Consider the following 144,179-nt stretch of genomic DNA (forward strand, 5'->3'; position numbering starts at 1 on the left):
ATTTCATTCTGGATTAACAGACGAATGGGTTGTTCATGGGCTTGTCCAGGTACCTAAATAGTATCTAATTTCAATTTCCATGGATTCTAAGCTCTGATCACAGACAGGCTTTTACAGACCACTCATTTCTAAGGTGGGGACATTCGTGGGCAACGAGAGACGTGGGTGGTTCACCTAGACCTGCACGCACACATCCGTCCTGGAGCGTCTGAGCCCCGCTCGGCCGTCTCCGCCCCTGGTCTCCACCCCTGTGGTCTCTGCCCCTGTGGTCTCTGCCCCTGTGGTCTCCGCCCCTGTGGTCTCCGCCCCTGGTCTGGTCTCCCTTTCCCTTTACCTCCAGCAGTAACTTTGACAGCAGTGCCTGTCGTGCTGGCACACACAGGGCTGTGTGTGTGTTGTTATTCTTCACAAAACTATTAGTTCATCTTTGGACTGAACACTGCTACTTCCTCTTGCTATGGCGATACTACCAAATACTGTATTTTCTTTGAAAAGTGTCACACACCCTCGGGAGGAAGTGGGGTGTGGTGTTTGAACACCACTGGGGGGACAAGGGTGTTTCGCTCCCGCCATACCCACAAGTGACAGCCCGCTTTGCAATTCTTGTTTTCTCTGTCTCTTAATGTTGAGTCCACACTGACTGGCCACGTCATTCTACTCGCAGGATGAACAGCGAGAAAGTGGAGTCCAGGCTGTCAGAACCTCCTCTCTGTCCCCCTCTAGGCAGGGGTCTACTTCATTCTGAGGTCCCAAGGCTGATTTAGAACAGGGACCCTGTCACATTTTTGCATCCAGCACCAGGCTTTATACCTAGAAGGCAGGTTTAGCAAATACTTAGTGAGCAATGGCAAAAAACAAATGTACGTGTCACTTCATTTCCTTAGCCAATAGTTTAGGTGAGTTCTAGGCCATGTCAGATAATCCACTGAGTCAGTCATCATCATCATCATCATCATCATCATCATCATCATCATCGGTAGTTAATTTCATCAGGGAGAATTTCCGCGGTTACTTTGGAAAAGTCCTATATGATGTTATAGCTACCTTTTCCACCAAACACTGTTGTAAGCATTTCATTTAATGGTTAATTCATTTAATCCTCCCGACAACTCTATGAAGTGGGTCTGCTGTTTTCCCCATGTTGCAGAAGTAGAAACATAGTCACACAGAGATTAGGTCACTTGTCTGTGACTGTGCAGTTGGGGAAAGCTGGCGTTTGTACCGCGGCCCTCTCGTTGACACACCTGTGAGCTCCTGCCTGTGTCCTCCTTCCTCATGGTATACTGCCAGGCCAGGGAAAAGGGACCATGTGGCCAGGGACTTCAACTTGACCGTCTCAGTCAAGATGTCCTTTGGGGGCTTCACTGGTGGCGCAGTGGTTGAGGGTCCGCCTGCCGATGCAGGGGACACGGGTTTGTGCCCTGGTCTGGTAAGATCCCACATGCCGCGGAGCGGCTGGGCCCGTGAGCCATGGCCGCTGAGCCTGCGCGTCCGGAGCCTGTGCTCTGCGCTCTGCAACGGGAGAGGCCACAACAGTGAGAGGCCCGCGTACGGGGAGAAAAAAAAAAAAATGTCCTTTGACCGGGGCACACTGGGCCCTGCCTCTGATTGGACACCCCACATCCATTCAGGTGGGGTGTTTTTCCTACCTGAGCACCTGACAGGCAGAACTCTTCCTCTGATGCATTAGGAAGATTCCAGAGTATCCTGTGTCTCATTAGAGCTACTGAGTTAATATGATGGTAAAGTCACTGAGAAAATTGTCTCTTTCCCCGCAACTTTATTGAGATATAATTGACAATTAAAAGTTGGATATATATTTAAGGTGTACAGTCGGATGACTTGATAAACGTATACACTGAAATAATCACCACAACCAAGCTAATTAACATATGCATCATTTCACATAGTCACCTTTTTTTGTGTGGTGAAGAGTGTCTTTTAAGAGTAAAATTTGACGCAGTGAACAGACCCATCATTAAATTTCCTTCCTGTACCAGGCAGCATCTTTGGACTCGGTAAGTGGTTACCCTACCCTGGGTAGAAAGTAGTGCCGAGGAGACCGACTTCGTACAAAGCAGTGAGCTCTGTCTGCTCTAGACTTTGGCCCCAGGAATCCTAACTGATACCAGCCAGCCACCAGTAAAGGCATGAACGGAGAAGGCACAGAGGTAGACAGTACACACTTATGACCCTCTGGGAAAATTACCCAGGTCAGCAGCTTTGACCTCACTTCTGAAAGAGAGCTTAAGCTCCTCCAAGAAACTTCAACTCCGTTTATATTACCCACTCTTTAACTCTTCAAATTATAGCCATGGAGTAGAAAGATCATTAAACCACAGGTGCTGACAAAAAGAAACATCAAATTGGTACCCAAGGTAACTGAGCAAGTAGGCAGTACAGAGGCTGCCGGGAAAGCCTGTCTGACAGCTGTCGTGGGTCCTTTGCTAATTAGGAGCTGGGTGAACAGATGGAAACAATCTACGAGGAACTCTCCATGCTTTCGCTTCCTCCCTGGCCTCACCTTAAAAGCCTTTTTCTAACAAGGAATCATTGACTAGTTTGAGTGGAGGTACTTAGCAACCAAGGCTGGAATCCAGGTTCTGTTGCTTACTAGCTGTGTGACCTTCAGCAAGCTGCTTACCCACTTAGGCCTCAGCTTTCTTATCTGTAGAATGGAGCTAATTATACCTATCTCACGGGCTTGGTGAGAAGGTTGAATAACACAGGCTACGGAAAGCTTTTTGCAAAGTTTTGTGAGCTGTAGGAGACCTAATAAATAACCGTCTAGGCTATGCATATGCTTGGAACAAATGGACAGATACATCAGGAGTCAGGGAGACGGAGAAGAAAAAAATCAACTTGACTAGTGATAAAGCCCGCATTGGTGGATATGGCCAAAGTGTCCAAGCAAATCCGTTGGTCGTTGTTCACAGTGTCTTGGGCAGTACTGCACAAAGGCTGGCCTCCCGGGACTGGCAGATTAGCCCTGCCCCGCTTATGGCATGGCAGAGGGGAGTGGAGAAACATGGTCTCTGAAAGTCGGTAGATCCCCCCAAAAGAGAGGAGGGGGCTGGACTGGGCACGCATAGGTTATTCTTCTAAAACTCATCCGTCAGATAAATCGCTCCTCTTCTCACGGGGGGCAGGAAAGGATTTCTGGATGAAGTAGTACAGAAGTGAAGTCCTTGAAAGATGAGAAAGATTGAGGGGTGGCAGCTGTGTACACGTGGAGCTGGTAGAGCATCCAAGCAGAAGGAAGGTGTAAACAGAGCTGTCGAGATGGATTGTCGGGGTATATTCAGAAAACAGGCTGAGTTGTGTGCGGTCGGTACATTGATGCCAACACATGGGGGCTTTTAAATAACAGATTGAATCATGATTTAATTCAGCAAGGATGTGGACAGTTGAGTATTTGTATAATGTGATCAGAGCTGTGTTTTCTTGGGACTGTCTATTCATGTCACACATTAAAATTAGTGTCAGAATATTAATAATGCCATCCCAGGTTCTTTCTTTCCTATATTTCAATATTTGTTTTATTTCTACACTTTTTTTTTTTTTTGGTGGGAGAAGGGATATGTTCTATTAGTCTGCTCAGGCTGCCAGAACAGAATACCACAGACTGAGGGGTTTCAATGACAGAAGTTTGTTTTCTCCCTGTTCTGGAGGCTGGAAGGCTGAGATCAAGGTGCCTTCAAGGCTGGTTTCTGATGAAAGCCCTCTTCCAGGTGTGTCGATGGCATCTTCCCACTGTGTCTTCATGTGGCAAAGAAAGAAAGAGCGCTCTGGTGTCTGTTCCTCTTCTTATAAGGACACTGTCCTAATGGATCAGGGCCCCACCCTTACGACCTCATTTAACCGTAATTATCTCCCTAAAGGCTCCACCTCCAAATACAGTCCCATGGGGGCTTACGGCCTGAACATATGAATTGCTGGGGACACAATTCAGTCCATAACTGGGGTTGGGGGGAGTCTTGTTAACGTTCGCGGGTAGGAGGGCATTACTAGCTCTGTCACAAATCGCCCTTCCTTACTAGTTGAAGGTTAGGCCTCTTTCCTTTTGTCATGTAGCATATATGGTCAGGGTTATTTTACAATATTATCTTCATTTCATACTTATTATTTTAATTCACTTTTGAGACCATATTTAGGGGTGAGAGGCTAATATTTAGTCTGACTCTTTTTATTGTACTACTTTGTAGACATCTTAGCAAGGGGATAAAACACTTCCCAACTAGTTACAGTCTTTCTTCCATGCACATTGCAAGGCAAATTAAGTTTTTTATTATAGCTTTTTTTCTACAGCAGTAAGTCATTTTATTCAGCTGCCACTTTTACCTAAGAAACCTTTCTATCTCTTAAATGTGAAAGCTATAAGCTTAATTTGCCAAAATTTGCCTGATGTTTAATTTACCAAACTTTGGCTGAGCTGATGTGTTTGGAACCCATTGAATGTTTTTTCCCCTCATCCCCAAGCTTACTGTTGATTCCTTTGTGTTTTCTATATGGTAAAGATTTGATATTTCTTTGAGACCTTCCCTGTGTCCCTAAGACACCTCCAGCTAAATTGTAACAATAAAAATGACATCCAAATTTTTTTAAAATAAAGAAGTATACTCATTCTTAGTTCACTTGCTGCAGAGGAAGAGAAGTTGTGATATGTTTTAGCTGATGAGAGTATAGAGAACTTCTCTTGCTTTCTGTTTCTATGGAATTTTCCCCCATCCGCTTTTGTTAGGTGGTGGCAATCCTTCAGGTCACTGTGAAAGTATTTGGTGGCTTTGAATTGTGGCAGGTGAGTCAGTCTAGATAAGTAGGTCAGTCAGCATCAGGGAGGCAAGAGACCAGAATTCTCCATTCAGTACTTAATGGCATATGACCTCAAGCATGCCACCGAGCAGCGATACTTGACCATCTCCCTGCATTGTCACTACCTGCTGAAGAGAAATGAGTTCACACTTAAAGGTGAAAACATTGAGCTGTAAGAGTAAAGGTCCTCCACAAATTTAAAGTACACATTAGGATGGTGTTTCGCAGTTGGGATGGCAAAAGTGCAGAAGATTGGATGGACACACTGATAGTTCATCGTGATGAGTGCCAGCATCGTGATGACTCCATTAGGGGAAAATAAGTGCTATAGGAGAGATATGTGGAGGGTTTTACGGGAGCTCAGTGGCAGAGCACAGAGGCAGGTCACGTAATTCAGCCCAGATATGCTCCTAAAAGACTGTTTCCATTCTCTTCCTACCCTTTTTTTGGTATATACTAATAATGACCATAAAGTACGCTAGAAAGTATATCAGTTGCAATAATAATAATAATAACTAACATTACTTTGAGAGTTTACTATGTGCCAGCCCTGTTCTAAGCACCTCCATGTGTTTTCCCTTTTCATCCTCAGAGCCCTTTGAGACGAGTAATGGTATTATCACCATTTTCCAAATGAGAAAGCAGAGAGGTTAAATAATTCCTGCAGTTGAGCTCATAATGGCATCGATTCTCTGCCTGTAACAATGCCTGGGATGTTTCCTTTGTATTGATTTCCTCTGTAACTGTCTGCCACCTAATCGGACCATAGAATACCCTTTCAGGTAAAAGAAATGCATGAAGATTAAAAGATGATGTAAAATGTTGCTTTTGAAAATTAAGTTTCTTAGCAAAAAGGCATTGAGCATCAGCTCGATATCAGACAGGGATTAACCCTGGAGGTACATAGATGATTAAGATATGACCTCTGCTCTCAAAGCCCGAAGTCTTTTTTGGGAAGACCAACAGGAACTAATCCATCGAATAAAGCGTTGTAGGGAAATACGGCTGTGTGAGCATTTGGTCTCCTCCTCAGCCCCACATTCCCCAGAGGAGCGTGGTAATAGAGGAGACCCCTCATCACAGCTAGAGTCCAGTAAGGAAGGCACCTGCATGCACTCATTCTGGAGGGTTTTTGCTAGATATACTGCAGATGAAACCAGAGGGACTTCTGTAGGTTGAGTCCCACTCGTCTTCTGGGGATATGAGTAGATCCCACCCTCTTCAAGGATTATGTAGGAGAAATCCTGGTGGGGCCCTACTGTGTCCCCCAAATTTGGGGGCTAAGAGCTGAAGACAAAGACAGAGAATGGGAGGTACAGGATCTACCCTACTCAGACTTTTGAAATGGCAACGGTGAGGTGAACAAATATGACAGGTGCTGTCTCGCAGGGTACCCGGGGAGCCATGGGGGGCTGGGGGAGCGCTGAGTAAATTCCACCAAGACGTGTCGAGGGAGGCTGATGGAGGTGAGGGAAGAAGAGCTTCACAGAGGAGGTACAGACTGAGCAGGAGCTTGAAAGATGAGGAAGCGGGGGTGGGACAGATGGAGGGTGGAGTGAGATAGGAAGGCGGTCCAGGGAGAGGAAGCAGCATTGCTAAGAGCCTAGAGCTCCGAAGCAGCATGACAAGTTGGAGAAATGGCAGTGGCTCTGCATGGTCCTAGGGAAGATCCTTTGGGACTGGGAGTGAGAGGTTACAGGGCTGGGGAGAGAGACAGGTAAGCTGCTATGATGGGTCCAACGAGGGTTGATGCAGAATCCAGCCAAGACCCCAGGCAAGGAGGAGAGGAGATGGGGAAGGAGAAGGACAGGTTGGTTGTGGTGGATGAGAGAAAGGGTGATGTCTAAGCAGGGTGCTAGGCTGGGAGTCATGGTACCAGTCACTGAGCTGGTAAAACAGAAGAAGAGGAGGATTCCAAAGGCAAGACAGTGAGTTCCTTTCGCACCTGGCAGGTTGGGGGTCCCCGGGAGCTGTCCAGGAGAGACTGGATGTGTGCTTTTATTCCTCAGATGAGCGGTCCGTAGAGGGACCTGTGTGTTGCCAGAACAGCCTGAGCTGGCCAGTCAGTCTTACTGCACACATTGTTTGTTGTAGAGGGTGAGGCTACTGTGATTGGCAATAGGAGATTATGAAATTCACACTCCACAGAGAGACTGGGGGAAGACAGTCCTGACAGATGCGATTCCAGTGCATGTATTTCTGTACACAAGTAATTTTCCTTTCTATTTTAGCACCCCTTCTCCTTTACCATCAGCTCTGCGCACAAAAAACCAGCCCACAAAAATCTGTAATGTTAATTTCATCCTCATGTGCCTGTTAGGCATCTTCTTGCTCTTGAGATTTGCATATATACACATACATAAATGGATACATACACATATGAGTGCTCAACAAATTTACGCTCACAACAGCATTGTATGGAAGTGTATGATTCCTGTTGTCCTTGCCATTGTTAGGTAAGAGCAATTCTAAAATATTTGCTAATTGCACAGGTAAAATAATATTGTGTTTTATTTTAAATATTTTATTATACTTTAAATTGAATTGAATATTAATGGATCCTCAAAGAAAATGCATTATCAAGTTCCAATGTTATTTTTTTCTCAGCTATTTGCACCAAAATGCAAAATTTCAGGAGACCTTAACTACAGAGTAAAACATGTTTTCTTAAGGCTCTAACCATTTCCCTTTAGTAAACTGAAACTATGCTGGATTACTTCAGATTTTAGTTTAATATTTTATTTTATGAATTCTCCGTTTCCTAATGTATATTCTTTATATAATCTCTGAATTTATAATCTATGTCTTGAAATGCCAGTGGCATATTTCTTTATTTTGATTTTTAAATTATCATATGGCAAAATTGACCTTTGCTTGGGGTGTATCATTCTGTGAATTTAAGTGTAGATTTCTGTGACTACCACCACAATCATGCTATAGAACAGTTAGATCTTCCCCTAAAACCTGCTCCTGTCACCCTTTTATAATCATACCCTGTCCCCTACCCAAACCACTGGTAACCACTGATTCTTTTTTTTTGCGGTACATGGGCCTCTCACTGTCATGGCCTCTCCCGTTGTGGAGCACAGGCTCCGGACGCGCAGGCCCAGCGGCCATGGCTCACGGGCCCAGCCGCTCCGCGGCATGTGGGATCTTCCCGGACTGGGGCACGAACCCGTGTCCCCTGCATCGGCAGGCGGACTCTCAACGACTGCGCCACCAGGGAAGCCCAGCCACAGATTCTTTTCTCCATATAGTTTTGTCTTTTCAAGAATGTCGTATAAATGCAATTATATAGTATCCTGCTTTGTTTTGTACACCTTAAATTGCTCACGAGGCTGAACATTTTCCTACAAACTAGTTACAAGTATGTTTTTTGTATTTTGTATAGTTTGTGTCATTGCCACTTATTTAGTTGGGTCATGGGTAGTGGTTTTGGGGTTTTTTTCCCTACACGTTTGTGTATGCTTATTATATAAGAATGATGCTAACTTACTTTCTGTTGCATTTACTGTAGATATTTTCCTTAAGTCTTTGCCTTTGCATTTTGTTATTTAAGTGTGTATGACCTTACAAATAGCGATATTGTTTGATCTAGTAATATTGGAATTCTCTGGTGATCTAGTTTGATGCAGTCTTCCTAAATTAAAAAAAAATGTAAAAGGAACTTATCACAGTATTATTTCTATTATGGAAAAACTGGACACAATCTAAATGTGGAACTATAAGACTTCAGTAAAGCAGATAATGGAGCTGTCCCTCAGTGGGCTCTCATGTAAGAATTAAAAGGATGCTTACAGAGATGACATAGTAGCTTGGACAATTTTTTTGGTAAAATGTTAAATTAAAAGATACAATCTCATATACACAGTATGAGCACAGGGTATAAAACAAAACCATAAAACCCATTAATTAAAATAGACTAGAGAAAATCCATCAAAATAGTAACCGCGATTTGCTTCTGTTGGAACTATGAGCAGTGTTTCACCAATTTTGTGTATTTTCTTCATTTCATGATGATCGCCTATTACTGTTACAGAAGAGGAAAACATTCTGGGCAGCTCAGCAATAAAATGCTACCTTTTGCCTTTAAAAGGCGCCCCCTGAGCTTGAGACTTTATTGAACAACGTGTGAGGTTAAGCACACAGATGCCATTTCTGCTTTCTAAATGTCAAAATGTCAGATCCCGTCACCGTGGCTAGACCTTTAGAAAGACAGTGGCTTGGCTACCAGACAGATGCATGCATTGGGCAAATCATCAAAATGCTGTTGGGTGAGGGGATAGTGCAGGCGAGTCTGGTGAACTGGCGAGGGAATCAGGATGGCTGTGGATAGGAAGTCAGTTGATGTCTAAGCCAGCCCTGTTGGGGGAGGGGGTCTTGCAGTAACTCCTTACTGTGATAGAACCCCTGGGGACACTAGACCTTTCAGTCTGTTCCCCAGACAGATTTTCCCAGGTGCATGTTGAGCTGCTGTTGCCTAATTCTGAACCCAGCCTGGAAATAGCAGAGTGACGACACATCCATCAGTAAAGGTCAGAGTGGTTGTAACTCGGACTTTATGAGTCAGTGATCCCTCGAGGCTCAAGTCAGAATTAATGACTTACCTTCACTTGTGTTAAGGAAGTCTTCAAAAAGTCCACACGTGGTAAATACTCGCATAAACGATGCTAGTTCTTGGTGATTGTTCCTAATCAGTGGAGGAATATAGATTTGTCTGAAAGATCTACATGGTCCAGGAATGGGGGTGTCAAAGAAGTTTTCTCTGGAGAATTCTCAGTTCTTAGCCAGGCTTCTGCCCAAGAGTTCTAACTAAGCTCAGAGGGTGAAGGGGGCCCCCTAAAGACAAATCTGGAAGGCATCTAGCTGCTAATTCAGCAGTGACATATACAGAATGTGTTTCCAAGGCTAAGAACTCCTGACAAATCATGGTGATTCCATAACCATCTCCTTTAGTTAAACCTGCTGAACTGCAGGAAATTGGGACTCTCATAACCTCCATGAAATTAACAGCAGTGATCAAGAGCCTCTAATTTGTCTCTCTGTTTGTTCAAAAAACACCCAGGCTGCCGGCATTCCAGAGGACTGGCAATCTTTTATGGCTCTGTTGGATTCAGGGTTACGGGCCCAAGATTTCCAGTTGTGTCATTGATTCTCACATCTGGGATCCTGTTACTCTGAGTAGTTTTCTTCCTTCACAAAAAGGTAGAAAAGATGGCTAATGCTTTCTTCTTGATATCTTTGGCTTGCTTAAGAATGTTTGGGAAAATTCGTGAGGCAAAATCGATTCAAGAGAAAGAGGAAGCAAAGACATAACTTTATCACTAAATACCAGATAATAGTTTCAGATTGATGGAACCTCATGGAAGAGTAGGTTTAAAAAAGGGTTGAAGTAAATGGACAAAACAAAGACAAGGAAGGAACAACAGATGAAGAATCAGACTGGAATTCTGGAATTTGTAGCCAACACTACGATGACTTTCACCGATATCTCCAGGAAAGTGTAATTATTAGTTCTTTGGCTTTTATGAAGTACTTTGTTTATCCTTCCACAATGAAGTGGTATTTTACGGTGGTCAGTGATTTAGGGTTTTTAAGTGGTTTGTAATATTCAAAAGCTTAATTTATATATATCTATATGTATGTGTGTATGTGTGTCTAAAGTAAACAGAGATCAGCTGCTGAATAAATATCCAGAGCCAATTCCATCACACACGTAAATAGCCCATGTAAGAATTTCGCGGTGTCATGTTCAACTGGTGTGACCAAAATAGACTCACTGTTTGTAAACTCATTTTCTTATTACTGTGTGTTGTTTCCTGGGTACCTTCTTGAATAATATTAATAGAAGAAGTAAAATGTTGGAAAGCCTCTGCTTCTCTCTGCAACTATTAAATAAAACTCCATTCGATTAAGAGTGGAACGTAGGTCTAACTGACAAAGTTCAATAACGCTGAAGTCCAGAACGCCACTTTCTTTGGCTAGTCAGCCTGTGGTTTGGGGTGAGCCCAATAATGTACTGTGCAGAAGGGGAAGTAAAACATTTGTTTGAATGGATAGTGGAGCCATTTGAGGCTCTGGGTGTCAGAGATAAAGCACTGGTTAAGTGGGGATGGGACACCCACAATAATATATTTTACAGCCCCCAAACAGCATTTGTCTTTTGTCGCTTTTCAGGGAGCGACCATGTCACCATTTCTTCGAATTGGTTTGTCCAACTTTGACTGTGGGTCCTGCCAGCCGTGCCAGGGAGAGGCTGTTAACCCTTACTGTGCTGTGCTTGTCAAAGAATATGTTGAATCAGGTAAGCTTGAGTGGGTGGTGTAGGTGGGGTGGGAGAGGAGGAGGAAGACCCTGCTATGAACTGGGAAGTAAGGTCTTCCGGGATCTTCAAGGTCATCTGGCGCAACCTAATTTTCCAGCTCAGGAAACTGATGCCCAGGGAAGCCAAGCGCTTTCTCAAAGGCATATGGGCTTAGTAACAGCCTCTGAACTAGATCTGGTCTCCTGCCTCATGTTCTACAATATTTCATGGTCCCATTTTCCACATAAACAAAGGAAAGGAGAAATGAGTTGAGGACATTATTGTGAAGAGTTAACAGGGGAAAAAATCCACTTTAATGAGCTGAAGTAGAACAGGGTGGTTTTAAGTCTGGTTGTTGTCAATGATTATAGATAAAGTCTGCATAATCTTAGAATTAACTCCATAGATGGTTTACTGCTTCTCTGGCCAAGCTCAGATGAATAGTACAAAGAATATATGATTAGCGCTTAGAGTCCAAATTACAGAAAACTTACTTTTGTGTTTACTAAAACCCTGGTTGAGTGAAAGAATAGTCACGTTTTGTCAAATTTAAATATTTATTAGAAGTTCATGGTGAGGGGGAGAGTGTGACAGTCTTCCCGGATTCCTCTGTGTGTTTAAATCATTCCATTAAAATAATCTATTCTGTCTGGAATCTCTCCATGATCACTTCAACTGTTCCCACCCTCCCTCATCCCTGCCTCTGTATTTTAAGATTCTCGTGGACTTCCTTAAAAAAAAAAAAAAAAAAAAAGCAGGAGGAAGTTTACATCCCGTGATTTTTCCAGCTTCACTGCCTTCCTACACACATTCTGGTTTTCACAGAGACTTCGTAGGGAAGTCTGATTGCCACCAATGCAGAGTCCCAGTAACAGTAGGAGCCATTATAGTTCGTTTACAGAGAAAGTATTTATGGAGCACCTACTATATACTGGGTCAGAATACGTGCCTTTCCTCTAGAGCTTCTTTCCTAGCAGAGGAGCATAGGCAAGAAAGAAAAATATCACGTGGTAAGTCATGTGAAGTGAAGACATTAAAGCAGGGTAGTGGGGAGAGAGAAGGATTGGGGCTGGAGAGACAGATGGAGAGAGACAGAAGTCCTGAAAAAAATAGTCCTTTAAGGGCTTCCCTGGTGGCGCAGTGGTTGAGAGTCCGCCTGCCGATGCAGGGGACACGAGTTCGTGCCCCGGTATGGGAAGATCCCACATGCCGCAGAGCGGCTGGGCCCGTGAGCCATGGCCGCTGAGCCTGCGCGTCCGGAGCCTGTGCTCCGCAACGGGAGAGGCCACAGCAGTGAGAGGCTCACGTACCGCAAAAAAAAAAAAAAAAAAAAAAAGTCCTTTAAGGGGGTGACATTCACAGGTGCAAGAGGAACCTGATTTTGCAGTTGAGAACCTCCAGCTAGATGTTTCCAGCTCAGAACCCTGGGGTTTCAAATCCTGGTGTGTTGGCTTTTCTCTCCCTTATAAGACTTCTGCTCTGTGGTTGACTGACTTCAGCCTTCGAGAGCCTGTGGGCACATCAAAGCGGGGAAGACTGTCTGATGATCTCAATTTCCCTTCTGCCTAGATTTCTCTCCTGTTTAGTTAAAAGTGAGAATGGCACTTGGTCCCAATCTAAGACCTTTCAAAGGTCACCAAAATCTTTGAAGTGTGCAATGTCTGAGTTTTTCAAAGCTGCTTTCGACTTAATGGGTCCCCGGGATCCAGTTCCCTTTACAACCACAGCTCTCACTGACATTTGCCTCTTGAGAGCCTTTTTAAAATTTCTTCTTCTTTTGGCCTTGCCTTTGAACTTAGTATAATCAGCCGTGTGGATCCAGAGAACGTGTCGAAAAAGACTTTGTTTTTCCAAAAGTTTAAGCTGTGGAGTTTAGAAGTTTGGGGTGTCGATTTTGTCTTAGTTTTGTTCTGAAAAGAAATCACTCTGAGCACGATCGTTCAAATATTACTTCTCTAGAGTTTAAGCACATTTCAGTCTTGGGGGTGTGAGGCTGCATTTTACGTAAAGCAGTAGAACGGGCAAACAGGACACGGTGCTGTCGGTCTGGGAGCCTTTGAAAATGGCAAAACCCACTTTAAATAGATAGGAGCTTGAGCTCTGGTTCTCTTTTTAAGTGATAGCAAACATCACTGAATGAAGGTGTAAAAAATGCCTTGCCGTGGGAATTTCTGTCCTTTTTCGGGGTGTGGAGAATGGTTATGGTTGGGAGGAATTAAAGGAATTATGAGGGGTGGCTTCAAGCCTGTGGAAGTAAAACGTTACTCTGATCACTAATATTGCCGTTGCTTTTCCTTATAGTCTGATCCTGAGTTAAATTTCTTTTTTTTTTTTTGCGTTACGCGGGCCTCTCACTGTTGTGGCCCCTCCCATTGCGGAGTACAGGCTCCGGACACGCAGGCTCAGCGGCCATGGCTCACAAGCCCAGCTGCTCCGCGGCATGTGGGATCCTCCCGGACCGGGGCACGAACCCGCGTCCCCTGCATCGGCAGGCGGACTCTCAACCACTGCGCTACCAGGGAAGCCCTAAATTTCTTTTAGACAAGACATAAAAATCTTCCCCTTCCTATTCCACACTCAACACTGTCAGAGTTTATCCCTCTTAGAGCCAGGTTTACCTAAAATTTGAAACCTCAGCTTCTTCAAATCCTTGTATACCTCCCGAAGAATAATTTAGCAAATGCTAAATGCCTGGTGTGCTTTTAGCATCGTGCGCCGGAGAGAATCAGGATTCAGAACTGCTTTGTTTCCCTGTTTTAAGTGATTTTTTCCTTTTGCTTTATCAACATCTCTAAATTGCTAACGTTGCCACTTTGTGTGCTTATGATCACAAGAAACAAACACTGAACTACAGCTGCAGTTTTCTGCTCCTGAAATGATTAAAGAACAAATACTATGGAAAATCCAATATGGATGAAAGCTATGACAACAGTGCTTAATCCCACGAGCAAGTCCAGTCGCCTGGTGGTTCTGGGGAAGTTCCCTTAAACTATATCATCCTGACCTCGGCTCCGGTTACTAACCATTTCCAGGACCCCTACCTGCCTGCAGGTCTACAGCCTGCTTCACTGGCTCTGGGCATGATGACCACCACCTCTCTGGAATACTTGTTAATTTTTGCTTAGGGTGCATGGTTATGTAAAATAGATCCTCGTTTGCAAATTAGGGAAGGAAATAATGGCTCATGATGTTTTAAAGGTTTTGCCTCTTAGTGTATTTATGTCAAATGGGAAAGTTTTAAATATCTTTTTAAAGGAGCACCCATTGTAAGCCTGAAATTATGCCACGGTATCTTTCAGATCAACCTCTAATTCCTTTACCTGTTATTTTTGTTCTCCCAACAGACTGATATATCCCGGAGAGCAGAGGGAATAGGTGCTGCTGTTGCATTGAATTATTTCCCAGGGCTGGTTAGGGGAGTAATGAGAACATATCTTTCTGTTCCTAGAGAATGGGCAGATGTACATCCAGAAAAAGCCAACCATGTACCCTCCCTGGGACAGCACTTTTGACGCCCATATCAACAAGGGAAGAGTAATGCAGATCATCGTAAAGGGCAAAAATGTGGACCTAATATCCGAAACCACTGTGGAGCTCTATTCCCTGGCCGAGAGATGTAGGAAAAACAATGGGAAGACAGAAATATGGGTAAATAGCCAAGCTGTGAGCTTTATTTTAAGTGTATATTCCATTAAGTGCTAAGAACCATAGTAGTTGAAGACTTGTTCAAGATTTCAGTGTCATCCTGAAGGTATGATACACTGGCCTTAAGTAAACTGACTCCCTACCACTGACTCATTGGTGGCTTGATAATGATGATGATTCATTGCAGTCTTAGAACGTACCGGTATACTCAAATCTCTGATTCTTATGTAAGGGGAAGAAGATCTCTTAGGCTATGAAGAACTGTTATTGATTTATTTATAACTGTTAAAGTAAGCTTGGAAATATCACAAATTTTCCATAACTTGGGAACCTACCTGTGGCCTATTTATCAAGGTATCACGTAGATATCAAGATATCTAGGTACCTATGTGATATCTTGATAAAATATTTTAGATAAGATGATGGGTGGATAAGTGAGAAGAGAGAGCAAAGATCCATTTAATGTTTGATATCTCAATCCCTGTAATTTTTTTTTTAGCCATAATTTGTTCACTTAGCTTACTTTACTCTAAAAAGTACATTATACACAATCCATGTTACCACACCAAGTTTTTGAAAACTTAGATTATAACTATTTTGGTAGCAAATGTTTAGAAAGTTAAAGGGAGAAGTAAAATATGAAAGCATAAAATATTCTAATGAAAATTTCTGGGGTACAAAAATTGAAGAAAATATACTAGTAAAAACTGCTTTTACATGATGTGAAACCCAGAGAGTGTTTTCACATGTCTGTATCATTTATGCAAAGGAGATTCTTACCTTTCTGCTTTGTACAGATTCTTAAGAACTCCAGCCAAGAGATCTTCAAGTCACAGGTTTCAAAATGGGAATGATACAAGCCTAAAACCTAGATTTTTGTGTCAGTTATGTATTTTTGACCTGAAAAAAAAGGTACTTTTTAGGAAAGTACATGTATCTTTGCTTGTATCGCTAAAGTAATCTTTAGAGATAAAAATATATCAAGATTTTTTTCTTAAAGTTCTCCATGCTTAGATGTGTTTAGGTAACTTAGTTCAGTGTGTCTGTTGAGCACTTCCACATTCAGCCTGGGGAGAGGATCTTGGAAACAGAATTCCTCTTGGGTAGCTGGTTATGCAAGTAGGAAGAGTTTAAATAAGTGGATAATGTCACAGGTGTGTGACTTAGTGTTAAAGGTTTATACAAACCCAGTAGGTGAGGGGGTGAGGCTGTAGGTACAACTGAATCATGGGAGCATTTGGCTAGGCTCAGAGAAAGAAGAGAGAAACTGGAGAAAGTTTTCCTCAGTTTTTTCCCCCATTCCCATTTATTTTCCACTTTCTGCCCCATTTTTTTTAAAAAAAGGGAAGAGTCACCAAATCCCTAATTTTTTAAGTAGCAGGCTATTTGATTTCCTTTTCAATTAATGAGAGGATAACTATTTTAAAAATTCTTTTGTTAAGCATCACTGACAAACAAGTTGCTTTTCTATTTGTATCTCTTAAAGTTGCATTTGATTTCTTGCCTCGACTTTCTCTGATTTTATCCTTGTCAGACTTTTTACACTTTTTGCATATTGGGGTTTTTGAGACCTACACCCTTGGATCCTCATTTAACTACTAGCAACCTTCTTACATTTTCCACCTTTGCTGTTTTCAGGGTTATTTGTTAGTTCACTTTTATTTATAATGTTTAAAGGTCAACAGGTTGCTTTGGACTTATAGCTTCTCTTGCTTCTATTGCAGTCTGCTTTCTTAAAATTAGCTTCTCTGTTTAAAAAAAAAACAAAAATGATTTTCTCAGAGTTGCCTCTGACTTCCATAAACACCATCCAGTTTCCAAACATGAAGATTTTCCTTCTGCTTTCCCAAGATTTTCCCTGTTCGTGCGGTTATCTCCTGTTCACTCTCAAAAACATAATGGACTTTCTGTGAATGTTGTTCTTCCAGCAGCTAACTGGTTTAATTTCCCCCATCACCACTAATTCCTGAATATCGGTACTGAATATTGGTAATATTGGTTGCAGTCACCTGGTACCAATTTTTCCCACTTCCTTTGGGACTGACCCCCTGTTCCCTTGCTCTTCTAGCTTTATTTTTGCCTCCTTATTTATTATTCCATAAACCAGAAAATAATGGTGTATATACTTGTCAAAAAGCACTTCTCTTTTCCTTAATCTATTTAAGCCTGCCTGAGAATGTGTAGACAACCAAGCAGTACAGCCTTGTCACGTCATAAAATTCTAATAGTAGTCATGTTGTCACATCGGCATCACTATTATGTCAGTTCTTCGCGATCTTTAAAGGTCTGGTGACAGGCACAAGGTCACCATGACCTTGAATTATTTAGCCATGATTCCTATTCAATCCTGAGTTTGACCAGACCCTTCTTACTATTTTTCAGTTATTCTAGTTACCCATGGATGTAATGATCAGCAGTGCCCTGTAGTTCACCTTTGTATTCTTTTTAGCATATTTATAGTACGGTGTTACAGTTTAGTATATAATCAGTAGTGGTCAGGTCGTGTCAGATTTGCCATTTTCCCCCTTATGTCACATCACATGGTTTCCTGCATCTTGCCTTCTACATAAGGATACTGAAATCTATATATATGTATATATATTTTTAAATTTATTTATATTTTATTTTTGGCTGTGTTGGGTCTTCGTTGCTGTGCGCGGGCTTTCTCTAGTTGCAGTGAGCAGGGGCTACTCTTTGTTGCGGTGCGTGGGCTTCTCATTGAGGTGGCTTCTCTTGTTGTGGAGCACGGGCTCTAGGCACGCGGGCTTCAGTAGTTGCAGCACGCGGGCTCAGTAGTTGTGTGTCACGGGCTACAGAACGCAGGCTCAGTAGTTGTGGCACACGGGCTTAGTTGCTCCGCGGCATGTGAGATCTTCCCGGACCAGGGCTCAAACTCGTGTCTGCTTCATTGGCAGGTGGATTCTTAACTGCAGCGCCACCAGGGAAGTCCTGAAATATGTTTTTTTAAATCCCTTCCTCGACCAATCTAATTAAAATTTCCCTTAGCAGACTATCCAGCACTTTCCAAAGGAAACAGGCTCTCTGCGTGAAAGAAAAAGGCCACTCCCATTTAATACCCAATTAACCTAGAGGCAAGTGTATTCAGGCATCCTCAAAGCAGGATTTCTCTTTCCTTCCAAAGGGAACCTACTTGTTCTCCAAGTGAGCTAGTCCCCAGCCTCCATGATTCTTTTGTCAGCATCAAGATATGAATCTACCCTATTACAACTCTTAAGATAAGCAGTAGCACAGGGCAAGGAAGTCACTTCCTTAAGGAAGTTTTGGTCTCCAAGTCAAATTAGGTAGTTGCTGAGGTGTTTTAATAAAAGAAAGCCTATGTTCACGGATGCTGTGGTAGTCTGATGATAATATGGGTAAGTTAAGTGAAAGGGAACAGGGGTGGGCCCTGCGCTGGGGATCTCCTGCCATCACCAAACCCGCCAGTTGTGATATCATTCAACTCAGCACTTGTCTCACATTCTGACCCTTGTTTCTTTCCTTCCTTACACCAGTTAGAGCTGAAACCTCAAGGCCGAATGCTAATGAACGCAAGATACTTTCTGGAAATGAGTGGCAAGTGGCATTTCTTATTCCTGTTTGGGGGTGTGGCGGGCATGTCTCCTCTCCTTTGCAACTTACTTCACTTTGCTTTTCTGAGAGCAAAGAAGATGGAAGCATGAGGAATTTTCTTAAAATTCCCAGTGGTGCTCAAGCATGAGTTGAATATACACTCTATGGGGCCAGATCCACATAGAAACAGAAAACATTTATAGCATTCGTTTTTAAATGGTGTGAATTCACATGCCCAGTGCTTTTCTAGTCTGTCTGTATTTTCATTTGGGAATTTAATGTAAACACCAGAGGCTCTGCTAATGTGTTGCTCTGTGTGTACAAACTGTGTATAAATGATGTGATATAACAAGTTGTTACACCATCAGTAGAATACAAAATAAGAAACTGATAAATATTTTCTATAACACTATAGTAGGAAAATACTAATGCTTCAAGTTAGTCACCTCAAATCCTTTTAGGAACAAGGAGGGAAACAATGCATCACTGAAGAGTTTCACTTCCATCTCACACACAGATGCCATTCACAGAAGTTACATTTACAGGCAGTGTGCTTGGTGCCTGTGACAGCCCGTCACTTCTTCCTGTTGCATTTATATCCTGTTGTCAAAGTGCTGTGTCAATGAATCAAATGCTACTACTCCTAAAATCTTTTCTTATTAAAGTATAGTTGATTTGTGATGTTGTGTTAGTTTCAGGTGTACATTACAGTTATTCAGATATATATATCTATTTTATATACATACACACACACACACACACACACGTACGTATATATGGTTGGGCAAAAAGTTCGTTCAGGTTTTTCCATAAGGTGTTGCACAAAAACCCAAATGAACTTTTTGGCCAACCCAATATATACTTTCTTTTTTAGATCTTTTTCCCTTATAGGTTATTACAAAATATTGGGTATAGTTCCCTGTGTTATACAGTAGGTCCTTGTGGATTCTCTATTTTATATATAATAGTGTGAATATGTTAAGCCCAGATTCCTATTTTGTTCCCTCCACCCCCTTCCCCTTTGGTAACCCATAAGTTTGTTTTCTATGTCTGTGGGTCTGTTTCTGTTTTGTAAATAAATTCATTTGTGTCTTTCTTTTTCTTTAGATTCCACATGTAAGTGATGTCATATGATATTTGTCTTTTCTCTGTCTGGCTTCTCTTAGTATGATCGTCTCTAGGTCTGGCCATGTTGCTGCAAATGGCATGATTTCATTCATATTCCTATTTCATTGAGTACATAGGAGGTACTCGATGAATGTTTGTTGAACTGTTCAGTTGGACTCACTCTGGCATTTAGAAATTCCTTTTATTTTCTTTTGGTTCCCACACAATGGCTATTCCAAACATGCCCATACTCCTTGGTTGCTGAAGGTGTCTTGATCTTCTCTTACTCTTGGAGGTTGGCTTTACCTCCAGGGTAATTGGGAGAGACTACGTCTTCTGTCTGTCTCTGCACTTTAGGATTCAGCTGCTTCGTCCTGCATCTCTTCCTGCTCTTCTACCTTGGAGAAAGTCCCTCCCTTTCTTGGTCTCCTGGCTCTCACCCCTGGCAGTTCTGTAATATCAGTCACGCTTCCACTCTGGCACCTTCAACTTTTCTGTCTTTCTTTGGTTTCTACCTCATTGCCAAGACATACAAAATTAAGCCATCTTCTCCAACCTGAAAAGAAAAATTTTTTAAACGTTTTAACCTCCATGAGTTTTTCTTTCCTTTCCTTCCCTGACACATTTCTTGAGAAAGTACTTTAATGTATCAGTCCCTCTTTCTTCACTACTCCGTCAATTCTTAAACCCTAAGAGTCTGGCTTATATTTCAACCAATCTGCTAAATGGCTTTCTCCAAGAGAACAGATCCTCAAAACAAATGCAGTGTCCTAACCGTCAATTCCCTTGACACCTCTGTTTCAGTCAAGGCTGAGAAACCCATTCTTTCTTGGATTGCTTGATGTAATATTATTCAAGTTTTCCTCTTAATTTTTCAGCTGCCTCTTCATGGCCTCTTTTGTAATTCCTTTTCCTACCTCCTAAAGAATATGGGTGTGTACTTATCTCTAAGTCTATTCTTTGTGTGAGTGCCATGTCTTCCTGACTGGGCTATTAGCCATTCAGAATTAGGGGTGATGTCTCATAGTTCTTTAGACCATTCAGCATAACAATTTGCTCATAGCTGGCCAGGAAATATTTGTGATTTAACTGACTACAAACAAGTGACAGACTAAACTAAATAAACATACAAAAACCAATGCACTTATTCAAGCCAATAAACAAACAGAAGACCAAATTACTTCAGAAATAAACAGTAAATACAAGGAGAATTTTTAAAATTCTGAGCTTTTATACATTTACTTTCTTGTAATGATTGAAATGGTCAGAGGATAAAGGAAATCACAGGAAGGAGCAAGGGAATGAATTCCTTTTTAATACTCTCTAGCATTTTTTAAATGTACAGTGTTATATTCTAATACACACACTATTTTATATTTATAAATATATAGTTATATGTAGTCTGTACTATTATATAATAGTTTATGTATTAGACTATATATAATTTTTACATAATTATATATATATAATTTTTTACAGTAATACAGATAGGGTTCCCAGAATAATTCACTTCCACCCCTGAATTTAAAAGTAATTTTATGCTTTATTTCATTACATATGGACCAAAATAAAAATGAGTCAAATCTTACTGACAAATGGCCTACTATGCCAGTCCCAAGTTGTAAATTGATCTCTACACTTAAATCAGAACTTGAGGAAGAAGGCAGTTGCTTTAGTGACCCTAAATTTAATCCCTTATTCACCAAGCCTAGTTTATTTCTGACCCAGTTCCTAATAAAAAGACTTAAATTGCCTAATGAAGTATTAGGCAAAATATTCAGCCCTATCTAAGGAGCTCTTTATTAGGAAGGCTTTTTATCTGGAAGTTTGGAGTTTCTGTAAAACAGATCTGTGGAGCCCTGTGGAGAAGACTTTTGTCCTAAAATGAGTCCTGAGACTAGGCTGGATCCTGGGGGAGAGGTCTCCACCTCCATGCCCCACCTTTGTCCACCCAGTGTGTTTCTAGCCTGGCCACTCTAAGGGGTGGGGAAATTAAAGTACTTTGGCAGGAACATTTGCCTCAAGTGTGTTGTCCAGTCTCTGCCATGGCTTAGCCAGGATGGAAATAATTTAGTTTAAATATTGTGAACTCTTTATTTGTGAAACATGAGCCCCTTATTCTCGCTAAACCTCCATTTTTTGTATTTGGAAAAAATAAATAGAATAAGTCATCCAAGAATCTTCAAGCTACTTAAAATCGTGGTTGTAGGAACTATAATCATTAAATTCATTACCCTTGTTTTAGTGATGATGATTATTTTTGTTATTTCTTTCTTGTTTACCATGTCACACTCTCTCACATGCTAGTTTCCATCGTGCTGTTAAACCACGACTGCCTTGCTGTTGTGTGTTTTCTTTGTGCCTGGGCTTCAGCCAGGGCTGATAGTCTCACTGGTACTCTCAGAATTCTACCAGCCTTTTGGGAAGATGCCATTTGGGTATTGGGCACTGTGGACAGTTACTTCCCAAAGTACCTTCACCAATATCCAGAGCCCAGGGCGAACTGAAGAAATGTGAATGTGATGATTTGATGTAGGTGACTAGGTAACATCCAGGATTACATTTTTTTTTTTAATTGCAGTGATCTGTTCATCTCTGGCCCTTTCCACATTGACCTGTGTAATCTGTGGCCGGTGCCTCTGATTACTGTGGGCCTCGGGAACCAGAGCATAAACAACTTCCCAAAGTTCTTTTGTCTTCAGAAGTCTGGCCAGCTCCCTCCTACTTTTTCTTGTCCGTAAACAACCAGATATAAAGCATCCTGGGACCTTACAAAAAAAATGTCGTTTCCAACTTACTGTCAGTAACCACATTATTCTCTAGAATTCCCGGTAGAGTATTTGCCGCTTCCTGCCTTTTCTGGCTGAATCATCATTGACAATGAATAGGAGAGGCTGATAAATACCTTGAATGTTCTGACTTTTGGTTTTAAAAATTGAAAGAGGATATAGCTCAGTGTCGTGAAAGAGGAGTGAAGGGTCAAGCCAGTAATCCAGCCTCATTTTTCCAATCTTATAACAATACACCCTCTGATAATCCTGTTATGGAATTAAGGTAAGATGCTTCATATTTTACCAACCTTAAGAAGTACTTAGGAGAGGGCAGACAGGAGAAGCAAGAAGAACTACAGTTCTGCAGCCTGTGGAACGAAAACCACATTCACAGAAAGATAGACAGAATGAAAAGGCAGAGGACTATGTACCAGATGAAGGAACAAGATAAAACCCCAGAAAAACAACTAAATGAAGGGGAGGTAGCCAACCTTCCAGGAAAGGAATTCAGAATAATCATAGTGAAGATAATCCAGGACCTTGGAAAAAGAATGGAGGCAAAGATCGAGAGGATGCAAGAGATGTTTAACAAAGACCTAGAAAAATTTAGGAACAAACACCTAGAAGAATTAAAGTACAAACAGACAGATGAACAATACAATAACTGAAATGAAAACTAAACTAGCAGGAATCAATAGTGGAATAACTGAGGCATAAGAACAGATAAGTGACCTGGAAGACAGAATGGGAGAATTCACTGCCACGGAACAGAATAAAGAAAAAATGGAAAGACATGAATACAGCCTAACAGACCTCTGGGACAGCATTAAACGCAACAGCATTTGCATTATAGGGGTCCCAGAAGGAGAAGACAGAAAGGACCTGAGAAAATATTTGAAGAGATTATAGTCAAAAACTTCCCTAACATGGGAAAGGAAATAGCCACCCAAGTGCAGGAAGCACAGAGAGTCCCAGGCTGGATAAACCCAAGGAGAAACACACCAAGACACATAGTAATCAAATTAACAAAAATTAAAGACAAAAATTATTGAAAGCAACAAGGGAAAAATGACAACATACAAGGGAACTCCCATAAGGTTAACAGCTGATTTCTCAGTGGAAACTCTACAAGCCAGAAGGGAGTGGTACGATATATTTAGAGTGATGAAAGGGAAGAACCTACAACCAAGATTACTCTACCCAGCAAGGATCTCATTCAGATTGAATGCAGAACTCAAAAGCTTTACAGACAAGCAAAAGCTAAGAGAATTCAGCACCACCAAACCAGCTCTACAGCAAATGCTAAAGGAACTTCTCTAAGTGGGAAATACAAGAGAAGAAAAGGACCTACAAAAACAAACCCATAACAATTAAGAAAATGGTAATAGGAACATACATATCAATAATTACATTAAACGTGAATGGATTAAATGCTCCAACCAAAAGACACAGGCTCACTGAATGCATACAAAAACAAGACCCATATATATGCTGTCTACAAGAGACCCACTTCAGACTTAGGGACATGTACAGACTGAAAGTGTGGGGATGGAAAAAGATATTCCATGCAAATGGAAATTGAAAGCTGGAGTAGCAATACTCATATCAGATAAAATAGACTTTAAAATAAAGAATGTTACAAGAGACGAGGAAGGACACTACATAAGGATCAAGGGATCAATCCAAGAAGATGATACAACAATTATAAATATATATGCACCCAACATAAGAGCTCCTCAATACATAAGGCAACTGCAAACTGCTGTAAAAGAGGAAATCGACAGTAACACAATAATAGTGGGGGACTTTAACACCTCACTCACACCAATGGACAGATCATCCAAACAGAAAATTAATAAGGAAACACAAGCTTTAAATAACACAATAGACCAGATAGATTTAATTGATATTTATAGGACATTCCATCCAAAAACAGCAGATTACACTTTCTTCTCAAGTGCGCACGGAACATTCTCCAGATCACATCTTGGGTCACAAATCAAGCCTCAGTAAATTTAAGAAAATTGAAATCATATCAAGCATCTTTTCTGACCACAATGCTATGAGATTAGAAATGAATTACAGGGGAAAAAACATAAAAAACACCAACACATGGAGGCTAAACAATACGTTACTAAATACCCAAGAGATCACTGAAGTCATCAAAGAGGAAATCAGAAAATACCTAGAGACAAATGACAATGAAAACATGACGATCCAAAACCTATGGGATGCAGCAAAAGCAGTTCTAAAAGGGAAGTTTATAGCTATACAAGCCTACCTCAAGAAACAAGAAAAATCTCAAACAAACAATCTAACGTTACACCCAAAGGAACTAGAGAAAGAAGAACAAAACCCAAAGGTAGTAGAAGGAAAGAAATCATAAAGATCAGAGCAGAAATAAATGAAATAGAAACAAAACAATAGAAAAGATCAATAAAACTGAAAGCTGATTCTCTGAGAAGATAAACAAAACTGATAAACCTTTAGCCAGACTCATCAAGAAAAAGAGGGAGAGGACTCAAGTCAATAAAATTAGAAATGAAAAAGGAGAAGTTACAACAGACACTTCAGAAATACAAAATATCATAAAAGACTACTGTAAGCAACTCTATGCCAATATAATGGACGACCTGGAAAAAATGGACAAATTCTTAGAAAGGTATAACCTTCCAAGACTGAACCAGGAAGAAATAGAAAATATGAACAGACCAATCACAAGTAATGAAATTGAAACTGTGATTAAAAATCTTCCAACAAACAAAAGTCCAGGACCAGATGGCTTCACAGGTGAATTCTGTCAATGATTTAGAGAAGAGCTAACACCCATCCTTCTCAGATTCTTCCAAAAAGTTGCAGAGGAAGGAACACTCCCAAACTTATTCTACAAGGCGACCATCACCCTGATACCAAAACCAGACAGAGATACTACAAGAACAGAAAATTACAGACCCATATCACTGATGAATTTAGATGCAAAAATCCTCAACAAAATACTAGCAAACAGAATCCAACAACACGTTAGAAGGATCATACACCATGATCAAGTGGAATTTATCCAATGGATGTAAGGATTCTTTAATATACACAAATTCATCAGATACACCATATTAACAAACTGAAGGATAAAAACCATATGATCATCTCAATAGATGCAGAAAAAGCTTTTGACAAAATTCAACACCCACTTATGATAAAAACTGTCCAGAAAGTGGGCATAGAGGGAACCTACCTCAACATAATAAGGCCGCATATGACAGACCCACAGCCAACATCATTCCCTATGGCGAAGAACTGAAAGTATTTCCTCTAAGATCAGGAACAAGACAAAGATGTCCACTCTTACCACTGTTATTCAACATAGTTTTGAAAGTCCTAGGCACAGAAATCAGAAGAAAAGGAAATAATAGGATTACAAATTGGAAAAGAAGAAGTAAAACTGTCACTGTTTGCAGATGACATGATACTATACATAGAGAATCCTAAAGATGCCACCAGAAAACTACTAGAGCTAATCATTGAATTTGGTAAAGTTGCAGGATACAAAATTAATGCACAGAAATCTCTTGCATTCCTATACACTAACAATGAAAGAGCAGAAAGAGAAATTAAGGAAACAGTCCCATTCACCATTGCAACAAAAAGAATAAAATACCTAGGAATAAACCTACCTAAGGAGGTAAAAGACCTGTACTCAGAAAACTATAAGACACTGAGGAAAGAAATCAAAGATGACACAAACAGTTGGAGAGATATACCATGTTCTTGGATTGGAAGAATCAATATTGTGAAAATGACTATACTACCCAGAACAATCTACAGGTTCAATGCAATCCCTGTCAAATTACCAGTGGCATTTTTTTTTTTTTTTTACAGAACTAGAAAAAAAATCTTAAAATTTGTATGGAGACACAAAAGACCCCAAATAGCCAAAGCAGTCCTGAGGGGAAAAAAAACGGAGCTGGAAGAATCAGACTCCCTGACTTCAGACTATACTACAAAGCTACAGTAATCAAGACAGTATGGTGCTGGCACAAAAACAGAAATAGATCAATGGAACAGGATGGAAAGCCCAGAGATAAACCCACACACCTATGGTCAACTAATCTGTGACAAAGGAGGCAAGGATATACAATGGAGAAAAGACAGTTTCCTCAATAAGTGGTGCTGGGAAAACTGGATACCTACATGTAAAAGAATGAAATTAGAACATTTTCTGACACCATACACAAAAATAAACTCAAAATGGATTAGAGACCTAAATGTAAGACCAGACACTATAAAACTCTTAGAGGAAAGCATACGAAGAACACTCTGTGACATAAATCACAGTAAGATCTTTTTTGATTCATCTCTTAGAGTAATGGAAATAAAAAACAAAAATAAACAAATGGGACCTAATGGAACTTAAAAGCTTTTGCATTGCAAAGGAAACTATAAACAAAACAAAAAGACAGCCCTCAGATTGGGAGTAAATATTTGCAAACAAATCAAAGGACACAGGATTAATCTCCAAAATATATAAACAGTTCATGCAGCTCAATTTTAAAACAACAAGCAACCCCATCCAAAAATGGGCAGAAGTCCTAAATAGGCATCTCTCCAAAGAAGATATAGAGATGGCCAAGAAGCACATGAAAAGCTGCTCAACATCACTAATTATTAGGAAATGAAAATCAAAACTATAATGAGGTATCACCTCACACCACTTGGAATGGCCATCATTCTACAAACAACAGTGCTCCCTTTGGCAGCACATATACTGAAATTGGAACGACACAGAGAAGATTAGCATGGCCCCTGCACAAGGATGACGAGAGAATGGACTTGGGGACACAGAGGGGGGAACGGTAAGCTGGGACAAAGTGGGAGAGTGGCATGGACATATATACACTACCAAATGTAAAATAGATAACTAGTGGGAAGCAGCCGCATAGCACAAGGAGATCAGCCCGGTGCTTTGTGATCACCTAGAGGGGTGGGATAGGGAGGGTGGAGGGAGGGAGATGCAAGAGGGAAGAGATATGGGGATATACGTATATGTATAGCTGATTCACTTTGTTATAAAGCAGAAACTAACACTCGATTGTAAAGCAATTATACTCCAATAAAGATGTTAAAAAAAAAAGAAAACATCAGCAAAAAAATTTTTAAAAAAATCTATACACAACAAACGCTGGAGAGGGTGTGCAGAAAAGGGAACCCTCTTGCGCTATGGTGGGAATGTAAATTGCTACAGCCACTATGGAGAACACTATGGAGGTTCCTTAAAAACTAAAAATAGAATTATCATATGACCCAGTAATCCCACTACTGGGCATATACCCTGAGGAAACCATAATTCAAAAAAACACATGCACCCCAGTGTTCACTGCAGCACTGTTTACAATAGCCAGGTCATGGAAGCAAGCTAAATGCCCATCAACCGATGAATGGATAAAGAAGATGTGGCACATATATACAGTGGAGTATTACTCAGCCATAAAAAGGAATGAAATTGGGTCATTTGTAGAGACACGGATGGACCTAGAGACTGTCATACAGAGTGAAGTAAGTCAGAAAGAGAAAAACAAATATCGTATATTAACGTATGTATGTGGAATCTAGAAAAATGGTACAGATGAACCTATCTGCAAAGCAGAAATAGAGACACAGATGTAGAGAACAAACGTATGGACACCAAGTGGGGAAAGTGAGGGGTGGGATGGGATGAATTGGGAGATTGGGATCGACATATATACACTAATATGTATAAAATAGATAACTAATAAGAATGTGCTGTATAAAAAATAAATAAAATTCAAAAAAAAAAGAAGTACTTGGGGTTTGCTGATCTCGATGCTTGGCTCATTCCTCGTCAGTCTCTGTCCCTTCCCCATCTCCCCCAGCCCCGCTGCCCCAAGCTCTCACAGCCATATGGCAAAATGTCACTCTATCCCCTTTCCTCTTCCTGCAGACACAAAGAACATGAGTGAATTCGAGAACGAAGGCTTCTTTGCTCTGCATCAGCGCCGAGGAGCCATCAAACAGGCCAAAGTCCACCACGTCAAGTGCCATGAGTTCACGGCCACCTTTTTCCCGCAACCCACGTTTTGCTCCGTCTGCCATGAGTTTGTCTGGTACGGTAACTCAGCATTTCACTCCAAGCTTCAGGTTATGCATTCTTCGCATCTTCTTGATCCACCAGGTCTGGCATGCCCCACCTTGGGGAAGTATGCCGGAATAGTACCACCTGAGAGTTTCCAGTGACCTCACGTGGATTGAGAAGGTTCAAAGGGTGTGACTCTATAGAACAGTTTCATAATATAACGCCTGTAGAGCAAGGAAACCAGCCTCCTTAGGAAAGGTTCCAAGGACTTCAGTTTCCAATTAAATGGGAGGCTTATGGGGTGAGGGGGAAGGGAAGGAAGAATGAGAGATCTTATTGTAAGCACAGTTTTACAGCCAAAACTGCCACCAGCGCAACAGCCCAACTGTGCTGCTACTAATGTCTGCAAAAGGCAACACTTGCCCGTTGGAGCTAATGGGTTTCAATGTTTACAAGGCTCTTGGGTGTCTTAAGAGCCCTTGAACAGAGAGATTGGTTCAACCCTCAGTAAACGCACAGCGAAGGCTATGGTGGAGTGGAGACTTGAAATGACTCCTATCTCTGGCCTCAGCCTCCTCGCCTCTTCTGGGGCGTTCTCTCCTTAACCCCCGTTTAACCAGGGTATCCAGAGGTCAAGTAGACTTTTGGTGGATTTCCATCAACTGTCTTCTTCTAATGACTTGAACCTCCTGCCTTTCTAATAGTGAATGGTACTCAGGCATCAGTCTTAAGCTTGAGAATTCATTAGTTGCAAATATTCTCAGATACTCAGAAAGGGGAAATAAAATGTTATAAAGTAAAATGTTATAAATGTAGATATCTTTGCTTATCTGTACTGAACTTAGTGAGACACTGAATTTTTAAGCGTAGACGTGGAAATTTGCTACCGTGATCCCATGATCCATTTTTAAAAAATATTTATTAATTTAAAAATTTTTGTCCTTTTTTGGCTGCATCGGGTCTTAGTTGTGGCAAGCAGGGTCTTTTGTTGCGGCACATGGGCTTCTCTAATTGCAGCAGTGTGCGGGCTTCTCTGTAGCTGTGGCATGCGGGTTTTCTCTTCTCTAGTTGTGGCGCGCGGGCTTAGTTGCCCTGCGGCACGTGGGATCTTAGTTCCCCAACAAGGGATCGACTCACGTCCCCTGTGTGCGAAGGCGGATTCTTTACCACTGGACCACCAGGGAAGTCCCCCCTTTATCCATTTTTGGTCAGGCACTTTTATCTCTACATGTTTGTTTGGAAAATATGCAAATGGGAGGGAAATCAACAACTCCTCATTTATTTAATTATCAGACTTTTCACAAAGCAGGTTAAAATAAAAGCACATGTTAACACTCTTGGTTAATAATAGACTAGTGCTGCAGGTCAGAAAATGCCCTGTGATAGCAGAAAGCTATGAGATCTTGTTCATCTTTTAAATGTTTTTGCTACTACTGTTGACTCAAAGGTCCATATAAATATTCAAACATGTGCTTTATTGCAGGGGTCTGAACAAACAGGGCTACCAGTGTCGACGTAAGTCAGAAGGATTTCTGTTGTATTATCATCATCCTTTTTGTTTAGTTGTCTCTTAACTTCTGAAAATCTCAAGCTGTAGTCATTTCTTTTCAGAATGTAATGCAGCAATTCACAAGAAGTGTATCGATAAAGTTATAGCGAAGTGCACAGGATCAGCTATCAACAGCCGAGAAACCATGGTACGGATCTAGATTCCTCTCTGTCTGAAATACGATGATTTTATCCTGACATTAAATTTTACAGCCCGCTAATTCTTGTTCCTAATGCCTGAATTTGAATGCTTAAATTTTTCCTTGCACACCCTTTCCTCTACAGTGGTGATGGTTACTGAGATCCAAAAGTAGGGGATGAATAAGAGAGCACAAGATGAATTTTAATGATTCTACCTTTTCCAGAAAAACATCACAGAAAGATGGCCAGAAAGCATAGTTCTGATCAATTATGTGAGAACGACGCCTGTGGCATCTACAGCTAGAAGTGACAGTTAAAGAGTAGAGGCAATGGTTATAAAATGCAGATGTGAGCATTTACAAGGGAGGGTAACAGAGAGGTAATTCTTATATTGAGAGGCAAGTATTTCTTTCAGAATGAACTTTGAGATGTATCATCTGGGGGCAAGTTAGACTTTACTCTGTGGGAGAGGGAGACAGATGGAGCTGCAGAGAGAGAGAGGCAACCAAAGCAGTCAGTCTTGGTAAGAAGGGAAGAGGTCCAAAGCCACATGGACATGAAACTCTGACGGACAGGAAGGAGTTGGAGAGATGGTTGTAGATGAAGGTAGGTTTGTAGATTTGGGGAAGGACAGATGAGGGAGCTTCCCTTAGATGGCTTAGGTCCTCGATGAAGTCTGAGGACTAGGGGAAGAAAGAAGGCAGCAAGTGTCTTTGAGGAGGAAGAAGGAGCTGTAAAATAATTATCTCAGAGATGGCAAGGCAAGGGGATTCAAGAAAAGCAGCAGGATTGCCAAGCACAGTGGCAAGTCCATTTGAGTCTGAGGGCAGCCATCTCCCGGGTGTGTGATTTTCTCCAGCAAAGGGGTAGGCAAAGAGACAGCAGATTGGTTGGGTTTTTCCAGAGTAGAATTTCTTTTAAAATTTAGAGCCAGAAGGGGATAATCTCCTGTTATGAGTGACTCTGCTAAGGCTCAAAGAGGTTGAAGTAGTTTGTCCAAGATCAACCACTTCCACCTGGCAGAGCTGGGACTAGAATTCGGATCTCGGTCTCCCAGACTAAGGCTTTTGTTCGTTGAAATCACAGTGCCTCTTTTCATCCCGCCCGCCTGCTCCCTTTACCTGATGCCTTCAGCTTTCCTGGAAAAATCACAAATTGTAAGCATGACTGTGAACTTCAATGGCTAATGTCCAGTAAGACTAGAATGAGAGCCACAGGTAAAATTTTAAACTTTCAAGTAGCCACATTAAAGACCGGAAAAAGCAACAGGTGGAATTCATCTTAACGATATACTTTATGTAACCCAGTCTGCTCCAATATTATCATTTCAGGATAGAATCAATATACAAAATTGAGATATTCTACATTGTTGGTTTTTTTTTTTTTTTTTTTTTTTTTGCGGTCCGCGGGCCTCTCACTGTTGTGGCCTCTCCCGTTGTGGAGCACAGGCTCCAGACGCGCAGGCTCAGCGGCCACGGCTCACGGGCCCAGCCGCTCCGCAGCATGTGGGATCCTCCTGGACCAGGGCATGAACCCACGTCCCCTGCATCGGCAAGTGGACTCTCTACCACTGCGCCACCAGGGAAGCCCTGTTTTTTTTTCATACAAAGTTGTCGTAATCCAGTACGTATTTTACACTTACAGCACATCTTTTCAACACCTTGTAAGTGTTCCCTTGGCCCATGTGGGTGAGTGACATGTTGGAAAGTACAGATCTGTAGTCTTTCCCAGACACATCTTGAACCATTTAGACTTGGGTTCAGGATTTGAAGTAGAAGTCTCCTAGCCTGGACCTTAACATCACTTGTTCATATTTATGTGGAAAAGTTTCTACAAAATTGGAGTTCTGAAAGGCATTTTTTCTTGGTTGAAAATATCTCCAGTAAGTTCTGGGCAGCTTTTAAGCCATTCTAAATAGCCATTCTAGAGACTAAATGCTGACCAAAAGCCACCATGAGAACATGTATTCCTTTAACAAATAAGACCACTTTACTGTACATGTTCTTAAAGAAATTGTTTAATTAAAAACTTTTGTAGAGATTTTAAGTCTCAAGTAAATAAAACTTTTTATACTGCACAAGAATATTGGTATTCTTGCCAGGAATCAAAGTGCCTGATTTTTTTGTTGTTGTTAATAAGTTTGATTAAAGGGGAGAATTTAAACTCTAGAACACTTTAAAAAAGAAAATCTTCACTATATCTACTATCAGCATCCCTCTGTCATCTCCCTTCTCTCCATCCCTTAAACCATCACATTTATTTTGAGAGAGCGAAGAGTAGTGGTGAGAGAGGGGATGGGCGCAGATTCGGATTGTCAGGCTCATAGATATCCCAGCTCAGTTGATGGCTGTGTGACCTAGACAAGTGTCTGGCCCTATCTGTGCTGAATCTCCCCACCTATCAAAGCAGGATACCAACAGAGGCTGCTTCAAAAGAGGTATTTTGAGGGTTGTATAAGATATCACACATGTAAAAGATAACACATGTGACATGTCTATCACAGCACCTGGCAGAACAATTATCTACCTCTTGTCTCTTCAGTTCATGTACAAGCAGTGTGAAAAGGCTTCCCACCTTGGGCTCCCACACTAATAAACCGATGTCTCTAGAGGAGGCATTATATAACATCTTCCGAAGGTTAAAGCACTAGTGCTAGGTTGAAAGAGAAAAGGAAATATTTATATTAAAATAGGAAGGGAAGGGCTTCCCTGGTGGTGCAGTGGTTGAGAGTCTGCCTGCCGATGCAGGGGACATAGGTTCGTGCCCCGGTCCGGGAGGATCCCACATGCCGCGGAGCGGCTGGGCCTGTGAGCCATGGCCGCTGAGCCTGCGCGTCCGGAGCCTGTGCTCCGCAATGGGAGAGGCCACGGCAGTGAGAGGCCCGCATACCGAAAAGGGAAAAAAAAAAAAAAAAAAAAAAAAAAATATATATATATATATATATATATAGAAAGGGAAGTGTGTTTACTTAGCTCCCATTTAAATAAATAACGCTGGTCTTCTCTTCCTGGAATCTTAGCCCGTCTGTGGGAAGGCCGCAGACTTCAGCCATCTCCAGCTTACTTGATATGTGTATCTTGCCCCCCTTGCCCTTGACCTAGAAGAGCTAACGGCTCCTTGTCTTCTTTGGACACGACTATAAGGCTTGACAAGTAAAAATTATGGGTTCTAATAAACATCACCACAGTGTTTTTAGTATTCTGTTCACTGTGCTAAAGTATCTGCTAAGACGTGAAAAGTGGGGAAGTAGGGACACACCGACCATCACGCATTCTTTTTCCCTTTCAGTTCCACAAGGAGAGGTTCAAAATCGACATGCCGCACAGATTTAAGGTCTACAATTACAAGAGCCCCACCTTCTGTGAGCACTGTGGGACCCTGCTCTGGGGCCTGGCGAGGCAAGGCCTCAAGTGTGACGGTGAGTCTAATGAGCGTGACCCCCCTGGAACCCCCTGCGGCTGGATTTGCAGCTTTGATGGAGAGAACCAGGGAGCGGGGGGAGGATGGAGGTGACTGGCTTCTCCGTCCAGCCCAGAAGATCCCTGTGATCCCAAATGAGAAGTTCACCGATAACAAGGCACTGCTGTTCTTTTCCTTCCACCTGTCCCCACCGCATGCCTTGTTTCCCAGAGAAGTGCCCAGTCATCCAGGTCAAATGTCACAGCCCCTGGCCCGAGGCCTTCTGTGGTACCTGCCTGCTTCTCCTCTGACTGGCTCCCTCCCCTGGACCTGCCCCTTCCTGACCTCCGCAGCCCCAGCCCTGCCCCTGCTGCTCTCCTTAGCACCAGCGAGTGCGATTCTGTCTGTGGCTCCATCAGGGAGCGAGCCTGGCACGTCTGTTTCGCTGCTGGATAGTCCTGCGCAGAAAACTGCCTGACTTCAGCTGGAGAGCCTGTCCCCAAAGCGTGCTGTGAACTCCACGTGCACAGGAAGAGGCCCAGCTCTGATTCTCATGGCCTGAGAGCAGGGCCCGAGCCTGCTGCTCTCCACCATGGAGTTATTCAGCCAGACCCTGAGAAAAAGCACAAGAGCTTTCTCTCTCTGGAAGTCCAGGCTGCGAAGGCAATAACCTTTAGAAACCGAGATGCTGTTATGCCAGGATTAGGGGGTAGGGAGGAAAAATTCCAGCAAGAACTAACAAAGTACCTTCTGCCATTGGAGTGCAGCTGAGGGGAGGACAGTGCCCAGATCACACTCAAAACAGAGGTGCCTCGCTCAGGGACCTTTGTATTTTATTTTATTAAAAAAAATTTTTTAATGAAGTATAGTTGATTTACAATGCTGTGTTAATTAACATACATATACTTTTTTTTTTTACTATACTTTTGCATTCTGGTTTATCATAGGGTATTGATGAAACACAGAAGCCACTTTATTTTTTCTGGGCAGCCCCATTTTAACTTATGCCACTGGCTAATGCGTGTTGTATCTTTTAAGTGATAAAGGGCGCTGACCTAAGGAGGAAGATCACCCTTAGCTGCCTCCCTGTCCTCATCCCAGTTGCATCCACATGTCTGGTGGAGCCTGGAGTGACATCTTAATGGAGGTGGGAGGGGTTAGGTCTCCAAATCATTACCGAAGGCAAACCCACAGGTAGTCAAAATTCACCTGAACAATCCCTCCATCACCCAAAGTACCACCACGCATTTTCCTCTCTACACCTGTGTAAGAGTCCGTGGGTGGGTGGGCTGGGCATTGTATAGAGTGTCTTTAAGAGTCGTAGGTAACAGGTAATATTGGAAGTGTTCTGCTGGGACAAACGGACAGGAATAATCAAATCCCCGTCTGATGGCGCCCCTGTTCCTGTGATGCTCTCACTCGTGTTTTCTTGCCCTGGAGCCCAGGCGCCCCACCTGCAGAGGCCAGAGCCGGTCCCCACAGTGCGATGGTGCCTCTGAGCTCAGAACTTCCCGGAGGATTCCTTGGCGGGGCTCCCACACCCTGCTGGGTTCGGTCCTTTTGGAACATTCCTTCTTCCTTCCATTCTCTTTCCTCATTCCCTGTCCTCCTGTGCTTCCTGAACCCTACTCCCTCTCTTCTCTCATCCCCTTCCTTCCCCCTCTCCTCCCCCTTCTCCTTCCCCAAGTCCCTCCCTGTTCCTGCTGGAACCCCAAGAGGCTGGGCGCTGTCTGCGCCCCCCATCTGCATCTCCACCTCTCACTCTCTCCCCTGGGTCTCTCCCCCCCTCTTCCTCACTCTCTCTTCTTCTTACTCTTCCTGTAAGCCTCCTTCCTAAGTAGGGCCCCCACTCCTCCTGACCCTGTCTCCTTTCTCTCGCCACTGAAATTGCCATGAAATTAGTCATCCGGAGGGACTCTTTGCACTCCCCGAGGTCCAGTTATCACCTACTAGGTTAGTGACAGACTTAGGACGTTGTGATCCTAGTGGGCACGGGGCCTCTCTTCACTGCACATCAGATAGGAGCTTAGATCCGCTACAGTTTTAAAGAGCAAGGTGCTCGATGCTCGCTACGTGCCTCCCTCTGCCTTGCAGTAAATAAGTAGGAAATGGGGCCGCCCAGCGTAAAACCTGCATCCGGGAGCCCAGGAGGAGTCAAGGTAACAAGGCAGAATTCAGAGGGCAGAAGCCATTATGAGGAGCATCTTTATTCTATTAAAGGTTCCACTTCAGGTGGATTTTTACGACTATACTGGGATGAGTAATAGTTTATGCTTACCTACTAGAAAGTGCCGTTTTATTTTGTCTTGTTATGAACTGTTCAGTGAAAACTAAAGGTGAAGATGGCTAAAATTTCACCTAAATATTTCAAGAGTATTTTATTGTAGTAAATAATAAAGATGAAAGAAAAGTTGTCTTTCCTGAATACCTGTTGGAGGCCAATCACTGTGCTAAGTTTTTGCACACAAATGGGCAAGTAATAAGGTAAGAAGATTAAAACGGCATGATTTTATAGCTTCTCCTACCTAATTCCATGGTAAAAATCCCTGTCGATATACCTTTATAGAACCTAGCAGGATGTGAGATCAGAGTTCTATCTGCTGGTGTTGGGAAATCTTTGTTAGCTTTTTTTTTTTGGCATAACGGTGATGTTTCATAAGCAGAATTTGCATTTTCTAAGACTAATGACATGAAACGATATTGTCTTTACCCAGACACACAGGTGCCCGACCCCCCAGTACAAGAAGGCTCCCACAGTCACAGCATGGTCGTGCTGTTTTTAGGACTAACGGATCAGGATACTCCTCCAGCATCGTAGGTCTCAGAGCAAGAAGCCTATACAGGTCATTTAGTTCAAGTAGCCCAACTCTCCCATGTGGTGAGAACACGGTCTGCGGACACTTTCCTTCCTTTCACCCCTGCCTCTCACATATGCACAGACCACCCCACTGTCTCAATTTCCACTTCGACTGAGGCTGTACCCTAGGCTTCAGCCTAGAGGGTGGAGAAGCCTCTCGCAGCCCATGTGGGAAAGGGGATGCTTGGACTCCAGTCTAAGTGGCAGTGAATGACCTTCCACCCAGCATTCCACATTTCCACCAACTTATTTGCTGGGATCATCCCTGGAATCAGAGCCAACCTCCGTTTTTCACTCTCAGCGATGGCACAGTGGACATGCATTCTGGGAACAGCCTTCCTCCCCATCCACAGGCTCTGGTTCTGCCTTGAGCAGGAGTCACTTCCCAGCAGTACGCTGAGGAGCATCTGGCATGCACGTGAAGGTCTCAGGGAATCAGAGGTGAATGTGCAGTGGTGTCGTAAAAGCACTGCCCTAGTCTGTTTGCCTTCAGTGTCTCCCTCTGCTGGGAAGATGGCGCCGGGGATTTGCCAATGATTCCTTGGACATAACATGCACCTAAAACAGATCACGTGCAAAGTCCGTGGAAGTTGGTTCTGTTGCCCTTGCTCAAGGTGTTGCTTTCTTCCTTTCAGCCTGTGGCATGAACGTACATCACAGATGCCAGACAAAGGTCGCCAACCTTTGTGGCATAAACCAGAAGCTAATGGCTGAAGCACTGGCAATGATCGAGAGCACTCAACAGGTAGGAACGGCTTTTCGGGGACAAGTTCCCACAATTTCAGCTCAACTAGGACTATTCCAGTCCCTTCGCTCTGTGATCTGTAGCAACTCTACAGGGCAACGTGGACTCTATATCCGAGTACTTGCCTTGACACTGACTTTCATCTTCATGTCCACATCCCCCGCTTGAGATACTTACTTCTTTAATGCATTTGGATTGTGTGGATCTTTATAAGATCTTAAATTCTTCATGGAATGAGCAGGGGCAGAAAGAAATAAATTCATTAAAATTATTGAGGATTCAGGCTTCCCTGGTGGCACAGTCGTTGAGAGTCCACCTGCCGATGCAAGGGACGCGGGTTCGTGACCCGGGCTGGGAAGATCCCACATGCCACGGAGCGGCTGGGCCCGTGAGCCATGCCCACTGAGCCTGCGCGTCCGGAGCCTGTGCTCCGCAGCGGGAGAGGCCACAGCAGTGAGAGGCCCGCGTACTGCAAAAAAAAAAAAAAAAAAACCCCAAAAAAATTATTGAGGATTCATTGCCAGCTTTATACCTATATATGACAACTATATAATAGCCTGGGGAAAAAAACATTTATTTGCTAGAATCATCCCTAGAATGCCTTCAAAACACTGAGTCCAAGGCAACTTTTGCCTTGCTTCTTACTAGCATGCCGAATCCTCACATCCAAGGACAAACCCTCTTTAAGACTTGGCATTGCCCACATAAGCTATTTTTCCATCCATTGGCCTTTGATTCTTATCTGTGACCGAATAATGTAGATAGCATGGGATAAACCATTTAGCCCCCAGAAAAGTATGCAGGAAGCGAATACGTTCTGCTGGTACGTAAAATATGATAGACATCCACAGGATATGGGATCCCTAAGAGAGTGCCGGGGGGAGGGAGAGATTTGGTTATCCTACACATTTAGGGATCTGAAATGGCTTTCATGCCCATGGACAGCAGGCTGCACTGTCCCGTGAATGGTGGGTGGGTAGTCTGACTCTTTTGTTTGTAACCCAGGCTCGCTGCTTAAGAGACTCTGAACACATCTTCAGAGAAGGTCCAGTTGAAATTGGTCTCCCACGCTCCATAAAAGGTGAAGCAAAGCTGCCGTATGGACCAGCACCGGGGAAAAAAGGTAGCTATCCTGATCCACCGTAGAATCATGAGTAATTCATCTTGATTAACCTGAGTCCTCTGGATTTAAATTCTCCACGTACCTGGCCTGATAAATGATTCTTTTCTAGTTAGAGATTACAGACCTAGCCACCAACAAAGAGTCTCCTACTTCTTAGAAGTACTGTAAAACCAAAATATACCCCACTAGAAAACCTTCCTAAGCAGGTGGTGGTGGTGAGAGGTTGAGGTGGGAGAAGAAAATGCAGCCATCTCTGGAGGAAACAATTGCAAACTTTTCCTTAGAATTTTAGAACATTACTCCCTGCCGTGGTTAAACAGTTTTACAGAAATAAATCCTCCATAGAGCTCTATGGTAGGAATACCACAGACCATCTTATTCTGCACCTTTGAGACTTTTCTGGAAAGTTTAAGATTAGAAAGGGGATTATGGACACCAAGGGGGGAAAGTGGGGGGCATGGTGGGATGCATTGGGAGATTGGGATTGACATCTATACACTAATATGTATGAAATAGATAACTAATAAGAACCTGCTATATAAAATAAATACATAAACTCAAAAAAAAAAGAAAGGGGAAGAATAGCCTAACGTCCTTAACATTTTTGATGTTATGGAAGTTTATCCAGCCTTCTGTTTGAAGGTCCTTCATGAGAGGATATGACCATGTGATTCTGAATAGTTTCAGCATACATTATAAAATACTTATTTTCCTTGGACTTAGAATATGAAAGCTAAACCTAGAGATCGGAAAATAAATGTCATTATTCCAGCCACAAAAAAAGACATGATAATTATGTGATGTGATACAGGTGCTAACTATCTAGTGATATCACAGTAGATAAATGTGTCAATCAACATGTTATGCACCTTAAATTAGCACAATGTGACATGTCAATGTATTTCCATTTTAAAAAAAGAAATGTTATAAGGGGGTCGGAGGAAGGCTCCAGAAAAGTTTTTCTACACCTTCTCTGGCAGGGGGTGAGGAATAAACTGTCCTGAAAATTTTTTAAAGAAGGGTTTGGATTAGATTTGGGAAGGGTCTCCGGGCAGAGGAGTAGACTGTGTGTCTCAGACATGATCAAGGTAGGTAGCATCTTGACTCGAAGACTGTGGCGAATGATGCATTTCAGATCTTTATAATGATCTGCTAGCCATGTCGTCGTCCCCACGTGGTCACAGAAATTGATGCCACTGTGCCTGTGAGCCACGCAAGCAACGGAGAATCATTTTTCCTCCAATTTGGTTAAAATCCCTATTTGTCCGTGATTCGGCATTATCAAAAGTGCTCATTCCTGTTGCATAGATGGTCTTTTGCTGATTGGAATGTTTCTTAACTTGATATTTTCCCCAGTCTGTTGCATAAAGAGCCACAGTCCACCCCCCAGATACCAGGCTCCCAGGCAGGAGGTGCTGCTTTTGCCCTGCAGGAACCCCTTTCTGCATCGCTCTGAATGGAGCTTCAGAATGGGATGTGGAAAAGAAAGCGTGTTCTCAAAGTAGCTAGAACGACCTTCCGCTGTTCCTTATTTCCTTTTAACCACTGATTTGCCATTTTCAGAGCCTCAGGGGATCTCCTGGGAGTCTCCCTTGGATGAGATGGAGAAAGTAGGCCATCGTCCAGAACCTGAACTTAACGTAGAAAGACCATCTCTACATATGAAATTAAAAATCGAGGATTTTACCTTGCACAAAATGTTGGGGAAAGGAAGTTTTGGCAAGGTATGATATTGTATGTAGAATTCTGTGGCCCAACTTCCAGAAATTGAAGAGCAAATCTGGCCAGTGGAACTGAACTGGTGGAACTGAACCACACATGGGTGTGCAGAGAGCACATTCCTGGTCAGGAACTGTCATGTGATGTGATATATGTTAGAGGGCAGAGAGACATCTGAATAAATAGGGACCCGGGGAGCTCTGGGGAATAGCAGCCTCTGCTTCCTGGGAACAACGATTCAAGCCATTTCACTGGGAAGGTGTTCGTCCCACAAGCTTGTGTGTTCAGTATCTTTGGACACCAAAGAAATGAGAAGGTGCCTCAGCCGGTTCCTGTTTCACAGATATTTTTGTTTCGTTGGTGGGTTTTTTGTTGTTGTTTTGTTCCTTTCTCAAACCTGGAGTGTGGTTTTTACCTTCTGTATGATTTCTTCTCTACCAAATGTCCTCAGCCTTGTTTTAGTTTGCTAGGGCTACTGTAACAAAATACCACAGGTGGGGAGACTTCAACAACAGAAATTTATTTCTTCTAGTTCTAGAGGCTGGAAGTCCAAGATCAAGGTGTGGATAGGGCTGTTTCTCCTGAGGCCTCTCTCCTGGGTGTCCCTGCTGTCTTCTCCCTTTGTCCTCACATGGCCATTCCTGTGTGCATGTCTGTGTCCTAACCCCCTCTGCTTATAAGGAGACCAGTCATATTGGATTAGGATCCACCCTAATGACCTCATTTTAACATAATTACCTCTGTAAGCACCCTGTCTCCAAATATGGCCACACTCTGAGCTGCTGGGGTTTAGGACTCCAACATATCAGTTATTTGGAAGGGACACAATTCAGCCCAGAACACGGCCCTAGCTTGAGCGTCTTAGGAAAAGTTCCACGGAGGAAGTCCCTCTTCTAAATTCTTCCTGCCACTCACTCAGGTTATGGGCCATTAGTCAGTCACAGAGGGCAAGGAGAGGAGGAAGGAGACATAATGGAAGAAATTATAATCAACTCTCGGTGACAAGAGGAGATTTTCAAGCCAGTGATTGTAAAGAGGGATGTCATGGAATATAGGCTTTTAGGTTATTTTGAATATTAAGGATATCACATGTATTAATGGAACTCTCAGTTGTTTTATATTTATATTGGATGCAACGTCTAGGAAAATTTTAGCCAAAGACTACTGTTCCATGAATTTGTGCAACCAAGACCAGCATTATGCTCGGCACCTGCTCACTAGACTTTGGCTGCAAAACTTACCCAGTTTATTTAATAATAATGTAACTGGGTATTGCCATAGCTGAATGACATTGTGCTGCAGTTGGGGTTTCTATATAATACCAAGGCATTGCCTTCGGCAGAATCCACTCTGCCCTACAAACTGTAGCTGATATCCAATAATTCGTTTATTTTGTTTCCACAATAACGTGAACCATAGCAGGCTCGTCTGGTGTTAATCTGAGTGTAATAGGCAATTTTACAACCAGTCTTCATTAAAATTAACGTCAATTAATGTGCAGTTTATAACCTGTTTCCAAAAATTAAAAGCACATTATAGAGATGGAAATGGCTTTTTTTTTTTTTCAGCTTCTTAGTTTATGGCTGGTTTGGGGATGTTTTATTGAAAGAAGCAATTACCAAAAGAGGACTTTTAATTATTAAAGAAAAGCTTTTCTTTGTTCCCGTGTTGATTTTACTTTTCAACAAGGTTAAGAAGACATTAAGTTAAACCTATATGCCTTAGTAAATAACCCAAGGGACAGCTGAGAGCTTCAGGTATCCTCTGCTCTGTGTCCAAAGCAGTAAGCCCCTCACCATCAGGACCCCGGATCCCTGCACTCTGAGGGGGCTGCACCGTGGGGCCCAAGGAGAGGGGCATGAAGCACCAGAGCAGAACGGGGCAGCCATATCTCCTTTTCTTCCAACACTAAGAATACTCAAACTTGTTTTTCTTCTTTCTTTTCACTCTATATAGGAAGTATGGTTCCTCACCAAAATGGTAGCCTCTATATTCTGGTTCTCCATCGATTTTAGGCCCAGGAGAACAAATTGCATGTTTTCTGGGGATATGTATGCACATCATTCATTTACCTGAATTCTCATCTAAGCTCTACCCCCTGTATCAAGCCAGCTACCCCAAAGTTATGTGTCTGCACTGTATTATTTTAAACATAGACACATGCATTTTCACTATTGGTATAACATCATTAATGTCAACATTCCCTAAAAGTCACTAAAAGAAGCAAATAGCAAGGTTTTTTTTTAAGTATAGTTGATTTACAATATTAGTGTCAGATGTATAACATAATGATTCAATAGTTTTATAGTTTATACTCCATTTAAAGTTGTTACAAAATAATGGCTGTATTTCCCTGTGCTATACAACATATCCCTGTTGCTTACTTATTTTATGCATAGTAGTTTGTATCTCTTAATCCTATACCCCTATATTGCCCCTCCCCCTTCCCCTCTTCCCACTGGTAACCACTAGTTTGTTCTCTATATCTGTGAGTCACTTTCTGTTTTGTTATATACATCCATTTGTTTTGTTCTTTAGATTCCAGTAACTGTCATTTAGAAAGCATTTTACAGTTCACAAATCACTTTCCCACCTGGTATTTGATTTTCACAACAGTCCTGTAAGTCAGCAGTGTGTTGATAGTTACCACTTTTACACATTCGGGAACTGAAGCAGCCCAGGGAGGTTAATTTGTTTGCCCACATTCCCACATTCCCACAGCTAGTAAGTGAAATGAGGCCTGAGCTGGGGTTTTCTGTCTCCAAATGCCATGTCCTCACTCCTGTCAATCGTCTGTGGCTGCATCATTTGCAAAAGTGAAAGTTGGTGAAACTCTCCATTACATGCCATCTGGTGTCCTTTCTTACAAGACTCATGAAATCAAGTGGAAAAAGTAAACTTTGGAGTCAGATTTCCCACTGAGTAGCTCCATGAATTTGAGAAAGTTACCCTTTGAGCCTAGTTTTTTAAAAATTATTACTATCTCTCTGTGTTGCAGAGTGTTCTGAGCTAAGAATTAAATAGATACTAAAATTAGATAGCACATGTAAAGCACATAGCAGGATGTCTGACACATAGTAGGTCTTGAAGATAATATTAGTGTCTGTGCCATCAGAGGAAATGCTGTCCATTCTTTAAGCACATCAGGAAAGCTCAATTCCTCACATATTCTTTTTTTGCCTTGAAAAAGTGGGTAAAACTTAGAGTAAGGTCTTATGCTCATTTTCAGTGATACTTCAAGAACAATCAAGTCTTCCTTCCACTACTTGCTGCTGCTTCCTTCAATACATATTTGCCTCTGAATGTTCTTATAAACTTACTCAGGTCCCTGGGTAGACAGGGCACACTTTTTTAAATAGAATTTTTCAGGGGCTGAGAATAACCCATCCAATTGCACTGTAGTTTTGTGAAACCCTTTGAAAGGTAGAGAGAGGATGAAACCGTTCCGTATCATCCCACACCTGTGAAGCTCTATTTGTCTCCAAAAAGGGGGTGGAGGAGGATTGGAGAAGTCGTCTTTTCTCACCCAATACATCTCTCTCAGGACTTCGTGACTCTTCTTTAATGAGTATGAATCCAAATAAAGTGTCTTCCCCTTCCCTCTAGGTCTTCCTAGCAGAGTTCAAGAAAACCAATCAATTTTTCGCAATAAAAGCCTTAAAGAAAGATGTGGTTTTGATGGACGACGATGTGGAGTGTACAATGGTAGAGAAGAGAGTTCTCTCCTTGGCCTGGGAGCATCCATTCTTAACGCACATGTTCTGTACGTTCCAGACCAAGGTAAGGCTATCCTTCATCTCTGCCTCTCACCCCAGTAAATCTGGGTGCTCCTGGCAGCCCTCATTTGGAGACATGGGGTACTCTCTCCGTATATTTCTTCTTTACCTTTGAGTCCACCTTCCATCCATACAAAAAAATTTCTTTTGCTCTAAACACCATTGAAATATTACTTAGAATTTTTTAATGTAGTTGATTGGGAAAGGGCCTTACTTCTGGATTTGCTTGTTTTTTAGAATTTGGTTTAACTTACATAAGCAGTATGTGTGACTTGCTTAACAAAGCAGTGCTTTGTGAGAGGGAAAAAGTGACATCTGTTTATTCATCTACCATACATGTATTTGAAGAGACGAAATTTGGAAAACTAGATCAGAACGTGTGTGCACTGTTATTTTCCTTTATGAGGCCAGTAGAAGATCATCCTTTAGAGCAGGCTTCATCAGTGAGGCCCTGAGCATTGTGGTAAAAGGGTGAATTTTGTCAGAAGCGTCTCTTCTGTTCTGGGAGAATTCTCCTCCTGATCTCCTTTTTCCTTAAAAAAAAAATTGACTCATTTTAGAAAATTTGGAAAGTGCTTATATGCTCAGAGAAGAAATCGTTTTAGAAAATTGATTTTAGAAAATTTGGAAAGTGCTTATATGCTCAGAGAAGAAATCATTTTAGAAAATTTGGAAAGTGCTTATATGCTCAGAGATCATTTTAGAAAATTTCGAAAGTGCTTATATGCTCAGAGAAGAAAATCATATGTAATCCCATCACTTGGGTATATGCACCATTAATACTTCTAAGTTTATCCTTCTAGATTTTTCCCCCATTAGATTTTTAAAGGTAAAAATAATGACCTACTGTAAATACCTCCTGTTCTGTAACTTGAATTTTCAACACTCTACATTTCCTCACATCTGTGGATATTCTTCTATAATTTATCTAATTAGGCTACTTCTAAATTTTGTTCTGATTTCAATAACACTGAAGTGAACATCCTTGTAGGTCAGTCTTTCTGCACAAACATAATGATTTTCTTTTTTTATTTTTCTACCCTACTTGACCCTATCCCTATGTATGTAGCCTAGAATAATAAGCAGACCCATGTGGAGCCATGTGGTTAAGGTCCAAAGAACATGAGGAGTTTTTCTCTTGTTCTGTTTCAAGCCTTGATGATAATGTCCTACCTTAGGACAAGTAACCGAGGACCTCAAGATGCCTCCAGCCACAGAAGGTGTTAGTGGGGAAACTGGGAGTCAGCCAGAAAATGTGGACGGTCACTAGGGGTTTCATCACCACTCCTCCAGCTCCCAGTAGATTCTCAACAAGTGTTTAATTAGGGAATAAATGAATAAATATACTTGGCTAAAATAAAGAGAAACCAGACCATGAAAAATCACTCAATGATCATATACTGTATTCAAAGCATTGTGAAGGATATAGAACTAATACAGTTCCTGACCTGGAGAATTTCATACTATAAAAAATTAAAGAGGCAAGAATGACACTTCTAACAGTGGTGAGTAATATTAATTGCAGAATGCAGACTCTAAGCACCAGAGCTGAGAAAACTAGAAATTAGAATTTGAATAGAAATTAGAATAGGCAGAAAGGGTCTTGGACAGCAGAGGTGTAGTGGCTATAAGAAGGCATGAAGGAATAAAGGGATTATGATAAGCTGTTTAAAAGTAGGCTTATGTTTTACAGCAGGAAGGAGTTTGGAATTTCTGATAATGAGGGTTAGAAAGATTTCCTGCTAGAAATTTCCTCCTGGAGATCATAAATATCTGTTGGTCTGGGATGGTGCAGATATTTTACTGGAAGACAAAGTAAGGAACTCTGTCCCACTCTCCTGGTCTGTGTTCTAAATTTGCCGTGCACCCTAGGGGTTACTTACAATCTCATTTTTCCTCTTGAAATATTGTGGGACTTTTATCAAAATACTAAATACACCTCAGACCAGGCTTCTAGGGGCATTATGTAATCAAGTTTCACTTGGCACCTTTCCCTGCTGTTTTTATATATTTGTTTGTATCATTGTTTTCATACCGTGTAGGGAAGGCTGTTATGAATCCCACTTTGCAGAAAATAGGTATGTTTCCTTCTCTGATTGTCAGTTAGAGCCTCAGGCAGAGTTTGCTTCTTGCCCTGTTAAAGGAAATGCTCTTAAGATTTCAAGCCTATGTAATGCTTTACCAAAACCAGAAAAGTAAATGCATGAGAAAAAGTGTCAGAGAATGTACATATCAAATATAAAAATGACTGTCTCACTATTTAGATTTCAAGGAATTGAGTCCTTTTAGAAATAAGAGATGTGGGGTGGGGTGGGGGGAGAGGCGAAGCTTACATTATACTTTCTGAAGGACCCTGATTTGAGATGTCTTGATTTTTTAATTTTATTTATTTTTTATTGAAGTACAGTTGCTGTACAGTATTATAGGTGTACAATATAGTGATTCATAATTTTTAAAGGTTATACTCCATTTATAGTTACTATAAAACATTCGCTAGATTCCCCGTGTTGTACAATATATCCTTGTAACTTATTTTATACTTAATAGTACTGATTTCTTTTTCAAACCTTGTATGTCAAACAAAATAACCAAATGCCACAAGTGAGTGTAAACAGCAGCAATCGATATGAATCATGATTTCCTCTGGGTAATTTTTTAATGTAATCAGTTGGGAAAGGGCCTTACTTCTGGATTATTTTGTCTGCTTGCTTATTTTTTAGAATTTGGTTTAACTTATATAACAACGAGGATTCCAAGCATATGTGACTTGCTTAGCAAAGCAAAGATTGCTTTGGCTCTTTGGGGTCTTTTGTGGTTCCATACAAATTTTAGGATTATTTGTTCTAGTTCTGTGAAAAATGCCATGGGTATTGTGATAGGTATTGCATTAAATCTGTAGATTGTTTTCTGTAGTATGGACATTTTAACAATATTAAGTATTCTAATCCATGAACACAGGATGTCTTTCCACATTTCTTTGTATCATCTTGAATCTTCTACATCAGTATCTTTTAGTTTTCAGACTACAGGTCTTTCACGTCTTTAGTTAAATTAATTCCTAGGTATTTTATCCTTTTATGATGCAACTGTAAATGGGATTGTTTTCTTACCTTCTCTTTACACAGGATACAGAAATGCAACACATTTCTGCATATAAATTTTGTATCCTGCAACTTTATTTATAAGCTCTAATATTAGTTTTTTCACGGTATCGTTATGGTTTTCTATGTATAGTATCATGTCATCTGCAAATAGTGACAGTTTTACTTTCTCCTTTCCAATTTGGATATCTTTCGTTTTCTTGTCTGATTGCTATGGCTAGGGCTTCCAATACTATCTTGAATTATAAGTGGTGAGAGTTGGCATCCTTGTCTTTTTCCTGATATTAGAAGAAAAGCTTTCAGCTCTTCACTATGGAATACGTTGTTAGCTGTGGGTTTGTCATATATGGCCTTCACTAAATATGTTGAAGTGTATTCCTTCTATACCCACTTTGATAAGAGTTTTTATCATGAATGGATGTTAAATTTTTTTAAATGCTTTTTCTGTATCTATTGAGATGATATGGTTTTTGTCCTTCGTTTTGTTAATATGGTGTATCACGTTGACTGATTTGTAGATACTGAACCATCCTTGCATCTCTGGGATAAATCCCACTTGATCATGGTGTATGACTCTTCTAATATATTGTTCAGTTTGGTTTGTTTATATTTTGTTGAGGATTTTTACATCTGTATTCATCTGGGATATTGGCCTGTAATTTTTGTGTGGTGTCTTTGTCTAGTTGTAGCATCATGGTAATGCTGATCTCACAGAATGAGTTCAAAAGTATTCCTTCCTCTTTAATTTTTTTGGAATATTTTGAGAAGGATGGGTATTAACTCTTTTTATATATTTGGTAGAATTCCCCTGTGAAACAATCTTGTTCTGGACTTTTGTTTGTTGGGAGTTTTTGTTTGTTTTTTCCTACTTACTCAATTTCATTACTGATTATCAGTCTGTTAGATTTTCTGTTTCTTCCTGATTCAGTCTTGAAAGATTGAATGTTACTAGGAATTTATCCATTTCTTTTAGGTTGTGCAGTTTGCTGGCATATAATTGTTTATAGTTGCCTCTTATGATTCTTTGTATTTCTGTGGTGTCAGTTATAACTTCTCTTTCATTTCTGATTTTATCTGGGCCATCTTTTTTTCTTGATAAGTGTGGCTAAAGGTTTATCAGTTTTCATTATCTTTTCAAAGAGCCAGCTCTTAAATGATCATTTCTACTTTTATTTTTGTCTCCATTTATTTCCACTCTGATCTTAATTATTTCCCTCCTATTAACTTCAGGCTTTATTTCTTCTTTTTATAGTTCATTTAGGTGTCAAATTCGGTTGTTTGAGATTTTTATTTCTTGAGGTAGGCCTGTATTTCTATGAACTTTCCTCTTAGAACTGCTTTTGCTGTGTCCCATAGACTTTGGAAAGTTGCATTTCCATTTGTCTCAAGGTATTTTTTATTTCCTCTTTGATTTCTTCAGTGACCCATTGGTTATTTAGTAGTATGTTGTTTAACCTCCATTTCTTTGTGTTTTTTGCAATTTTCTTCTTTTGATTTCTAGTTTCATACCATTGTGGTCAGAAAAGATGCTTGGTATGATGTCAGTCTTGTTAAATTTATTGAGACTTGTTTGGTGGCCTAACATAACCTACCTGGAGAATGTTCCATGTGCACTTGAAAAGAATCTGTATTCTGTTTTTGGATGGAATGTTCTGTATGTCATTTAAGGCCAGTGTTTCTTTATTGATTTTTCTGCTTGGATGATCTATCCATTGTTGAAAGTGGCATTAAAGTCCCCTATTATTATTGTATTACTTTCAATTTCTCCTGTTATGTCTGTTAATAGTTAGGTGCTTCTATGTTGGGTGCATAAATATTTACAAATGTTAAATCCTGTTCTTGGATTGACCCCTTTATTATTATGTAATGTCCTTCTTGGTCATTTGTTACAGTATTGTTTTAAAGCCTATTTTGTTGGCTATGAATATTGCTACCCCAGCTTTCTTTTCATTTCCTTTTGCATGGAGTATCTTTTTCTATCCCTTTACTTTCATTCTGTGTGTGTCTTTAGGTCTGAAGTCTCTTGGAGGCAGCATATAGTTGGGTCTTGTTTTTTGTTTTTAATCCATTCAGCCACTGTGTGTCTTTTGATTGGAGCATTTAGTCCATTTACATTTAAAGTGATTATTGATAGATATGTACTTAATGCCATTTTGTTAATTGTTTTCTGGTTGCTTTTGTAGCCCTTCTCTGTTCCTTTCTTATTCTCTTTGCCTCTTTCCTTGTGGTTTAATCATTTTCTCTAATGTGATGTTTGTGTTCCTTTCTCTTTATTTTTTGTACATAATAGGTTTTTGATTTGCAGCTACCATGAAGTTCATCTCTCTCTCTCATATATGTATATGAGTTTATTTTAAGCCCAAAGTCACTTAAGTTAGAATGCATTCTAAAAGCACTACATTTGTACTCCCCTTGCCAACATTTTGGTTTTTATGTCATATTTTATGTCTTTTTGTGTATCCCTTCACTTCTATTGTAGTTATAGTTGATTTTACTACTTTTGTCTTTTAGCCTTCATGCTAGTTTAAGTGGCTGTTCCACAGCCTTTCCTATATATTTGCCTTTACCAGTGAGATTTTTTCTTTCATATATTTTCATATTTCTGTTTATGGCCTTTTTGTTTCACTTACAAAAAATGTTAAAGGGTTTTCTTTAAGGCCAGTTTAGCGGTGATGAACTACGTTAGTTTTCACTTGTCTGGGAAACTCTTGATCTTGTCTTCAATTCTGAATGATAACTTTTCCAGGTAGAGTACTCTTGGTTTTAAGTTTTTTTCCTTTTTTTTCCTTTCAGCACTTTATCATGCCACTGCCTCTGGCCTGCAAAGTTTTTGATGAAAATTCAGCTGACAGTCTTATAAGGGTTCACTTGTAGGTGACTAGTTGCTTTCCTCTTGCTGCTTTTAATATTATTATCTTTAATTTTTGCCATTTTCATTGCAATGTGTATTGGGGTGTATCCGTTTGGGTTCATCTTGTTTGGGACTCTCTGCTTCCTGGGCCTGGATATCTGTTTCCTTCACCAAGTTAGGGAAGCTTTCAGCCCTTTTCTTTTCTCCTCCTGGGACCCCTATAATGTGAACGTTAGTAGGCTTGATGTTGTGCCAGAGGTATCTCAAACTATCATTTTTAAAATTTTTTTCTTAATTGGGTGATTTCCACTCTTCTGTCTTCCAGATTGCTGATCCATTCTTCTGTATCATCTAATCTGCTATTGATTCCCTGTAGTGTATTTTTCATTTGTTATTGTAGTCTTCAGTTCTGATTGGTTCTTTCTTATATTTTCTGACTCATTGTTGAAGTTCTCATTGTGTTCCTTTATTCTTCTTTCAAGTTCAGTGAGTATCTTTATGACCATTACTTTGAACTCTTAAATCCAGGTAATTTACTTATCTCTATTTCATTAGGGTGTTTTTCCCAGGGTTTTATCTTGTTCTTTCATTTGGAACATAATCCTCTGTCTCCTCATTTTGTTTGACTTTCTGGTTTGTTTCTATGAATTAGGTAAGACAGCTACATCTCCTGGTTTTAAAGGTGGCCTTGTATAAGGAGCATCCCCTGTGTGGGCTGGGCAGCTTTGGCAGGCTGGTTGGGTCAGGCTCAGCCTAGGGGTGAGGGGGGCTGGAACTGGAGCAGGTATGGGCTGGGGGGTGGGGGGTGCCTCTGGACAGGGTGTCCTGTGGCCACCCTGGCAGGATGGCTGGAGCAACATGAGCCAGAGTGGCCTAGGATATATACCACACCAAAGCCACCCTGGTAGCATGGCTGTAGCTAGTGCAGGCCTGGGGCATGCTGTGGTGGCCTTGGCAGGCTGGCTACAGTGTCTGGACTGTTTTCCCATCCATGCACAGCACCTCCAACCCTGGAGAGAGTTCCAGCAGTTCCCCACATGTTTGGCAGATGCTCTAAGGTTAGTAAATGGATTTCCTTCAAATATGGTCTAAAGTGTCCTTTAAATTGCTGGGTTTTTTTTTTTTCTCACTGTGCACCAAGGTGGGCAAGTCTGTGCACAGGCCTCTCAGTGGTATCCCTCTCTACTACAGATCGCTGTGTCAGGGGTGTTTCCTGTTGATGCTGGGTCTTGGTTCCTCTATCATTTCTTGTGCAGAAGCTGTTCAATCAGCTTCTTGTGCAGAAGCTGTTCAATCAGCTCTTTGTTCTTCAGGAGGAATTGCTTTCTGTGTAGGTGCACATCAGTGTGTCCATGGGAGGAATCTTTTAACTGTACTCACTAACAAATTAAAATCTATTAGAAACAAATTAATCATAAAACCTTGAAAATACATGTCATAAATTACTTTAGAAAGTCCCTGTTAAATTAATTCAACGAATGTTTCTTGTTGACCTGCTAAGTTCTATGTTTCCCCAAAGAGGCAAGACTCAAACTATATGGGGATTAAATTAGAAAACTATTTCCTTTTGCTACCTAATTCTAAGTAGTAAATAGAAAAAAAAAAGTTCTAGCTTGGAAGAATAGTATTCTGCTTTCTTGATTTTAAGATACCATCAATAATTAGATGCCCTATTTTCTTGATACACAAAATTATTTTAAAAACTAGAAGCCATCTCCCAATTTCAGACTTGTCTAAACGTGAATTAACATGTATGTCAATTAGAAATTGTATTGGCTGCTAGTAACAGGGATAGAAAGTAACAATGACTTACATGAGATAGAAGTGTTTTTCTCTTCATATAAAAGGAGTTACATACATGGTTCAAAGCAAGTATGACAGTTCCATGGTGTCAGAGATCCAGGAACCATCTGCTCCCTGTTCCATCATTTACTGTACTGAGTTCCCATCCTCAAGGGTACTCCTCAGTCCAATGTGGCTGCTAGAGCCCAGCCCTCACAGCCACATTCTAGAGAAAAAAGAACAACCTCATGCCAGCTTAGTCTTCTTTCTTAAGTCACTTTTCCAAAAGGCCCACAAAAAACTGCTGCTTGCCTCTCTCTGACTCTTCCATAGCTGTAAGGAAAGCTGGAAAGTTGAATCTTAAGCACACTGTCATCCAGAATAATTTTTTTTTTTTACTAAGAAAGAAAGGGAGGCAACCAGCCATTTCTGCTCCAACATATATATTAAAATAAAGAAAATATGATTAAAACTAGGTTTACTGAAGCCTATTTTGTGCCAGATAGTTTCCTAGGAACTTTAAATATATTATCTCATTTAATTCTATAAACCCAATGAAGTAGATATTATTATTCTGTTTTACCTATGAGAAAACTGAAGCTAAGAAAGATGAACCTTGCCTTAAGGCCACTCAGCTAGAAACGGGAAATAGCATTCAATCTTACCGTATGTCTTTGTCCAGATACGGGCCTCCTATATATTCATACCATGTGTCTTAGTGACATGTCATCTCTGTAGTATCTAAATGTTCACCTACAGGGGAAAAAAACACAGAAAAATAGTTTTCCTCTCTTTTTAATTATGCTAGATTAAAAGTTCAATAACTCGGGCTTCCCTGGTGGCGCAGTGGTTGGGAGTCTGCCTGCTGATGCAGGGGACGCGGGTTCGTGCCCCGGTCTGGGAGGATCCCACATGCCGCGGAGCGGCTGGGTCTGTGAGCCATGGCTGCTGAGCCTGCACGTCCGGAACCTGTGCTCCGCAATGGGAGAGGCCACAGCAGTGAGAGGCCCGCGTACCGCAAAAAAAAAAAAAAAAAGTTCAATAACTCAGGTACACAAAGTTTCTCCGATCTATCTCTGATAACCCTAGGTGAAAATAACAGGGTTTGGAAAGAAAACACAAAATTCAACCGAGTAAATTTAGAGATCTAATTATCTTTTTTTCAACAATTCATGAATTTAGCAGCATCCATCTAGCAAACAGAAAGGAGCTCTGAGGACCTGTATGAAATGGAAGACTTTTATAGGAAGAAAGTAGGGAGCGACAAGGAAAGAGCAGATTGTTTCAGTCAAGGTCACCTTCCTTAGATGGATGTCCTCACTGGTGCTGATCAGGAAGTTCCAGACTGACTGGTTAAGATTACATTCCTGGGGATGTTTGGAATTGCAGTTAGCTTACATATTAAGTGCCGGTTTGGAGATGTGGGCTTAGCACAAGTGATTCCATTTGGGGACTGTTGTTTCTTTTCTAACAATCACACCCCCTCTTTTGCCTCTTTTGATCAGACCCTCAACTTAACTGGGAGATGTGATCAAAATTTAAGGTATTAGCACCACTCCCAGCTACCGTTCTGAAGTTCTCATGGTTTTTGATGGTCCTTTGTGTGGTGTTCACAGGTCAGGATGTTTTTCACTTAATCGGTGGTATTCACAGGCCACAGAGTTCAGGGTCACAATTTCTAAGTCAGTCATTCTCTTCATTGCTTTCTTGAAGTTCCACTCTTAGGGAGATCATTTAGTTGGTGGCCAGTGGCTGCAAACATAAATTTAAAGCCTTTGAAAGAATATAGCATTCCAGGGAGTTCACTATGATTATGAAAAGTAGGATAATTTCCAATATCTGGAATGCTCTTCAGCCCCAAGACCCAAACTAATCAAAATCAAATAAGTCAAAGAAAGACCCCATTGAAAGAGTCACCTGTTTAAGGCAAGTGGCTTGTTCAGTATTTTTATGTAACTGAGCCTCAACTTCCTCAGAAGTGTTAATCCAGGTGCAACAGGTTGCCTTGGCTTAGTGAAGTAGGGCCCTGACAAAGAAAAGGTTTGCTTCCCCTTAGCCTTGTGTCCCTTTCTTTGTATACAAAGCCTAGATACAAAGTTCCCCAAGTTTGGGGTTATTAACCAGAGAGAGGGAAACAGACCAGAGGGTCTCTGACGTCATGGATAGATCAGAGTTTTTGATGATAAATCCAGCAATCTAAAAGGATACCCCCCCACACACCCAAGCAATGGCCTGGGAGATGTGGATGATGATGTTATCTTTACAGGCCAGTGCCAGAGTAAACGCTGAAGAAGAGAGGGTGTCAAGTTTAGTTGTCCAGCAGTCTACCTCAACATCGGCTACTTCTCAATTTGATTTTGAGGTCTTCAGTGGGTGTACAGGACCCAACATTAGGTGGGGACTTCTTCAGTTGTGAGATATGTACCCAAGGTTCAAGCCCCTGCAGGTTGGCTGCCATCAGGTTAGTGAGGAAGATCTGGTAGAGTCCCTTCCAAGGAGACGCAAGGGCAGTCTTTGTTCTTAGTGACTCCAAATCAGAAGGGTGGGAGAAAATTGGAAACATTAGTTTGGAGAGTCACAGCCAGTTAATTGAGGGAACTAGGAGTATTCAAGATCCAATCCAGTTTACAGGTATATAACAAAACCTCAAAAACAATTACCAGGATTAGAATCTAAAATCTACAAAGATACAGTTTTCCTCTGTATCATCACCATTTTTTTCAACCAAAGATAATTACAGTAAACCTAATTCGTTTGCATTAAACTTGGCCTGATTAATTACATAGTGCAGCAAGAATAGTGACTGACCATTTAAGCTCTTTTAAAAACTTTCCTGGAAAGGAATCTCAGAGTGAACTCTTAAAGCCTCTGAGGCTTTAAGCTAAGCCAAAGTCTCACAGTAAGATTTTACCTGCAATACCTATAACTTTGGGTGAATTTCTCTCTTCCTGAGGTCCAAAAAATATCCTGAGTTTCCTGGAACCTACCAGGAAATTACCTTTCTTACTCACCTGGTTAGCTCCTAGGAACCTTGGTACCAGAGTACCAGTCCAATTTTCCCAAGGGACTTTACTGACTTCCTAAAGTCAACTTTAGTTATTTAAATCTGTCTGGTCATATCTGAGTCTATACACATCTCTCTCACATATCACGTTCCAGTCAAGGTCTTGGTAATATAACCAGTGTATCCAATTGTGTCCTGTTACAAAAACAGACTCTCACTGAACTTAACTTAAATAACTATTTTTCCATAAAAAGAATACTTGAGGGTTTCTGGATTCTGGAGGAATCAGAGAGAAAAAGTAAACGTTTCATCTTTGTTTACAAAAGTATACTTTACGTAATTGTAAGTCATGATAAGTCTCAAATCTAGAAAAACAAAACATTAAAGTACCAACAATATTTCAAATAAGAAGTCATAAAAATTCTAATCCTCCTCCTCAGTTCATTCAGTCCTGTGTTATTAATTCTTGTTCTGCTTGAATCCAGTTTTTTCCATTAGTTCTGGGAATTTTTACCTAGTTCAGTTTTGTGATGTAAAGTTATCATTAACCTGTATTTGCCATAGTTCACTCCATAAATCTCTTCAAAGATGAGGCACTTTTTTTTAACATCTTTATTGGAGTATAATTGCTTTACAATGGTGTGTTAGTTTCTGCTTTATAACAAAGTGAATCACTTATACATATGTCCCCATATCTCTTCCCTCTTTCATCTCCCTCCCTCCCACCCTCCCTATCCCACCCCTCTAGGTGGTCACAGAGCACCGAGCTGATCTCCCTGTGCTATGCGGCTGCTTCCCACTAGCGATCTATTTTACGTTTGGTAGTGTATATATGTCCATGCCACTCTCTCACTTTGTCCCAGCTTACCCTTCCCCCTCCCCGTATCCTCACATCCATTCCCTAGTAGGTCTGTATCATTATTCCCATCCTGCCCCTAGGTTCTTCTGACCAATTTTTTTTATCCCATATATATGTGTTAGCATACAGTATTTGTTTTTCTCTTTCTGACTTACTTCACTCTGTATGACAGACTCTAGGTCCACCCACCTCACTACAAATAACTCAGTTTCATTCCTTTTTATGGCTGAGTAATATTCCATTGTATATATGTGCCACATCTTCTTTATCCATTCATCTGCTGATGGACACTTAGGTTGCTTCCATGTCCTGGCTATTGTAAATAGAGCTGCAATGAACATTTTGGTTCATGACTCTTTTTAAATTATGGTTTTCACAGGGTATATGCCCAGTAGTGGGATTGCTGTGTCATTTGGTAGTTCTATTTTTAGTTTTTTAAGGAACCTCCATACTGTTCTCCATAGTGGCAGCACATGCTGCCACATTCCCATCAGCAGTGCAAGAGCACTCCGTTTTTTCCACACCCTTTCCATCATTTATTGTTTGTAGATTTTTTGATGATGGCCATTCTTACCGGTGTGAGATGATATCTCATAGTTTTGATTTGCATTTCTCTAATGATTAATGATGTTGAGCATTCTTTCATGTTTTTGTTGGCAGTCTGTATATCTTCTTTGGAGAAATGCCTATTTAGGTCTTCTGCGCATTTTTGGATTGGGTTGTTTGTTTTTTGGGTATTGAGCTGCATGAGTTGCTTGTATGTTTTGGAGATTAATCCTTTGTCAGTTGCTTCATTTGCAAATATTTTCTCCCATTCTGAGGGTTGTCTTTTCACCTTGTTTATGGTTTCCTTTGCTGTGCAAAAGCTTTTAAGTTTCATTAGGTCCCATTTGTTTTTTTTTCCTTTTTATTTCCGTTTCTCTAGGAGGTGGGTCAAAAAGGATCTTGCTGTGATGTATGTCAGAGTGTTCTGCCTATGTTTTCCTGTAAGAGTTTGATGGTGTCTAGCCTTACATTTAGGTCTTTAATCCACTTTGAGTTTATTTTTGTGTATGGTGTTAGGGAGTGTTCTAATTTCATTCTTTTACATGTAGCTGTCCAGTTTTCCCAGCACCACTTATTGAAGAGGCTGTCTTTTCTCCACTGTATACTTTTGCCTCCTTTATCAAAGATAAGGTGACCATATGTGCATGGGTTTATCTCTGGGCTTTCTATCCTGTTCCACTGATCTATATTTCTGTTTTTGTGCCAGTCCCATACTGTCGTGATTACTGTAGCTTTGTAATATAGTCTGAAGTCCGGGAGCCTGATTCCTCCAGCTCCGTTTTTCTTTCTTAAGATTGCTTTGGCTATTCAGGGTCTTTTGTGTTTCCATACATCTTGTGAAATTTTTTGTTCTAGTTCTGTGAAAAATGCCAGTGGTAGTTTGATGGGAATTGCATTGAATCTGTAGATTGCTTTGGGTAGTAGAGTCATTTTCACAATGTTGACTCTTCCAATCCAAGAACATGGTACATCTCTCCATCTATTTGTATCATCTTTAATTTCTTTCATCAGTGTCATAATTTTCTGCATACAGGTCTTTTGTCTCCTTAGGTAGGTTTATTCCTAGATATTTTATTCTTTTTGTAGCAGTGGTAAATGGGAGTGTTTTCCTCATTTCACTTTCAGATTTTTCATCATTAGTGTAGAGGAATGCAAGAGATTTCTGTGCATTAATTTTGTATCCTGCTACTTTACCAAATTCATTGATTAGCTCTAGTAGTTTTCTGGTAGCCTCTTTAGGATTCTCTATGTATAGTATCATGTCATCTGCAAACAGTGACAGCTTTACTTCTTTTCCAATTTGGATTCCTTTTATTTCTTTTTCTTCTATGATTGCTGTGGCTAAAACTTCCAAAACTGTGTTGAATAATAGTGGTGAGAGTGGGCAACCTTGTCTTGTTCCTGATCTTAGTGGACATGGTTTCAGTTTTGCACCATTGAGGATGACGTTTGCTGTGGGTTTGTCATATATGGCCTTTATTATATTGAGGAAAATTCCCCCTATGCCTACTTTCGAGGGTTTTTATCATAAATGGGTGTTGAATTTTGTCAAAAGCCTTCTCTGCATCTCTTGAGATGATCATATGGTTTTTCTCCTCCAGTTTGTTAATATGGTGTATCACATTGATTTGCATATATTGAAGAATCCTTCCATTCCTGGGAAAAACCCCACTTGATCATGGTGTATGATCCTTTTAATGTGCTATTGGATTCTGTTTGCTAGTATTTTGTTGAGGATTTTTGCATCTATGTTCATTAGTGATATTGGCCTGTAGTTTTCTTTCTTTGTGACATCTTCTTTGTGACATCTTTGTATGGTTTTGGTATCAGAGTGATGGTGGCCTCATAGAATGAGTTTGGGAGTGTTCCTCCCTCTGCTGTATTTTGGAAGAGTTTGAGAAGAATAGGTGTTAGCTCTTCTCTAAATGTTTGATAGAATTCGCCTGTGAAGCCATCTGGTCCTGGGCTTTTGTTTGTTGGAAGATTTTTAATCACAGTTTCAATTTCAGTGCTTGTGATTTGTCTGTTCATATTTTCTATTTCTTCCTGGTTCTGTCTCGGAAGGTTGTGCATTTCTAAGAATTTGTCCATTTTATTGGCATATAGTTGCTTGTAGTAATCTCCCATGATCCTTTGTATTTCTGCAGTGTCAATTGTTACTTCTTTTTCATTTCTAACTCTACTGATTTGAGTCTTCTCCCTTTTTTTCTTGATGAGTCTGGCTAATGGTTTATCAATTTTCTTTATCTTCTCAAAGAACCAGCTTTCAGTTTTATTGATCTTGGCTATCATTTCCTTCATTTCTTTTTCATTTATTTCTGATCTTATCTTTATGATTTCTTTCCTTCTGCTAACTTTGGGGTTTTTTTGTTCTTCTTTCTCTAATTGCTTTAGATGTAAGGTTAGATTGTTTATGTGAGATGTTTCCTGTTTCTTAAGGTAGGACTGTATTGCTATAAACTTCCCTCTTAGAACTGCTTTTGCTGCATCCCATAGGTTTTGGGTCATTGTGTTTTCATTGTCATTTGTTTCTAGGTATTTTTTGATTTCCTCTTTGATTTCTTCAGTGATCTATGTGTTTGTATGTCTTACAGATTTCTTCCTGTAATTGATGTCTAGTCTCATAGTGTTATGGTTGGAAAAGATACTTGATATGATTTGAATTTTCTTAAATTTACCAAGGCTTGATTTGTGACCCAAGATATGATCTATCCTGGAGAATGTTCCATGAGCACTTGAGAAGAATGTGTATTCTGTTGTTTTGGATGGAATGTCCTATAAATATCAGTTAAGTCCATCTTGTTTAATGTATCATTTAAAGCTTGTGTTTCCTTATTTTCATTTTGGATGATCTGTCCATTGGTGAAAGTGGGGTGTTAAAGTCCCCTACTATGATTGTGTTACTGTCGATTTCTCCTTTTATGGCTGTTAGTATTTGCCTTATGTATTGAGGTGCTCCTATGTTGGGTGCATAAAAATTTACAATTGTTACATCTTCTTCTTTGATTGATCCCGTGATCATTATGTAGTATCCTTCTTTGTCTCTTCTAATAGTCTTTGTTTTAAAGTCTATTTTTTTCTGATAGGAGAATTGCTACTCCAGCTTTCTTTTGATTTCCTTTTGCATGGGATATCTTTTTCCATCCCCTCACTTTCAATCTGTATGTGTCCCTAGGTCTGAAGTGGGTCTCTGGTTGACAGCATATATATGGGTCTTGTTTTTGTAGCCATTCAGCCAGTGTATGTCTTTTGGTTGGAGCATTTGATCCATTTACATTTAAGGTAATTATCGATATGTATGTTCCTATTACCATTTTCTTAATTGTTTTGGGTTTGTTATTGTAAGTCTTTTTCTTCTGTTGTGTTTCCTGCCTAGAGAAGTTCCTTTAGCATTTGTTGTAAAGCTGGTATGGTGCTGCTGAATTCTCTTAGCTTTTGCTTGTCTCTAAAGGTTTTAATTTCTCTGTCAAATCTGAATGAGATCCTTGCTGGTAGAGTAATCTTGGTTGTAGGTTTTTCCCCTTCATCACTTTAAATATGTCCTGCCACTCCCTTCTGGCTTGCAGAGTTTCTGCTGAAAGGTCAGCTGTTAACCTTATGGGGATTCCCTTGTATGTTATTTGTTGTTTTTCCCTTGCTGCTTTTAATATTTGTTCTTTGTATTTAATTTTTGATAGTTTGATTAATATGTGTCTTGGCATGTTTCTCCTTGGATTTATCCTGTATGGGGCTCTCTGTGCTTCCTGGACTTGATTAACTATTTCCTTTCCTATATTAGGGAAGTTTTCAACTATAATCTCTTCAAATATTCTCTCAGTTCCTTTGTTTTTCTCTTCTCCTTCTGGGACCCCTATAATTTGAATGTTGGTGCATTTAATGTTGTCCCAGAGGTCTCTGAGACTGTCCTCAGTTCTTTTCATTCTTTTTTCTTTATTCTGCTCTGCAGTAGTTATTTCCACTATTTTATCTTCCAGGTCATTTATCCATTCTTCTGCCTCAGTTATTCTGCTATTGATCCCTTCTAGAGAATTTTTAATTTCATTTATTGTGTTGTTCATCACTGTTAGTTTGTTTTTTAGTTCTTCTAGGTCCTTGTTAAACGTTTCTTGTATTTTCTCCATTCTATTTCCAAGATTTTGGATCATCTTTACTATCATTATTCTGAATTCTTTTTCAGGTAGACTGCCTATTTCCTCTTCATTTGTTAGGTCTGGTGGGTTTTTACCTTGCTCCTTCATCTGCTGTGTGTTTCTCTGTCTTCTCCTCTTGCTTAACTTACTGTGTTTGGGGTCTCCTTTTTTCAGGCTGCCAGTTCGTAGTTCCCGTTGTTTCTGGTGTCGTCCCCAATGGCTAAGGTTGGTTCAGTGGGTTGTGTAGGCTTCCTGGTGGAGGGGACTAGTGCCTGTGTTCTGGTGGATGAGGCTGGATCTTGTCTTTCTGGTGGGCAGGTCCACGTCTGGTGGTGTGTTTTGGGGTGTCTGTGGCCTCATTGTGATTTTAGGCAGCCTCTCTGCTAATGGATGGGGCTGTGTTCCCGTCTTTCTAGTTGTTTGGCATAGGGTGTCCAGCACTGTAGCTTGCTGGTCATTGAGTGAAGCTGGGTGTTGGTGTTGAGATGGAGATCTCTGGGAGATTTTCGCCATTTGATATTACATGGAGATGGGAGTTCTTTTGTCGACCAGTGCCCTGAACTTGGCTCTCCCACCTCAGTGCACAGCCCTGTCGCCTGGCTGGAGCACCAACAGCCTATCCTCCACATGGCTCAGAATAAAAGGGAGAAAATAAAGAAGAAGATAAAATAAAGTAAAGTTATTAAAATACAGAATAATTTTTAAGGAAAAAAAATTTTTAAGTAATAAAAAAAAACAGAACCCTAGGACAAATGGTTAAAGCAAAGCTATATAGACAAAATCACACCCAGAAGCATACACATACACACTAACAAAAAGAGAAAAAGGGAAAAAAAAAATATATATCATTGCTCCCAAAGTCCACCTCCTCAGTTTGGGATGATTCGTTGTCTATTCAGGTATTCCACTGATGCAGGGTACATGAAGTTGATAGTGGAGATTTAATTCGCTGCTCCTGAGGCTGCTGGGAGAGATTTCCCTTTCTCTTCTTTGTTCGCACAGCTCCCGGGGCTCAGCTTTGGATTTGGCCCCGCCTCTGCGTGTAGGTCGCCTGAGGGTGTCTGTTCCTCACTCAGACAGGACGGGGTTTAAGGAGCCGCTGATTCGGGGGCTCTGGCTCACTCAGGTCGGCGGGGAGGGAGGGGTATGGAGTGCAGGGCGAGCCTGTGGCGGCAGAGGCTGGTGTGACATTGAACCAGCCTGAGGAGCGCCGTGCGTTCTCCCGGGGACGTTGTCCCTGGATCACAGGACCCTGGCAGTGGCGGGCTGCACAGGCTCCTGGGAGGGGAGATTTGGAGTGTGACCTGTGCTTGCACACAGGCTTCTTGGTGGCGGCAGCAGCAGCCTTAGCATCTCATGCCCGTCTCTGGGGTCCGCGCTGATAGCCGCGGCTCACGCCCGTCTCTGGAGCTCCTTTAAGCAGTGCTCTTAATCCCCTTTCCTTGCGCACCGTGAAACAAAGAGGCAAGAAAAAGTCTCTTGCCTCTTCGGCAGCTCCAGACTTCTTCCCGGACTCCCTCCCGGCTAGCTGTGGTGCACTAAGCCCCTGCAGGCTGTGTTCACGCAGCCAACCCCAGTCCTCTCCCTGGGATCTGACCTCCGAAGCCCGAGCCTCAGCTCCTAGCCCCGCGTGCCCCAGCGGGTGAGCAGACAAGCCTCTCGGGCTGGTGAGTGCCGGTCGGCACCGAGCCTCTGTGCGGGAATCTCTCCGCTCCCCTGTTGCTGTGCTCTCCTCCATGGCTCCGAAGCTTTCCCCCTCTGCCCCCCGCAGTCTCTGCCCGTGAAGGCGCTTCCTAGTGTGTGGACACCTTTCCTCCTTCAAAGCTCCCTCCCACTGGTGCAGGTTCCGTCCCTATTCTTTTGTCTCTGTTTTTTTTTTCTTTTGCCCTACCCAGGTACGTGGGGAGTTTCTTGCCTTTTGGGAGGTCTGAGGTCTTCTGCCAGCGTTCAGTAGGTGTTCTGTAGGAATTGTTCCACGTGTAGATGTACTTCTGATGTATTTGTGGGGAGGAAGGTGATCTCCACATCTTACTCTTCCACCATCTTGAAGCTCCTCCAAAGATGAGGCAGTTTTGAAGAAATACTTTTGCAAAAGCATCTGAGTTAAACAGTAACTCTCTGTAATGACAAAGACTTAAAAAAGAATATGGTTAAAGATCTAATGAGAGTTCATTTGATAAGGAAATGTAGTTATTTTTGTGATATACATTTTAAAATAATAACTGGAAGTATGGCTGATTACATTATACCAGGACATAACAATTTGGGGAATACTTATATATCTGTACAAATACAACACAAAAGAGGCTTAGTGTTACTTTCTGACAGTGCTTCCCATGCAATTCAGCATAACAAATAAACTTAGTTTGTTTTCTCTCCTTATAAAAAGAGAGATGTTAAACTAATCTTTTGAAATGTTCCTGGGGCTCTCTGGACAATCTCAGTTGGTTTGAGGTCAAAAAGATTTCATTTAGAATTTGATTTGTGGGAAGTTTGTCAAAAACATCAAAAGGTTTAAAAATACATGGTCAAATAGGACATAGAACACTGTGAAATAGTAGTTATTCATTTCACCAGTGATAACTTGAAGACTTCGCAGGTAAATATAGAAAGTTAAGTAATTGTTTAAAATATCTTATCTCTTTTAATAGAGAAGACTCAGTTTTAAGTAATCAAAGATCTAGTAAAGATAATGGGAATCACAGGAAGTTATTTTGCAGAACCTTTCACGATAGCTTATCAGAAGTAGACCAATAGTGCAAAAGAACTTTTCCTTTTAAGAAAGAGAAAACCAATTTTAATTTTGACTAAAACTTTTTTTAACTTAAATAAATTCATTCCAATCTTAGATAGCTTAACCATGCATAAAATTTAGTTCCCAAGATTCTTTTTCCCACAACTCTCTACAGTTTTTTCCTATGTTTTCCCTTTTTCCCATTCTGAAATAAACAAATATTAACAAGGTTCCATTTAGAACAAAATTACTTTTTTTCTCAACAAAAATACATCTCTATTCCTCATACCTTCGTCAAAATCACACATCCTACTTTCCTTGCATACAGATATCCACCTTATTATTTCCAATAGCTTTAATTATATATATTAGAATGTTTAACCCTAAAAATACTTAATTTTAGTGAAAATAAAGAAGTAAACAACTGTAAACTGTCTTTTACGTTAGCATTCTGTGGCTTAATATAGTTTTTAAAATTTCTTGAAACATGCTCTCTGATAGTAAATATTTCAGTGTGGCACAAAAAAAAATTTACTAATAGACCCAAATATCTTTGGTTGCTCTGTAGGAAGCCAAAAGTAGATAAACCCGTGTTCAGTAACTGGTGTTTCAATATTTTATCTTATTTGGAAATTATCTAGATATTTAATGCCTATCTATCATTTAATTTAACTTAGCAAAACTTTGTTTCAGGTTACCACAAAGTTTTGAGGAAACTATTTTAAAAGTTACCTAAAACCTTTTATCCCATTTACATCTATTTAATTCACTTGTTCTCAATAATTATGTTTAGACTACCCACAGAAACTTTGTGAGTCATTAGACAAAGTCAACCATCACCCCCGAGCTACTTTTCTTGCTGAAAACTTTGTAACAGAAATAACATGAGCTAATTTGAGCAGTAAAACAATTAAAGTTGTACATCTGCATTATTTTCAATGCTAATAATTCTTAAGACACATTTTAATTAAAATCCAACGAACTCCAACTAGCTTTTATTTACCAAGGATTATCTCAGACCATGTGAATTTGAGAAGCATTTGGGTTAGTTTCTATTACCGGCATACCTTGCTTTATTGTACTTCACAAATACTGCATTTTTTATAAATCAAAGCTTTATGGCAAGCCTGCATTGAGCAAGTATGCCGGTGCCATTTTTCCAACGGCGTTTTCTCACTTCATGTCTGTGTCATGTTAATTCTTGCAGTATTTCAAACTTTTTAATGTTACATTTGTTATGGTGGTCTGTGCTTAGTGATCTTTGATGTTACTACTGTAATTGCTTTGTTGCACCATGAACTATGTCCATGTAAGACAGCAAACTTAACTGGCAGATGCTACATGTGTTCTGACTGCTCCACTGACCAGCCGTTTCTCTCCCTCTCTTTGGGTTCCCCCCTAGTCCCTGAGACACAATATTGAAAGTAAGGCCAGTTAATAACCCTACAATGGCCTCTAAGTGTTTAGTGAAAGGAAGAGTCACATATCTCTCACTTTAAATCAAAAGCTAGAAATTATTAGGCTTAGTGAGGAAGGCATGTTGAAACCTAAGATAAGTCGAAAGGTAGGCCTCTTGCACCAACCATTAGCCAAGGTGTAAATGCAAAGGAAAAATTCTTGAAGGAAATTAAAAGTGCTAATCCAGTGAACACAGTAATGATAAGAAAATGATACAGTCTTATTGCGGATAGTCTGGATAACTCAAATCAGCCACATATTCCCTTAAGCCAAAGCCTAACCCAGAGCAAGGCCCTACTCTCTCCAACTCTGTGAAGGCTGAGAGAGGTGAGGAAACTGCAGAAGAGAAGTCTGAAGCTAGCAGAGGTTGGTTCATGAGGTTTAAGGAAAGAAGCCATATACATAACATAAAAGTGCAAGCTGAAGCAGCAGGGGCTGCTTATCTACAGGATTTAGCGAAGATAATTAACCAACGTGTCTCCACTAACAACAAATTTTCAATGTAGATGATAGAGCCTTATAATGGAAGAAGATGCCATCTAGGTTTTCCATAGCTAGAGAGAAGTCGGTGCCTGGCTTCAAAGGGCCGACTGACTCTCTTGTTAGGGGCAAATGCAGCTGTGACTTAAAGTTGAAGCCAATGCTCATTTACCATTCCAAAAATCCTAGGGCCCTTAAGAATTATGCTAAATCTACCCTGCCTGGCTCTATAAATGGAACAACGGAGGCTGGATGACAGTACATCTGTTTACAACATGGTTTACTGAATATTTTAAGTTCACTGTTGAGATCTACTGCTCAGGTAAAAAAAAAAAAAAAAAAAAAAGGTTCCTTTCAAAATATTACTGCTCTTTGCAATGCGCCTGGTCACCCAAGAGCCCTGATCGAGATATAAAATGAGATTACTGTTGTTTCCATGCTTGCTAGCACAGCATCCATTCTGCAGCCCAGAGATCAAGGTGTGAATTCAACTTCCAAGTCTTATTATTTAAGAAATACATTTTATAAGATTAAATCCGCCATAAATGGTGATTCCTCTGATGGATATGGGCAAAGTAAATCGAAAACCTTGTGGAAAGAATTCACCATTCTAGATGCCGTTAAGAACATCCATGATTCACGGGAAGAAATCAAAATATCAACATTAACAGGAGTTTAAAAGAATCTGATTCCAACCCTCATGGATGGCTTTTAGGCATCCAAGCCTTCAGTGGAGGCAGTAACTGCAGATGTGGTGGAAACAGCAGGAGAACTAGAATTAGAAGTGGAGGCCGAAGATGTGACTGAATTGATGCAATCCCATGATCAAATTTTAATGGATGAGGAGTTACTTCTATGGATGAGCAAAGAAAGTGGTTTCTTGGCTAAGAATCTACCTCTGGTAAAGATGCTGTGAAGATTGTTATATAAACTTAGCTGATAGAGCAGTGGCAGGGTTTGAAAGAACTGACTCCAGTTCTGAAAGTTCTATGGGTAAAATGCTATCAAACAGCATTGCCTGCTGTGGAGAAATCATTCATGAAAGGAGGAGTCAATCAATAGAGCAAACCTCATTGTTGTCTTAAGAAATTACCATAGTTACACCCACCTTCAGCAACCACCACTCTGATTAGTCAGCAGTCACCAACACTGAGGTAAGACCCTCCACCAGCAAAAAGATTATGACTTGATGAATGCTCAGATGATGATTAGCAATTTTTAGCAATAAAGTATTTTTAATTAAGGTATATATATGTATTTTTTAACACATAATGCTATTGCACACTTAATAGCCTACAGTATAAACATAACCTTTATATGCACTAGGAAATCAAAAAATTTGTGTGACTTGCTATATTATGATATTAGCCTTATTGTGAGGGCCTGGAACTCAACCTGCAATATCACCGAGGGATGCAGGTATATTTCTGGGAGTTTTAGGAATACTTAATTCATATAAGTGCTTAATTTTCTTCAAACCAATTAAATTGAGCTTTTTTTTTTTTTTTACAATTTTAGTAATACCATACACATACAACACATATACACAGACACATAAACATACAGAGAGGTGCAAACAGAGACCTTATAGCTTTCATTTTAAAATTACTACCATGAATCAGCTATAATAATACAAAATTCACTACTTATAAAAGCAGCTGAATCTAAGTTGTTTACCTGGTGGAGGGAATACGTTAAGGTTACCCGCTCAGACAGCTGAAGCTTTTGCACTAATGTTTGTGGGGAAGACACTTACTTATAAGATTTTTTGTTCACCTAAGTTTCAAATGACCTTCCCCCTTTCGTTTTCCTTCTGATACGAATTACCTCCCTAAAGTTTATATAACGTTTACATCTCAAAGGCACAGGGATAGAATGTAAGTTCCTCCAAGAAGGACTTTGGTTTCCTAAGGCCAGAATTTTTACAATACATACACGCCTTTTGAGATAAATAGGGGAGGTTGTGGGATTGGTGATAGGAATAGTTGGATTTTTGAACTGCCTCTAGAGCTGAATTTCTAGTTTTGCAAAAATTTTAAGATCATGACAGTAGCTCTCAATTCCTCAAAGAATTGGGTTGCAGCCTAAATGACATCATAAATTGATCCACCCCATCCAACTAAATTATCCTTAATTCGCTTTTTTTTTCTTTTATATCAGGGAGAAGATTTCTAACTAAGATGGAAATCAAAAGATCTCTATGTTCTGGATTTAGAGCTGTTTGCCTTTGGAATGTTTTAGTAAATCCTTTCACAAAGGCTTTAGAAGGTTTTTCTTTCCCTCTGGGGTGTACATAGTTTTATTTTGGCTTAGGGGAAGAGGCCTAAAAAAAAAAATTCCTATGAGCTTCCAATTTCTGACCAACTTCTTACCACTGAGCTACTTTTTAAAGAAATCCTTATAAATATCTTGCCAGTTTTCAATCGGGACAAACAGCAGATATTTCTTGCAGTATTGAACAGCCCCTTGTACTTGATGTCCCCAAAGGGGATACAAAAGTTATTATATTTTCCTCTCTTTATCATGTTCTACAAGAGATCCAGGGGAGCTGACCCTCACCTTAGCTGGCTTCTGCCAGTTTTCGTGGGATCACATCTGCAGGCTCTGCGTGGGGTTTAATGTAGACAGTATAGCTCTGGTATCTACCATAACTTGGTAATTGTTTTTCATTCATTTTAATTTTAGTTTGCCTTAGCTGCTTAAGGGAATAATGTAGCAGTTTACCAGAAAATCCCCCAGAGTCTCAACCATCCTGGGGAGCGCCCTTTGGGGGCCCTCCTTTAAGGGTAGATATGGGGCTGTCTGTAAAGCCACTAACTTGGTGGATTTTATGGTCCTATTGCCTCTTTAGAGTAGAAAGACAATTTAGACCGGATTACTAGAATGAGTATTCAACTAAAGGAGGACAGAGACGAGCAGTAAAGGTTATATAACGTTCATTTTACCATCTATTTTAGGTACCTCTTGTGCCTTTAATTTTTCATTAGCCTTTTGCACAAATTTTTCAATGAAGCTATTTTGGCATCTTGAAGGCTTTTGAAGGCTTCTGCATGCCAGTTAAAATACGTATCCCCATTCTGTTTGTTTGATTTGGGAGCCCTTCCTTTCAAGGGCACTTCTCAGATGATCTCAACTAATTGGAACTTTCCTCATAATGGCCGTTGCAATCTCTCCAAGGGCCGGCAGCGTTTGGTAGGACCCTTAGCCACAAAGGTAGTTCAACCACGTTTCTGTCCAGCCGGATTTTGGAGTCCCCATCGTGACAGTTACCAGGCTAAGTTCTCAGAACCCCAAACAACAATCCTAAGTTATTTTTAGTAAGATTTTTGCCATTTTTATAGATATCTGCAGCTTCTAGAATTATAGTTCTTAGATATAAAACAAGTATGTGGCACACTTAACTCTTTAGAATTTAAAGGTCTCATTTTTTTGGGCTAAGCCTTTGGGTCTCTCGGAGCCAGGTGAATAACTAAGGGATATGCCACGGGGTTGGAGGTTGTGTGGTTTTTTATAGTGTGCCTCATTGCATGGAAATTTTGAGGTTGGCAGCTGACCTAGTGTCACTCTAACCCATTCCATGACCAACTTGTCCTAACACAGGAGTCTCTGTGTTAGGTGGTGAGCATTCTGACAGTTTAAATGCTCGATCCATGGCCACCAATTTTGTGGCTTTTCTTGCTTCTGAAGTTCCCATCAACAATAGCCTTTATCTACACAAGACAAACAAACACGCACCTTAACACACCAGCAGTAACCAAGAGATATCACTGCAGCCCGGCCAAGGCAAAGACCTTGCACACCAACAATTCCCAACATGGAACCAGGGACTGGGCGAAGGACTGAACCAGCAAACCCCAAAGAATGGGGAACCACAGCTGCCACCAGCAGCTCCCAGCATGGAATCTGGAGGAGGATTCCAAACAGATGGGGAACTGCAGACTAAACCACCAGCAGCTCCCAGCATGGAACTAGTGGTTCCAATCAAATGGGGGACTGGATAGCCAATTAAATTAGATCAGGAGCCCAACGCAAAGAGCAGAGCTCAAAACCAAGGGGAACTTACCCACGGCCCTTGAAGCGGCAGGAAAGATGATGCACTCCAAGTATTCGTCCCTGTGTCTCCTGTTGTCCTCAGAGCCATCAGATGTTTCCTTCGGATCCCGTCACCATCACTAAATCTGTTAAGACACAAAATTGAACTGAGTAAATTTAGAATTCTAATTGGCTTTATTCGGTGGCTAACGAATTGGGCAGCCTCCCAGCTAGCAACTACCAGGGAGCTCTGAGGAGCTGCATGAAGTGAAGACTTTATTGGCAGAAATGGGGGAGGGACAAGGAAAGAGCAGACTGTTTCAGGCAAGATCACCTTCCCTTAGGGAAGAAGGGCTTTTATCAGGGGCATTACCTGTCTTCCACTGACCAGAAAGATCCAGACTGACCGGTTAAGATTACATCGCTGGGGAAGGTTGGAACTGCAAATAGGTTAGATATTAAGTCTCAGTTTGGTGATGTGGGCTTAACACAAGTGACTCCATTTGGGGACTATTATCTCTCTAAAAAAAAAAAAAAAAGAAGATACATCTAACACTTCTTTGGGGTTTTTTTTTAAGGAACTAATTTTTCCTTAGAAATGAAAAGTGGACTGTGGTCTGCATTCATCTGTGTCTCCTTTGAATCCTGAAAGGCCCATCTGTGCTCAGATAGTTTCAGTAGCCTTACAATTTCACACCTACAAGACGTTTCAGATCATATGAGCACATCTCCGGGCCTCTCCCCCCAGGCTGAATGTGAGCAAAGGCCCAAAGGTTTTGCAGGCTTCCGAACGTCAGGAGTGAGGGTGCTAGTGTTAATTCATGTATTTACACCACTGCCCTCGACATCCACACGCCCTGTCTGAACCAGGTGATGCTTCTTTGTCAGCATTAGTGTGCAACGTCTCTTTTATGAAAAAGAAAACTGAGTTTCACTTTCCCTTTATAGAACGCATGAGGCTTAACTTCCAGGGTGGCCTCACCATGGTCACTCCTCTGCTCATGATTTCAGAGCAGGAGTTGACGCCTGACGCTTCACGTGACTTTCAACAAGTCACCGAACCTTTCTTTGTAAGCTCCGTTGTCCCCTTTTAGCCTCCAAAGGGATAACGTTCAAAAAAGAAAATAGCATTTGCAGGGAAGTTTGAATCCTTCATGGAGAAAGTGCCATATGAACTGCAAGTTATTATTATTTGAAATAGAAGAAAAATGACTTCAGCATGGCAGTTTTTTTTAAAGTGTGTCATTCTGGAATTCCCATAGTTTGAAGGTAAAATCCACCTGAGATTGCCAGAAGGTTTTTCAGGTCAAGCATTCTATTCAGAAACTACCTCATCTGAAGCTTTCAAACAACACTTTAATCCACAAACCCTCCAGCTGCGTTAGGAGCGCTAGCAACTATCACAATTTTAACAAGGAAAAGAAAACCCACATCCTCAAAAACACTTATCCATGAACTAAGACAAGAATTAACTTTTTGTGTTGTCCCCATTTGTAAGTAACGGAGAAGTCTCTTCTCTTTACAGGACTCTGGCAGTTTTCTGATAACGAAGATTGCTTGAAAATTGTTATTTCAGAAATGGCACATCACTTTGATGTGCTTCAGATGTCCGTTCTGTGCAACTAAAGTATGATTCAGCAGACGTTAGATTCACAGTAAACATACCAAAAAGAGTCAATTTACAGTAGACACGTGGTAAATTCCTGTTGTACTCAAAAAGCTTGCCTTACACACACACACCCTCACAAGACACTGGTGGTAAGAGGCAATCAATGAACAAACATGCAGGAATTCTGTGACTACACGTGTTGCCTGCTGCGTCTGAAATGCCGTGCCCTTTCCACACACCTGCTTTTAAGCTCACAGATATTTTCTCACCTTTATGTGGTTTGTTTCTTCAAGGCTCGTGTGCCCACACTGTTCGTCTGTTCCTCCATCAGCTGTTCTCCCAAAGCCACAGAACACCAGCTTCCCTCGAAACACGGACATTTTGCATCTCCTTCAAGGGTATCCTGGAAAGTAACCTCTCTTGTCTGCGAAGCTACTCGCCCTCCTTTGAAGGGTCAAAGAGGATCTCCCCCCTAAATATCTTTCAGATTCACCAAATCCTACTTAGTGACCATTATCCTTCACCTCCTCAGGCTTCTCAGCTGACAAGACCTAGAAAGGTGGTTTTGTTCCTGTGGTTTGCCCCTTTCTGTGACTGCTTTCAGATGCATTTATTTGGTTTCTCCATTTAAATAGTATTTTCCCTTGATATCAAGAAGCATGTTTTCTCTCTTTTTAAAAAATTATCCCACAGCATTCTAGACAATGTTCTTGGGGTAGGGAGCTGTAGGGGAAGAAAAATAAAAAGAAATGGTCTTCTGGTAAATTACATTGGCTGACTGTGGCACGTCTGCCAGCATCCTCAGGTTCCAGAAAGGCTGGCCGAGAGGAGAGGACGTCCACCCTTGGTGTCCACTCTTCGACCCCTCTGTGCCCTTCAAGTCCATTATCTCCCCCTCGACCCAAGTCCCCTTGATCTTGTGCCCCTACCAGCCTGTGGACTCTCTACCTTGACCTCAAAATCATTCTTATCTACCTCTCGTCTCTCCACATTAACACTTAGGTCACTTATGTGTCCTTTTCTCAGCTGACAGTCTTAGAGAAAATACACGATCAATAGCAAACGGCAGCCTAATACGTGTCATTCCCAGCGTTCTGACAACAGGGCACCCAGAGGTGCATCCCCCTATTCCACCAAAGACCACGTGCGTTGGAGGGGACACGGCACACACCTCAAGGAAAGGATAACTGCAGGACTCTGCAAACAGGCAGTAGTTGACACTGTGGGAATACGTGAGAGTTGGGATAAACCCACGGAAGTGGTTCAAGGACCAAACCAAAGCGAAGCCCCCTCGTAAGGAGGAGGGGAAAGAAGAGGGAAAGTGACAGCGCAGATCCCTCAGGGAGGTGAGGGGAGGACTAGGCGAGTAGGGTCACTGGAAGCCAGGAGAGAGAAGGATGTCAGGAAGGAGGGGCCCATGGGGTCAGGCTGGTGAGGAGCCCACCTGTTGACTGTCATTTAGGGGCAACAGAAGGAAGCATCCTATTGGGAGGCTGAGGACGACATATGTCAGGTGACAGAGGGGTAGCTGGTGGGTGGGTGAACTTGGCGGTTACACGGCAGTCTTTCAGAAAGTGTGTTTCCGAAGGTGGACGCTTGTTATGATCACAGGGTTCAAGGGTTATGAGTAATGGAGAATGCTCCCAAAAGGGAGGAATTTGTGGTGGAAGATTCTGGAAGAGGAAGGGGTTAGGATACAGCAAACACAAGGAGAGGGGTCACTTCTGAGAGAGGACGTGTGAGGAAGAGGCGGGGGGGAGAGACTAAGAAGAGGAGGAAATCCGGGAGGGCTCACCGTGGTGGTGATCACCGCAATAAATAAAGTAGGAAGTGTCTCCAGGCTGGAAATGAGAGGGACAGGAACGGGACCATGGAGACAGAAGAAAGGGCTTGACACATCAGCAGTAGGGGCTCCAGTAAAGGCTGAGTAACACACAGAAGCACAAATTGCGAGTGACCATCTAAGAGCCAGAGTTTGGAGACAAAGTACGTGATGAAAATTTCCCAGGGACGGAAAACTGGCAAAGTGAAAACAATCTTCAACACAAATAAGTTGACATAAAACTTACTGTGTAACTTCTACCACCATTTTATAATGATTTGTATTTATCCAGAATGTGAATGAGCTCTTAAATCCTACGTGTTTAATAGGATAAAAGAAATAAACAGTAATTCTCCAAGAAACTATGAAAAAAATATTTCTAGAAGAGCAATTACACATATTTTAAGTGGACACTATCAACCAAAATAAAGATGTTTTTAGAAGTCATATTTTTCAGATTTTAAATAGAAACTGCAGTGCTACCTTCTTTGTGTAATTTCTACCTTGATAGGGTGAATAAACATTAGAATTTAGTAGAACTTAATAGTCTCCATCTTCAGCCATTATTTTATTAATTTTTTATGAACTCCACATGAGGAAGACTAAAGAAGGTTTTTCTTCTTGTACATTTGTATTTTAATGCATTAGCTGGTCTATAGCTACTAGCGTTTTTTTTGTTTTTTTGTTTTTTAGTAGACTATTTTTTAGAGCAGATTTAGGTTCACAGAAAAACTGAGTGGAAGGTACAGAGACTTCTCATGCATCCCCTTCCTCTCTCCACACCTCGCACATTCCCCTATTTTTAACACTTTATTTATTTATTTATGGCCGCGCAGTGCAGCTTGTGGGAGCCTAGTTCCCGGACCAGGGATTGAACCCTGGCCCTCGGCAGTGAGAGCACGGAGTCCTAACCGCTGGACCACCAGGGAATCCCCATTAACATCTTGCTTTAGTCTAGTGTGTTTGTTATAACTGATGCAGCATCATATTTATATATTATTATTACCTAAAGTCCATAGTTTATATTAGGGGTTTTATATTGAACATTCTATGCGTTTTGACAAATGTCTGACATGCATTCACCATTACAGCATCATACAGAACAGTTTCACTATCCTAAAAATCCTCTGTGCTCTACCTGTTCATCCCTCCCACCCCCTACCCCGCAGCCCGTGGCAACCACTGATTTTTTTCTGTCTCCATAGTTTGGCCTTTTTCATGTCATATAATTAAAAATCACACAGTATATATAGCCTTCTTGTTGGCTTCTTTCACTAAGCAACATGCATTTGGGATTCCTCCATGTCTTTTCATGGCTTAATAGTTCATTTTTTTATTACTGAATAGTATTCCATTGTCTGGATGTACTATAATTTATCCCTCACCTATTGAGAGACATCTTGGTTGCTTATAGCTACTAATTTGATTTGTTATACTCTTTTTTTTTCTATTGTAATGACAGACTATATGAAAATTTTAAGAGCAGGAAGGGGTTGTAGAGGTTACCACATCAGATACTCTCATTCTGCAGCTAAGGAAACTGAGATCCAATCGTGATCAGCCTAGCTGATCACAGTCTAGTCTCTTTTCTAGATCATACTGTCAATCCAAAACTTAGTAAAGTTGAGATTTCAAGGTACCTAGACACCAAATCCAACTCATTTAATTGGTCAGTTATCTATTGCATGTCCTCAACCTTAGAACCAAGCATCTCCCCCATGGACCAAGGCACCATGGCCCCTCATCCCTCATTCCCATCCCATCTCTAGGACCCCAGAATTCCATGCCCCAGTAGCTCAAAACATGTGCATTTCCCTGTTGTGGAGGCTAGGGGCTGGAGGGGGTAGGATGCTTTCCCCATTCAGCAACTTCACTAGTACAAGATTTGGAAGAATTCTAAATTCATCACATACCTTCTTGGTCATTATGAAGGTATGTTTCTCAAGATATATATAGAGAGAGAACATATTGGAATATAGAACATATTTAACTTGTTCTAACAATAATACACATAATAAAGGTTACTATGTATGGAGTTCTTACTGTATGTCAGGCACAGGGCTAAATACTTGATGTGGATTATTTAATTTTAGATATGGACCAACTCGCCTTCATCCTTCAGGGCACACCTTCCCTCACTTTCCACTGGCTAAAATAGGATATACCCCGAAGTTGAGTTGACGTGTACTCTCCGGTTTCCATATTGTTATATCAATACTGTCATCTTGGATGTTACAGCATTTATTACATATGCTTAACACATGATACTCTGAAAAGGATACTGGTATACTTGGATGTTTTTAATAAATATTGGTATTCTAATTTTATTTCCTCAGACATGCAAATCTTCTCGTATGAAATTTATTAATTTACTAGCCTTGGGGGAAAAACCTGAATAAAATGACTATAATTATTCTTTTCCTCCGTTTCTTATTTTTTCTGGAGAGGGAATCTATATTCCTGATCTCATGTGCATGATATTTACTAAGTTCTCCATGTATTTTCAAAATTCATTGTTATAGGTTTGATAAAATTATAAAATCTTTAATGCTACAGAGTTCTCACTTATCCAATAATGTATGCACATTTGGCAACAGTTCCCTTATTGGTTCAGTACTTGACTAGCTATACTGAATAGTCATCGTTACTAAATAATTTTCCATGTTCTTTATTTTCATTCTCTTATTAAAAGCAAATGTAATCATATTAAGGAGAAATCAGGGTAGAAGCTACATCATATTAGAATAACTGAGTCCTCTTTACATTTCCCCTTTACTAGAATATCCATTCACAAAATGTCCTTCTAAAGAATGATCTCATGTTTGAAACACTGATATTTTGACAGCCCTAGGGCTTTTAATTTCTCTAGGACATTCATATATGCAAACACAGCCCTGTGAGAATCACACCACTGATTTTGTTAAATCTATCACTTTAATCTTGTATTAATCATCTTTCATATTGTAAATGTAAGATTTTACTTTAGTGATGCTTCCGTTTTTAGATTTTTGTTATTCTTTTTAAAAAGAATTACTCTGTTTGTATTATGGTGATTAAAAGTGATGTTGAAAGTATTTTATCACATGACTCTACCCCCCTGTACCTGGTCATGCTTGTTCCTAATACTTAAGCCTGCCAGTTTCAACTTCAGGGAACTAAAAAAGATAGCATCTTACTTTACATCAGACACTGAATCGATATTTCCATGCCAGATAGCAAACCCCCATGGCACATATTGAGAATCTACACCATACAAACATCCAGTGATAGAAAACTCACTCACTTATAAATTCTTAGGGAAAATTCTTTAACATTTTCCCTAATTATAAAAGTAATTACACCAAAACATACTTTATTTATTTTTTGCTTTATAACAAATTTAATCAGTTATACATATACATATGTTCCCATATCCCCTCCCTTTTGCGTCTCCCTCCCACCCTCCCTATCCCACCCCTCCAGGCGGTCACAAAGCACCGAGCTGATCTCCCTGTGCTATGCGGCTGCTTCCCACTAGCTATCTACCTTACGTTTGGTAGTGTATATATGTCCATGCCGCTCTTTCACTTTGTCACAGTTTACCCTTCCCCCTCCCCATATCCTCAAGTCCATTCTCTACTTTAAAAATTGGAAAATACACAAAAGCATTATAAGAAGAAAAGAGTCGTTTCTAGTTATATCATTCAAGGCACCCAGAGGTAGGATTTTTTGAGTATTTCATCTTTCTTGTGTATCTTTTTCTCTTTGTCGTAGTGACAATTTAGTAACTTTAAAATCTTCAGCAGAGTAGGGTCATTTTCACATCAAAACCGTATTCCTTAAAACTTGCCTTTTATGTTAAAACCTAGTCTGTTCCAGGGACCCCTCTGTGTTTGGGAATATATATTTCTCAACATGCGTTGTATGTATATTGTATACAATAACTGTGGTCATAAATATAATAACAGCTGATATTTATAAAGCATTTACTATGTGCCAGTCCATGTTCTAGGCACGTTGCGTATTGTAGCTCATTTAATCTTCATAGCAACCTTCTGAAGTAGAGACTATTATTATCCCCATTTTACAGACAAGGAAATCGAGGTGGCCCCTACAGGGGTCAGAGGCACCACAGGTCAAACAACTGTCAGACAAGGGAACCGGGATTCACCCTTGGGCAGTTTGGTAGCAAAGTCCATCAGCCTAACTGCTCTATTGCCTCTTAGTAGAGACCCAGTCGTATCAGGGAAAACAATTTTAAAATTCGTGAAATGGATCACTGTTTGTACTTCCGTTATGGAAGAAAATAATTTGCTAGTTAATGCAAGATGACCCCGTGGGACAGTTAAACCAGAAAATACCAACTGAGCCCAAGTTCCCGGTGCAGGTGCAAACCTCTAGAAGCTCAGGCACATTATTTCTGACAGGTACTAATGAATCTATCAAAGGCAGAGTTTTACTAATTAGACTTACAGTAGAAATATAAACAGGCCGTAATGAATGAGTTTGCTGGTCTGCAGAGAGCCTTTCCTCCCTCCCTCCTTCACACACATACACATGCAACGCTTAGATATCAAAAGTATACATGTGATATCTGTTTGGTTTTTTTTTTTTTGATGGCTTTTAGTTTCTGTTGTATAACAAAGAGAATCAGCTATATGCACACACATATCCCCATATCTCCTCCCTCTTGCGTCTCCCTCCCACCCTCCCTATCCCACCCATCTAGGTGGTCACAAAGCACCGAGCTGATCTCCCTGTGCTATGCGGCTGCTTCCCACTAGCGATCTATTTTATATTTGGTAGTAAATATATGCCCATGCCACTCTCTCACTTCGTCCCAGCTTACCCTTCCCCCTCCCCGTGTCCTCAAGTCTGATGGCTTATTCTTTATGAAAAAGGAAATAAACCTGTTTTCTAGGGTGTTTTAGCTTATAGCTCACTAAACAAGGAAGGAATAGATCAAGTACTCCAGATTTGGAGTGGCTCCAGCCTTCTAAATTACATGGATACCTAAGACATAGAGTGTCAATGACCACACTGACACAGGCTGTGTGTATGTAGCAGCAGGGGGTTTGGGTGAGCCCGTGTCCAGGTGCCCTGCAGGTGTGCCATCAGGGTGCAAGCTCCGTCCCCACGTGGAGCCCTGGCTGGTTCTGTAAGCTCCTGGCTTGGGCAGCCTGGACCCCAGCTCTGTGCTCTTCCTCTACACAGGAAGTGCCTGTAATGCATCCCCACCACAGAGCTGTGGATGTCAAGAATGCAGCTCTCACAATTTGCAATTCCAAACTAAACCTTTGCTTGGTGGGGGACAATAAGTAGAAGTAAAGATGTAAACCTCCTTGGAGGTAGTGGTCAATCTGAAGGAGACTCACCTCCAGTATGACACTAGTCCAGACTCAGGACATCGGCAGTGTTAGTAACAAGGGTGGGATCCACAAAGTAGAGATTCAAAGGCAATATCTTGGTTGAATTTAGACCATAATGATTTAAAGGATTTGGCCTTGAAAACCACTGGGATTAGTACATATCTGCCATCTGAAAGATGATATTTTTTCCAGCGCTTAGATTGGCAAACTAAGTATTTGTATTTCTGTATATAGCTTTTACCTGCTTCCTCCTTTTTACCAGTATAAATCGCTTTCATGGCTAAATTTCATATAGAGATTTTACAAAGAAAATGAATACAAAGCAATTTAGATGTTAGAGGCCCCCTAAAGTGGCCTGTCATATTTTTGTAAGTACATAGGAGAAGAAAATATACCATTCTATCAGCCAAGTGATGAAAGATATTTGTAGACACTTTGGAAAATACAGTACTTTGTACACAAACACACAGAATCCTTTGCTACTTTCAATTTTTGAAAGAACTCAGTATATATATTTAAATGACTTTGCAAGAATAAATACCTTTATTAAAGGGGAAAAAAAAAGAGCCACAGAGCTCTGAATACCCATCTATCTCTAGAATATCAGCATTGATTATTTCCTTCGGTTGCCAGAAAATCACAGCAAAGCAATAACTAACTCTGACTCTCTTGTTTTTATGGGTCTGGCATACAGAACGGCATGTATGCCATAGGTGTATTTGCAAACTGGAGAGCTGAGAGATAAATAAGTATTGTTGAATGATGTATCAAATGCTTGCTTGTTAGCGAGAGGTTCTTCAGCGTTATTCAATGAATCACTTCTTCCAGTGGCTGTAATCATTGTACTGTCAAACCCCAAGTAAAACTGACTTCACGGACAGGATGGAAATAAGCTCAGTGTTTTACTGTTTCATTAATAAGAACCTTAGCCATTTCCCTGCAGGAGGGAACACCCTGAGTAAGGCAACCTTCCTCTTTTAAAATTCACTTTTCCTGGAGCTACTTGACAAAATGCTATGTTTTGCCACCCAAGTAGGCAAAGTAAAAAACTCACCAAGTGCTTGGACTGGGAGGGTAAATCCTAGAAGTTACTGAGTTTTAATCCTTTGTTTGGACTCTTTTCCGAAATCAGAAATAATACATACTCCTCTCTAAGCAGGGGTGCTCGAGATCTTTCTTAGAGAAAGAAACACACGATTCAGAAACAGAACACCAAGACCAATCAAAAAGTGATTCACCTGACACTCTGGTCTACAAAACAGCGCTGACCCATTCTCTCCTAACCCATTCTGCTTTTCAGCCCTCGGTGCATGGTGGGATTAATTTAGATGTTAAAGCAGTCAGGAACGTGACACACAGAGGTATTTGCCCCCAACTAGCCAAACGCTATTAGCATAACCAGGAGACTAATTAAACGGGAGGAAGCCCTCTGGCCTCTATTTTGTGACCTTCTTTGGGGCATCATGGTAGGTCATAACGAACCCAGCCATAATGCTGACCTCTGTGGAAGAAGGTTCAGAGAGAAGGCTCATCTCTATACCTTTCAGTTTACTTCCAATACACACTGCTTCTGGACAAAGATTTCTCAAGAATTTTGCAGCATAACACCTTCTTACCAACATGTGTTTTATCATCTGGGAAGCGCTACATAGGTCTTGTCATGTGCTCAATAACCAAAGTTTGTGAATTTCATATTTTCCTCCAAGAAAAAGGTAGAGAAATTAAGGTGAAAATCAGGGCATCTTTAGGCTAGTAAAGAGGAATTCGGTCAAAGAGTCTCACCAATACTTCTCATTTCTCAGAGGTTGAGACTGAGGCCCAGGGATGGTATGATTTACCTGATCACACAGCTAGTTAGAGACACACAGAGGTGAGAATTTCCTCTCTGCAGATGCTGTGCCAGGAGCTGTTGACAAATTCTAAGTCCAGGGCAGTTTTGGACCATCCTATCCCCACCCTACCCACCCCCCACCAGCATCACAACTTCAACTCTCACTCCACCCAGAAGAATCATTTGCATCAGTTAATGTATCACCGGCATTAAGAAGAGGGTCTTGGGGCTTCCCTGGTGGCGCAGTGGTTGAGAGTCCGCCTGCTGATGCAGGGGACACGGGTTCGCGCCCCGGTCCGGGAAGATCCCACATGCCGTGGAGCGGGTGGGCCCGTGAGCCATGGCCACTGAGCCTGCGCGTCCGGAGCCTGTGCTCCACAATGGGAGAGTCCACAACAGTGAGAGGCCCACGTACCGCAAAAAAAAAAAAAAAAAAAAAGAGGGTCTTTGCTGGAATAACACGTGTCACAAGCCCACATTCCCCTCGCTTTGCCTGCTTTGCATTTTCTCCCAGCTCTGACTGGAACAGAAAGATAGCGCTGGAGGAGATTTAACTTGTTGGAGATCTAACTCCCTGTTTTCGTCCTTCTTTCAAGATCCACAGGACTGTGTGGTTCCTTTCTCTGAGAAGTATCTGCTGGGTGTTTGTTTTTCTGACGTGCAAATGAAAATTAAGAAATGTGGAAATACGATAATATACAGTGATGATCAGCACCATTTCTTGAAGAGACTGTCTTTGCTCCATTGTATTGCATTTTCTCCTTTGTCAACGATCAGTTGACTATATTTACATGGGTCTGTTTCTAGGTTTTTCTGTTCCATTGATCTATTGGTCTGGTCTTTCACCGATACCACCATCTTGATTACGGTAGTTTTATAGTAAGTCTTGAAGTCGGGTAAGGTCAGTCCTCCAGTTTTGTTCTTCTTCAACATGTTGTTGGCTATCCTGGGTCTTTTGCCTCTCCTCCATGTAACCTTTAGAGTCAGTTTTGTCGATACCCACCAGGTAACTCACTGGGATTTTGACTGGGATTGTAGACAATCTGTAGGTCAAGTTCGGAGGCACTGACATCTTGGCAATATTGTCTTCCTATTTATGAATGTGGAATCTCTCTCCATTTGTTTAGTTCTTTTGACTGGCTTTTAAATTGTTTACTATGACAACAGCTACCAGTTCTGAAGTGCAGGCTGAGTGCCAACGCTGAGCTAGCTTTCCACATAGGTCATCTCATTTACCACTCACGACAACCCTATGAAGTAGGAATATTACTTCTTCCATTTTGCAGATGAAAAATATGAGGCTCAGGAGAGGTTAAGTAACTTCAAGGTCACAAATAGAGGAAATCTGAACTCGGGTCTGAGTAAGGGCAAAGCCCATTATCCTAACAGTTGGCTTGAGTCCCGTCTGTCCCAACTGTCTCCACGCCAACTGAGCAGATTACTAATTCTGTGGTTCACGAGGACTCTCAAAATCAGGGTGCTCCAAGGGTCATAAATATACCTATTGAGGAACTCTTGTCTCACACCATGGCGGAGCTCAGGCTCCCTGGAATCAGCCCCCTCTGATACTTCGACCACGGTCCGAAGACCACTCAGCCTTGCTTTTGACAGCTGCCGTTCAGGGGCAGTGGCTCTAACAACATGCATGGCGTCCTGTTAGGAGCAGCACAGCTTAGTGAGGTCAGGACTGGAAGGAAGTAAGCCCAGACTTGACTGTGAGCTCCCTGAAGGCAGGGCTGTCTCCATCTTGGATGGACGAGGCACGCATGAGCGTGCCCACTCTTGCTCTGGCCATGCCCGAAGAATACATTCAGAACTACTTACTGAGTGTTGAACGAGTGAACGCTTTCAAGCCCTGCCCCTGTAGTCAGAGCCCCCGGTTTGTACTCTTTACCATCTACACACTGTCAATTTCAGTAGGTATACAGCCAGCACCCATTAAGTGCCCAAGACCATCCCACTGTCGGGTGGTCAAGTCCGGGTGGACCCTCCCTCGTGCTGTGCCCCATCTGCTGCACGCTAGCATCCAGGCATCCTAGCAAACATCACACATACTCCTCCTGGATCCCCCAGGTTTCTTGGGGTTCAGAAATGCTATACAGATCCGGTAAATTGTCTTGCCAGCCTTTTTATAAGGGATTTCAAGACAGAATTGGTTCCTCTGAAATAATGAAATCCATTTAAAAAGTAATCCTCATTTTCTTATTTTTTTTTTTTTTTTTGCGGTACGTGGGCCTCTCACTGTTGTGGCCTCTCCCGTTGCGGAGCACAGGCTCCGGACGCGCAGGCTCAGTGGCCCTGGCTCACGGGCCCAGCTGCTTCGCGGCATGTGGGCTATTCCCAGACCGGGGCACGAACCCGTGTCCCCTGCATCGGCAGGCGGACTCTCAACCACTGCGCCACCAGGGAAGCCCTTCGTTTTCTTATTTTAAAGAAGCTCACAGTTGGGATGGTTGTGTCTTTCCGCAGGAAAACCTCTTTTTTGTGATGGAGTATCTCAACGGAGGAGACTTAATGTACCACATCCAGAGCTGCCACAAGTTCGATCTTTGCAGAGCCACGTAAGAGCCCTTGAAGGGTTGGGGGGGGTTCCCGCTGGTCTTGTCAGGGACTGGGGTCCACTGTGCCCGCACCATGCTTTTCCCCACGTGGCACTTTTCCTGTTTATCACTCAATGTGGGCCTAAACCCCAGGGCGAGGTGACCCCAGGAACACATCCAATGAGGCAGCTGTTTTCCCAGCTTGTGAAGCTTAAATTCAAGTCGCTTTTATTTCATTTCTCTGCCGCGAGATCAACTACTTAGTTTCTTAAGGAGCCACCCCACTTCATCAGGCTTCTAAATCATGTGAACCCAGAAGCAATATTTGCCCCTTGAATAGAAGTCAAATGGAGCACAGATGGGCAAGGCGGTCACTGGATGGGGCTTTGTGGAGGCCTTTCAAGGGAAGCTCAGTGTGAAGGCATCAAACAGTCAGCTCTGGGGGCAGGAGAATTAGGAAGAGACATTTGCTCTCTCTCGAGAATACATTCTCCTTCTTTGGCATCAAGCCACTCCAGGCACTGGGGAAATCGAGCAGGGTGGGTTTACTAGGTAGGACTGCAGCTGCGTCCTGCAGAAGCCCCGCCCCCTTCCTCCATCAGGCCCTCTTTCCTGAGTCATCAAACCACTGAGATGGCCAAACACGAGAAAACTGTGCCCCTGGCTCCGCTTAAAAGGGTGGGTGCACACTAGCCTTGCTTGCTGTATGCTCAGTAACCTCACTCGCCCCTAATGAACACTTGGAGGGGTTCAGATCGAGCTGTGTTGAGAGACACACTTTTCCACGAGCTCCTACAGAAACCCCAGCTGAAGCGGCTGTTTTGTCGAATCCAGTGGGTAGTACGCCACCAATCTCGTTGCTTCCAGGAACCATCGGCCAAGTGCCCGGAGATAATTTTCTGAGATTCCTGCAGCACAGAAATCATCAGGTATTTTTCTGCTAGAAAGGATGATCGGGGTCCCTTCCAGGTGTGTAAGGCGTGAAAGCCATCGCAGACACGTGCTATCTATCTGTCCTCACTGCGTCCCAGGAAGGGGTTTCTGCGCTCTTCTCCAAGATCCAGCAGACCTCACTTGCAGGAAGTTCTCCCTTATCTCTAACCTTAATCCTCCTGTAAACTCGCCTCCTTTGAGTCTGTCATCTTTGAAGGTGGAGAGCAAGGTATCACCTCCCAGCTTCTAATACAGGCGTATCTCGTTTGATTGCACTTCACTTTATCATGCTTTGCAGATACTTTGTTTTTTTATAAAGGAAGGTTTGTGGCAGCTCTGTGTTGCCAGACGATGGTTAGCGCCTTTTAGCCATATTTTTTTTTTTTTTTTTTTTTTTTTTGCAGTATGCGGGCCTCTCACTGCTGTGGCCTCTCCCGTTGTGGAGCACAGGCTCCGGACACGCAGGCTCAGCGGCCATGGCTCACGGGCCCAGCCGCTCCGCGGCATGTGGGATCTTCCCAGACCGGGGCACGAACCCGTGTCCCCTGCATCTGCAGGCAGACTCTCAACCACTGCACCACCAGGGAAGCCCTAGCCATATTTTTTTAACTGAAGTATAGTTCACAAGTATTTAATTAAGATATGTACATTTTTTTTAGACATAATACTATTGCGTGCTTCATAGGCGACACTGTAGTGTCAACATAATTTTATACGCACTGGGAAACCAAAAAAACTCGTGTGACTCGCTGTATTGCAGTGGTCTGGAACCGAACTCGTGAGATCCCTGAGGTCTGCCTGTGTGCATTCCTCCTCCTCTCAGGCTGCACTTCTTACACAGGAAGAAGTCAGGTCTATGTGGAATGCCCTGCAGACAGGTCTGAGGGGTCCAAGTAGATTTTAAAATAAAAGGGAAAACTATTTCCCTATTATTACATTTAGTGTTTTTGAATGTTCTATTAGCAAAGAAAAAAAATGACAGTTTGACCATTATAGTTTACAATATAAGAATAAGCCCTAGATGCGGGTAGGGCTAAATATACCAGCTCCATTTCATTCTCTCAGGGCTGAAGCTGGATGTGTAGAATGGATGATATCTTCCTTTTGTTCTGATTAAACAAAATTCCATGTGCACATTTAGCAGAGCGCTGCACACTCACTATATAAAAAGGGGAATTTTTTTTCCTAGTAAACATTCATGTTGAGCCTTGATTTTCCTTCCCTCAGGTTCTATGCTGCTGAAATCATTCTCGGTCTGCAGTTCCTTCATTCCAAAGGAATAGTCTACAGGTAAATTTTACTCTTTGGAAACAAGTACTGGGATAACTGGATTTCCTGGTCCAGGTGATTTCATCACTGTGCTTGAGTGACATGAAGTGGTCAGTGTGCTTCTGTGGCAGAAAGTTCCACACCCGGGCTTCCTGCCCAGAGTGACAGCACGGAGAGTGATTTACCAACCAAGTAAGAAATTCCGCTCTCAAAAGCAATAAGGCTCTGATCTCATTTTGTTCTTCATTGCAGTCCTGTTGTTCTCCCTCTCTCCTACCTTTGTCTCATTTCCTTCCGTTACTTTCTCTTTGGCCTCTTATTGTTGCTTTCTTTCTTCTGTCTTTTGTATCTCTCCTTCTTGCCTGTATTTGCATATTGAATGTCCTCCTTTCTGGTGAGGGAGGAAGGGAGGCCTTCCTTGAACAAACACACCTGCGCAAACCTACAAGCCTACACCTTGTCCGCATGCCCAGGATTCCATGTGTGCCCTCTTTCTTGAGTGGAGGTCTGTCCAGAATCTATTGGACACCATCATTTCACATCCTTCTTGGATGAAAGCTAATGTACTTCAGTCTCCTTACTTCTCTCAAAGCACAGTTGACACTTACTTATACAGATCTTCAAAGGCTTAGTTGTCCCGTTTCCGACTCACTGCAGATTGGGCGGGGTGGGGGGGTATACTGAAGAAAACAAAAAAAAAAAAGGAAGGAAGGAGCTGGACAGGATGCTGGCTGAGCAGCTGGAGGCCTACACAGTGACCACTGGTGACAAGGAAAGCTGAGAACCGACATAAAGGGAAGATGCAGGACAACCTCAAGGCCCTGAGACAGTGGGATCACGTGCTTTTCTGCAGCAGATGCTCACAGGAATGACTGGAGTCATCAGTACAGGCTAAGTGATGCTCCACACAGATTGTTGAAGATGGCCAACTGTGTATAATACAGTCCAGAAGCATTCCATCTGGGATGGCCAGTACTGGGCTTTGGTACTTACAGAATAGGCTGAAAATTCACTTAGGGAAACCTCTCCATGTCCAGAGGGTACAGGCAAGTGAGGGCTGCCCCATTTAGAGCCCAGAACTAAAGACTTAGGGGAGGTTTTGGAACTCATTTTTCTTAAGCTGTCTCTTTGGCATCCTTTGGATATACTTTTGTATTTGGGGGAGCGGGGGCTATCTATAAAACAATAGATTAAAAATCTGTTTTATACTATTCTTTAATCTTCAGGAAAGTGAGAAATACTCACCAGAACACTGAAAACCCTGATCAGATTCTGTGGTTGTTTTCCTATTTATATCTGTAATGCCTGCAATATCCCTAAGATATACCTATACTGAGACACTCAGTAGATTGTGTGGGATGGATGAATAGGAAAGAGGGAGGAAAAGTTAGGAAGATTGGAGAGAAGAGAGATCTCAGGGCTAAAAGGGACCTCATGCAACCAAACCCCACATGCCCCAGTATAGTCTCTTTCTCCACATCACGATCTTTCTTTTATTTCATCTTGTAAATTACTGACACTCAGGACAAAGACCAATGAGGGTCCATAAGTGTCTTTAATATCATAAATTGTACCCATTTTAGAGCTCTTACTACATCCATGAGAAATATTTTCTAAGGCTTCTTATGCACCACAAAGAAAGAATCCTGGGTTTATTTAGCAGTGTACTCACTGAGGTTGTAGGAGATCCTTGAAAGACATGGAATAATTAAAACTGGGGGAGGTCATCCAGCAGGTAAAGATTGGCCTTAAGAAATTATTCAACTGCCCATTGTAACTTTACTGGCCTCAACTTTTCGTTGGGCCACTGAATTAACAAGGGGATTCTATTAGTTTCCTTTTTCTGACCACTAATGATTATCATATTAGTTTTGAAGGGTTGCCGTAAGAAATTAGCACAAACCTGATGGCTTAAGCCAATAGAATTTACTCCCTCACAGCTCTGGAGTCCAGAGGTCCAAAATCAAGGTGTCAGCAGGGCCACACTCCCTCTGCAGGCTCTAGGGGAGGATCCTTCCTTGCCCCCTCCAGTTTTTGGTGGCCCCAGGTGTTCCTGGGCTGGAGATCACTCCAATCTCTGCCTCAGTCTTCACAGGGCCTTCTCTTCTCCCTGTGTCTTCCCTGTATGTCTCTTACAAGGATACTTGACATTGGATTTAGGGACCACCCAGATAATCCAAGATGATCTAATTTCAAGATCCTTAACTTCATTACATCTACAAATACCTTTTTTCCAAATAAGGTCTCACTCACAAGATTCCAGGGACTAGGACATAAATATCTTTGGCAGGGGGCACCACTAAACCCACTACAACTGGTAACGAAGACGGACCAGCCACTAAACACACAGCCTTGGTTAAGCATTGTGGTGGATGCAAAAGCTATCGAAGTCCCAACCTCTGGATCCATAATTAAGCCACTTTCTGGATTTTTATTTTGGGTTTTTGGGGAGGTAAAATGTAAGTACATGAAAAGACACAAACAGCATACTCTAAAAAATGTCTAAGTGAATAAGATTCTAATTAAAATAAGTGCCGGGACTTCCCTGGTGGCACCGTGGTTAAGAATCCGCCTCCAATGCAGGGGACACGGGTTCAAGCCCTGGTCCGGGAAGATGCCACATGCCACGGAGCAACTAAGCCTGTGCGCCCCAACTACTGAGTCTGCGCTCTAGAGCCCGTGAGCCACAACTACTGAAGCCCATGAGCCACAACTACTGAAGCCCGCACGCCTAGAGCCCATGCTCCGCAACAAGAGAAGCCACCACAATGAGAAGCCTGCACACCACAACGAAGAGTAGCCCCCGCTCACCGCAGCTAGAGAAAACTCACATGCAGCAATGAAGACCCAACGCAGCCAAACAAATAAATAAATAAGTTTATTTAAAAAAAAAAAAAGTAAGTACCAAAGGGAAGAATAATGAAGGTATCATCAGAAATGGGTGAGGGTATGCCAACAAAAAGTTCCTATCAGAAAGAGGATTTTTTTTTTAAAGGGGGAGAGGCTTTATAAATGGAAGAAGTGACTCCAGAAAAGGCACAGAAATAGGAGTAAGGAGGTCGAGTGGAGGAATATTAAACAACTTGCGTCCAGCTTTTCTGGAAAAGCTGTTGTTGGCAGTCACAAGAATTGAGGCCAAGAGATGTAGAGAAGCAGGTGGCAACATCAATCATCTACCATTACTGGTGGAATCGTAAAAGTGGTGGCATCTTAAAAGATGCCTCAGCCCTGGCTTAGGTTACATGTAAAACCAAGGAGCTGGAAAATATGCAAACATAGAAGAAGCAGAATCTAGAATCTCAAGTCTTAGAAATATTAGAACTGAAATGGACCTTAAGATGATCTTTGATCGATGACACTGGACCCAACCCATATATTTGAAACTACTTACAAATGCTTTCATGTGGATGATCTCATTGGATGCTCACAAGTTCTGTGGGATAAGCAAGGCAGGCATCACTGTACCCATTTTATGGATGAGTCATTAAAGGATCAGAGAGGAGACATGGCTTGGCTGAGCTACTTAGTAATAAAACTTGGATTTGGAAGCTGTTTCTTCTGGCTCCCACTTTGCCTCTTCCAAATGGAGAAGCTTTGCTATGTTGACAACACAATGGAAAGAAAGGCTTCCAGTGAATTCTCGGTTGTACCTGATGCCCTGATGTGCAGCCCTTTGAGCAGGTGGGTGCTTCCAAGAGCCATGCCATGTGACCTAGACCCTGAAGGCCCTTTCTGGGTCCTGGTGTCCTGTGAGGGACCTGTGAACACTCTGGCCTTTGGGTCCTGTGGCTTCTCCAGTTTGTCTTCCTCTGCCTTCATCCCTTCCTGCCCCTCAGGGTGTCTGGCTCTGCATGGCAGGCCTTCTGGACCTTTCCCCTTCTGACTTAGATCTCTCAAAGCTTCAATGACTTCCTCTCTCCCAGCCCTGTAGACACCCTACCCACTTTAGAGGGTGGATTGGAAATTGAACATGAAGCTTTCCTAGCTTGAGGCCTAGAGAACATTCATTTTTAGAATTGACTAAAATGTACCCTTGCAATCACAGAAGACTCTAGGTATCTGAGCAAGACCAGTTCAATGTGAAAGACCGGGTGAGCTTGGTTTAAGGGGATGTAAAAGAGGGTAAAGCCTGGATTTGCTGGGATAGATTGTATAATTTTAAGAGCCTTTGTTTTCCATTAGATAATTATGAATAAAAATAGTGATTCCAGATCAAAGGGCTATTGTGAGAATCAAAGGATAAAATGCATGTGAAAGAAATTCCAATATTAGATATTATGTTCATTATCCTTCTGAGCTATGTACAGTACTGCAGCTGCATATCTGGCTCCCTAGTGATGACCCTAAAACCATCCTTCAGCCAAATTTCTAGGAACATACATATGTGGCTGTAAATGATGCAAATATGTTTCATATAGCAGAAACTCAAAATGATACCACTGTTGCATAGAGTGTGGATTAGGAAATGAACCTGCCATGTTAGCCTAAGGAGTTAAATATGACCTATAATTGGACTTACTGGAATATAATCCATAAGTCACAATGAAAGTGGATTTAATTAAAATGAAGGAACAAGGCAGAAGCCCTGCCTATGGAGAAGACTTAGACATACTGGAAGTCTTCAGTCCTAATAATGAAAGTGCGACAGCATCTGAGTTAGGATGGGAGGAACAGAACCGAAACCGATCTGAATGTGAGACACACATTCACGTATCCTGGAGGTATCCATGCACCTGGTCAGACAGAAACCATCGTTGATGCATTAGTGACAGAGGTCAGCAACCTGGCCCAGACGCAAGAGGTCAGCTCTGGGGAACACCTGCTAGCAGCATCTCTGCACCAAAACAGAACTGCATCCCATGCTCACGTCCTCTGGCTAATTTACTCACAGAAGGTTAGAAAGCAACAAAAGGGAACCATTACTTGGGACTTAATGGTAGCTGATACTCGCTGGTGGTGAGGTGGTCACTGGTTGGTGATGCATTCACTCAGATGGTTATGGAATGATAGCAACACATGCTACACTCGCGTCAGAGCATCACAGCACAGCAAGTACCAAGCAATACGCATTCCACCCTCGTGAAGCTTAGAGTGTAACCAAGGAGATAAAACAAATGGTGACGGGACTTTAGGATACGGGTATTGATTACAAGCATCATACAACCACTGAAACCTTTGCTTAAGCAGAAGCTAAGCCTCACCGAGAAAGCAGAACCAAGAATGCAGGCCCATCAGAACCCAAGTGGCTCCTCTCTCATTGGCTGGGTTGTTCTTCGGGTTCACGGGGCCTCTGTCTCTACTCTTGGCTGAGCCACTTCAGTCTCTTCTTTCACAGGCTGGTTTTCTGTCCCCTCCAAGGGCATGGTGGAGGGCGCGCCACAGCAGCCCTACGCATCAGACACCCAGCCGAGACGGACTAGTGCCATCATGTTGCAACCTCAGCAAGTTTTCCCCAAGAAGAAAAGCTGATGCACTGAGTCAGGCCTCCACCTGTGGCTCAATCAACAGGGGCGGAGGAGACAGAGCTATCTGCCAGGCCCTTTGGGAGCAGAATCGTTGAGAAGGAGATTCTGAGCATCTTCTCTTAGAGGAGGTGCAGGAAAAGGCAACAGCTCTTCTCTCCCAAGTCGTCTTAGCTCATTAAGGAAGGCAGTGGCAGCCACCACCCACCACATATCCTAGACTTAAAGGAGTTTCCACAAAGCTCAGAAATGCACGGCAGATAAAGGAAGAGAAAGCTGGATGTTATATAACCAACAAGAATTCATAAAATGCCACTGACTAAAGTCGATACAAGTTTAAAGAAACTGATGTCAAGTGTCATTCCTGGATTATCTTTTTAAAAAATCCATTTCGCAGGTACAGGATGACAGGAAAATGGTATAATGGTAGTTCGTGTGGGGGGAACAAAAGGACACCTGGAGGTTTTAGTTTACAGTGAGTTCCATATTAAGCATTGTTGTGATGGAGCTTCTAAAATAACTAGTGCAGCCACAGTGCTCAGAGGCAAGAGGACTAGACCAGAAGCTAAGGGTGCCACCATCATCTGCACCTGTGAGATCATGTACCCGGAAGACACCGGTTTCACGCTGAGAACCATCTTTGAAGAAGAAAATTGACAAATTTGAGATATTTGCAGGGTAGGGGCCAGAATGTTGCAGAGTCTGAATACCATGCTGTATGGAGGAATAAAGGTCCTCAACTTGGTCAAGGAAAGACAAGAGAAAGCTTGGTGTCACTTTCCAAATATCCAGGCGATCATGTGTGGTAAAGAAAGCATCCTCGGGCCAACAGGTAAAGTCACAGGGAGGCATAGTTTGGCCCGTTTTTTAAAAATCTCGTCAGCACTTACATATCCCTAAAAAATGAAGTGGGCTGCCTTACGAGGATACTGGTTCTCTAAGGAGAGGGGAAGTCATTGACATGGTGTTCTGGTATCAGATGGATTCTGATTCTAGAATTAATCTGGATTAGGAACAGCTTTCCTTAATTGGTCTTAGAATTAGGTGCAGGGTAATTTATCCACAAACACCGATACTTAGAAAATGGCATAAAATTAGTATACTTCTAGGCCTTTCTTCCTTTTCCGTCACCCCCAGGAAAGGTACTGGGATAAAGAGCCTCAGGTCTGTGTCTCATCCATGGTATATTAGCTGTACTTGTTGGCAAGTCAGAAAGGGGAATCAGTAGCAACCAGCCATTCCCTTGAAGAGTCAGTTTTATCTACACCCCTACCTTGGATGGAAGTGGATGGGTGTATGTGTTGTGTAGTACTAAATACCACCCTACACCAGACACATCACCAAACACCAGCCCCCATGACATTTCATCACCAGCTTATTACTTTCCACCCAGGCTTTGTTTCTTGAGGGCCCCTCTTAACACTGAGGGATGCTACTTTGCAGAGATAACGCGTGACCTTTATGTGGCCCCATCTCAGCACCTGCTCAGCCATTCATACATGAAATATGGAGGGAGCTCTGGAGATGGGCCAGGTATTGATACAGAAGATACAGAACTCAGTCAGAGCCAGGCCCAGAGAAAGCCGACCTGGACCACGAGGGGCTGTACGTCCAGTTCTGGGCAAGAGATGCAGTGACCCTGGAGCGTTGTAGATGGAGGGTCGGGGTTGAAAGAGAGGAGGACCAGCAAAGTACCTCCTCACTGCCCTTCAGGCTGTGATGGGACGTGCAAGCCCCCGTCACAGGGCAAGTCCATGTTAACAAAACCGTGTGTTATTAAAGTGAGAATCTGCTTTGTTTTTTCAGGGACCTGAAGCTTGATAACATCCTGTTAGACAAAGATGGACACATCAAAATAGCGGACTTCGGAATGTGCAAGGAGAACATGCTGGGGGACGCCAGGACCAACACCTTCTGCGGGACCCCCGACTACATCGCCCCGGAGGTAGGATGCGCCGCTCTGCACCCGCCCGTACAACTCCGCCTCCCCGGGGTGGGGGGGGCCCAGCACCACTGCTTCCTTCTCCCCTGAAAATCAGAAGACTTTAAACTATTTTTGTTCAGGATGTGTATTTGTTTTTCGGAGTATTTGACAAATGCAGCTGCACCTAGGCGCCGCTGGTGTCGCACTGGGCGTGGTACCCGCGCTCACTTCTGCACCTCGCCAAGGCGTGAGAGACCCAGCAGGCCCTTCCCATCCTGGCTGTCCCGCCCCAGCCTTAAAATATATTCACTCTGCTCAGACCAACCAGAAGAAGCAACTGGTGAAGAGCCAGGTGGACACTAAACAGGCTCATGGGCATCCACCTAAGTCCAGTGGTTTCATTTGGGGACCAGAAAAACCTAAATTGTGGTTTCCAAGCTGCTACTGTGTGAGCCTGGAGAGGTCCCACTTGTCTCTCCTGTTACTGGGTCCCATGGGAGAGCCTATGAAAGTTTAAAAACAACAACAGAGAAAACAAAATGAGCCATTGCTCTCATATTCTGAGCCCCCGGAAGATCAGAGTTTGCTCAGAAGGCATCCATCGATGCCAGCTGCCCACCCCAGGGAGATGAGACACTGCCTTACCCCTTGGTCCTTCCCACAGCATAAACATCGTGGCTTTTCTATCTTTGGATCTCTCTGAACTACTGGCTGATTGCTCTAAAGTCAGGGGCTGTTTCTTATTCACTTTTTCAAAACTTTCTCTTAAAATAATTATAAATTCACAAGAAGTTGCCAAAAATAGTACAGAAATGTCACCCACATCTACCCTTCCCCTACTGGTTCCAGCTTATGTAACTATGGTACAATATCAGAACCAGGACATGGATGTTGTTACAAGGTGTGTAAAGTTTTGCCCCACTTATCGTATGTGTAGATCAGTGTGATCTTATCCACTTTTATATCCAAGGACGGAGCTCAAGGCTCGGCACGTTAAGGTGCTAATAGATAGCTTTTCAAAGAGTGAACGAACAACTACTGATAAGTGTGTGAGTGGTGACGGCTGTCTGATGGATAGACAGTGATGGGCCTCTGGTTTCCTGGGCAAAACAAATTTAGCAGCAAATCCCTGTCATAGCCAAAGTAACTGTAGCATTCTCAGTCTAAGAAACAGGAGACTCTGCCCTGTACGTATGTACTTAATTTAGATTTCACCTTATTTAAATTCAAGCTTGGCCTCTGGTCAGCAAGAAATTATGGCTTTTACCTATCCTGTCTATACATGCCTTACGCCATACCCTTTCCCGGGCAATCCTTCCTTCCCAATTCTGTTTCCCTTGGCATCTTCCAGAATTTACCTTCAGAGACTGGCTTCTCTCTGCAACTTCAATCTCATTCTCTCATCTTCAAGCCTGCTTGTCTTCACAAAATTCCACTCCTGGTCCTTTTTTTCTCCCTGTACATTCTCTATGAACAGCTATATTTATGACTATGATTTCAACTCCAAAATCAGTATGACCAGCCCAAACTTCTTGCTTCAGACCTGTATGTCTGTTTACCTGCTGAGATCTCCAACTAACTGTCACAGGCCATTCAATCATAACAGATCCCAAACCCACTGTCTGTTGAAATTGCCCCCCCCCACACACATGCACACACCCTTCTCCTTTATCCCTTTCTGGATGAATGACATACACATCCATCCATCCAGTCACCTAGCCAGAAAACTGGAATCCTCCAAGTCTTCTCCTTCCTTCTTACCCCTCCCAAATCCAGACACCAAGACCTTCTAAATATAGACCTCAGGGGTTCACACATCTGTTTTCATGCCTCCCCAATTTTGTGGCTGTACTAAGAATCTCCCTTGATTCTTTTTTGATCCTCAAAATGAATCCCTTTGGGGATTAAATCAAGCTTCTCCAATCCCGCCCCCATCTTACAGTTGCTGCCCTGGTCCAGGCCCTCAGCACCTCCGGTCTGGATCCTGGTGAGGCCTTTTTACCCAGACTTTCCTCTCTATGCCCACCCAACTGCCAGTGCCTCATCTTTCCATATTTTCCAATTTTTTTGATCATGCTCCCTCATCAGTTAAAAAAGCATCACCAGCCTATGTATATTTATTATACATGATCACCAACTAATATAGTCTGTTATAAAACATGCAGGAAAAGGAACAGGCTGAACTTAAGATGAAATAAAGTTTTAAATAACTAAGTTGTATTCTATTAATAGTACATTTTATGCTTTATTAAAATAATGAGGCTAAATCTCTTTGTAAAATCTGGGTTTAACACTTTATGATTCTGGCACTCAAAAGTCTGCTTGGTTTCTTTCAATTTCTGGTTTTATTGGCTCATAGCTGAAAAAGAGCCCTCACAAAGGCACACTGTAAGATAGATGCTACAGTATGTACATAAGGCAAGGTTCATGGCTGAAGAGAGTGGATATAAGTCCAGAATGCACAACAGTGTTTTCTGATTTCCTGTCACAACTAATGAAATGGTCACTGTTTTTAGCTTCGTTATAATGTGACAAAGAGCTGGTACTAGGAGTAAGATCTCTGCACTTGCCGTTTTCTACTTTGCATCATTAGCATGGTCTTCAATCCAAGTCTCTTTTGCAGATAACTTTTTAAGGACGTTCCATTTTGTGAAAATGAGTTTAGTTCAAACAGAACCCACCGATCCCCTTAACTGGGCATGCAACGCAAATGACGCACCTTAGGATAATAAGTAATCGTAATAGTGACGCACCTTACGAAGACGAACGCTCTAGCCAAGCCACCACCAACTCCTCCCGCGATGAGACTTCCCGTTCCTCCCTCGGGAAACCTAGTCACTAGTCAAATTTCTAAATGAGGGCATCAGTGCCACTACTGGAATTTTTTAAACTCGCATAAATACAATTTCTAATATTTTCTTCCCGTGTCTTGGCATTACGCCGTTTGGGTGCTCCCTGGGGTGGGTGCCCTGTTCTGAGGGCCACTGTTCCACCACGTCACCAGATCTACCTCTCTAACGGGAAGACCTGTCACGCCACGCCTTTAAAAATATTCAGGAAGTCCCCACTGTCAGCTGGGTACAAGCCAAAACCCCAAGAGAAGGTCCTTAATATGTCCTGAGACATCCGTTTCCTTCTCTCTCCTATCCCTTAGCCATGCCCTCGGAATCCTTGGTCTGATTTACTCCTACCTCCAAAGTCATCTTCTCCCTGAAGGTGCCTCTGGCTTCTTGGAATAATCAGTTGTTTCCTCCTCTGTGCTACCGCAGCCCATGTGTAATCCAATTTGCCAGTAAACTGAATTTCTCACAGCTAAGGATCATGATTTATCCACCTTAGTGTCTAGTCTCCTCCTCCACAGCTCAGAGCACCCATCACCTGTTCCGTGAATGACCACACCAAGACATGCACCCCAAATGCCCATCTCTGAACATGTGCTGGAGATGGGGCCTCTTGTCTCTAGCCTCTCCCTTTTCCATCAAAATCCTACCCATTTTCCAAAGCTCCACTCACATGTCATCTCCATTGTGAAGTTTTTCCTTTATCTCACTCACTGACCCATTGCCCTCTCCCCGGGGACCTCAATGATATGGGCAGAGGGCCTGAAACACAAAAAATAAGTGCATTCAGGGCAGCATCAGGAGTGATGCATGAAAAAGCAGACTGTGCTCCCTCAAACCAAGGAATAGCCTCACCAGCCCACATCTCCTGAGACCTTTCCCAAAACTCTGTGGTTCCCTATGTCACAGTTATAGGACCGAGGGTCTAACGTATAATTGGAGGTCCACACTCATTTTGACAAAGAATAGAAAATAGTTAAATAGGGAGACACCCTACTTTCCAACATCTACTAGCCACTTAGTAAGTCCAGGTGGAATTTCAGTACATAGAAGCAGCTCCCTGGAGAAAGCAGGAGTTACTTGGAAACCAGAGCCATAGAGGCATTGGTGGTCACTTGGTTTCTAAGGACGCTTTCCCTGCTGTGCACATCATGTGATGAGCCATGTACAGACCTCAAATCACTAGCTCCAAGAGATGGAATTGTAGCTTTCTCTTGCTCTAAGAGAGAAAGAGGGGCTCTGACGTGAAGTGGTAACATCATTATTATCTGAATTATTTGAGTAAAGATGGGGAGAGAACAGGACAAAAGACAGCATGGCCATAAGAGGGGACCAGGGGGGCTTCCCTGGTGGCGCAGTGGTTGAGAATCTACCTGCTAATGCAGGGGACACGGGTTCGAGCCCTGGTCTGGGAGGATCCCACATGCCGCGGAGCAACTAGGCCCGTGAGCCACAACTACTGAGCCTGCGCGTCTGGAGCCTGTGCTCTGCAACAAGAGAGGCCGCAATAGTGAGAGGCCCACGCACCACGATGAAGAGTGGCCCCCACTTGCCACAACTAGAGAAAGCCCTCACACAGAAACGAAGACCCAACACAGCAAAAATAAAAAGTTAATTAATGTCAGATGCAGGCCTGTGACATTCTCTGTCACATAGGGGAGGACGTAAGTCAGGCACCAGCAGATAAGCAAAGCTTTCATTTTGGCATTGGTGAGTGCAGTAGGTGGAATTCTAAGAGGGCCTCTAGGATCACCATCCCCTGCTGAATACACAGCTTCCTCCAATGATCCAATCACACTAATTTAAAAAAAAAAAAAAAAAGAAGGCACCAGGGGCTGAGATAGAAAAAGAGCCACTCCAGCCATTGTTTCTACACCAATTTCTTTTAAAATATAGACTAATTTGAGCATGAATTAGATCGAAGTTTAAATCCTGGAAACATTATAATAGAAAAAGAACATTATGTAGTAAAATCCCAAAAGACCAGGGTCCAGAACATAGCTTTCAACTCACTAACCAGGCAACCTTAAAGAAGACACATAACCTCCCGAGGTCCAGTCACCGTCCTTTGTTAAATAGGGATAACAGGACCTACCCCAGAGGTTCTTATAAATAAACACAAAGTATGGGAAACACCCAGTACACATCAGCAGGCATTTGCAGACATTCTGTTCATACAGTGTATAACTGGGTGTGAATCGGCATTTTGCTTCTTTTTCCTAACTTAAGACTGAAATTCTTTACTAACATCCCCTAGCCTTGGAAGACTTAATTTCCACCTCAGCTGTCTCCTGTCCTTCCAAATTTCTTTCCATTAATCCACCAAACAAAATTGCTTACCAAGATGCGATGGTCAAAGCAGCTTCTGGTTGCCTTGGGCTCCCCCTTGTGGCATATCCTGGGAATTGCGTGTGAACTGGGCCCCACTTAAGGCTAATGTACCTGAACTAAGATTGCGCTGTGTGTGCATCTTTATTTTCTTTATCATTCTCCCTGGGTCTACTTTTACACTATTCCTTAAGGCTAAGTTTAATTTTTTTACTTTAGAATTAACCTCAGTATTCAAATATTGAGTTAAGGCCGGTAGATAGTATTTTTATACTGGAAGTCAGCGGCAGACTGCAAAATTCTGTTTGCAACTTGATCTTTATTTTCACAAATATCTATCAGATTGTTATCCTAGTCTCTCTTGGCATAATCACAAAATTTGACTCTTCGTAACCATGACTAGTTAGGTTTAAGGGGTGGACTTGACTTGGTCAGACGACCTCTTTGGCTGCTTGATTAGCTACAGAACTTTATGCAAAGGCTCAAGACCATAGAAGTCCATAAAACACATGGGTTTGGTTTAGATATTCACCTCAGAGGCACTGAAGGGCTTAGATACACATCAGCTCTCTTAGGTCTGAATCTACCACCCATGGGCTCCCATCACAGATAGGAAAATGAAGAGCTGATGGTACAATTTAGTTGTTTTGCTTAAGGCCAGAGGGGGGGAAGAAAGATGTTGAAATTCAAAAACGTTGCTTAGCTTTGGTGCTGCCCACTTATTTCTATGCAATCATTAACTTCACAAAAGCTACAGTTTTCAGTGTAATCTTTGCTAAAACCATGCACTGTCTTCATCAGTTATGTCCTGAGTAGCCTTGAAAAGTCCCTGCAGGGTTTTCAAGTCAACCTCGTTTTGACTCATTATGTCTCTGCCTTTTGGTCACACAGATCCTGCTGGGTCAGAAGTACAACCATTCTGTGGACTGGTGGTCCTTTGGCGTCCTTCTCTATGAGATGCTAATAGGTCAGTCACCTTTCCATGGGCAAGATGAAGAGGAACTCTTCCACTCCATCCGCATGGACAACCCCTTTTACCCACGATGGCTCGAGAAGGAGGCTAAGGACCTTTTAGTGAAGGTAAGAAGTGAAGTCAAGGAGACCTTCATATGATTAGTATTAGGTTTTCTGATCAGCGCTCCCATTCATTTCTAAATTCTGATTTATACATTGTAAACAGTAATTGTGTCAAACAAGACTTAAAGAGGATGCTCACCATTTGTTTTAACTGAGGCGCCAATAGGATGAACATTAGAAATCAAAACAAGTATAAGATAGACCCTCACGTGCATAATTTACAAAAGAAATGCCCAGAAACCAGTTCCATGACTCTTGAATGGCCTTGCTTTGAGATGTAGTTGGTCTGTTGAACAAACAACTTTGGGCTTAAAAAGGTAGATAGCTAATGGGAAGCAGCTGCATAGCACAGTGAGCTCAGCTCGGTGCTTTGTGACCCGCTGGAGGGGTGGGAGGGAGGGAGATGCAAGAGGGAAGGGATATGGGAACAGATGTATAACTGATTCACTTTGTTATAAAGCAGAAACTAATACACCATTGTGAAGCAATTATACTCCAATAAGGTTGTAAAAAAAAAAATTTGTTTCCCATAGTCCCGATTCAACCTATTCAGTCCACCTGGAACTGTAAAATTCCTAGAAGAAAACATAGACCGTAACTTCATCAGCATCAGTCTTAGCAGTGTCTTCGGGGATCTGACTCCACAAGCAAGGGAAACAAAAGCAAAAATAAACATAGGGGACTACGTCAAACTAAAAAGCCTCTGCACAGCAAACGAAGTCATCAAAATGAAAACTTTGTATGGGACAAGATACTTGCAAATCATATATCTGATAAGGGATTAATATTCCAAAATATATAAAGAACTCATACAACTCAACAATAAAAACAACCCAATTTTAAAATGGACAAAAGAGGATCCGAATAAACAATTCTCAAAGACATACAGATGGCTAATAGGCACATGAAAATGTGCTCAACATCACTCATCAGGGAAATGCAAATCAAAACCACACTGAGCTATTACCTCACACCTGTGAGAATGGCTCTTATCAAGAAGACAAGAGATAATAAGTGCTGACGAGAAGGTGGAGAAAAGGGAACCCTCCTGCACTGTTGGTGGGAACGTAAATCAGTAGAGCCACTATGGAGAACAGTATGGAGATTCCTCAGAAAGTTAAGAATAGAACTACCATACACTCATATGGTACTCCACTTCTGGGTGTTTATTCGGAGAACATGAAAACACTAGTTGGAAAAGATACATGTACCCCTATGTTCATTGCAGCATTATTTACAATAGCCAAGATATGGAAACCACCTAAGTGTTTATCAATGGATGGATAGATGAAAATGTGGTATATATACACAATGGAATATTACTCAGCCATAAACATGAAATCTTGCCATTTACACCACCATGGATGGCCTAGAGGGTGTTAAAGTTAGTGAAATAAGTCAGACAGAGACAAATACCATGTGATTTCACTCACGTGGAATCTAAAGAAAAAAAAACAGGAAACAAACACAGTAAAATAAAAACAAGCTCAGAGATACAGAGAACAGATTAGTGGTTCCCAGACAACTAGGGGTTTGGGAAGATTGGGCAAAGAATGGGTGAAGGGGGTCAACGCTATGGTGATGGATGGTAACTAGACTTTGGTGGTGATTACTCTGTAGTGATTTTAGTGCTGCACACCTGAAACTTATCATTAAAAATCTTCCCCTGCCCCTGGATGAAGACTTGGATAGGATGTGTAACTTTTCTGCTCACTCTTGGGTAAAAGACAAACTTCTTGTCACTCCTAAGTCATGAAACACCGTCTCAGCTGAGAAATAAAAGCTGTTCAGTCCAAGATATAAGTCATCACATCAATCTTAACTCAAAAGACTCCCGCTCCCTTTCCTCTGGCCAAGTTCATGGCTGGCAGCCACTCACCTTTGGAGAAGGGAGTACGGTCATAGTGTGTCTACCGCATGTATGTTCTCTTCCTCTCCAGCTCTTGGGTTTCTTTTTCAGACCAAACACACAGAGAGGCTGGAGGGATTATAAGGAGAAAGGACTGCTCTTATATGGCTGAGGGGCTTCCTACTCTTTGAACCTGGTGGGTTTTAAAACCAAGGCTTTGGGACTTCCCTGGTGGTCCAGTGGTTAGGACTCGACACTTTTCACTGTCATGGCCCGGGTTCAATCCCTGGTCAGGGAACTAAGATCCTGCAAGCTGCTCAGCATGGTCAAAAAAATAATAATAAAATAAAATAAAGCCAAGGCTTTGTATGAGATTCTAGCAGGTGTTCTGGAAATACCTATAACTGGGAACATTTTTAGCTGAAGCTTTTGACGTACAGGCTGCTCAATCCATTCCGCAGCCCAGCTTCTGTACCAAACTCTAAGCCAGCAACACTCCACCCCAACGAGACTCATTGCCTGCTGAGTGGGCAATCTCACAGGCAGTCTTTCAAGTGGACGCAGACCAGCTCTCCTGCCGTGTTCCCTACCTGCGTCCATGGGAAACACTGATGTATTTTTCATCCTGAATCCTTGACTGTTACCATCTTAGCAGCAATCTCCAGAATTTACCAACAAAGCTGGAGTCACACACTGCCCATGATAACCCAGGATCAATTAAGAATTGGCACCCAGAGCTACAGATGTAAACCAGACTCCAAGAATCACTAGCCATAAACCAGGAGCTCCCAGGGCAAACCAACACAGAGACAGAGGAAGCACCTGAAAGCCATCATTAAATTTACACTTCAAGTCCCAGTTTACCTTTTTTGAAGATGCAAAATGCCATCTACAGTGTGATTGTAACAAGTTGTAAAAAACAAAACAAAACAAAAACTCATGCTAATTACATATCATAGTAAGCACCTACATTTATTGAGCCGTCCCAGCAACTATGTGGATCAAAAAGACCTACAAGTGTTACCAAGGCCTAGAAAATCTAAAGTGGACCGAGAATACAGGTGTTTTGAACAAAACAGGGTTTTGATTTGTGGCAACTCATATCAGCTGGCTAAAAAAAAAAGTCATTTAGGGAAATAATTTTTAGCCCTGCTCTTCTTAAAATGAAAAGGGGGCTAGGATAAGATCTTTCAACATCAGACACTATCAATGAATTTTAAATCCAAACTTATAAGATTACCCAGCCTGTCTTTTTTCTCATGAAGAACTCAAAATTAAAGTTAAAGGGCATAATACACTTCTACCTCTCTCATACAGCTATCAGCTTGTCTGGGGTTATCTGAAATGTTGCAGCAACTGTGGACTTCTCCCTAAAGAATCAAGATCTTGAATCTGAAGTGCTGACAAAGCCCCAGGAGGAGACCCAGCCCAAGGCTGATGGTATTTAAAAATCTGAGCCAGTGCTCCTCAGCTTTCACTTTCCGATTGATCCGAACAAGCAATAAACTTAGAAAACTCCACAAACGGCCAATTAAATTCACTCTTAATGACTGGACAAAACATCTATAAAATGAAAGCTAATTTCATAATTAACCAATTTAAAAAAAAAAGGACAAGAGTAAAAATAAGTTAGCAGGATTGGAACGTAAAACAATTTTGCTTTCCATAAGGGCAACTTCAGGCATTGTTACAGTTGCTATGTTTCTTTTAACCGGCTCTTGGAAGGACTTAATTGAGGTATGTTGGTTGGCTCTAGCTGCCATAACAAAATATCATAGACTGGGCGGCTTGGACAACAGAAATTTGTTTACTCACAGTTCTGGAGGCTGGAAGTCCAAGATCCAGGCCCAGCAGGGTGGGTGTCTGGTGAGTCCTCCTGGCTTGCATACGGCTGCTTTCTGATGTGAAAGCTCTGGCATCCGCTCAATCCGTGGCATAAAGGCTGCACTCAGAAGGCCTGGGCCACCAGAACTCACTGGTAAAAGGAAACGAGGAAAAAGCTTGGAGAGTCTGGAGGCCCTGGAGCCGCCATTGCAATCTACCGTTACCGTAATGCTGAACAGCTGTGCCTCCCAAACCCAGCTCCTCCCAGCTCAGCAGAGGGAGAACACCTGGCAAGGATGTGGTGCAGGCTTAACTGGGACCAGGTGAAGGTAATGGAAATGAGTCCAGGGAAAGACGCTGGGAGTGGTGGTTTCCAAAGGAGAGGAAGACTGGGGAGGAGGAAAGGATTACTTCCAGTTGGAGGAGAAAAGTTGCAAAGTCGTGTGTGTGGAATATTATGCAGCAATTAAAAGGATGGAACTATTGACTCATACAGCAACCTGGATCACCAGGGCATTAAGCAGAGTAAAAAAAAAAAAAAAAACAGGCCAATCTCAAAAGGTCACATACTGTATGAGTCCATGTATGTATTAACCCTCTTGAAAGGACAACACTGTGGAGATGGAAAGCAGATCAGTGGTTGCCGGGGGTTAGGGGTCATGGAGGCAGGGGAATGACTGTAAAGGGGAACCCCAAGGGAGATCTTTGTGGTGATAAGACTTTTCTGTATCCTTTTTGTCCTGGTGGTTACCTAGACCTACATATGTGATAAAATGACATAAAAGAAGACACACACAGTGTACTGGTTTTGATATTGTGCTATCACCATATATGATGGAAGCATTAGGGGAAACTAGGTAAAAGGTACAAAGGGCATCTCTGTACTATCTTTTCAACTTCCTGTGAATCTATATGTACGGTCTGAATGTTTGTGTCCCCCCAGAAAATCATATGTTGAAGTCTTCTAACCCCCAATGTGATGGTTATAGGAGGTGAGGCCTTTTGGCGGTAATTAGGTGTAGATGAGGTCAAGAGGGTGGGGCCCCCATGATGGGATTAATGCCCTTATAAAAAGAGGGAGAGAGAGAGATCTCTCCCTCCAAACACATGCACCAATAAAAGGTTTTTACTAACCTCTGCCCACGAGAGCAAAAGCCAGCTCCACCCACCACCAGTCCCTCCAATCAGGAAACTTCCACAAGCCTCTTAGATAGCCTCATACACCAGAGGGCAGACAGCAGAAGCAAGAAGAACTACAATCCTGCAGCCTGTGGAACAAAAACCACATTCGCAGAAACATAGACAAGATGAAAAGGCAGAGAGCTATGTACCAGATGGAGGAACAAGATAAAACCCCAGAAAAACAACTAAATGAAGTGGAGATAGGCTAGCTTCCAGGAAAAGAATTCAGAATAATGATAGTGAAGATGATCCAGGACCTCAGAAAAAGAATGGAGGCAAAGATCAAGAAGATGCAAGAAATGGTTAACAAAGATCTACAAGAATTAAAGAACAAACAAACAGAGATGAACAATACAATAACTGATGAAAGACACACTAGAAGGAATCAATAGCAGAATAACTGAAGCAGAAGAACGGATATGTGACCTGGAAGACAGAATGGTGGAATTCACTGCTGCAGAGCAGAATAAAGAAAAAAGAATGAAGAGAAATAAAGACAGCCTAAGAGACCTCTGGGACAACATTAAATGCAACAGCATTTGCATTATAGGGGTCCCAGAAGGAGAAGAGAGAGAGAAAGGACCTGAGAAAACATTTGAAGAGATTATAGTCGAAAATTTCCCTAACATGGGAAAGGAAATAGCCACCCAAATCCAGGAAGTGCAGAGAATCCCATACAGGATAAACCCAAGAAGAAACACGCCGAGACATGTAGTGATCAAATTGGCAAAAATTAAAGACAGAAAAATTATTGAAAACAGCAAGGGGAAAATGACAAATAACATACAAGGGAACTCCCATAAGGTTAACAGTTGATTTCGCAGCAGAAACTCTACAAGCCAGAAGGGAGTGGCATGATATACTTAAAGCGATGAAAGGGAGGAACCTACAACCAAGATTACTCTACCCGGCAAGGATCTCATTCAGATTCGATGGAGAAATCAAAAGCTTTACAGACAAGCAAAAGCTAAGAGAATTCAGCACCACCAAACCAGCTCTACAACAAGTGCTAAAGGAACTTCTCTAAGTGGGAAACACAAGAGAAGAAAAGGACCTACAAAAACAAACCTATAATAATTAAGAAAATGCTAATAGGAACATACATATTGATAATTACCTTAAACGTGCATGGATTAAATGCTCCAACCAAAAGACACAGGCTCACTGAATGCATACAAAAACAAGACCCATATATATGCTGTCTACAAGAGACCCACATCAGACCTAGGGACACATACAGACTGAAAGTGTGGGGATGGAAAAAGATACTCCATGCAAATGGAAATCAAAAGAAAGCTGGAGGGCCTCCCTGGTGGTGCAGTGGTTGAGAGTCCGCCTGCCGATGCAGGGGATACGGGTTCGTGCCCCGGTCCGGGAGGATCCCATATGCCGCGGAGCGGCTGGGCCCGTGAGCCGTGGCTGCTGAGCCTGCGCATCCAGAGCCTGTGCTCCGCAACGGGAGAGGCCACAACAGTGAGAGGCCCACGTACCGCAAAAAAAAAAAAAAAAAAAAAAGAAAGCTGGAGTAGCAAGACTCATATCAGATAAAATAGACTTTAAAATAAAGAATGTTACAAGAGACGAGGAAGGACACTACATAATTATCAAGTGATCAAACCAAGAAGAAGATATAACAATTATAAATATATATGCACCCAACATAGGAACACCTCAGTACATAAGGCAACTGCTAACAGCTCTAAAAGAGGAAATCGACAGTAACACAATAATAGTGGGGGACTTTAACACCTCACTCACACCAATGGACAGATCATCCAAACAGAAAATTAATAAGGAAACACAAGCTTTAAATGACACCATAGACCAGATAGATTTAATTGATATTTATAGGACATTCCATCCAAAAACAGCAGATTACACTTTCTTCTCAAGTGCGCACGGAACATTCTCCAGGATAGATCACATCTTGGGTGACAAATCAAGTCTCAGTAAATTTAAGAAAATTGAAATCATGTCAACCATTTTTTCTGACCACTATGCTATGAGATTAGAAATCAATTACAGGGGGAAAAACCGTAAAAAACACAAAGACATGGAGGCTAAACAATACGTTCCTAAATAATCAAGAGATCACTGAAGAAATCAAAGTGGAAGTCAAAAAATACCTAGAGACAAATGACAATGAAAACACGATGATCCAAAACCTATGGGATGCAGCAAAAGCAGTTCTAACAGGGAAGTTTATAGCTATACAAGCCTACCTCAAGAAACAAGAAAAATCTCAAACGAACAACCTAACGTTACACCCAAAGGAACTAGAGAAACAAGAACAAAACCCAAAGTTAGCAGAAGGAAAGAAATCATAAAGATCAGAGCAGAAATAAATGAAACAAAGAAAACAATAGCAAACATCAATAAAACTAAAAGCTGGTCCTTTGAGATGATAAACAAAATTGATAAGCCATTAGCCAGACTCATCAAGAAAAAGAGGGAGAGGACTCAAATCAATAAAACTAGAAATGAAAAAGGAGAAGTTACAACAGACACCGCAGAAATACAAAGCATCATAAGAGACTACGTCAGGCAACTCTATGCCAATAAAATGGACAACCTGAAAGAAATGGACAAATTCTTAGAAAGGTATAAACTTCCAAGACTGAACCAGGAAGAAATAGAAAATATGAACAGACCAATGACAAGTAATGAAATTGAAACTGTGATTAAAAATCTTCCAACAAACAAAAGTCCAGGACCAGATGGCTTCACAGGTGAATTCCATCAAACATTTAGAGAAGAGCTAATACCCATCCTTCTCAAACTCTTCCAAAAAATTGCAGAGGAAGGAACACTCCCAAACTCATTCTATGAGGCCACCATCACCCTGACACCAAAACCAGACAAAGATACTACAAAAAAAGAAAATTACAGACCAGAATCACTGATGAATATAGATGGAAAAATCCTCAACAAAATACTAGCAAACAGAATCCAACAACACATTAAATGGATCATACACCATGATCAAGTGGGATTTACCCCAGAGATGCAAGGATTCTTCAATATATGCAAATCTATCAATGTGATACAACCTATTAACAAATTGAAGAATAAATACTATATGATCATCTCAATAGATGCAGAAAAAGCTTTCGACAAAATTCAACACCCATGTATGATAAAAACTCTCCAGAAAGTGGGCATAGAGGGAACCTACCTCAACATAATAAAGGCCATATACAACAAACCCACAGCAAACATCATTCTCAGTGGTGAAAAACTGAAAGCATTTCCTCTAAGATCAGGAACAAGACAAGGATGTCCACTCTTACCACTATTATTCAGCATAGTTTTGGAAGTCCTAGCCACGGCAATCAGAGAAGAAAAAGAAATAAAAGGAATACAAACTGGGAAAGAAGAAGTAAAACTGTCACTGTTTGCAGATGACATGATACTATACATAGAGAATCCTAAAGATGCCACCAGAAAACTACTAGAGCTAATCAATGAATTTGGTAAAGTTGCAGGATACAAAATTAATGCACAGAAATCTCTTGCATTCCTCTACACTAATGATGAAAAATGTGAAAGAGAAATTAAGGAAACACTCCAATTTACCACTGCAACAAAAAGAATAAAATACCTAAGAATAAACCTACCTAGGGAGACAAAAGACCTGTATGCAGAAAACTATAAGACACTGATGAAAGAAATTAAAGATGATACCAACAGATGGAGAGATGTACCATGTTCTTGGATTGGAAGACTCAATATTGTGAAAATGACTCTACTACCCAAAGCAATCTACAGATTCAATGCAATCCCTATCAAATTACCAATGGCACTTTTTACAGAACTCGAACACAAAATCTTAAAATTTGTATGGAGAAACAAAATACCCCAAAGAGCCAAAGCAGTCTTGAGCGAAAAAAAATGGAGCTGGAGGAATTAGACTCCCTGACTTCAGACTATACTACAAAGCAACAGTAATCAAGACAATATAGTACTGGCACAAAAACAGAAACATAGATCAATGGAACAGGATAGAAAGCCCAGAGATAAACCCCCACACTTATGGTCAACTAATCTATGACAAAGGAGGCAAGGATATACAGTGGAGAAAAGACAGTCTCTTCAATAAGTGGTGCTGGGAAAACCGGACAGCTACATGTAAAAGAATGAAATTAGAACACTCCTAACACCATACACAAAAGTAAACTCAAAATGGATTAGAGACCTAAATGTAAGACCGGGCACTATAAAACTCTTAGAGGAAAACATAGGAAGAACACTCTTTGACATAAATCACAGCAAGATATTTTTTGACCCACCTCCTAGAGTAATGGAAATAAGAACAAAAATAAACAAGTGGGACCTAATGAAACTTCAAAGCTTTTGCACAGCAAAGGAAACCATAAAGAAGACCAAAAGACAACCCTCAGAATGGGAGAAAATATTTGCAAGTGAATCATTGGACAAAGGATTAATCTCCAAAATTTACAAGCAGCTCATGCAGCTCAATAACAAAAAAACAACCCAATCCAAAAATGGGCAGAAGACCTAAATAGACATTTCTCCAAAGAAGACATACAGATTGCCAAGAGGCACATGAGAAGCTGCTCAACATCACTAATTATTAGAGAAATGAAAATCAAAACTACAATGAGGTATCACCTCACACCAGTTAGAATGGGTATCATCAGAAAATCTACATACAACAAATGCTGGAGAGGGTGTGGAGAAAAGGGAACCCTCTTGCACTGTTGGTGGGAATGTAAATTGATACAGCCTCTATGGAGAGCAGTGTGGAGGTTCCTTAAAGAACTAAAAATAGAACTACCATACGACCCAGCAATCCCACTACTGGGCGTATACCCTGAGAAGACCATAATTCAAAAAGACACATGTACCCCAGTGTTCATTGCAGCACTATTTACAATAGCCAGTTCATGGAAGCAACCTAAATGCCCATCGACAGACGAATGGATAAAGAAGATGTGGCACATATATACAATGGAATATTACTCAGCCATAAAAAGGAACGTAATTGGGTCATTTGTAGAGACGCGAATGGATCTAGAGACTGTCATACAGAGTGCAGTAAGTCAGAAAGAGAAAAACAAATATCGTATTTTAACACATATATGTGGAACCTAGAAAATGGTACAGACGAACTGGTTTGCAGAGCAGAAATAGAGGCACAGATGTAGAGAACAAACGTATGGACACCAAGGGGGGAAAGCCACGGGGGTAGGTGTGATGAATTGGGAGATTGGGATTGACACGTATACACTGATGTGTATAAAATGTATGACTAGGGCTTCCCTGGTGGCACAGTGGTTGAGAGTCTGCCTGCTGATGCAGGCAACACGGGTTCGTGCCCCGGTCCGGGAAGATCCCACATGCTGCAGAGAGGCTAGGCCCATGAGCCATGGCCACTGAGCCTGCGTGTCCGGAGCCTGTGCTTCACAACGGGAGAGGCCACAACAGTGAGAGGCCTGTGTACCACAAAAAAAAAAAAAGTATGACTAATAAGAAAACAAATAAGTAAATAAATAAACATAAAAATAAATAAATAAAAAAGAAAAGGCCATGTGAGCACTTAGCAAGAAGATGGCCATCTACAAGCCGGGGAGAGATGTCTCACCAGAAACTGACCGTGTCAGCACCTAGATCTTGGACTTCTCACCCCCAGAACCATGAGAAATAAATGTGTGCTCTTTAAGCCTCCCAGTCTCAGCCCAAGCAGACTGAGACACTATGATCATTTCAAAATAAAAAGTTGAAAAACAAAACTACATCTAAGGCTAAATTCCAGCAAATACGAAAAAAAAAAAAAGAGAGAGAGAGAGAGAGTCAGCTGCAGTTTCAGTGGCAGGAAGAATATTTGCTATGAGAGTAGAACGTGAATTTGGTGACTAGAGCAGAGACCAAGACAGTTAAGGATAAAGACGGTGAAGAAAGAGGACTCACTGGTGCAAGAGGTTTTAAACCCACATGGAAGAGTCTGGGCTTATTCTTTCTCCTGTGAGTTAATAAAAATTCTCTGTTCTTGTCCATGAAGAAGACAGCTGTCCGTTTTCCAGGAGCTGGGCTGATAAAAATTTGTGGCCACCTGGCAATGTGCTGGTTGTGAGACTGGCTTCCAGTTGCCCCTGTGCCTCTTGTGCTCTGATTTTAATCCAACAGCCCCCACAGCCCTGAGCTCCCTTTTCTGCAAAAATCAAAGGTGATCTATCATATCTAGAGAAACCTCCTCTAGGGAATTTTACATATGTTCTGAAAGCCAGAAGTAACGGGTCCTCTGGAAACACTAAGCAAAGAGTATTCAGCGGCCTCTGTAACAGCAGTGGTGTCAGTACCAGACTTCAACCTCTTTAGCCCTCAAAGGGCATGGATGCACGTAGTGCGCTGAACACATGCACATCATGAGAGGCTGTGTGCTCCGTCCAGAATTACAGCTGGAAAGGAAACAGTCAACAAAACGAAACGGCAGCCTACTGAATGGGGGAAGATATTTGCAAATTGTATGACCAATGAGAGATTAATATCCAGCATGTATAAACAGCTCATACAACTTAACATCAAAAACAATTAAACAAAACCAAAAAAAAAAGAACCAACCCAATTAAAAAAATGGGCAGAAGACATTTTCCAAAGAGGAAATGAGGATGGCCAACAAGCACATTCAAAGAATGTGCTAATCAAGGAACTACAAAATCAAACTAATCAAGGAACTGCAGATCAAAACCACAATGAGATATCACCTCACACCTGTCAGAATGGCCATCATCAAAAAGAACACAAATAACAAATGTTGGCGAACATGTGGAGAAAAAGGAGCTCTAGTATACTGTTGGTGGGAATGTAAATGGATGCAGCCACTGTGGAAAACAGTATGGAGGTTTCTCAAAAAACGAAAAACAGAACTACCATATGAGCCAGCAGTTCCACTCCTGGGTATATATCCGAAAAAAAACAAAAACATGAATTCAAGAAGATACATGCACCCCAGTGTTCATAGCAGCACTATTTACAATAGCCAAGACATGGAAGCAACCTAAGTGTCTATCAATAGATGAATGATAAACAAGATTATATATATATATATATTTTATATATATTTATACACACACACACATGCACGTGCACAATGGAATACTACTCAGCCATGCAAAAGAATGAAATTTTGCCGTTTGCAACAACATAGATGGACTTGGAGGGCATTATGCTAAGTGAAGTAAGTCAGACAGAGAAAGACAAATACTATATGATATCACTTATATGTGGAATCTTAAAATTACAAAAAACTATTGAATATAACAAAAAAGAAGCAGAGTCACAGATACAAAGAACAAACTACTGGTTACCAGTGGGGAGGGGGTGAGGGAGTGGGAGACACAAACTGTTGGTGCAAGATAGACTCAAGGATGTATTGTACAGCACGGGGAATATGGCCAATATTTTGTAATAACTGTAAATGGAAAGTAACCTTTAAAAATTGTATAAAATTTTAAAAAAATTTTTTTAAAGAATTACAGCTGTGACACTGCTGTCCAGTTGACTATTGTCAAAGACACGCCCCTTTCTTCCTCATTTATTCACCCAGGATATCCTGTCCATTTGTTTGGAAAATGCCGGAAAACGAATGATTGCAAACAGAAATACCTCTCCCTTTTGTAGAAAGAGCCATCTGAAGAGGGACTAAAGAGGAAGGGAGATTCCAGTGGGAGGCGCTGAGCCCGGGGGAAGCGGGGGTCCATCCCCAGCAGCCCAGCACTGCTTTCTTGCCCAGATAGCCGAATAAATTTAAACAAGTTCCAGCTGCATCCTGGCCATTTATGTCAGAGATGTGCTTTTTCCTGTAAGTGTAAACCACACTTCTGACAGCTTTTATAGACAAAAATCAAGCCTTTCTTTCATGAACATTTATTCCTTCGGTGCAGCCTCCCGGTGGCAGATGACCTCCCATAAGGTCAACAAGCATCTTCAGGACCAGGGTGGGGGGTGATTGGCTGCAGGGCAGAGAAGATAATTCACTCGTCTGTGCAAAACGGGAAAGGATTTTGAGTCTCGAGGCTGGAGATCATACTATCTACTCATTATACATTTTATCTTAAAAAAATTTTTTTTTAATTTCACAGGTACATATACCAGGTTCAGGAGGCTCTTTGTTATGATCCTCTTGGAACAAATGCCGCATGTTACTAGGGAAAACTAACAGGAAACCTAGCATGTGCACACTTCTAACCTGATTCCCTGAAGCATTTAATTATAACAACACGAGGCTGGGTTTCAGCTTGTTCATGGGGCACTCACACCTTCTCTCTAACCTTGCTTCATCAAAATGTCCTTAAGAAGTGGAAGTCGATCATTTATCAGGATCATTTCAAGGCAAGGGATGGGGGGCAAGTCACTTATTCCCTCTTCTCCTGAAAGCATCAATCTGCTTTTCCCTCTCGACTCTTGCTGGTGTCTGAGTCCATAGGAAAGTGTGCTTTACTGTGAACTTTTCTCTAGGCTGTTCTATATGCTGAAACCAAGAGACTAACAGAAGACAGAGACTTTAAGCCACATAATCTGGAAAAAAAGTGGAAAGACAGCTTACTCACGTATTCAACAAACATCTATTGAGTGTCTGTTTTGTACATGGCACTGGGCTGGATTCTGTAAGAAACAGAAACATAAATGATATCTGCCTTCCAGAGCTTACACTACAGCAGGAAAGACAGTCTTTAAATAAACACACACACACACACACACACACACACACACACACAGCGTGCTAATTTCTTTAGTAGAAGGGAGGTGTTCTATGGACCACAGAGGAGAGACCATCCAAAACCAGAAGTAGGAAGGGGTTGCTCATCATTTAGGCTCTACTGCTGGCTAGACGCGTGGTCTTGAGCAAGTTACTTAGCTACGCTGAGCCTTGGTTTCTAAAAGCTTTCTGCTTTTAGAATCTGCCTTTAAAGACAAGATGGTTTTGATGAGGCCTCTAGCACAAGACCTGACTCTCAAGGGACACTGGGTGGGATGGGTGATGTAACCAACCATGTGAATATGACTTGACAAGGAGAGAGAGCTCACCGTGGGTGGAGGTAATCAAAGAAAGCTTCACAGAGAAGAGGGGGTGTAAGCTGAATCCTGACAGGTGAGTCAGGATTTAAAGAGGAAGAGGAAGAAATGGGAGTGGATGTGGGGAGAGGGAAACCCTGACAAGACGGAGATGTCATCGGTGAGGGGCAGAGGTAGGAAAGGCAGATGCGTATTCAATGAGCAGACGTGTCCGGATGGACGAGAAGGTCACAGTGAAATCAGAGGACGAGTGTCAGCACTGCAGGGAGCCTGGAAGGCGGGCCTAGGGGTTCAGGGGATGTTGGGACTCACGGGACATAAGGACCACCTTGTCTGACCCTTCATTTTACAGGTGATGGAACTGAGACTCAGAAAACTTGCCCCAGGCCACGTCGGTCGTAAGCCTCTTGAATGACAGTCTCATGTTATATCCACTATGCAGTGATTTTCTAATGGGGTGCTTTGGAACCCTAAGTTTCCATAGAGGGGCCTCAGTGGCCTCCATATGAAAAAGGAGAGAGGAAGCTGGGGCCATTCCAACAATTTACCACTTGGATATACTAGGTGGTTGCATGAGGTCTCACTTGGGCTTTAAGAGGAGTCTCCTGATTTAAAAAAAGAGAAAAAAAAATCTCCACTTTGCTACAGCATGGTAGTTAGTTAGTTAGTGATTATAGACTAGAGCTTTTGAAGATTTTGACTACACATAAGACTGACTCTTCTTATAAGAGGTATAAGCACGAGGTTCATGCAATGTAGCTGCAAATGGAGGTCCAGTCCTGCCAGCACTTCATGGAAAATCACTGCACTTGACTTGGATTCTGTTTTCAAGACTCAGAGTCTCTGTATGATACCCTGTAATAAGCAGTTATTTGACCGTATGATACCCTGTAATATTTGATACATAAACATCTAGCTGATGTAAGAGAAGAGGTCACTACTCCAGACCCCCAGGACCCGAGACTATTTTAGGACTCTTCTACTTCCTTAAAGCCCTTGACATGTTTTATTTAAGTTTGAAGAGTTTCCAGGTTTCTTTCCTGTCCTGGCCAATGTTCACTTTGACCTCATGGGAGAAAGTAGTAGGAGAGGGGAGAGCACAAAGAGGAAATACATATGTAATGGGTCAGAGATGATTAAAGATGATTTGAATAAAGTATTAGTGTCCAGCAGGTTTGCAGGAATGAAGAGTGATTCCGGATACTCAGATGCCTTACAAAATACAAAGCTGACTGTCAGGGGCTAGTTTATGTCACACCTGAAGTGAGCTTTTCTTTAGAGCAAGACTGTAATCCTAAGAAAGCAGCTTTGAAAGAAATCAAACTTGATCGATGGATAGTAAACCAAACAACCAACACATTGGTCACTTACTTTCTGCTGTTGGGTTCTACAGACCAGGAATTAGCACACACCTCTGTGTGTGTGTGCGCACATGTGTGTGTATATTGTTGTTTTAACCCACAAAACAGCCCTGTGAGGAGGATACTTCCCTCACCTTACTGATGAGGGAACTGACTCTGTAACTTGCCAGGTCCCATGAATAACAACACAGGGAAAAGCTGATTTCAATCTAGGTCTAGATAACTCAAAACATTGCACTTCTAGAGCAAAGCCCAGACTCTGGAATATTCAGTAGACTTGTTGCCGCTGGTTTGACTTGACTCGATAGTTTATGGTGGTTGGTAGAAAAAGAAGGTTCGGAAATCAGGTGGCAAAAGCCGGGCCCTTCTCTTAGTGGAGTCAAGTGCATGCGATCCTGGCTCCCACGCTAAGAAGTGCACCTGACTCCCAGGGGCCTGGTTCATCCCTTGAGAAGTAACTGCTCCCCTTCTGCTCCCTTTCAGCTCTTCGTAAGAGAACCTGAAAAGCGCCTGGGGGTAAGGGGAGACATCCGCCAGCACCCCTTGTTTCGGGAGATCAACTGGGAAGAGCTGGAAAGGAAGGAGATTGACCCTCCGTTCAGGCCTAAAGTGGTAAGGAGCCTCCGGGGCCCTGTGGTCCTGCCCGCACAGTCCTCACATCACACCCAGGCTGCCGGGGCCTCGACTTCCCACCCACCCTCTGCAGTTCTTGGAAGCAAGCCTTCTTTAATCAGTCTGTCGGGCTGGCGGGGAGGGGATGTTACTCACTGGCAGAATTTAACCTGTGTGATCAAATGTATTTGTGTGAAGAACGGATCACCACGTGTACATGCCTTAGACTGAACATGTACATGTGGGGATGACCCTCAGATGCCATGTGGAGCTTTGCACAGGGTGTGTCCAGGCTTCAGGGTCACAGCCCGCATGACCCAAACCTGAGCATAAACCCTGCATCCTTTGACAGGAGTTTTGGATCCATGTTTTCTGTGATATTTATGAAAGTTTCTCTGACATTTGTCATCTGTTCATATAACTACAGACCCTAATGGTAATTGGTAGGTGTTTTTTCATTTAAGAAGTAAACTGATACTTAGAAAAAGACTGGTCTCTAAATTCCCATGTATATACCCACCAGCAAGAGTCACCAACCTCCCCGAGAAAAGGCAGAACTTCCTGGGTCACCATAAAATGAAGCAAAGATGAAATGAAAAAAGTTCTGGAGATGGATGGCCCAATACGTGAATGTGCTTCATGCCCCTAAACTGTACACTTAAAATGGTTAGATGGTCATTTTTATGTTATGTACATTTTACCACAACTTAAAGAGTAAATAATAATTTTTTAAGGAGTACAGCAAAGTGGTGGATTTGCCAGCTTTACCCATTCCTGGTGATTCTGGGAATAAGGTAGCAATGACCTGGGTAGACATGAACCATCTTCGCATGGAGGTGGCACAGGCTTGTGGATTTCAAAGCACAGCGTTCACTCCAGAAAGTATCTTCTGTTATTAGTCGTGCCAGTGGGTAATCAGAAGCAGCACTGTGCCCCTGGGGCAGGAAGAGTTACTTGTGGTCAACATTTGTCCTAAGCTCTGGAGATATTCCAAGGGTCCTAAAGGGTGGCCTCTAGCACTCTTATTATTTGTAACAGCACCATTTCTACTACATGGGTTAATAATTTATTTATGGTATGATGAATTTTTGCCTTCTTCCAGCTCATCAGAACAATGTCATTCATATCTCAGCTTCCATGGTAGATTACAATGGACTCAATATTTTCCACATAAAAATCAGATGTTTCAGCTATGCTTTCCCTATGGGACAATTCCCAATTCCTCCCGTAGGAAGGAATTTCCCTGACCCATGGTCTGAGTGGCTATTTGTAGGCAGAGACCACAAACCATTGGCCTCAGCAGCTCAGGGGCCCCCTTGAGGGTGGGATGGGCCTGGATCTTAGTCACGCTCACATAAGGGTGACATTTGATTATGGTTGCTTTTAATCTTAGAAAGCTGAAGTGTACACCATACTGAACAGTATTTATAAATAGGTCTCTTTTTCTGTCATGGGCACCAGTGGACCAGGTGACCAGAAGGGAGCTCACCCCAATCTGTGTTGTCTCTGAAAGACAGTCCAAGATGTTTAATAATAAAATTAATGTGGGATTCTTTTCCCATATAGGCCATTACAGAGTATGAGTAGAGTTCTGTGTGCCATACAGTAGGTCCTTATTAGGAATCAAAAACAGAGTGGAATACATGTATATGTATGACTGATTCACTTTGCTGTACACCTGAAACTAACACAACATTGTAAGTCAATTACACTCCAGTAAAAATTTTAAAAATAAAAATAAAAGAATAAAATTAATGTAGGTCGGGGAACCAATGGGAGTGAAGGATATTGATAACCAGGATATATAATCTGCAAAACTTCTCCGATCCTCCGCCCCCTCTGCCCCCACCCCAACCTACCACTCCCCCGTCACTGTCCCCTGTAGACTAAAAGGACAGAGGTCAAATTGGGGCTTACCACCTTTTCAAAGGTTGCCAGTCCTGCTTCATGGAAAGTTATTTGAATGTACACATCATGGAATTCCTGTATACGAATTTAATTACACTACCGATACGCTGATGAGTCAGAATCTTAGAGATATTCAACAAAGGCCCTATACAATCATCTATCAGTATTACTTTCGTTTATTGGCAGACGCCAACATTTTCATACGCAGATTATAGCCTAGATGACAAAAGCCCTTATCTTGAATGAATCATGAATTCAGTGGCCTGATTTTCCTCTCTTTTTCTCCCCACCCCTTAAACTCTGGTCAAGAAATCACCGTACGACTGTAGCAATTTCGACAAAGAATTCTTGAATGAAAAGCCCCGGCTGTCATTTGCAGACAGAGCGCTGATCAACAGCATGGACCAGAACATGTTCCGGAACTTTTCCTTCATGAATCCAGGGATGGAGAAGCTGATATCCTGAACTCTCCTCTCCAGACACACGAAGGGATTTGCCTTCTCTCTGTGAACTGGTTCAAGCGACACTTCTTGGGTTCCTTTTCCACTTGGAAAAGAAAAGAAACACTCAACAGTAAAGGCTGAGCCCTTTGAGCTCCTCACCGACTTTGCATGTGTAGCAGGAACCAGCTCTGCTTCACTAATGACAATGCCCTTCGGACTCTCCCCTGTCGTCTCTCACAGCCACTCTTGAAGTTAGGTCCTTCCTTCCTGTAGTTATTTACTTGAAGACGGTTCTCCGCACTGTGAAAGATTTGAAAACTTAATTCCACTCTAAGTTATGGCTCTTCACCTGGGCACCAACTGCTGATCCGTGACATACGTGTTGACTCAAGGACCAGAGTCCAGACTTCTCAAGACTGAAACTGCACGTTGCCTGGTGTAGCGCTGGCATCCACTCGGCCGCAGACAAGTAACCACTAACCCATTTTATTCTGTTCACACCTGGGCGAGTGTAAAGGGTAGGGGGTAGGGGAAGCCCTGGATAGGTTCTTATGGGAATTCTTCATAATAAACATAGCTTGTAACTTGAGATTTACAAATTCATTCATTCTGATTTAGCCATGAAATTCACAGGCAAGAGGAAAGTGGGGAGAGTTCGTGTCATCCATGTGCAATGTTTACTAGACTCCTACTCTGGTTATCTTGTCAACGTAGAAATTAAATTTAGAGTCCAATAAAGATAGAGTCATTTTACTCCTGCCAATAAAACCTTTCCATCCATCCATTCTCAGTTGATTTCAGTATCAGTGGCAGTTTCTCATTACCATCCTCACATTAGAACAGGAAAAAAAAAAATGAAGTGCGTAATTCTTCTAGAGAAAAGATAACCCATCCCTTTATTATACCATTACCGATGATTTGATGACTCCTAAGTCTCTTGAGAGAGACATCCTTCAACATAAAGACCCATGCATGCTATTTGCAGCGATCTTATTTAATAAGAATTCTAGCTATCCATGTTTAAAATATCTGTGCTGTGTGTATATTTTGATAAAATGTTGTGACTTAATGACAAAGAGGAGGATATGTAAAACTGGAATAAAAAAAAGAAAGAAAGATGCCTCTTCATAGTTTAATTCCCTACTTGCCCCTGCTCCCTGCCCCGAACTTGGTTCTGTTTTGGTTATCATCAAAATGTAGCTAGAATTGAGTTAATGTTTTAAATTTTGAGAATCCTTAAAAATCTCCAACAGGAGAGAAACTCAGATAACCTTTAAGTTATTAGTATTATATTCCTCTTTTCCTTCCCCACAAGATTTTTTTTTCCCACTCACTTTCCAACATACTTTATTCCAGATTCCCTACACAGCCTTCAAAGGACCTGCAGGATGAGGTCTTTAGCCTCCTACTCTCAACTTTGCTCAACTGGCTTCAGTCATAGTGGTTTCCCCACCACCCTGACACAGTTCTGCCTCAGGGCCTTTGCACTTCCTGCTCCCAGTACTTGGAATGCTCTTCCCCCCCACAAGATTCTTGAAAGAGTGATCTCCAACCCCCGAACTCAGCTCTGCCCTCCAACTTCTCTCCTGACACTGCTTCCCCCAAGGACGCCCTCTTTCCAGTTCATGTGGAATGTTCTAGATCCTCATCTACCCCTCTGCAGCTTTTTATAGAAGGAAAGACCCTCTCTTTGATCTCGGCCCCTCGGATGTTCTGACACAGCCCTTTGCTCTTTCATCCCCTCCACCTTTGATTACCCACCCCCCACCCCACCCCCGGCTGGCCCCGTTCCCTCCTTCCCCAAATCACCTCCAAGTCCCCTCTTCCCTCCTTGCTTTCACTTTTCCTTGGTTTTCTCCTCCCACGCCATGCCTTCAAGAACGCACAGTGCAGACAATCTCAATCCTCATCCCCAGTTCTAGCCTCTCTGCCAGGCTTCACACAGTTCCACTCATCCTGTTCACTTAGGATCTTAATCTCTCTTGTAGTCCCTCATTCTATTAACAGCACCATCATGGACCTGGTCATCCAGGCTCAGAACCACAGAGTCCTTGTTGACTATCCCCTCCCCCTTTCTAACCTCCTTCTCTCTCCTACCAAATTCTTATGATTCTGCCTCTGCAACTTCTCCAAACTATATACTTATCTCTACTTTCTCTCCTGCTAATCGTGCCTGGATTATTTAATAGCTGATGAACCAGTGTCCCCATCTGAAGTCTCCTTCTCCATTTTAATTCACATATACAACATATAAACTGTAGAGTGGGAATAACTTTTCCTCTACCTCTTAGGTTCAGTATCTGAGGGCCTGTGAATTAAATTAACAAAATACCGATGAGCAAGAGAAGCATGCTTTTATCTACACATGCAACATGCATACACGTGATGAGGCACTCAAAGGAGTGGTTAGAATTTGGGGCTTAAATAGCTAACTTACCAGAGGAAAGAGAAGAAGAAGAAAAGGCTCCAACGCAAAGAGCAAATAGGGGTTTCAGGAAACAAGAAAGTTTGTGATAATGTTTGTCCACATAGGTATGAGTGGTCTTCCTGTCTTGTTTTCTTCAGGGCCAAAAACTGCCCCCAAATGGAGATTTATGGAAGTAGGTTTACTCTTAGCCTCACTCCTGGGATCAGACCCACCCCAAAGAAGGAATTCATGGTGGTCCTTATTTCTCTTAAGTGTCTTCTTTTAGTTAGATAAAGAAAGCTCCAGGAAGGCCTCTCTCTGCATCTACTGAATCTCAAATATTTCTAGCTTAAAATAATTTTTACTATTTATGAAATACAAAAATATTATCTTCAGAAATCAAGGTTATTATCCCACACCCTCATGTTCAAAACGCTGTGTAATCTTCCCTGACTGAACCCCATCCAGGGCACCCCATCTTGTCCCCAGACAACCTCTCTACCATCACCTTTCATCTCTGCCTTTCACTCACCTGTGCTCCCACTGATCTGGATTTCTTAACACTGACCATGAACCCCCATCGTCTCCTGCCTCCAGGCCTTCGGGAAGCTAGTTTTTCTGCCTCGAATGCCGCATTCCCACAAGTTCATGTCTTCCTGTCTCCCAAGATCCACTTCAAATATCCAGACTGCCATGAAACACTCCCGACTTGAGCTGATGTATCTCTCACCTTGTTAAGTTCCCATCCTATTGTATTTCTCTGTCCATTTCCCACGGCACTCACCATTTTTTCATCAAGCTCTACAAGCATCTGCTTTGCCCCTCTTTCTAGACTGTAAACCCCTGAGGGCAGAATCTCTGTCTAGTTTGTCTCTGTCCTTGCCACATTTCCTTGGTATATTCGGGCTCAACATGAGTTGTTGGGCAGGTGAGGAAGTAAATGATTGCAGTGTGTGGTGTCTGAATGGTGGCGCCTCCAAAGGTATGTCCACCTGGCACCTGCGAATATGACCTTACTTGGTAAAGGGGTCTCGGCAGATGTCATTGAGTTAAAGATCTAGAGGTGAGAGCATCCTAGATTTTACGGCTGGACCCTAAATCCAACATCGAGTGTCCTTACAAGAGACAACAGGGAGAAGAGAAGGCCAGGTGAAGATGGAGACGGAGATTGGAGTGAGGCAGCCCCAAGCCCAGGAACACCTGGGGCCACAAGAAGCTGGGAGAGGCCAGGACGGGTCCTCCCCTAGAGCCTGCAGAGGGAGCGTGGTCCTGCCAACACCTTGACTTTGAACTCTGGCCTCCAAAACTGAGAGAAAATACGTTTCTGTTGTTTTCAAGTCATCCAGCTTATGGTAACTTACGACAGCAGCCTTGGGAAGTTGATACACACTAGTCTACGAAGCCAGCAGTGCGCTAGGAGGAGGCGGCAGTGAGCTTTGTGCCATCCTGCCCATCCAGCCACATGTGCAGGCGGGCCACTCCATCCCTGCCAAGCCTTCACCTCCCTCCTCCCGGGGCAAAACCTCCCACCATCGCCCAGCTTCTCGTCCACGTGAATTCCCCATCGCGGTTCTTACCCTTCTCTCCATTTTTGTCCTGTCACCTCCTTTCCCTCGCCTGCTTTTTCCCTCACTAGCCTTCAATATCCTCTCTGACTGCAGAGCTCACAGTTTTTCCACACACACAGGAAGAAAGCCTTTCTCTGGCTCTTTGTGAGTTGGCAGCTGTTTCTTCCTGCCGGTGGAACATCCACACCGCGGTTTATAAATGAGCCAATATGGTTAAAGAAAATACCCAGTGACACTTGTGAAAGCGCAGGAAGGGTGACTATTCAAGGGGGACTGCAGCGATGGGTATTGCAGTAGCGGGGAGACTGCATGGGAAAGCAGGGGTTTATAGAGAAGGGACGGGGTGCGGGGTGGCGGTGAGGGGCAGGGCGGTGGAGGGAAGATTACTAAGAGGAAACAGCAGCGGGAAGGTGGATTCTGGCTGAACTGACCTATCAGGATTCTTGCTGAAGGCAAGCCAGGTGATCGGACCTCACTGGGGGATGAGGAAACCAATCAGGTGTCCAGAGTGAGGGTTCTGGTTAAACTGACTTAGCAAGATTCTTGCTAAAATTGGACAATGCAGAGACAAACACAGAAGCCCAGAAGTCACGCTTAGTTGAAAAACAGTTCAGGAAGGCTGAGTAGAGTTTGGTCAAGGAGAGAATCTTTGACGGTATTTAGAACAAAGATCCCGGTTGCAGCATCACGAGGGCTTTGGGATTACAGCTAGTTAAGCTTTCCTCTTGGTGCCAGAACTACTTCCACACAATCCTGAGAGCTTGTTGTCCCCCCTTGTGATAATTTCACAAGGTATATGTGTATCAAAACATCAAGTTGTACACGCAAGAGATATACAATATTTGTCAATTATACCTCAATAAAGCTGGGGGAAATTTTATTATCTGAAAAAAAGAACTCAAAATATAATTACAATAAGGTAAATAACCTCTATATATTAAACTAGCCTTATACATGTTTCATACGGTTGCTTATTTTGTGTAAGCGAGTTTTATTTAATGAATGAAGGAGCACATGCATCTCCTAAACTCTTTGCACCAGCAGGTCCCTGAGGCACCAGTGCTAGAAAGGTTGAGTCATCTTTTACTGATGGAAGATGCTAAGACCAAGAAGATGGAGTGACACCTGGGCTTACACCAGACAATATCATAATTCGAAAAGATAGGTGCACCCCTATGTTCACAGGAGCCCTATTTACAATAGCCAAGACATGGAAGCAAACTAAATGTCCATCGATGGAGGAATGGATAAAGAAGACGTGGTGTATGTGTATATATATATATATATATATATATATATATATATATATATACAATGGAATATTACTCAGCCATAGAAAGAAAAAGATAATGCTATTTCCAGTGACATGGATGGACCTAGAGATTGTCATATGGGAAAAGAATCTAAAAGAGTATGGATATATGTATATGTATAACTGATTCACTTTGCTGTACAGCAGAAACTAACACATCGTAAATCAACTATACTCCAATAAAAATTAATTTAAAAATTCATATATACGTATATAATCTATAGCAGTGTATGACAGTCTCATTTTTAATGAGATGAAAGTATTTTACTAATTTTATACAGATTCTAATTTCCAGCTTTGACCCCTGTGTTTCACTTCTTCTCTGGGTCTTCCATCACCTTCCCCAAAAGAAAGACATGAAGGCAAGTGGCCCTGGTCTCCTGAAATAATAAAGGTAATGCTCCTGTAAGTTTCTAACCTGGAAGATGCTTAACTTCCAAACCCCTCAGTTTGCATTTGAGGAAGTAGAAGCTTCTGAGAAGTGGCTCCTCTGAAGTCACAGCTGGAGAGTGACTGAGGGGGAAACCCATTCCTGGGCTCCTCCTAATGGGTCTTCATGACTCAATTCATTGCTTCCTTGACAACTAAGAGCAAGTTAAGGATTCCAAATGTTCCATATCAGAGCTTTGCCCTAGAAATGGGAAGCTGAATAAAGAACCAACACCTATCAAACTCCTTTTGTGCCAGAAGGAGGTAGGTACACTCAACAACCCCATCAGCTGGGTGTTATGCTTCCATCTCACTGCCCCAATTTACAGCTCAAAGTCACACCGCTAGCAATCAGCCAAGGTAGAACGTGAACCCAGGTCTTTCTGATTCCAAAGCTCCAACTTTTACCCTGACAATATGCTTTTCCCAATTCTCTCTCTTTTGAAGCTGAACTGTACATATTCCTTCTTTTTTTAACATTTTTTAAAAATTAGTGTCTGCTTTATAACAAAGTGAATCAGTTATACATATACATCTGTTCCCATATCCCTTCCCTCTTGCATCTCCCTCCCTCCCACCCTCCCTATCCCACCCCTCCAGGTGGTCACAAAGCACCGAGATGATCTCCCTGTGCTATGCGGCTGCTTCCCACTAGCATATTCCTTCTTTTTCGTTTTAATATCTTTAATTGAAGTTTAGTTGATTTACAATGTTGTGTTAATTACTGCTGTACAGCAAAGTAATTCAGTTATACATACATTCTTTTTTTTATATTCTTCTCCATTATGGTTTATCACAGGATACTGAATATAGTTCCCTGTGCTATACAGCAGTACCTTGTTGTTTATCCATTCTATATATAATAGTTTACATCTGCTAATCCCAAACTCCCAATCCTTCCCTCCCCCACTCTCCCTCGGCAACCACCACTCTGTTCTCTATGTCTGTGAGGCTGTTTCTGTTTCATAGATAAGTTCATTTGTGTCATATTTTAGATTCCGTATATACGTGATATCATATGGTATTTGTCTTTCTCTTTCTGGCTTACTTCACTTGATACGATAATCTCTAGTTGCATCCATGTTGCTGCAAATGGCATTATTTTGCTCTTTTTTCTGGCTGAGTAGTATACATATTCTTTCCACGTGGAGACATTTCCCCTCTGCCTCCATGCTACACCGTCAACATTCCTTTCCTGAACCTACGTCCTACCTTCTCAGCCCATCGTACCTTCACAGCACACGGGAGAGCCATCCTTACTGCCCTCGGGGACTTACCCAGATCTCTTGACACTTGGCACTTATTCAGCAAAAAACCTAGACACATGTGCCCTGTTCAGCAAGCAGTCAGAGCCCGGCTTAGCTATTCCCTTCTGGCTTAAAAAGAAAAAGACATCTGTTTCAGAGTCACTGTATTTCTTTTGAGCTCAGGTCCAGCATGAGATCAGAAGCTTATTTATTTTAAAGCTTTTATACCTTTATCAGAATTCAACTCCTTGAGCTATATATTGGTTAATCCCTTTAAAAGTTTTCAGAGTCAAAGGGGACACAAAAAAACACTTGCGATTGACACTTGTTCCAAAGGTTCAACAAGGTAGCCGCCACGGTCCTTTGGCTCCTGCAACAACTGGAATTAAGAAAAAGAAGTCCCGGGACTTCCCTGGCAGTCCAGTGGTTAAGACTCTGCGCTTCCACTGCAGGGGGCACAGGTTCAATCCCTGATTGGGGAACTAAGATGCATCATGCCGCATGGTGCGGCCAGAAAAAATAGAAAAAGAAGTCCCACATTGAGAAGAGACTGGTGGTTGCCAAGGGAGAGGGGGTGGAAGAGTGATGGATTGGGAGTTTGGGATGAGCAGTTGCAAACTGGTATATACAGGATGGATAAACATCAAGGTCCTCCTGTAAAGCACAGGGAACTCTATTCAATATCCTGTGAAAAAGAATGTATATATATGTATAAGTGAGTCACTTTGCTGTACAGAGGTAATTAACACATTGTAAATCAACTATACTTCAATTTAAAAAATAATAAATTTTTTTTAAAAAAGAAAAAGAAGTCTCAGATATCTAGAACAATTGTCGGGGGACTGTGTTGGAGGAGGGTCTTGTAGGAAGGAATACAGACAGATGACTTACAATACTCTCTTTTGAAAAGCCAAATGGCCTGGGTTGAGTGGCACATGTGGCTGGGCTGTGTTAACACCTCCATCTGTGCTTTGTAAGTGGGTTTAGTCTCCTGGCCTTCCTTGTAAATGCACAAATTGAACTCTGAGCAGTGGGAAGAGATGCTGCCCAGGTGTCTCCCAGCTCCAGGGGAACCATCTGCTACCCTATGAAATATGGGGGTGCTTGTCCTGGTCTCCAAACGTGCTCCAGGCAGGAGAGAAGTACCAGCTACTCCCACTAAAACACAAAATTCAACAATACAACCATCAATACACTGTCAGAGCCAACTCTCCAGGGGCAGAACTGATCAATACCACTGTTAAACGTTCTTTGAAAGCTAGTTTTGCTGTTGTTCACTTTTACCCGATCGCGTACCCACAGATGGCTCCGGGCAGCAACTGAGCCTAATAAGACAGTCCCCCTGTTTATGTGTCTTTTGGGGTTTTTGCACCCAAGCTTATCTATTACAGAGGGGAGCGCATTACCTAGTGTGGGGTTGGTTCTCAGTCAATAATTACCCATAAGTCCACAAGGGCTGTTCGCAAATTGGCATCCGTTCTGGTTAGCTAGTGCCCACGTTATCAGGGTGTTTAGATATTTTGAACCTCAATCCCAAATGTGGGTAAATGAGATGGAGAAATGATACCTACTTGGCAATAAAGACCTGTACGTTCCCTTTCTCCCACCATTAAAATTCAGCATCTAACAAACCATGTAAAAGTAGATTACATAGCTGTTTTTAAAAACGAGCATAGAACCAGCAGTCCTGTAATTACTAATCCTGTTTTGAATCTACTCTACCATTCTCCTCCAAAACCACTGTGCTATGCCACTCAGAGGGTACACCACTGCCCTGCCAAACACAGGCCACGTCAAAAGGGTGACACATGGAACCAAGAACCTGCTTACACATATACCAGTAGAGGAGGAAGTCAATGTCATTATCTTGGCTGTTATAAAAATATGTCATATGATTATGCCCCATGTCTTGTTATAAAAATGTGTGCAGCACAACAATAAAAACCGATGCCACCAAATTATCCAATACAAGTGTGGGGTGGAGAGTCTATACACTGTTTTCACTCAGATTTTTCCCACCAGAAGTCCACCACCCAACTTCTCTAGATATTATTTTTTTTCACTTTTAAATTATCTTTATTCCATTTTGTTCACATCTTTATTGGAGTCTAGATATTATTATACCACTATTTCTTTCACCAATCAAGTCTCTATTTCCTGCCAATTATGTTGTCTTAGAATGTGAAGTACATCTAGATACACGGTAGGATTTTTTTTTTTTTTTTTTTTTTTTTTTTGCGGTGTGCAGGCCTCTCACTGCCGTGGAGCAAAGGCTCTGGACGCGCAGGCTCAGCGGCCATGGCTCACGGGCCTAGCCGCTCCACGGCATGTGGGATCTTCCCGGACCGGGGCACGAACCCGTGTCCCCTGCATCGGCAGGCGGACTCTCAACCACTGCGCCACCAGGGAAGCCCCACGGTAGGATTTTGTGATACAAGATGTGTTTCCCATGATTCTTAGTTGCTACCTAACTCATCATGTAACTGTAAATTCTTCTGACACTCTATTTAAAATAAGGTCCAGGATAGACCTAGAGACTGTCATACAGAGTGAAGTAAGTCAGAAAAACAAATATCGTATATTAACGTGTATATGTGGAATCTAGAAAAATGGTACAGATGAACCTATCTGCAAAGCAGAAATAGAGACACAGATGTAGAGAACAAATGTATGGACACCAAGGGGGGAGGGGTAGGGTGGGATGAATTGGGAGATTGGGATTGACATATATACACTACTATGTATAAAACAGATGACTAATGAGAACCTGCTGTATAGCACAGGGAACTCTACTCAGTGCTCTGTGGTGACCTAAATGGGAAGGAAATCCAAAAAAGAGGGGATATATGTATATGTATGTGTATAGCTGATTCACTTTGCTGTACAGCAGAAACTAACACAACATTGTAAAGCAACTATATCCCCCCCAAAAAACATTAAAAAAATAAAATAAGTCCAGCACCTTACATTTCTAAATCAGACCAGTCTTGAATATGATGAAACAAAGAAGGAACTAAACTTAATTAAAAGTGAAATAACTTGCCAAGACAGTGGCAGGCCATCAAATTGGAAGAAATGAGGAAGTCTCCAGGGGATCAATTATTTATTTACGGTTTCATTTCAGAATAGTAAAGAGGACATTGAAAACATTTGTTTATCCCTGACTTGGATGCGCCTGTCCGCTCCTCGTCCAGAAAGATGGAGTGAGGTGGGAAACTGTGTGAAATCTGTCTGAGCTTGGGCGGGGAAAGAAATAAGTAGAGAAAGCCATGTTAATTTTGCAGTGGGGATCAAAACCTAAAAAAGTGTTTAGCATGAAAGAAAAACCAGGTAAAGTCAGTGCCTCAAGCTTCAAATTAACTTACAGTGGAGCTTCTCTGTTGGCTTGCTTGCTTTTTTATTTTTTTCATTTTTGGTACCACAATGACCTACATAAAGAGTAATCTACAAATGCACATGAAACTGAACTGTTGCAGATATGAAAAGCCTGATGAGGAAGATAAAATATTGTAGTGGTCCAAGGGGCTAGGGATGCGTGTTACCTTAAGGCAATAATAAAAGCAGGTTGACAGTCTGACAGGTGTGCTGTGCAATTATCATGACCACATTGAGGCTATTGAGGTATTTTTTTAAAAATACACACTGCTGGGCTTCCCTGGTGGCGCAGTGGTTGAGAGTCCGCCTGCTGATGCAGGGGACACGGGTTCGTGCCCCAGTCCGGGAAGATCCCACATGCCACGGAGCGGCTGGGCCCGTGAGCCATGGCCGCTGAGCCTGCGCGTCCGGAGCCTGTGCTCCGCAACGGGAGAGGCCACAACAGTGAGAGGCCTGTGTACCGCAAAAAAAAAAAAAAAAAAAAAAAAGACACTGCTGTAAGGAACACTGAGAACCTCCTCTAACAAGGTAAAAATAGGTGCCTATCCTCAGATGCACTGATTCAGACATTGGGGTCCTTTGTTCTGAAAATATTATTGACTACAGATCTCTAGATTATGGAAAGGCAGCACCGCTCCTTCTCTGACTCCTGATGAAAAGCTCACAGACGTTTACCAAACGCCCCCACTTGAAGGAGGAAGAGGGTGGACGAGGCCTGCAGGGAACAGCTGAGGGAAGGCAAGGGCTGTGGACAGAGGATCGGAAGCGTTCGGGTCATTTGTTCTGAAATGGCTCTGCCTCTGGTTCACTGTGAAACTCTGAACAAGTCATTTAGTCTCTGGGGGCCACAAAATAAGGAGGGGTCAGCAAAGACGGTATCTCAGGGCCCTTTTAGCCTGAACATTTTCCGGTTCTAATCTGAATCAAAGTCCTGAGCAGCTGCAAAGTTTGGTGAGCAATACTTTCCACACACACAGGCACTCGCCGATTCCATACTTCGCAGACCCGAGGGCACCTGCGGGCCCCTCTTTCCCCTCTCAGCACCCCTCTTCCTCGTCCTGGGCCCCTACACACCCCCACCCAGGCACCCAGTGTTCTCATGCTGCCCCGAGACCCCATCAGGACCCCCAGCAGGAGATACTGCGCAGAGTTGGCTCTTAGAAATAATGACATCCAAATCCGCATTCCCCTCCGCAGTGCCCCAAATCATGTTTAATTCGTAATCGGCTTTTAATAAATGGTGCCTATGTGAATCTGTTGGATGATTAACAATATTAATATTAGCTTCCTATTTTAGAGTGTACCAAGTACTTACGCATCAAACTCTATTCTTACAAGGGCCTTCTGAAATTTGATTATGAATGTACCTAGTTAATAGGTAAGGAAGCTGAAACTCAGGGACACAGAAAGTCACCAAGTGGAGACCTGAACCCAGATCTCTCAGCATCAGATCCTGCTTCGTTCCAGACTATCTACAGCATTCCTGGTGCATCTACCCAACAGTGCTAGAAAGACTTTTACACTGACTCACCCATTCAGGTTCACACCTGGCCTTACCTGTCCCATCTCTAGGGAAATCAGCACAGGGAGACCGTCTCATGGAAGCCTGGCCCTCTCACCACCACCCCCAATTCTCTCCCACACTATACTTCTGCCTGGACTCAATCTTGCCAATAGAAATGAGAGCCGGACTTCCCTGGTGGCGCAGTGGTTGAGAGTCCGCCTGCCAATGCAGGGGACACAGGTTTGTGCCCCAGTCCAGGAAGATCCCACATGCCATGGAGCGGCTGGGCCCGTGAGCCATGGCCGCTGGGCCTGCGCGTCCAGAGCCTGTGCTCCGCAACGGGAGAGGCCACAACAGTGAGAGGCCCGCGTACCACAAAAAAAAAAAAAAAAAGAAAAGAAATGAGAGCCTTTCCTCAGGCCCCAGTTGAAGGTACTGGGAAAAGAGAGATCAGGGTTTCGTTTAGGAAGATGTGAACTCAGAGTTTGGCTGTTCTAGTGGACCCTTCACCGTATGTGCAGACAAATGAGAAGGCATGAGTACTCCCTATGCACAAGATGTGGGCCATTAAGGGTTGTTTTTTTTAAGTGTGGAAAGTTTTATTAACATTCAGTTTAGAAAGCTTTACACCTGTGGTACACCAAGAGAAACAGTTCTTAAAGAACTTACTGTTTAAGGTTTGGTCCTTGGTTATAGAAGTTGTGGAGCGTTGGTAGTTTTTGTTAAGTGCTTTAAGAATCTTGGTCCAGGGCTGGGGATGTTGTGCCAGTTTCTGAACTCACTTGTTAGCAAGACCACCTGGCACAGCTGCTCTGCTGGGGCTTTGCCCACCGATGCTGAGGTGTGGAGGAAGCAGCCAGACACAGCCAGCAAGAGGAGAGGTGCCTTTGCACATGTCCACAAAGTACAGACATAGATCTCAGCATGCAGAGCATCTGTCTTCAGCTGACTCACCAAAGACCCTCATGAGAAGAAGCATCAGCTCTCATCACCTACCAGGCCCAGAAAATGCCAGAATCCATTCAAACAGTCCAAGACAAGGGAGACTTCTCCTGCCTGTCCTTTCTCTTTACCTCTCCTCTCCTGACTTGGCAGAGAGGGCAGTGGGCAGAAACCACAGTTACCGAGCCAGAAAAGAAGACTAGAGCCTGCGGAAGTGAGGAAACCTGAAGAGGAAGCCTGACTGTTTCTCTCCTTCTCACCCAAGCAGCCAGCACGCAGCCTATCTGAACCAGAAGGGGGGAGAAGACTTACTCTGCATGGATTTTGTATTATTCCAATGCACCGCACATTTACGTTGCTGAAATGAGACTTGAGGGGAAGACTAGAAGTGACAGGAGGACATTTTCAATCACCTAAAAATAAATGGAAAAGTCACAGGTCCTATGAGATTTCAGAGGCTGGAAGAATTAGCCCCACAGAGCAGGTCTGAATGGACAGCAGGTAAAAAAATAATAACCATTTTTGTTTGGTTTTGTTGTACCCTAAGAGTTCTGCTTGTTCACACACAAACATGTATGGGAGCCAAGATTATTTTGCACTTGGTACCACAGCATTCATGAGAGATTTCGGATGCATCGGTCACCTGCCTTATATCACTGACCCTGCCACCCTGGCAGGTGCTTGATAAATATTTGTTCAATGAATGCACGCATTGGACTGTGGGTAAGAAACCCAACTATGATCATCCATCAGTGCGTGGGGCTGATTGATAAGAAGGCCTCGTGGGAAGTATTTTGTCCAACAGTGATTGACGAAAATATGGTATCAGATTCTCTGTCTTGGGGCATTTTAGGAAGAGGCAAAAACAAGTTGACCAAGAGATACAGCATCAAACCAGAGGCCATGAGGCAGCAAAAGGGATGAATAGTGGAAGCCAGGAGGCAGAGAAGAGCTGAAGAATCAGTGATGGGGTACGTAGTCTGTCACTATAACCAGGAACCGCTAGAGTAGTGACCAAGAGCTAAGCAGTCCTGGGGGTACCTAGAGTCGCTCTAACATCCTGGAGTTTCTGAGGGGCCCACAGGCTGCTGGGAGTTTTGTAGGCAGCCCTGAAGTCAGCTCTATGTCGGTCCTCTAACTCACAGAACTCACTCTAATTCACTCAGGGAGCCATCCTGACAGAGGTGGGAGTCCCGCGGTCAGAAGTAGGGCCCAGGAACTTAAGTCTCCTGGATGCAGCCTTTCCTGCAATGATGTTGTCCAATCTCCATGAAGGTTGGCAATGAGGCAGAATCCTGGCTGCCTTGTTTCTCCATGGATCCCCCAAAGCCCTGAGCCCAAAGAGTCTTGAGTGTGTTTGTGTGTGTGTGTGAGAGAGAGAGAGAGAGACAGAGACGGAGAGGGAGAGGGAGAGAGGGAGAGAGGGAGAGAGGGAGAGAGAGAGAGAGAGAGAGAGAGAGAGAGAGAGAAATTAACTAAATCATTACAAAATATACCACACAGCTATTGGCATCAGACTGGTTGACTCATTGTTCCCTGCATACCTGATGTGTATTCCTGTCCCAGAACTTTGACTCATGTTCTCCTACCAGCCTGAAAGGCCCTCCCATATCTTGTAAACAACCCCAGAACCAACCAACCAATCCCCCCAAGGCCCAGCTGAACCTCCAACCTCCTGTGTGAGGCCTTTGTGGCCGTGTCAGGAGACCCTGCTCAGGGATGCTTCCCTCCACATCCTGTCTTTTAAAATACAGGTGTTCAGGCTTCCCTGGTGGTGCAGTGGTTAAGACTCCACCTGCCAATGCAGGGGACACGAGTTTGAGCCCTGGTCCGGGAAGATACCACATGCCGTGGAGCAACTAAGCCAGTGCGCCACAACTACTGAAGCCCATGCACCACAACTACTGAAGCCCGTGCGCCTAGAGCCCGTGCTCCACAAGAGAAGCCACTGCAATGAGAAGCCCGCGCACCGCAATGAAGAGCAGCCCCCGCTCGCCGCAACCAGAGAAAGCCCGTGTGCAGCAACAAAGACCCAATGCAGCCAAAAATAATAAATAAATAAATTTTAAAAATAATAATAAAATAAAATACAGGAGTTAAAAGCAGGCTCAAATAACCAGAGCCGCCCAAAGATGCTTGGAGCTGGAGTAGGCACCACCTGAGGTGTTTTGTGTATAGCCCTTGACTCACTGTCCGAGAAGCACCCTTAGAGGGTGGGAGTTGCTCCTGGGACCCATCTGGGAGGTGGGGTGATATCCCCCAGGGAGACAGGAAAGAACCTATTCTCTGCCTCCAAGTCCTCTGCCTTCTGTATCACTTCTGTTGTTGATGAAGCTTCGTGAACAGAATCCATTGTTAGAATGCATTCTAACTGAAGGGGTTGCTGGATCAGCCCCTGGGTGGCAAGCAAGGAGTAAAAGGTTTCCTTAGGGAAAAATCTTGCCAAGTACTGGCACCGTGCTAGGGCCTTTAGTATATTTTTTCACTTATTCCTTAGAGCAACCCTATGAGGACAGCATAACTGCCTCCTTTTTATAAACAAGGACACTGAGGCTTAGAAAGATTATATATCTTGCCCAGAGTCTTTAAGAAAAAAAGAGCATTTGATTGCAATGCCTGTGCCGCAAACAGCATCATGGCCCAGCAGGTGGGTTCTGGAGTTAGACTGTCCAATTCACAGCCCAGCTTCACCACTACATGACCTTGGACTAGTTACTTAAACACTGTGCCTCAGTCCCCTCAGTTCTAGAATGAGGACAATAATAGGGCCAATGCTCATAGGGACATTATGAGAAGTAAATAAGGGATGACATGCAAAGCACTTAGAAGACCACCTAATGTGTAACAGGCACCCACTAACCTATCAGCACTGTTAGTATACTAATATTCCCAACAAATAATTTAGAGACCTCTTTGATAGGAAAAATAATTCTTTCTGAATTCTTTGTCTGAATTGATTCTATCTGAATTCTATCACCAAAGGAGGGGACCAAACTTAAATATGAACAAGCAGAAAAAAATACATAAACTCTACCTCATTGATCTTATTCAGCTATAAAACCAAAGTATAGATATAGTTTGTAAAAGTTAATGCAATAGGGCTTCCCTGGTGGCACAGTGGTTGATAATCTGCCTGCCAATGCAGGGGACACGGATTCGAGCCCTGGTCCAGGAAGGTCCCACATGCCGTGGAGCAACTAAGCTCGTACACCACAACTACTGAGTCCACACGCCACAACTACTGAGGCTGCACACCACAACTACTGAAGCCCGCGCACCTAGAGCCTGTGCTCCACAACAAGAGAAGCCACCGCAACGAGAAGCCTGCACACCACAATGAAGAGTAGCCCCCGCTCACCGCAACTAGAGAAAGCCCGCGCACAGCAATGAAGGCCCAATGCAGCCAAAAATAAATAAATAAATATTTTTTTAAAGTTAATGCAATAAAACTACAAAAATAATAACATTAAAATTAACAATATTAATTTTATGTGATGATGACACTGAGAGGCTGAAATTAAGCCAGCACTCTCAGTGTAAATGTGTCCTGATGACCACAGTATAAATTCTTTTGAGTTTATCATGGTTAGATGACCACATACATACAGTGTGATGACTCAATGTACATACAGTGTGATGACTCAACCCATCCACTACTTTTCTCTATTGTAATTATCAAAGAGGAATCAGTTATGTGTCTTGATGCATTTGACCTTCATTTGTCGTAAATGCTTAAGTGTACCTCATCTCTCTTCTGAAAGCATGTGACAAAGTAATTCCGCTAGTGCCGACACAGCCATGAACAAAATGTACCACAAGATCTGCGCTTCAACACTACCCAACAGAACTTTCTGCAGTCTTAGAAATGTATGATATCTGTGCTGTACAAAAGGATAGCCAATAGCCATAAGTGGCTCTTGCTTGAAACGTGACTGAGACTGAGAAACTGGATTTAAATATTTTTCATATTAATTACTTTATTTTAGTATTAAACAGTCACATATGTCTACCACATTGGATAGCAGAGTTTTGAAATCTCGGGATGGTACTCAGTTATAGGCAGTCATCTATATGATCCATAAAAATTATATATATATACCAAAATAACATACAAGCATATGTGTGTGTATAGACACAAAACTTTCAAATGTGTAGCAAGAATCTTCAGACTACTGATAATTTCACAATTTGAGGGATACTATATTACAGTACACTGCATTCTTTCTGTTGGGAAGATTCACTCAGGTCCAGTCCTAAATGCCAAGGTCTCTACGCCCCCAGAGCAGACCTAGTAGTGGGTAAAAAGTAGAGAATCTAGGGATAATATTGCCATATTCTGCATCTACCAGGCCATGCCAAGAGTTTGGGTGTTACATTTTACAAGAGACCTCAAAGAACTAAAGCTCTTTGAGAGGAGGGTTATCAAAAAAAAATAAAGGGAAACCAAATTAAGTCAGACCATAATGGTCAAAAGAATTGGCAATGTTTGTCTTGGAGAAGACATTACAAAGAAGGAAAAGAGAAGCTATGGTCCTGTGGACAAATATTTGGAGGCTGCAGTTATGGGAAAGAGAGATGACATTTGTTTCAATTCACTTGAAGTTAGAGAAAACAGAACACTGACACAAGAAAAAATGAGATTGACTGTAATTAACAGAAGAAAGATGCATGTGAATTGTATCTAAATCAAAATTAAAAAGAAAGACTCGGGCCTCCCTGGTGGCACAGTGGTTGAGAGTCCGCCTGCCGATGCAGGGGATACGGGTTCGTGCCCCGGTCTGGGAGGATCCCATATGCCGCGGAGCGGCTGGGCCCGTGAGCCATGGCCTCTGGGCCTGCGCGTCCGGAGCCTGTGCTCCGCAACGGGAGAGGCCACAACAGTGAGAGGCCCGCATACGGCAAAAAGAAAAAAAGAAAGACTCTTCTAGCGATCATGTTGCCTCAGTGAATACAGAAACAGTGCATTGAACACAGCCTTTCATCCACTGCCTTCCCAACCTCACTTAATTTTTTTAAGAAAAATATATTATTTAAAAGAACAAAGTGAACAAGGAAAGAGACAACAGAGGTGAGAGATGTTAATGAATTTGGAAGCTGGAAAGCAGTTGAAGAAGACTTGGTACAGAGGAGAGAGCAATCCTAAGCCTGAGACCTATTTATTTCCTAGAATCTCAGAAAGGAACAGAAATGTGAATTGCATGAGAGACCCTAGAAGGCAATGGTGTAAGGTTGAGCTGAAGTTGGGGGGACAGGTTGAAACTCTTTAGAGGTAGGTAACACTTCCTGGAAAGCTTCTCGATGCAGCCAAGATACCACCCTGATAGCCAGCAAAGAACTAAAGATTTGCCCTCTAGAAAGGGTAACCTTGGTTGAGAAGATCTGGACTCAGGAACCCCCAGTGGAGGGTACAGATAAGTCATTATAACAAAAAGTGGGAGATAAAGTTAAAGTCCCCATATTTAGTGGGGAGACCTTCCCCCACCCCAGTCTCCTTCCCTCCCTTCATTTCCAGAATAAATATTTCTCCCATGGCTGGAGATTATAGGATTCCTTTCTGAGGAAGCTGGTCAGCCCAAGTGAAAAGGCCAAGAGACCCAGTTATTTAGGGGCCTCCATGGAAATGGCTGGGTTCCCACCTCTTTACCCGTAAGTGAGTCCCACTAATGTATCAACATAAGCCCATTCCAAGAACTCAGACTTCCCAATCATCATCTTACTGTCTCACCAACATATAAACATAACCAAGAATCACCAAGCACCTGAAGAAAAGCTCTAGCCTAAAACACAGAAACCAAAATAACACAGTGGGGAAAAAACAAAAACTGAGAGAAAACAAAAACAACAGAGAAAATATGAGGAACAGAAGAAAATGAAATAATAATAAAAATAATTATTATCTTCAGAAACACAAAAGGAAGCATTGCATCCATATTATATCCATGAACAAGATATGGATGCTATAAAAATGCAGAGAGCATTCAGAGAAGAAAAAACTAATTGGGAAATTTAAAACATTGATTAAAAAAAAGTAAAAAAAACTCAATAGGTTGAAAAATAAGGTTAAATCCCCTAGAAAATAGGTCAAAAGGAGAATTTAGAAAATGTTAGAAAAGAGTTTCAGTCCTGAGGTTCAACGTACAAATAAAGGAGTTACAACAGGAGAAATAAAGAGATCAAATGGGAGGAAGTTCTGAAAGAAATAGTAAAAGAAAACGACTCAGAACTGAAATACTGTTTTCAGTTTGAACAGACTATTTTGACACCCAGTAAAATGAATGAAAAAAGAGATCCTCATCAAAGCACATAAGAAAGAAATTTCAGAACACTGGTGACTGAGAGAGAGAGAGAGAGAAGTTGATCCAAAAACCTTCCATAAAGAAGAAAGAGGCCACCTACAATAGCCAACTGTCCATCATAACACTGAAAGCTACAAGACAATGGAACAATGTCTTCAAAACCCTAAGAGATAAGTCATTATAACAAAAAGTGGGAGATGAACAAATTTGAACATAAAATTCCATAACTCACCAAACTACCATTCAGGTGTTAGGATACAATAAAAAATTTCCCAACAATTTAGTTCTCAAAAAATTCCTCTTCCATGCACCCTTTATCTAGAGGACCTATCTCACCCAAAAAAGGTATGTGGGGGGTTGGGGGGTAGGGAGGGGTTTACGCCAGGGGAGGGAACTTGAGCAAGGAAGACAAAGACAGAGGAACTTGGAACAGAGGGCCCAGCCGAAGAGAGCATGAAGGAAAGGGAATTCCCAGAGTAATTATAGAAAGAATCGTGAGACATAGCTATGCTGTACTGCAGGCCCAGAGAGCAGCCAGCTCCGACCACAGCAGGACGACAAGGGCTACAGGAAGGTTCATCTTGAAGGGAAAAAACCAAGGACACACGTGGAATACCTGGTGTGCTGAAGTGCATTAAAAATAGATTCAGTTCTGGGACTTCCCTGGTGGTCCAGTGGTTAAGACTCCGTGCTTCCACTGCATGGGGTGCGGGTTCTGATCCCTGGTCAGGGAACTAAGATCCCACATGCCATGCAGTGTGGCCAAAAAAAAAAGAGAGATTCAGTTCTGTCCGCAATCTGAGGGTGAATTAGGGATACAGAGAAAACGAAACTTATCAATAAACGAGGTAATTACCGATTCTAGATAAAATAAAAATGTGTTCAAAAATGCAAAGGTAATCATAACACATTAAATAGATCCACTGTGACTAATATTCACTTGCCAATAATTATGTAAATTCAAAATGAATCAAACTGAGAGTTATCACCTAATTGGAAGAACAGGGGGACAGCAGCGGAGGGTCTGTGAATGTGGGAGTAGGTGAAATAAATCCTCACCTTTATCAGTGGGAAGCCAAAAAACAATCTCAAAATTTTAAATTAAGAAGGATCAGCATACAAATCAACTTGAGATATATTAAGGAGAAACAGCTGAAGAGTTTTTAAATTATGTGCATTTATTACACTGAACATCTAACATATACACACATCTAACATATACACACACACAGATGGAGGGGGAGAGAGAAAGATGCCAGAAAGATAGATAGATGGATATGATGGATATGGATAGATAGATAATGGATGGATAGATAGATCACAGATAGATGAAAGAAAGAAGGAAGAAGAAAAGATGGAAAGGGAAGGGAAGGGAAGGGAGAAAGGGAGGAAGGCAGGAAGAACGCTCCTTGGGAGGTAGGAAGTTCCCTGCAGCTGGAACTAATCAAGCACAGAATGTAGAACCACTTTGTCAGAAGCACTGAGAAGGTTTTCAAACATTAGATTCTAGTTATAATGGAATCAGTCACGATGTCTCTGTCTAACCTCTAAGATTCTACAAGGAGTCATCAGAGTTTGGATGCAGAGGTCCACTGACAGTTCCTGGATTGAGTGCCAAGAGCGGGTGAGCGGTGGGGAGCGTTCCGTAAGGAGGAGCAGACAGGTTCCCTTCCCCCTGACTGTAGCAGCCCAGGGGCTGGGGAAAGAAGAGGAGGAGAGGGTGGCAACCAAGAAGGAAGCATGCTTAGCTCTCTTCCTGGCTCCTTGAGGGAGTCAGCGAAGCCCCAACTGATCTCTGGGAGGAGGGAGTACATGGGGGTTTACACCAGACAGTATGCTAAGCATCTCTGTCAGCTTTTAGGTCGTAGCATCCTCTAGCAAGAAACAAATATCAAGAAATTTTACTAATCTAAAAATTTTTCATACTTGAGGTCTGATTATGCCTCACAGATTTTAGGGCTGCATCTTTTCCTTTCTTTTTAATAAACCCAAAGTTCCTCTGAATTCACATGTGGTCCTTTACAATGCAAACAGCAGCATGTAATTAATTTCAAAACAGGGATGTTGTTATTTGGAAAAAGTCTGTTTAAAATCCAAAGGGGGAGAGAATTTCTCTGCCAGTGTTCGTAGTAATGACCACACTTTTTTTTTCCCAGTGCTGCAGCCTTTAAGAAGATTTGGGTGCCCAACGAAAGATATAAATCTGAAAAACAAGTGGAAAATCTAAGTCCAACAAAGCCTATTCAGATTTCAGTCAGTATTTCAAAACATCAACAGATGATATCCACCCAAGAGAAACTAGAAACTACTCACTATGAACTGCCCTCATGGGTCACACAGACTGCCCATCCCATCAAGCCCCCCCAGGGACAAGATACCCACTCAGTGTTGCCACAGAAATTGTGATTTTTAAGGTTTTCCTCTGAGATGTCATTTGTTGTATGGTAAGGTGCAGACCTCTGGTGTCCCCAGATTGTAATTCCTCCAAAAATAAATTACACTGTTGGCATTTGTGATGGTGATTTTATCAAGAGGAAAGTTAACTCTACTAGCAGGATTTGATCCTAAAATGGCTGAACCCCAGAGTGGAATAAAAATAAGAATCTTTCATATTTTTCATTCATGATATGTCTGGTCAACCATATCAAGAGTCCAATTTGCTTTATCATGGTGAATATTTGACTCCTCCAGAAGGTATATTTGCCAAGTAGACTATAAACTGGTCCAATCCTTTTTCAAAAGAGAAAAACATTAGACAATTGCCAACAACATAGCTCCGCCCATACTGTGACCCCACCAATCCCAGTACAAGATTTTCAAATGGGTAACCAAGAGACTCAATACTGTTTACTTAATGGATAATTTGCCCTTTCCCCACTGCCTTAAAAGTCTATCTATGTCATGTATTAACTTGCCACACATATCTTGGAATATTGTCTGTTGTAGTATAGTGAGCTATTTATTCTTCTACCAAAAACCAATTGTTTTGATTATCACTTTATAATATGCTGATATCTTACAAGGCAATCACTCTTTTTCAAAAACTTCTTGTCCATTCTCACACATTTTCCATTACAAATTAACTTTAAAATTAGCTTAAACTGCCCTTTTCAAACTGCCACTTTTATTGGGATTGCACTGAAATAAACTGATTTGAGGATAAGGAATTTCTTTCACATCATCAAGCAAATTCCAAGATGACTAAACTCTCCTTTGCCTAACATGGCTTCTTAAATTCTTCTTACCATAAGTTTATCACATTTAAAAGCCTCTCCTCAACATCCAGCTATTGCCTGAGTTCATAGGCCAATTTTGCCAGTGACTAACAATACACTCGAGGAAGGTACTGAGATGCCAGGCATTATTGTAGGTGCTTAGTTAAAAGTGTTAATACCTGTAAAGTACTTAGAAGCATGTGTGGCCATAGTAAGCAAATACATGTTAGCTATTATCATCAGTGTTATTATCACTATATAAATCCTTTGCTTGTATCTTTCTGCACTATGTTAAGAAATGGCCACTGGGTGACACTGATAAGTAGCCATATCATAAGGTAAATTATGTGCTAGACCAGGGAGGTCAGGAAACATTTTCTGTAAAGGACTAGATAGCAAGCAAATATTTTAGTCTTTGCAGGCCATAGAGTCTCTGTGGCAGCTACTCAACTCCGCTGTAGGAAAGCGGTCATATCCAATATGGAAACAAATAGGAGTTCCACTATAACTTGATTTACAAAACAGAATTTCTCCAAAGACTAGAATTTGCCAATCCCCAGACAAAATCAGGAAGTCAGTTATGTCTGTTTATGATGTCCCTATTGTCTTACAGTGATCCCTTTTGTCCTTTTTTTGCAGCGACTTTGCATCACAGGAATTTGTTTCACTCTCAGGAAAATATTGCTCTTAGAGATTTCCCATGTCAGAGTGATGTTTCTGCAATAACTTCTGGACAATGGCAAGTTTTCCCAAGAGGAATGAGAGAAAGAATGACCACAGCTAACATCTTTGAGTGCTTCTTATGGGCTAGGGAACCTTCTACATGCTTTAAATGCATTAATTCATTTAATCTGCACAACAACTACAAAAGATAGGTACTAAGATTATCCTCAATTAACTGAGGAGAAATTGAAGTACAGAAAGGCTAAGTAACTAGGCCAAGGTGACATCACTATTTGAGAATTGGGCTATGAACTCCAGACTCCTCTCTTATTATGCTAGAGACAAAAAACAGTACTTATTGCCTAACAACCTTTGGATTTTCCCATAAAACGCCAAGACCAATGCACTTACTCTCTCTAATAAGCCTGTAATGTTTCTCAAAAGGAGTTATTGGCATTTGGGGAAGGACCATTATTTGCTGGGTAGAACAGCTCAACTTTTTGTAAGCCATTTTGCCCCCTGGCCCCCAAGCACTAAGCGCCAATAATGCCCAAGACCACCATTCCTAGGGCCATTTTCAAAAACCAGAAATGCCCTTATGCATTTCCAAATACCACTGCTAATTAAAGCCCTGGTTGTGAAACTGTTTGGGGTCAACCTTGGCAGCTGTGGACCTAGAAATAAAGCTCCACCCTCTGCCCTAGATTTCACTGCAAGAAGGCAACAGGCATTGAAGAAAAAGGTATTTTCTTGTCGGCCTCACTCAGCCAGTATGCTGAAGAGTCCCAAACAGAGAACTGGCTGCAGTCTCTGGCACTTGAAATTCCAATTTAGGAGCTTTGTTCATTTACTTAAGGGTTTACCTCACTTTAAAAGCACATATCCTGCCAAAGTGGTAACATATTGAATAATCCCATAAATATCCCTTCATGAGAACAAACTGCAAATCATCTCAAAATCAACCAATTCATACATGAAGACGTTTACTGAGGAGCGAGTACCCAAAAAGTGTTAAGGGGACAGCCTGTGCTCTGTCCCCACGACCTTTTCCCATAGCTAATGAGCTACTGCCAGACTTCTTCTAACGGACAGTAGTCCAAAGTTAAATGAGGTCTCTCCAATTTTGTGTTTGTCATGGCATCACCCAGCCTTTTTAACACATTTCACCAAAGGCATGATGAACTAACCTTTCTACATCACAAGACTAGTAATTTTTCCATTGGAGGAACTGCATGAACAAAGAAACTTCCATCTTGTTCTGCTACCTTAATCCTAGCTATTTCACCCCTTCCTTGAAAATTATAGCTTTTCAGTAGATCAACATTCTTGCTATAATATCCTCCATGCTACAAACTTGGAAATAGTCTTCGGTAGGTTTACTCACTTTAACCTAAATGGAGGAGAATACATTACAGTTATCAAAACTGTGGTGTTGGGGCTTCCCTGGTGGCGCAGTGGTTGAGAGTCCGCCTGCCGATGCAGGGGACACGGGTTCGTGCCCCGGTCTGGGAAGATCCCACATGCCGCGGAGCGGCTGGGCCCGTGAGCCATGGCCGCTGGGCCTGTGCGTCCGGAGCCTGTGCTCCGCAACGGGAGAGGCCACAACAGTGAGAGGCCCACATACCGCAAAAAAAAAAAAAAAAAAAAAAAAAAAAAAAAAAAAACTGTGGTGTTGGAAACTTCTTTCAGGAATAGCTAAAGTGGAATTCCAATTAGAAATTCCAAAAACATATGTAAAATGAACAAGAAATAAATATCCCAGCTTCTGGGGAGGGGTGGAGAACACCAGTATTAAGTCCTGTTTTATGAGGTTCTAAGAAGCAGCAAACATCTGGATTTAATCTTTCTTCCATAAGTCCTCTTCAAGCCAACTCAGACTGGGTGATGAGAAATGTCCTTGGTCACATAAAGCCCTTACACCAAATTTCCTTCTACCCCCCTCCATTACCGTGAAAATGAAAACCACAATGAAATTCTGTTACATATCCACCAGATGGACAAAACTTAAGTTGGACAAGGCAATGAAGCTGCAAGAATTCTCGCCCACTCTTGATGGGAGTGTAAATTAGAACAATTGCTTTGGAAAAGAGTTTAGTACTGGCTATAAAGTTAAACTTGAATATGTCCTACAACTCAGCCATTCCATTTCTTGAGAAATTCTTGCTCAAGTTATTAACCAGAAAGAATAAGAATATATCTCATATTATAAGAATATATATAATATATAACAATATATTATATGTAATATATATTATAAAAAGTGTAAGTATAGCAAAATTATTCATAATAGCAAAAACCTAGAAACAACCTAAATACACATCAACACTTGAATGAATATATAGTAATACCTAATGAATGAATACACCTAAGTGGTGAGCAGCAGTAGCTTCTAACATCTACAAAGGGAAGACCACCAGATTTTATTTGTGTCATGAAAAACATAACACTGTCTCTAAGGTAGCCTTGCCAAAAATAAATAAATAAATAAATTCCGAGTCTAGTTGAAACTCTATACCCAAGTACTAATTCATAGGAAATACAGAACACAGAATAATGGGTCAAAATATATCCCCATGGATATCATCAGCAAGATCCAAAGTGGGCAATTCTGTAAGACAAAGTTTTCTTCAATAAATAAATTGTAAGGGGCAGAGTGGAGATAAAACTATAGATTTAAGAAAATGTAAAAGACATCAACTAATCACAGTGTGTGGATCTTATCTGGATCCTGACTTTTTTTAAACCATAAAAAACACAATCAGAAGTGACAGGAGTCATTGGAAATTTGAACACTGAAGATGGGATGGTACTAAGAATTACTGTTCATCTTGGCATGACAATGGTATCATTTTTTACAGAAATTTAGAAATACATACAATATTTTATGTATTTAGAGATACAGTGCAATGATATGATATATGGGATTTGCTTCAAAATAATACTGGTGAGAATGGATTGGGGGGAAAATAGATGAAACAGGATTGGCCCTGAAATGGTAATTATTGGATCTAGATAATGGGTACATGGAGATTCATTATACTATTCTGCATGTGTGTATGGTTGGAATTCTCCATGTAATAAAAGGTTGCTTGAAACAGACAATTATGTGTAGTATATTCATTCAATGAAATATAAATATAGCAGCTAAAATGACGTACATTTCATGCATCAGCATGTTTGAATCACAAAGACATAAAGATGAGTTAAAGAACTAAGTTACGGGTGGGTGGATATATACACTTTGATTCCATAAATGTAAAGTTCATAAACAAAAGTAAAAAGTTAATTTAAAAAATAAAAGGAAAGGAAAGAAATGAAAACAAAACTCAGATAGTGGTCACCTCTGGGAGAGTAGGGAGGGACACAGAGGGTTCCTTAGATACAGTTATACCTCACTTATTGGTCTTTTTTGTAGATATATGGATATTTATTTTGTTATTTTTCTCTGAACTGTACATTTGCAGTTTATATGCTCCTCGTTATATATACCATATATTTTTTTTAATTTTTAAAGAAAATATTTTACCACCAACCCTAGTAGCCTTAGAACATCATATGTTAACTGAAAACTAGGTGTATAGCTTGCCAAATTTAAATAAGACTGCCTAAAGATTAGCATCCTTAGGTTTGGGTTTTTTTTTATGGTTTATAATTCATATCCTATTCATAACCTTCAGGGAATAATTTGCACCAGTAAACAGAGCCCTACTGATTCCTGAGAGTTAATTATACAAGTACCAGAAACCTAATAATTGTTTTTGACAGAAATATCTATAAGTTGTACTGTGCAGTTCCCTAAATTAAGGTTCAGTTTGTCTTACTGACTCAGGGTAAGCATCAAGGGAATAATTCCAAGGGAATTATAAGTCATGTCTACACTGAGGATCACTGACTGAAAGACTACTGCCTCTCATGGTAGTTCTCAAATTCATTTAAAAAAACAAAAGAAGAAAAGAAATGCCATGTTTATATGTGAAGTTTTGATTACTAATTTATTCAACAAAATGTAGTGAGTGTCATGGCAGAGCTGGCTATCCATTCTTCAATATTCTTTTTCCTTTATTCCTGAGCATACAACTAGGCTGGATTTCACAGTGCTCCTTGCAGTTAGATGAGGCCATGTGCCTAAGTCCTCGCCAATAAAATGTGGGAGAAGATAATGCAAGTTTCTTCTAGGCCTGGCTCATAAAACCACCCATAAGACTCTCCACTCTCCTTTTTCTAACAGGATATTTACATTTAGGGATACTATGGAAGTCACATATTGAATGTGGCAGTGCCTCTATTGGCCTGGTTCTTTGGATGCCACATGGAGCAGAATTCTCCAGCCACTCAACTATCCATCAAGAACATACATTTTGTATAGTTACCATATTATCCAGCAATCCCACTCCTGGGCATATTTTATAGACAGAACTATAATTCAAAAAGATACATGCAGCCTAATGTTCATAGCAGTACTATTCACAATAGCCAAGACATGGAAACAACCTAAATGTCCATTGACAGATGAATGGATAAAGAAGATGTGGTGTAAACACACACACACACACACACACAAACACACAATGTAATACTACTCAGCCATAAAAAAAAGAATGAAAGGACTTCCCTGGTGGTGCAGTGGTTAAGAATCCACCTGCCAATGCAGGGGACACTGGTTCGATCCCTGGTCTGGGAAGATCCCACATGTTGTGGAGCAACTAAGCCTGTGTGCCACAACTACTGAACCCGTGTGCCACAACTACTGAAGCCCACGCACATAGAGCCCATGCTCCACAACAAGAGAAGCCACCTCAATGAGAAGCCCATGCACCACAACAAAGAGTAGTCCCCACTCAACACAACTAGAGGAAGCCCACGAGCAGCAACAAACACCCAATGAAGCCAAAATTTTTTTAAATATAAAATTTTAAACTTTAAAAATAAATTAAAAAATGAAATAATGCCATTTGCAGCAACATGGATGCAATGAGAGATTATCATACTAAGTGAAGTAAGTCAGAAAGAGAAAGACAAATACCATAGGACATCACTTATATGTGGAATCTAAAATATGACACAAATGAACTTATCCATGAAACAGAAACAGATTCACAGACATAGAGAACAGACTTGTGGTTGCCAAGGAGGACGAGGATGGGGGAGGGATGGAGTGGGAGTTTGGGGTTAGCAGATGCAAACTATTATACATAGAATAGATAAACCAAAAGGTCCTACTATATAGCACAGGGAACTATATGCAATATTTTGTGATAAACCATAATGGAAAAGAATATTAAAAAGAATGTGTATATACATATAACTGAATCACTTTGCTGTACAGCAGAAATTAACACAACATTGTAAATCAACTTCCGGGTAAGATGGCAGAAGAGTAAGACGCGGAGATCACCTTCCTCCCCACGGATACACCAGAAATACAGCTACACGTGGAACAA

At 41.9% G+C, this 144,179-nt stretch overlaps 1 protein-coding gene across 4 annotated transcripts; it reads left to right on the forward strand.

Annotated features, from left to right (window-relative positions):
• Positions 1–10,998: 10,998 nt before the first annotated feature.
• PRKCQ (protein kinase C theta) lies at positions 10,999–116,749 on the forward strand (the record flags this gene model as incomplete). Of its 4 annotated transcripts, none has more annotated exons than XM_081226775.1 (17): positions 10,999–11,116; positions 14,565–14,764; positions 18,274–18,338; positions 28,071–28,328; positions 29,781–29,812; positions 29,909–29,994; positions 33,275–33,404; positions 36,878–36,987; positions 37,993–38,110; positions 39,674–39,834; positions 43,436–43,609; positions 81,662–81,753; positions 83,893–83,955; positions 91,203–91,341; positions 97,380–97,568; positions 113,301–113,429; positions 115,647–116,749. In XM_081226775.1, 17 exons carry the CDS (start codon positions 10,999–11,001, stop codon positions 115,800–115,802), a joined length of 2,220 nt encoding a protein of 739 aa, XP_081082901.1. In that variant the 3' UTR covers positions 115,803–116,749. The 4 variants fall into 4 exon arrangements, with proteins under 4 accessions (XP_081082901.1, XP_081082902.1, XP_081082903.1 ...); XM_081226776.1 differs by having other exon boundaries at positions 18,274–18,334; positions 28,166–28,328; XM_081226777.1 differs by lacking the exon at positions 97,380–97,568 and having other exon boundaries at positions 18,274–18,334; positions 28,166–28,328.
• Between the last annotated feature and the right edge of the window lie 27,430 nt (positions 116,750–144,179).

This window comes from Mesoplodon bidens (genome assembly GCF_964165515.1).
Source record: "Mesoplodon bidens genome assembly, chromosome: 3".
NCBI classification, from domain to species: domain Eukaryota; kingdom Metazoa; phylum Chordata; class Mammalia; order Artiodactyla; family Ziphiidae; genus Mesoplodon; species Mesoplodon bidens.